Below are 144,179 nucleotides of genomic sequence, written 5' to 3' on the forward strand. Positions count from 1 at the left end.
GCTGGTCTTTAAACACACAGATCCTTATCTCTGCGACTGGTCTTTAAAAACACACAGATCCTGAGCTCTGCGACTGGTCATTAAACACGCAGATCCTGAACTCTGTGACTGGTCTTTAAACACGCAGATCCTGAACTCTAAGCTGGTCTATAAACACACAGATCCTGAACTCTGTCAGCTGGTCTTTAAACACACAGATCCTAAACTCTAAGCTGGTCTATAAACACGCAGATCCTGAACTCTGAGCTGGTCTTTAAACACACAGATCCTGAACTCTGTGAGCTGGTCTTTAAACACGCAGATCCTGAAATCTGTGAGCTGCTCTTTAAACACACAGAACTTGAGCTCTGCGACTGGTCTTTAAACACACAGATCCTGAGCTCTGCGACTGGTCTTTAAACACACAGATCCTGAACTCTGTGACTGGTGTTTAAACACGCAGATCCTGAAGTCTGTGAGCTGGTCTTTAAACACACAGATCCTGAACTCTGTGACTGGTCTTTAAACACACAGATCCTGAACTCTGTCAGCTGGTCTTTAAACACGCAGATCCTGAACTCTGAGCTGGTCTTTAAACACGCAGATCCTGAACTCTGCGACTGGACTTTAAACACACAAATCCTGAACTCTGTGACTGGTCTTTAAACACACAGATCCTGAACTCTGTCAGCTGGTCTTTAAACACGCAGATCCTGAACTCTGAGCTGATCTTTAAACACGCAGATCCTGAACTCTGAGCTGGTATTTAAACACACAGATCCTGAACTCTGAGCTGGTCTTTAAACACACAGATCCTTAACTCTGTGACTGGTCTTTAAACACTCAGATCCTGAACTCTTTGAGCTGGTCTTTAAACATGCAGATCCTGAACTCTGAGCTGATCTTTAAACACACAGATCCTGAACTCTGAGCTGGTCTTTAAACACGCAGATCCTGAACTGCTAGCTGGTCTTTAAACACGCAGATCCTGAACTCTGTGACTGGTTTTTAAACACACAGATCTTGAACTCTGTGACTGGTCTTTAAACACACAAATCCTGAACTCTGTGAGCTGGTCTTTAAACACGCAGATCCTGAAGTCTGTGACTGGTCTTTAAACACACAGATCCTGAACTCTGTCAGCTCGTCTTTCAGCACGCAGATCCTGAACTCTGAGCTGGTCTTTAAACACGCAGATCCTGAACTCTGCATCTGGTCTTTAAACACACAGATCCTGAACTCTTTTAGCTGGTCTTCAAACACGCAGATCCTGAACTCTAAGCTGGTCTATAAACACACAGATCCTGAACTCTGAGCTGATTTTTAAAAACACATATCCTGAACTCAGTGACTGGTCTTTAAAGACACAGATCCTGAACTCTGAGCTGGTCTTTAAACACACAGATCCTGAACTCTGTGAGCTGGTCTTTAAACACAGAGATCCTGAACTCTGAGCTGATCTTTAAACACACAGATCCTGAACTCTAAACTGGTCTATAAACACACAGATCCTGAACTCTGTGAGCTGGTCTTTAAACACACAGATCCTGAATTCTGAGCTGATCTTCAAACACACAGATCCTGCACTCTGAGCTGATCTTTAAAAACAAAGATCCTGAACTCTGTGACTGGTGTTTAAACACACAGATCCTGGACTCTGTGACTGGTCTTAAACACACAGATCCTGAACTCTGAGCTGGTCTTTAAACACACAGATCCTGAACTCTGTGAGCTGGTCTTTAAACACACAGATCCTGAGCTCTGCGACTGGTCTTTAAAAACACACAGATCCTGAGCTCTGCGACTGGTCATTAAACACGCAGATCCTGAACTCTGTGACTGGTCTTTAAACACGCAGATCCTGAACTCTAAGCTGGTCTATAAACACACAGATCCTGAACTCTGTCAGCTGGTCTTTAAACACACAGATCCTAAACTCTAAGCTGGTCTATAAACACGCAGATCCTGAACTCTGAGCTGGTCTTTAAACTCGCAGATCCTGAACTCTTAGCTGGTCTTTAAACACACAGAACCTGAACTCTGTGAGCTGGTCTTTAAACACGCAGATCCTGAAATCTGTGAGCTGCTCTTTAAACACACAGAACTTGAGCTCTGCGACTGGTCTTTAAACACACAGATCCTGAGTTCTGCGACTGGTCTTTAAACACACAGATCCTGAACTCTGTGACTGGTGTTTAAACACGCAGATCCTGAAGTCTGTGACTGGTCTTTAAACACACAGATCCTGAACTCTGTCAGCTGGTCTTTAAACACGCAGATCCTGAACTCTGAGCTGGTCTTTAAACACGCAGATCCTGAACTCTGTCAGCTGGTCTTTAAACACGCACATCCTGAACTCTGTGACTGGTCTTTAAACACACAGATCCTGAACTCTGTCAGCTGGTCTTTAAACACGCAGATCCTGAACTCTGAGCTGATCTTTAAACACGCAGATCCTGAACTCTGTCAGCTGGTCTTTAAACACGCAGATCCTGAACTCTGTGACTGGTCTTTAAACACGCAGATCCTGAACTCTGAGCTGGTCTTTAAACACGCAGATCCTGAACTCTGTCAGCTGGTCTTTAAACACGCAGATCCTGAACTGCTAGCTGGTCTTTAAACACGCAGATCCTGAACTCTGTGCGCTGGTCTTTAAACACACAAATCCTGAACTCTGTGACTGGTTTTTAAACACACAGATCTTGAACTCTGTGACTGGTCTTTAAACACACAAATCCTGAACTCTGTGAGCTGGTCTTTAAACACGCAGATCCTGAAGTCTGTGACTGGTCTTTAAACACACAGATCCTGAACTCTGTCAGCTGGTCTTTCAGCACGCAGATCCTGAACTCTGAGCTGGTCTTTAAACACGCAGATCCTGAACTCTGCATCTGGTCTTTAAATAAACAGATCCTGAACTCTTTTAGCTGGTCTTCAAACACGCAGATCCTGAACTCTAAGCTGGTCTATAAACACACAGATCCTGAACTCTGAGCTGATTTTTAAAAACACATATCGTGAACTCAGTGACTGGTCTTTAAAGACACAGATCCTGAACTCTGAGCTGGTCTTTAAACACACAGATCCTGAACTCTGTGAGCTGGTCTTTAAACACAGAGATCCTGAACTCTGAGCTGATCTTTAAACACACAGATCCTGAACTCTAAACTGGTCTATAAACACACAGATCCTGAACTCTGTGAGCTGGTCTTTAAACACACAGATCCTGAATTCTGAGCTGATCTTCAAACACACAGATCCTGCACTCTGAGCTGATCTTTAAAAACAAAGATCCTGAACTCTGTGACTGGTGTTTAAACACACAGATCTTGAACTCTGTGAGTTGGTCTTTAAACACACAAATCCTGAACTCTGTGAGCTGGTCTTTAAACACGCAGATCCTGAACTCTGTGACTGGTCTTTAAAAACACAGATCCTGAACTCTGTCAGCTGGTCTTTCAACACGCAGATCCTGAACTCTGAGCTGGTCTTTAAACACGCAGATCCTGAACTCTGCGTCTGGTCTTTAAACACACAGATCCTGAACTCTATTAGCTGGTCTTCAAACACGCAGATCCTTAACTCTGAGCTGGTCTTTAAACACACAGATCCTGGACTCTGTGACTGGTCTTAAACACACAGATCCTGAACTCTGAGCTGGTCTTTAAACACACAGACCCTGAACTCTGTGAGCTGGTCTTTAAACACACAGATCCTGAGCTCTGCGACTGGTCTTTAAAAACACACAGATCCTGAGCTCTGCGACTGGTCATTAAACACGCAGATCCTGAACTCTGTGACTGGTCTTTAAACACGCAGATCCTGAATTCTAAGCTGGTCTATAAACACACAGATCCTGAACTCTGTCAGCTGGTCTTTAAACACACAGATCCTAAACTCTAAGCTGGTCTATAAACACGCAGATCCTGAACTCTGAGCTGGTCTTTAAACTCGCAGATCCTGAACTCTTAGCTGGTCTTTAAACACACAGATCCTGAAGTCTGTGAGCTGGTCTTTAAACACGCAGATCCTGATCTCTGTGACTGGTCTTTAAACACACAGATCCTGAACTCTGTCAGCTGGTCTTTAAACACGCAGATCCTGAACTCTGAGCTGGTCTTTAAACACGCAGATCCTGAACTCTGTGACTGGTCTTTAAACACACAGATCCTGAACTCTGTGACTGGTCTTTAAACACGCACATCCTGAACTCTGTGACTGGTCTTTAAACACGCACATCCTGAACTCTGAGCTGATCTTTAAACACACAGATCCTGAACCCTTTGAGCTGATCTTTAAACACACAGATCCTGAACTGCTAGCTTATCTTTAAACACACAGATCCTTAACTCTGTGACTGGTCTTTAAACACGCAGATCCTGAACTCTGAGCTGATCTTTAAACACACAGATCCTGAACTCTGAGCTGGTCTTTAAACACGCAGATCCTGAACTGCTAGCTGGTCTTTAAACACGCAGATCCTGAACTCTGTGCGCTGGTCTTTAAACACGCAGATCCTGAACTCTGAGCTGGTCTTTAAACACGCAGATCCTGAACTCTGTGAGCTGGTCTTTAAACACGCAGATCCTGAACTCTGTGACTGGTCTTTAAACACACAAATCCTGAACTCTGTCAGCTGGTCTTTCAGCACGCAGATCCTGAACTCTGAGCTGGTCTTTAAACACGCAGATCCTGAACTCTGCATCTGGTCTTTAAACACACAGATCCTGAACTCTTTTAGCTGGTCTTCAAACACGCAGATCCTTAACTCTGAGCTGGTCTTTAAACACACAGATCCTGGACTCTGTGACTGGTTTTTAATCACACAGATCCTGAACTCTGCGACTGGTCATTAAACACACAGATCCTGAACTCTGAGCTGGTCTTTAAACACGCAGTTGCTGAGCTCTGCGACTGGTCTTTAAACACACAGATCCTGAGATCTGCGGCTGGTCTTTAAACACACAGATCCTGAACTCTGTGACTGGTCTTTAAACACACAGATCCTGAACTCTGCGACTGGTCTTTAAACACACAGATCCTGAACTCTAAACTGGTCTATAAACACACAGATCCTGAACTCTGTGAGCTGGTCTTTAAACACAGAGATCCTGAACTCTGAGCTGATCTTTAAACACACAGATCCTGAACTCTAAACTGGTCTATAAACACACAGATCCTGAACTCTGTGAGCTGGTCTTTAAACACACAGATCCTGAATTCTGAGCTGATCTTCAAACACACAGATCCTGCACTCTGAGCTGATCTTTAAAAACAAAGATCCTGAACTCTGTGACTGGTGTTTAAACACACAGATCTTGAACTCTGTGAGTTGGTCTTTAAACACACAAATCCTGAACTCTGTGAGCTGGTCTGTAAACACGCAGATCCTGAACTCTGTGACTGGTCTTTAAAAACACAGATCCTGAACTCTGTCAGCTGGTCTTTCAACACGCAGATCCTGAACTCTGAGCTGGTCTTTAAACACGCAGATCCTGAACTCTGCGTCTGGTCTTTAAACACACAGATCCTGAACTCTATTAGCTGGTCTTCAAACACGCAGATCCTTAACTCTGAGCTGGTCTTTAAACACACAGATCCTGGACTCTGTGACTGGTCTTAAACACACAGATCCTGAACTCTGAGCTGGTCTTTAAACACACAGATCCTGAACTCTGTGAGCTGGTCTTTAAACACACAGATCCTTATCTCTGCGACTGGTCTTTAAAAACACACAGATCCTGAGCTCTGCGACTGGTCATTAAACACGCAGATCCTGAACTCTGTGACTGGTCTTTAAACACGCAGATCCTGAACTCTAAGCTGGTCTATAAACACACAGATCCTGAACTCTGTCAGCTGGTCTTTAAACACACAGATCCTAAACTCTAAGCTGGTCTATAAACACGCAGATCCTGAACTCTGAGCTGGTCTTTAAACACACAGATCCTGAACTCTGTGAGCTGGTCTTTAAACACGCAGATCCTGAAATCTGTGAGCTGCTCTTTAAACACACAGAACTTGAGCTCTGCGACTGGTCTTTAAACACACAGATCCTGAGCTCTGCGACTGGTCTTTAAACACACAGATCCTGAACTCTGTGACTGGTGTTTAAACACGCAGATCCTGAAGTCTGTGAGCTGGTCTTTAAACACACAGATCCTGAACTCTGTGACTGGTCTTTAAACACACAGATCCTGAACTCTGTCAGCTGGTCTTTAAACACGCAGATCCTGAACTCTGAGCTGGTCTTTAAACACGCAGATCCTGAACTCTGCGACTGGACTTTAAACACACAAATCCTGAACTCTGTGACTGGTCTTTAAACACACAGATCCTGAACTCTGTCAGCTGGTCTTTAAACACGCAGATCCTGAACTCTGAGCTGATCTTTAAACACGCAGATCCTGAACTCTGAGCTGGTATTTAAACACACAGATCCTGAACTCTGAGCTGGTCTTTAAACACACAGATCCTTAACTCTGTGACTGGTCTTTAAACACTCAGATCCTGAACTCTTTGAGCTGGTCTTTAAACATGCAGATCCTGAACTCTGAGCTGATCTTTAAACACACAGATCCTGAACTCTGAGCTGGTCTTTAAACACGCAGATCCTGAACTGCTAGCTGGTCTTTAAACACGCAGATCCTGAACTCTGTGCGCTGGTCTTTAAACACACAAATCCTGAACTCTGTGACTGGTTTTTAAACACACAGATCTTGAACTCTGTGACTGGTCTTTAAACACACAAATCCTGAACTCTGTGAGCTGGTCTTTAAACACGCAGATCCTGAAGTCTGTGACTGGTCTTTAAACACACAGATCCTGAACTCTGTCAGCTGGTCTTTCAGCACGCAGATCCTGAACTCTGAGCTGGTCTTTAAACACGCAGATCCTGAACTCTGCATCTGGTCTTTAAACACACAGATCCTGAACTCTTTTAGCTGGTCTTCAAACACGCAGATCCTGAACTCTAAGCTGGTCTATAAACACACAGATCCTGAACTCTGAGCTGATTTTTAAAAACACATATCCTGAACTCAGTGACTGCTCTTTAAAGACACAGATCCTGAACTCTGAGCTGGTCTTTAAACACACAGATCCTGAACTCTGTGAGCTGGTCTTTAAACACAGAGATCCTGAACTCTGAGCTGATCTTTAAACACACAGATCCTGAACTCTAAACTGGTCTATAAACACACAGATCCTGAACTCTGTGAGCTGGTCTTTAAACACACAGATCCTGAATTCTGAGCTGATCTTCAAACACACAGATCCTGCACTCTGAGCTGATCTTTAAAAACAAAGATCCTGAACTCTGTGACTGGTGTTTAAACACACAGATCCTGGACTCTGTGACTGGTCTTAAACACACAGATCCTGAACTCTGAGCTGGTCTTTAAACACACAGATCCTGAACTCTGTGAGCTGGTCTTTAAACACACAGATCCTGAGCTCTGCGACTGGTCTTTAAAAACACACAGATCCTGAGCTCTGCGACTGGTCATTAAACACGCAGATCCTGAACTCTGTGACTGGTCTTTAAACACGCAGATCCTGAACTCTAAGCTGGTCTATAAACACACAGATCCTGAACTCTGTCAGCTGGTCTTTAAACACACAGATCCTAAACTCTAAGCTGGTCTATAAACACGCAGATCCTGAACTCTGAGCTGGTCTTTAAACTCGCAGATCCTGAACTCTGTGACTGGTCTTTAAACACACAGAACCTGAACTCTGTGAGCTGGTCTTTAAACACGCAGATCCTGAAATCTGTGAGCTGCTCTTTAAACACACAGAACTTGAGCTCTGCGACTGGTCTTTAAACACACAGATCCTGAGCTCTGCGACTGGTCTTTAAACACACAGATCCTGAACTCTGTGACTGGTCTTTAAACACACAGATCCTGAACTCTGTGACTGGTGTTTAAACACGCAGATCCTGAAGTCTGTGAGCTGGTGTTTAAACACACAGATCCTGAACTCTGTGACTGGTCTTTAAACACACAGATCCTGAACTCTGTGACTGGTCTTTAAACACACAGATCCTGAACTCTGTGACTGGTGTTTAAACACGCAGATCCTGAAGTCTGTGAGCTGGTGTTTAAACACACAGATCCTGAGCTCTGCGACTGGTCTTTAAACACACAGATCCTGAACTCTGTGACTGGTCTTTAAACACACAGATCCTGAACTCTGTGACTGGTGTTTAAACACGCAGATCCTGAACTCTGTGAGCTGGTGTTTAAACACACAGATCCTGAACTCTGTCAGCTGGTCTTTAAACACGCAGATCCTGAACTCTGAGCTGGTCTTTAAACACGCAGATCCTGAACTCTGCGACTGGTCTTTAAACACACAGATCCTGAACTCTGAGCTGGTATTTAAACACACAGATCCTGAACTCTGAGCTGGTCTTTAAACACACAGATCCTGAATTCTGAGCTGATCTTCAAACACACAGATCCTGCACTCTGAGCTGATCTTTAAAAACAAAGATCCTTAACTCTGTGACTGGTCTTTAAACACTCAGATCCTGAACTCTTTGAGCAGGTCTTTAAACATGCAGATCCTGAACTCTGAGCTGATCTTTAAACACACAGATCCTGAACTCTGAGCTGGTCTTTAAACACGCAGATCCTGAACTGCTAGCTGGTCTTTAAACACGCAGATCCTGAACTCTGTGCGCTGGTCTTTAAACACACAAATCCTGAACTCTGTGACTGGTTTTTAAACACACAGATCTTGAACTCTGTGACTGGTCTTTAAACACACAAATCCTGAACTCTGTGAGCTGGTCTTTAAACACGCAGATCCTGAAGTCTGTGACTGGTCTTTAAACACACAGATCCTGAACTCTGTCAGCTGGTCTTTCAGCACGCAGATCCTGAACTCTGAGCTGGTCTTTAAACACGCAGATCCTGAACTCTGCATCTGGTCTTTAAATAAACAGATCCTGAACTCTTTTAGCTGGTCTTCAAACACGCAGATCCTGAACTCTAAGCTGGTCTATAAACACACAGATCCTGAACTCTGAGCTGATTTTTAAAAACACATATCGTGAACTCAGTGACTGGTCTTTAAAGACACAGATCCTGAACTCTGAGCTGGTCTTTAAACACACAGATCCTGAACTCTGTGAGCTGGTCTTTAAATACAGAGATCCTGAACTCTGAGCTGATCTTTAAACACACAGATCCTGAACTCTAAACTGGTCTATAAACACACAGATCCTGAACTCTGTGAGCTGGTCTTTAAACACACAGATCCTGAATTCTGAGCTGATCTTCAAACACACAGATCCTGCACTCTGAGCTGATCTTTAAAAACAAAGATCCTGAACTCTGTGACTGGTGTTTAAACACACAGATCTTGAACTCTGTGAGTTGGTCTTTAAACACACAAATCCTGAACTCTGTGAGCTGGTCTTTAAACACGCAGATCCTGAACTCTGTGACTGGTCTTTAAAAACACAGATCCTGAACTCTGTCAGCTGGTCTTTCAACACGCAGATCCTGAACTCTGAGCTGGTCTTTAAACACGCAGATCCTGAACTCTGCGTCTGGTCTTTAAACACACAGATCCTGAACTCTATTAGCTGGTCTTCAAACACGCAGATCCTTAACTCTGAGCTGGTCTTTAAACACACAGATCCTGGACTCTGTGACTGGTCTTAAACACACAGATCCTGAACTCTGAGCTGGTCTTTAAACACACAGACCCTGAACTCTGTGAGCTGGTCTTTAAACACACAGATCCTGAGCTCTGCGACTGGTCTTTAAAAACACACAGATCCTGAGCTCTGCGACTGGTCATTAAACACGCAGATCCTGAACTCTGTGACTGGTCTTTAAACACGCAGATCCTGAATTCTAAGCTGGTCTATAAACACACAGATCCTGAACTCTGTCAGCTGGTCTTTAAACACACAGATCCTAAACTCTAAGCTGGTCTATAAACACGCAGATCCTGAACTCTGAGCTGGTCTTTAAACTCGCAGATCCTGAACTCTTAGCTGGTCTTTAAACACACAGATCCTGAAGTCTGTGAGCTGGTCTTTAAACACGCAGATCCTGATCTCTGTGACTGGTCTTTAAACACACAGATCCTGAACTCTGTCAGCTGGTCTTTAAACACGCAGATCCTGAACTCTGAGCTGGTCTTTAAACACGCAGATCCTGAACTCTGTGACTGGTCTTTAAACACACAGATCCTGAACTCTGTGACTGGTCTTTAAACACGCACATCCTGAACTCTGTGACTGGTCTTTAAACACGCACATCCTGAACTCTGAGCTGATCTTTAAACACACAGATCCTGAACCCTTTGAGCTGATCTTTAAACACACAGATCCTGAACTGCTAGCTGATCTTTAAACACACAGATCCTTAACTCTGTGACTGGTCTTTAAACACGCAGATCCTGAACTCTGAGCTGATCGTTAAACACACAGATCCTGAACTCTGAGCTGGTCTTTAAACACGCAGATCCTGAACTGCTAGCTGGTCTTTAAACACGCAGATCCTGAACTCTGTGCGCTGGTCTTTAAACACGCAGATCCTGAACTCTGAGCTGGTCTTTAAACACGCAGATCCTGAACTCTGTGAGCTGGTCTTTAAACACGCAGATCCTGAACTCTGTGACTGGTCTTTAAACACACAAATCCTGAACTCTGTCAGCTGGTCTTTCAGCACGCAGATCCTGAACTCTGAGCTGGTCTTTAAACACGCACATCCTGAACTCTGCATCTGGTCTTTAAACACACAGATCCTGAACTCTTTTAGCTGGTCTTCAAACACGCAGATCCTTAACTCTGAGCTGGTCTTTAAACACACAGATCCTGGACTCTGTGACTGGTTTTTAATCACACAGATCCTGAACTCTGCGACTGGTCATTAAACACACAGATCCTGAACTCTGAGCTGGTCTTTAAACACGCAGTTGCTGAGCTCTGCGACTGGTCTTTAAACACACAGATCCTGAGATCTGCGGCTGGTCTTTAAACACACAGATCCTGAACTCTGTGACTGGTCTTTAAACACACAGATCCTGAACTCTGCGACTGGTCTTTAAACACACAGATCCTGAACTCTGCAGCTGGACTTTAAACACACAGATCCTGAACCCTGTCAGCTGGTCTTTAAACACACAGATCCTGAACTCTGTCAGCTGGTCTTTAAACACACTGATCCTGAACTCTGAGCTGGTCTTTAAACACACAGATCCTGAACTCTAAGCTGGTCTATAAACACACTGATCCTGAACTCTGTGAGCTGGTCTTTAACCACACAGATCCTGAACTCTGAGCTGATCTTCAAACACACAGATCCTGATCTCTGAGCTGATCTTTAAAAACACATATCCTGAACTCTGTGACTGGTCTTTAAAGACACAGATCCTGAACTCTGAGCTGGTCTTTAAACACACAGATCCTGAACACTGTGAGCTGGTCTTTAAACACAGAGATCCTGAACTCTGAGCTGATCTTTAAACACACAGATCCTGAACTCTAAACTGGTCTATAAACACACAGATCCTGAACTCTGTGAGCTGGTCTTTAACCACACAGATCCTGAACTCTGCAGCTGGTCTTTAAACACACAGATCCTGAACTCTGTCAGCTGGTCTTTAAACACACAGATCCTGAACTCTAAGCTGGTCTATAAACACGCAGATCCTGAACTCTGAGCTGGTCTTTAAACTCGCAGATCCTGAACTCTTAGCTGGTCTTTAAACACACAGATCCTGAACTCTGTGAGCTGGTCTTTAAACACGCAGATCCTGAACTCTAAGCTGGTCTATAAACACACAGATCCTGAACTCTGAGCTGATCTTTAAAAACACAGATCCTGAACTCTGTGACTGGTCTTTAAAGACACAGATCCTGAACTCTGAGCTGGTCTTTAAACACACAGATCCTGAACTCTGTGAGCCGGTCTTTAAAAACACAAATCCTGAACTCTGTGACTGGTCTTTAAACACACAGATCCTGAACTCTAAACTGGTCTATAAACACACAGATCCTGAACTCTGTGAGCTGGTCTTTAAACACACAGATCCTGAACTCTGAGCTGATCTTCAAACACACAGATCCTGAACTCTGAGCTGATCTTTAAAAACAAAGATCCTGAACTCTGTGACTGGTCTTTAAAAACACAGATCCTGAACTCTTAGCTGGTCTTTAAACACGCAGATTCTGAACTCTGAGCTGGTCTTTAAACACGCAGTTCCTGAACTCTGAGACTGGTCTTTAAACACGCAGATCCTGAACTCTGTGACTGGTCTTTAAACACGCAGATCCTGAAGTCTGTGAGCTGGTCTTTAAACACGCAGATCCTGATCTCTGTGACTGGTCTTTAAACACACAGATCCTGAACTCTGTCAGCTGGTCATTAAACACGCAGATCCTGAACTCTGAGCTGATCTTTAAACACACAGATCCTGAACTCTGAGCTGGTATTTAAACACACAGATTCTGAACTCTGAGCTGGTCTTTAAACACACAGATCCTGAACTCTGTGACTGGTCTTTAAACACTCAGATCCTGAACTCTTTGAGCTGGTCTTTAAACATGCAGATCCTGAACTCTGAGCTGATCTTTAAACACACAGATCCTGAACTCTGAGCTGGTCTTTAAACACGCAGATCCTGAACTCCTAGCTGGTCTTTAAACACGCAGATCCTGAACTCTGTGCGCTGGTCTTTAAACACACAAATCCTGAACTCTGTGACTGGTTTTTAAACACACAGATCCTGAACTCAGTGACTGGTCTTTAAACACACAAATCCTGAACTCTGTGACTGGTCTTAAACACGCAGATCCTGAACTCTGTGACTGGTCTTTAAACACACAGATCCTGAACTCTGTCAGCTGGTCTTTCAGCACGCAGATCCTGAACTCTGAGCTGGTCTTTAAACACGCAGATCCTGAACTCTGAGCTGGTCGTTAAACACGCAGATCCTGAACTCTGCATCTGGTCTTTAAACACACAGATCCTGAACTCTTTTAGCTGGTCTTCAAACACGCAGATCCTTAACTCTGAGCTGGTCTTTAAACACACAGATCCTGGACTCTGTGACTGGTTTTTAATCACACAGATCCTGAACTCTGCGACTGGTCATTAAACACACAGATCCTGAACTCTGAGCTGGTCTTTAAACACGCAGATGCTGAACTCTGTGACTGGTCTTTAAGCACGCAGATCCTGAACTCCGAGCTGGTCTTTAAACACACAGATCCTGAACTCTGCGACTGGTCTTTAAACACGCAGATCCTGAACTCTGACCTGGTCTTTAATCACACAGATCCTGAACTCTGTGACTAGTCTTTAAACACGCAGATACTGAACTTTGAGCTGGTCTTTAAATACGCAGATCCTGAACTCTGAGCTGGTCTTTAAACATGCAGATCCTGAACTCTGCGACTGGTCTTTAAACACGCAGATCCTGAACACATAGCTGGTCTTTAAACAAGCAGATCCTGAACTCTGAGCTGGTCTTTAACCACACAGATCCTGAACTCTGAGCTGATCTTCAAACACACAGATCCTGATCTCTGAGCTGATCTTTAAAAACACATATCCTGAACTCTGTGACTGGTCTTTAAAGACACAGATCCAGAACTCTGAGCTGGTCTTTAAACACACAGATCCTGAACTCTGTGAGCTGGTCTTTAAACACAGAGATCCTGAACTCTGAGCTGATCTTTAAACACACAGATCCTGAACTCTAAACTGGTCTATAAACACACAGATCCTGAACTCTGTGAGCTGGTCTTTAACCACACAGATCCTGAACTCTGCAGCTGGTCTTTAAACACACAGATCCTGAACTCTGTCAGCTGGTCTTTAAACACACAGATCCTGAACTCTTAGCTGGTCTATAAACACGCAGATCCTGAACTCTGAGCTGGTCTTTAAACTCGCAGATCCTGAACTCTTAGCTGGTCTTTAAACACACAGATCCTGAACTCTGTGAGCTGGTCTTTAAACACGCAGATCCTGAACTCTAAGCTGGTCTATAAACACACAGATCCTGAACTCTGAGCTGATCTTTAAAAACACAGATCCTGAACTCTGTGACTGGTCTTTAAGAACACAGATCCTGAACTCTGAGCTGGTCTTTAAACACACAGATCCTGAACTCTGTGAGCCGGTCTTTAAAAACACAAATCCTGAACTCTGTGACTGGTCTTTAAACACACAGATCCTGAACTCTAAACTGGTCTATAAACACACAGATCCTGAACTCTGTGAGCTGGTCTTTAAACACACAGATCCTGAACTCTGAGCTGATCTTCAAACACACAGATCCTGAACTCTGAGCTGATCTTTAAAAACAAAGATCCTGAACTCTGTGACTGGTCTTTAAAAACACAGATCCTGAACTCTTAGCTGGTCTTTAAACACGCAGATTCTGAACTCTGAGCTGGTCTTTAAACACGCAGTTCCTGAACTCTGAGACTGGTCTTTAAACACGCAGATCCTGAACTCTGTGACTGGTCTTTAAACACGCAGATCCTGAAGTCTGTGAGCTGGTCTTTAAACACGCAGATCCTGATCTCTGTGACTGGTCTTTAAACACACAGATCCTGAACTCTGTCAGCTGGTCATTAAACACGCAGATCCTGAACTCTGAGCTGGTCTTTAAACACGCAGATCCTGAACTCTGCGACTGGTCTTTAAAGACACAGATCCTGAACTCTTTGAGCTGTTCTTTAAACACACAGATCCTGAACTCTGAGCTGATCTTTAAACACGCAGATCCTGAACTCTGAGCTGGTCTTTAAACACACAGATCCTGAACTCTTTGAGCTGTTCTTTAAACACACAGATTCTGAACTCTGAGCTGGTCTTTAAACACACAGATCCTGAACTCTGTGACTGGTCTTTAAACACTCAGATCCTGAACTCTTTGAGCTGGTCTTTAAACATGCAGATCCTGAACTCTGAGCTGATCTTTAAACACGCAGATCCTGAACTCTGAGCTGGTCTTTAAACACACTGATCCTGAACTCTTTGAGCTGTTCTTTAAACACACAGATTCTGAACTCTGAGCTGGTCTTTAAACACACAGATCCTGAACTCTGTGACTGGTCTTTAAACACTCAGATCCTGAACTCTTTGAGCTGGTCTTTAAACATGCAGATCCTGAACTCTGAGCTGATCTTTAAACACGCAGATCCTGAACTCTGAGCTGGTCTTTAAACACACAGATCCTGAACTCTTTGAGCTGTTCTTTAAACACACAGATTCTGAACTCTGAGCTGGTCTTTAAACACACAGATCCTGAACTCTGTGACTGGTCTTTAAACACTCAGATCCTGAACTCTTTGAGCTGGTCTTTAAACATGCAGATCCTGAACTCTGAGCTGATCTTTAAACACACAGATCCTGATCTCTGAGCTGGTCTTTAAACACGCAGATCCTGAACTCCTAGCTGGTCTTTAAACACGCAGATCCTGAACTCTGTGCGCTGGTCTTTAAACACACAAATCCTGAACTCTGTGACTGGTTTTTAAACACACAGATCCTGAACTCAGTGACTGGTCTTTAAACACACAAATCCTGAACTCTGTCAGCTGGTCTTTAAACACGCAGATCCTGAACTCTGTGACTGGTCTTTAAACACAGAGATCCTAAACTCTGTCAGCTGGTCTTTCAGCACGCAGATCCTGAACTCTGAGCTGGTCTTTAAACACACAGATCCTGAACTCTGCATCTGGTCTTTAAACACACAGATCCTGAACTCTTTTAGCTGGTCTTCAAACACGCAGATCCTTAACTCTGAGCTGGTCTTTAAACACACAGATCCTGGACTCTGTGACTGGTTTTTAATCACACAGATCCTGAACTCTGCGACTGGTCATTAAACACACAGATCCTTAACTCTGAGCTGGTCTTTAAACACACAGATCCTGGACTCTGTGACTGGTTTTTAATCACACAGATCCTGAACTCTGCGACTGGTCATTAAACACACAGATCCTGAACTCTGAGCTGGTCTTTAAACACGCAGATGCTGAACTCTGTGACTGGTCTTTAAGCACGCAGATCCTGAACTCCGAGCTGGTCTTTAAACACACAGATCCTGAACTCTGCGACTGGTCTTTAAACACGCAGATCCTGAACTCTGACCTGGTCTTTAATCACACAGATCCTGAACTCTGTGACTAGTCTTTAAACACGCAGATACTGAACTTTGAGCTGGTCTTTAAATACGCAGATCCTGAACTCTGAGCTGGTCTTTAAACATGCAGATCCTGAACTCTGCGACTGGTCTTTAAACACGCAGATCCTGAACACATAGCTGGTCTTTAAACAAGCAGATCCTGAACTCATAGCTGGTCTTTAACCACACAGATCCCGAACTCTGCAGCTGGTCTTTAAACACACAGATCCTGAACTCTGTCAGCTGGTCTTTAAACACACAGATCCTGAACTCTAAGCTGGTCTATAAACACACAGACCCTGAACTCTGAGCTGGTCTTTAAACACGCAGATCCTGAACTCTTAGCTGGTCTTCAAACACACAGATCCTGAACTCTGTGAGCTGGTCTTTAAAAACGCAGATCCTGAAATCTGTGAGCTGCTCTTTAAACACACAGAACTTGAGCTCTGCGACTGGTCTTTAAACACACAGATCCTAAGCTCTGTGACTGGTCTTTAAACACACAGATCCTGAAATCTGTGAGCTGGTCTTTAAACACACAGATCCTGAACTCTGAGCTGGTCTTTAAACACACAGATCCTGAACTCTGTGAGCTGGTCTTTAAACACACAGATCCTGAGCTCTGCGACTGGTCATTAAACACGCAGATCCTGAACTCTGTGACTGGTCTTTAAACACGCAGATCCTGAACTCTGAGCTGATCTTTAAAAACACAGATCCTGAACTCTGTGACTGGTCTTTAAAGACACAGATCCTGAACTCTGAGCTGGTCTTTAAACACACAGATCCTGAACTCTGTGAGCTGGTCTTTAAACACAGAGATCCTGAACTCTGAGCTGATCTTGAAACACACAGATCCTGAACTCTAAACTGGTCTATAAACACACAGATCCTGAACTCTGTGAGCTGGTCTTTAAACACACAGATCCTGAACTCTGAGCTGATCTTCAAACACACAGATCCTGAACTCTGAGCTGATCTTTAAAAACAAAGATCCTGAACTCTGTGACTGGTCTTTAAAAACACAGATCCTGAACTCTTAGCTGGTCTTTAAACACGCAGATCCTGAACTCTGAGCTTGTCTTTAAACACGCAATTCCTGAACTCTGAGACTGGTCTTTAAACACGCAGATCCTGAACTCTGTGACTGGTCTTTAAACCCGCAGATCCTGAAGTCTGTGAGCTGGTCTTTAAACACGCAGATGCTGATCTCTGTGACTGGTCTTTAAACACACAGATCCTGAACTCTGTCAGCTGGTCTTTAAACACGCAGATCCTGAACTCTGAGCTGGTCTTTAAACACGCAGATCCTGAACTCTGCGCGTGGTCTTTAAACACACAGATCCTGAACTCTTTGAGCTGGTCTTTAAACACGCACATCCTGAACTCTGTGACTGGTCTTTAAACACACAGATCCTGAACTCTGAGCTGATCTTTAAACACGCAGATCCTGAACTCTGAGCTGGTATTTAAACACACAGATCCTGAACTCTGAGCTGGTATTTAAACAAACAGATTCTGAACTCTGAGCTGGTCTTTAAACACACAGATCCTGAACTCTGTGACTGGTCTTTAAACACTCAGATCCTGAACTCTTTGAGCTGGTCTTTAAACATGCAGATCCTGAACTCTGAGCTGATCTTTAAACACACAGATCCTGAACTCTGAGCTGGTCTTTAAACACGCAGATCCTGAACTCCTAGCTGGTCTTTAAACACGCAGATCCTGAACTCTGTGCGCTGGTCTTTAAACACACAAATCCTGAACTCTGTGACTGGTTTTTAAACACACAGATCCTGAACTCTGTGACTGGTCTTTAAACACACAGATCCTAAACTCTGTCAGCTGGTCTTTCAGCACGCAGATCCTGAACTCTGAGCTGGTCGTTAAACACGCAGATCCTGAACTCTGCATCTGGTCTTTAAATACACAGATCCTGAACTCTTTTAGCTGGTCTTCAAACACGCAGATCCTTAACTCTGAGCTGGTCTTTAAACACACAGATCCTGGACTCTGTGACTGGTTTTTAATCACACAGATCCTGAACTCTGCGACTGGTCATTAAACACACAGATCCTGAACTCTGAGCTGGTCTTTAAACACGCAGATGCTGAACTCTGTGACTGGTCTTTAAGCACGCAGATCCTGAACTCCGAGCTGGTCTTTAAACACACAGATCCTGAACTCTGCGACTGGTCTTTAAACACGCAGATCCTGAACTCTGACCTGGTCTTTAATCACACAGATCCTGAACTCTGTGACTAGTCTTTAAACACGCAGATACTGAACTTTGAGCTGGTCTTTAAATACGCAGATCCTGAACTCTGAGCTGGTCTTTAAACATGCAGATCCTGAACTCTGCGACTGGTCTTTAAACACGCAGATCCTGAACACATAGCTGGTCTTTAAACAAGCAGATCCTGAACTCATAGCTGGTCTTTAACCACACAGATCCTGAACTCTGCAGCTGGTCTTTAAACACACAGATCCTGAACTCTGTCAGCTGGTCTTTAAACACACAGATCCTGAACTCTAAGCTGGTCTATAAACACGCAGACCCTGAACACTGAGCTGGTCTTTAAACTTGCAGATCCTGAACTCTTAGCTGGTCTTTAAACACACAGATCCTGAACTCTGTGAGCTGGTCTTTAAAAACGCAGATCCTGAAATCTGTGAGCTGCTCTTTAAACACACAGAACTTGAGCTCTGCGACTGGTCTTTAAACACACAGATCCTGAGCTCTGTGACTGGTCTTTAAACACACAGATCCTGAAATCTGTGAGCTGGTCTTTAAACACACAAATCCTGAACTCTGAGCTGGTCTTTAAACACACAGATCCTGAACTCTGTGAGCTGGTCTTTAAACACACAGATCCTGAGCTCTGCGACTGGTCATTAAACACGCAGATCCTGAACTCTGTGACTGGTCTTTAAACACGCAGATCCTGAACTCTGAGCTGATCTTTAAAAACACAGATCCTGAACTCTGTGACTGGTCTTTAAAGACACAGATCCTGAACTCTGAGCTGGTCTTTAAACACACAGATCCTGAACTCTGTGAGCTGGTCTTTAAACACAGAGATCCTGAACTCTGAGCTGATCTTGAAACACACAGATCCTGAACTCTAAACTGGTCTATAAACACACAGATCCTGAACTCTGTGAGCTGGTCTTTAAACACACAGATCCTGAACTCTGAGCTGATCTTCAAACACACAGATCCTGAACTCTGAGCTGATCTTTAAAAACAAAGATCCTGAACTCTGTGACTGGTCTTTAAAAACACAGATCCTGAACTCTTAGCTGGTCTTTAAACACGCAGATCCTGAACTCTGAGCTGATCTTTAAAAACAAAGATCCTGAACTCTGTGACTGGTCTTTAAAAACACAGATCCTGAACTCTTAGCTGGTCTTTAAACACGCAGATTCTGAACTCTGAGCTGGTCTTTAAACACGCAGTTCCTGAACTCTGAGACTGGTCTTTAAACACGCAGATCCTGAACTCTGTGACTGGTCTTTAAACACGCAGATCCTGAAGTCTGTGAGCTGGTCTTTAAACACGCAGATCCTGATCTCTGTGACTGGTCTTTAAACACACAGATCCTGAACTCTGTCAGCTGGTCATTAAACACGCAGATCCTGAACTCTGAGCTGGTCTTTAAACACGCAGATCCTGAACTCTGCGACTGGTCTTTAAAGACACAGATCCTGAACTCTTTGAGCTGTTCTTTAAACACACAGATCCTGAACTCTGAGCTGATCTTTAAACACGCAGATCCTGAACTCTGAGCTGGTCTTTAAACACACAGATCCTGAACTCTTTGAGCTGTTCTTTAAACACACAGATTCTGAACTCTGAGCTGGTCTTTAAACACACAGATCCTGAACTCTGTGACTGGTCTTTAAACACTCAGATCCTGAACTCTTTGAGCTGGTCTTTAAACATGCAGATCCTGAACTCTGAGCTGATCTTTAAACACGCAGATCCTGAACTCTGAGCTGGTCTTTAAACACACTGATCCTGAACTCTTTGAGCTGTTCTTTAAACACACAGATTCTGAACTCTGAGCTGGTCTTTAAACACACAGATCCTGAACTCTGTGACTGGTCTTTAAACACTCAGATCCTGAACTCTTTGAGCTGGTCTTTAAACATGCAGATCCTGAACTCTGAGCTGATCTTTAAACACGCAGATCCTGAACTCTGAGCTGGTCTTTAAACACACAGATCCTGAACTCTTTGAGCTGTTCTTTAAACACACAGATTCTGAACTCTGAGCTGGTCTTTAAACACACAGATCCTGAACTCTGTGACTGGTCTTTAAACACTCAGATCCTGAACTCTTTGAGCTGGTCTTTAAACATGCAGATCCTGAACTCTGAGCTGATCTTTAAACACACAGATCCTGAACTCTGAGCTGGTCTTTAAACACGCAGATCCTGAACTCCTAGCTGGTCTTTAAACACGCAGATCCTGAACTCTGTGCGCTGGTCTTTAAACACACAAATCCTGAACTCTGTGACTGGTTTTTAAACACACAGATCCTGAACTCAGTGACTGGTCTTTAAACACACAAATCCTGAACTCTGTCAGCTGGTCTTTAAACACGCAGATCCTGAACTCTGTGACTGGTCTTTAAACACAGAGATCCTAAACTCTGTCAGCTGGTCTTTCAGCACGCAGATCCTGAACTCTGAGCTGGTCTTTAAACACACAGATCCTGAACTCTGCATCTGGTCTTTAAACACACAGATCCTGAACTCTTTTAGCTGGTCTTCAAACACGCAGATCCTTAACTCTGAGCTGGTCTTTAAACACACAGATCCTGGACTCTGTGACTGGTTTTTAATCACACAGATCCTGAACTCTGCGACTGGTCATTAAACACACAGATCCTTAACTCTGAGCTGGTCTTTAAACACACAGATCCTGGACTCTGTGACTGGTTTTTAATCACACAGATCCTGAACTCTGCGACTGGTCATTAAACACACAGATCCTGAACTCCGAGCTGGTCTTTAAACACGCAGATGCTGAACTCTGTGACTGGTCTTTAAGCACGCAGATCCTGAACTCCGAGCTGGTCTTTAAACACACAGATCCTGAACTCTGCGACTGGTCTTTAAACACGCAGATCCTGAACTCTGACCTGGTCTTTAATCACACAGATCCTGAACTCTGTGACTAGTCTTTAAACACGCAGATACTGAACTTTGAGCTGGTCTTTAAATACGCAGATCCTGAACTCTGAGCTGGTCTTTAAACATGCAGATCCTGAACTCTGCGACTGGTCTTTAAACACGCAGATCCTGAACACATAGCTGGTCTTTAAACAAGCAGATCCTGAACTCATAGCTGGTCTTTAACCACACAGATCCTGAACTCTGCAGCTGGTCTTTAAACACACAGATCCTGAACTCTGTCAGCTGGTCTTTAAACACACAGATCCTGAACTCTAAGCTGGTCTATAAACACGCAGACCCTGAACTCTGAGCTGGTCTTTAAACACGCAGATCCTGAACTCTTAGCTGGTCTTCAAACACACAGATCCTGAACTCTGTGAGCTGGTCTTTAAAAACGCAGATCCTGAAATCTGTGAGCTGCTCTTTAAACACACAGAACTTGAGCTCTGCGACTGGTCTTTAAACACACAGATCCTAAGCTCTGTGACTGGTCTTTAAACACACAGATCCTGAAATCTGTGAGCTGGTCTTTAAACACACAGATCCTGAACTCTGAGCTGGTCTTTAAACACACAGATCCTGAACTCTGTGAGCTGGTCTTTAAACACACAGATCCTGAGCTCTGCGACTGGTCATTAAACACGCAGATCCTGAACTCTGTGACTGGTCTTTAAACACGCAGATCCTGAACTCTGAGCTGATCTTTAAAAACACAGATCCTGAACTCTGTGACTGGTCTTTAAAGACACAGATCCTGAACTCTGAGCTGGTCTTTAAACACACAGATCCTGAACTCTGTGAGCTGGTCTTTAAACACAGAGATCCTGAACTCTGAGCTGATCTTGAAACACACAGATCCTGAACTCTAAACTGGTCTATAAACACACAGATCCTGAACTCTGTGAGCTGGTCTATAAACACACAGATCCTGAACTCTGAGCTGATCTTCAAACACACAGATCCTGAACTCTGAGCTGATCTTTAAAAACAAAGATCCTGAACTCTGTGACTGGTCTTTAAAAACACAGATCCTGAACTCTTAGCTGGTCTTTAAACACGCAGATCCTGAACTCTGAGCTTGTCTTTAAACACGCAATTCCTGAACTCTGAGACTGGTCTTTAAACACGCAGATCCTGAACTCTGTGACTGGTCTTTAAACCCGCAGATCCTGAAGTCTGTGAGCTGGTCTTTAAACACGCAGATGCTGATCTCTGTGACTGGTCTTTAAACACACAGATCCTGAACTCTGTCAGCTGGTCTTTAAACACGCAGATCCTGAACTCTGAGCTGGTCTTTAAACACGCAGATCCTGAACTCTGCGCGTGGTCTTTAAACACACAGATCCTGAACTCTTTGAGCTGGTCTTTAAACACGCACATCCTGAACTCTGTGACTGGTCTTTAAACACACAGATCCTGAACTCTGAGCTGATCTTTAAACACGCAGATCCTGAACTCTGAGCTGGTATTTAAACACACAGATCCTGAACTCTGAGCTGGTATTTAAACACACAGATTCTGAACTCTGAGCTGGTCTTTAAACACACAGATCCTGAACTCTGTGACTGGTCTTTAAACACTCAGATCCTGAACTCTTTGAGCTGGTCTTTAAACATGCAGATCCTGAACTCTGAGCTGATCTTTAAACACACAGATCCTGAACTCTGAGCTGGTCTTTAAACACGCAGATCCTGAACTCCTAGCTGGTCTTTAAACACGCAGATCCTGAACTCTGTGCGCTGGTCTTTAAACACACAAATCCTGAACTCTGTGACTGGTTTTTAAACACACAGATCCTGAACTCTGTGACTGGTCTTTAAACACACAGATCCTAAACTCTGTCAGCTGGTCTTTCAGCACGCAGATCCTGAACTCTGAGCTGATCTTTAAACACACAGATCCTGAACTCTGTCAGCTGGTCTTTCAGCACGCAGATCCTGAACTCTGAGCTGGTCGTTAAACACGCAGATCCTGAACTCTGCATCTGGTCTTTAAATACACAGATCCTGAACTCTTTTAGCTGGTCTTCAATCACGCAGATCCTTAACTCTGAGCTGGTCTTTAAACACACAGATCCTGGACTCTGTGACTGGTTTTTAATCACACAGATCCTGAACTCTGCGACTGGTCATTAAACACACAGATCCTGAACTCTGAGCTGGTCTTTAAACACGCAGATGCTGAACTCTGTGACTGGTCTTTAAGCACGCAGATCCTGAACTCCGAGCTGGTCTTTAAACACACAGATCCTGAACTCTGCGACTGGTCTTTAAACACGCAGATCCTGAACTCTGACCTGGTCTTTAATCACACAGATCCTGAACTCTGTGACTAGTCTTTAAACACGCAGATACTGAACTTTGAGCTGGTCTTTAAATACGCAGATCCTGAACTCTGAGCTGGTCTTTAAACATGCAGATCCTGAACTCTGCGACTGGTCTTTAAACACGCAGATCCTGAACACATAGCTGGTCTTTAAACAAGCAGATCCTGAACTCATAGCTGGTCTTTAACCACACAGATCCTGAACTCTGCAGCTGGTCTTTAAACACACAGATCCTGAACTCTGTCAGCTGGTCTTTAAACACACAGATCCTGAACTCTAAGCTGGTCTATAAACACGCAGACCCTGAACACTGAGCTGGTCTTTAAACTCGCAGATCCTGAACTCTTAGCTGGTCTTTAAACACACAGATCCTGAACTCTGTGAGCTGGTCTTTAAAAACGCAGATCCTGAAATCTGTGAGCTGCTCTTTAAACACACAGAACTTGAGCTCTGCGACTGGTCTTTAAACACACAGATCCTGAGCTCTGTGACTGGTCTTTAAACACACAGATCCTGAAATCTGTGAGCTGGTCTTTAAACACACAAATCCTGAACTCTGAGCTGGTCTTTAAACACACAGATCCTGAACTCTGTGAGCTGGTCTTTAAACACACAGATCCTGAGCTCTGCGACTGGTCATTAAACCCGCAGATCCTGAACTCTGTGACTGGTCTTTAAACACGCAGATCCTGAACTCTGAGCTGATCTTTAAAAACACAGATCCTGAACTCTGTGACTGGTCTTTAAAGACACAGATCCTGAACTCTGAGCTGGTCTTTAAACACACAGATCCTGAACTCTGTGAGCTGGTCTTTAAACACAGAGATCCTGAACTCTGAGCTGATCTTGAAACACACAGATCCTGAACTCTAAACTGGTCTATAAACACACAGATCCTGAACTCTGTGAGCTGGTCTTTAAACACACAGATCCTGAACTCTGAGCTGATCTTCAAACACACAGATCCTGAACTCTGAGCTGATCTTTAAAAACAAAGATCCTGAACTCTGTGACTGGTCTTTAAAAACACAGATCCTGAACTCTTAGCTGGTCTTTAAACACGCAGATCCTGAACTCTGAGCTTGTCTTTAAACACGCAATTCCTGAACTCTGAGACTGGTCTTTAAACACGCAGATCCTGAACTCTGTGACTGGTCTTTAAACACGCAGATCCTGAAGTCTGTGAGCTGGTCTTTAAACACGCAGATCCTGATCTCTGTGAGTGATCTTTAAACACACAGATCCTGAACTCTGTCAGCTGGTCTTTAAACACGCAGATCCTGAACTCTGAGCTGGTCTTTAAACACGCAGATCCTGAACTCTGCGCGTGGTCTTTAAACAAACAGATCCTGAACTCTTTGAGCTGGTCTTTAAACACGCAGATCCTGAACTCTGAGCTGATCTTTAAACACGCAGATCCTGAACTCTGAGCTGATCTTTAAACACGCAGATCCTGAACTCTGAGCTGGTATTTAAACACACAGATCCTGAACTCCTAGCTGGTCTTTAAACACGCAGATCCTGAACTCTGTGCGCTGGTCTTTAAACACACAAATCCTGAACTCTGTGACTGGTTTTTAAACACACAGATCCTGAACTCTGTGACTGGTCTTTAAACACACAAATCCTGAACTCTGTGAGCTGGTCTTTAAACACGCAGATCCTGAACTCTGTGACTGGTCTTTAAACACACAGATCCTGAACTCTGTCAGCAGGTCTTTCAACACGCAGATCCTGAACTCTGAGCTGGTCTTTAAACACGCAGATCCTGAACTCTGCGTCTGGTCTTTAAACACACAGATCCTGAACTCTTTTAGCTGGTCTTCAAACACGCAGATCCTTAACTCTGAGCTGGTCTTTAAACACACAGATCCTGGACTCTGTGACTGGTCTTTAAAAACACACAGATCCTGAGCTCTGCGACTGGTCATTAAACACGCAGATCCTGAACTCTGTGACTGGTCTTTAAACACGCAGATCCTGAACTCTAAGCTGGTCTATAAACACACAGATCCTGAACTCTGTGAGCTGGTCTTTAACCACACAGATCCTGAACTCTGCAGCTGGTCTTTAAACACACAGATCCTGAACTCTGTCAGCTGGTCTTTAAACACACAGATCCTGAACTCTAAGCTGGTCTATAAACACGCAGATCCTGAACTCTGAGCTGGTCTTTAAACTCGCAGATCCTGAACTCTTAGCTGGTCTTTAAACACACAGATCCTGAACTCTGTGAGCTGGTCTTTAAACATGCAGATCCTGAAATCTGTGAGCTGCTCTTTAAACACACAGAACTTGAGCTCTGCGACTGGTCTTTAAACACACAGATCCTGAGCTCTGCGACTGGTCTTTAAACACACAGATCCTGAACTCTGTGACTGGTCTTTAAACACACAGATCCTGAACTCTGCGACTGGTCTTTAAACACACAGATCCTGAACTCTGCAGCTGGACTTTAAACACACAGATCCTGAACCCTGTCAGCTGGTCTTTAAACACACAGATCCTGAACTCTGTCAGCTGGTCTTTAAACACACTGATCCTGAACTCTGAGCTGGTCTTTAAACACACAGATCCTGAACTCTAAGCTGGTCTATAAACACACAGATCCTGAACTCTGAGCTGATTTTTAAAAACACATATCCTGAACTCTGTGACTGGTCTTTAAAGACACAGATCCTGAACTCTGAGCTGGTCTTTAAACACACAGATCCTGAACTCTGTGAGCTGGTCTTTAAACACAGAGATCCTGAACTCTGAGCTGATCTTTAAACACACAGATCCTGAACTCTAAACTGGTCTATAAACACACAGATCCTGAACTCTGTGAGCTGGTCTTTAAACACACAGATCCTGAATTCTGAGCTGATCTTCAAACACACAGATCCTGCACTCTGAGCTGATCTTTAAAAACAAAGATCCTGAACTCTGTGACTGGTGTTTAAACACACAGATCTTGAACTCTGTGAGTTGGTCTTTAAACACACAAATCCTGAACCCTGAGCTGGTCTTTAAACACACAGATCCTGAACTCTGTGACTGGTCTTTAAAAACACAGATCCTGAACTCTGCCAGCTGGTCTTTCAACACGCAGATCCTGAACTCTGAGCTGGTCTTTAAACACGCAGATCCTGAACTCTGCGTCTGGTCTTTAAACACACAGATCCTGAACTCTATTAGCTGGTCTTCAAACACGCAGATCCTTAACTCTGAGCTGGTCTTTAAACACACAGATCCTGGACTCTGTGACTGGTCTTTAAAAACACACAGATCCTGAGCTCTGCGACTGGTCATTAAACACGCAGATCCTGAACTCTGTGACTGGTCTTTAAACACGCAGATCCTGAACTCTGTGAGCTGGTCTTTAACCACACAGATCCTGAACTCTGCAGCTGGTCTTTAAACACACAGAACCTGAACTCTGTCAGCTGGTCTTTAAACACACAGATCCTGAACTCTAAGCTGGTCTATAAACACGCAGATCCTGAACTCTGAGCTGGTCTTTAAACTCGCAGATCCTGAACTCTTAGCTGGTCTTTAAACACACAGATCCTGAACTCTGTGAGCTGGTCTTTAAACATGCAGATCCTGAAATCTGTGAGCTGCTCTTTAAACACACAGATCCTGAACTCTGTCAGCTGGTCTTTAAACACACAGATCCTGAACTCTAAGCTGGTCTATAAACACGCAGATCCTGAACTCTGAGCTGGTCTTTAAACTCGCAGATCCTGAACTCTAAGCTGGTCTATAAACACACAGATCCTGAACTCTGTGAGCTGGTCTTTAACCACACAGATCCTGAACTCTGCAGCTGGTCTTTAAACACACAGATCCTGAACTCTGTCAGCTGGTCTTTAAACACACAGATCCTGAACTCTAAGCTGGTCTATAAACACGCAGATCCTGAACTCTGAGCTGGTCTTTAAACTCACAGATCCTGAACTCTGAGCTGGTCTTTAAACACACAGATCCTGAACTCTGTGAGCTGGTCTTTAAACACAGAGATCCTGAACTCTGAGCTGATCTTTAAACACACAGATCCTGAACTCTAAACTGGTCTATAAACACACAGATCCTGAACTCTGTGAGCTGGTCTTTAAACACACAGATCCTGAATTCTGAGCTGATCTTCAAACACACAGATCCTGCACTCTGAGCTGATCTTTAAAAACAAAGCTCCTGAACTCTGTGACTGGTGTTTAAACACACAGATCCTGAACTCTTTTAGCTGGTCTTCAAACACGCAGATCCTTAACTCTGAGCTGGTCTTTAAACACACAGATCCTGGACTCTGTGACTGGTCTTTAAAAACACACAGATCCTGAGCTCTGCGACTGGTCATTAAACACGCAGATCCTGAACTCTGAGCTGGTCTTTAAACACACAGATCCTGAACTCTGTGACTGGTCTTTAAAGACACAGATCCTGAACTCTGAGCTGGTCTTTAAACACACAGATCCTGAACTCTGTGAGCTGGTCTTTAAACACAGAGATCCTGAACTCTGAGCTGATCTTTAAACACACAGATCCTGAACTCTAAACTGGTCTATAAACACACAGATCCTGAACTCTGTGAGCTGGTCTTTAAACACACAGATCCTGAATTCTGAGCTGATCTTCAAACACACAGATCCTGCACTCTGAGCTGATCTTTAAAAACAAAGATCCTGAACTCTGTGACTGGTGTTTAAACACACAGATCTTGAACTCTGTGAGTTGGTCTTTAAACACACAAATCCTGAACCCTGAGCTGGTCTTTAAACACACAGATCCTGAACTCTGTGACTGGTCTTTAAAAACACAGATCCTGAACTCTGCCAGCTGGTCTTTCAACACGCAGATCCTGAACTCTGAGCTGGTCTTTAAACACGCAGATCCTGAACTCTGCGTCTGGTCTTTAAACACACAGATCCTGAACTCTATTAGCTGGTCTTCAAACACGCAGATCCTTAACTCTGAGCTGGTCTTTAAACACACAGATCCTGGACTCTGTGACTGGTCTTTAAAAACACACAGATCCTGAGCTCTGCGACTGGTCATTAAACACGCAGATCCTGAACTCTGTGACTGGTCTTTAAACACGCAGATCCTGAACTCTGTGAGCTGGTCTTTAACCACACAGATCCTGAACTCTGCAGCTGGTCTTTAAACACACAGAACCTGAACTCTGTCAGCTGGTCTTTAAACACACAGATCCTGAACTCTAAGCTGGTCTATAAACACGCAGATCCTGAACTCTGAGCTGGTCTTTAAACTCGCAGATCCTGAACTCTTAGCTGGTCTTTAAACACACAGATCCTGAACTCTGTGAGCTGGTCTTTAAACATGCAGATCCTGAAATCTGTGAGCTGCTCTTTAAACACACAGATCCTGAACTCTGTCAGCTGGTCTTTAAACACACAGATCCTGAACTCTAAGCTGGTCTATAAACACGCAGATCCTGAACTCTGAGCTGGTCTTTAAACTCGCAGATCCTGAACTCTAAGCTGGTCTATAAACACACAGATCCTGAACTCTGTGAGCTGGTCTTTAACCACACAGATCCTGAACTCTGCAGCTGGTCTTTAAACACACAGATCCTGAACTCTGTCAGCTGGTCTTTAAACACACAGATCCTGAACTCTAAGCTGGTCTATAAACACGCAGATCCTGAACTCTGAGCTGGTCTTTAAACTCACAGATCCTGAACTCTGAGCTGGTCTTTAAACACACAGATCCTGAACTCTGTGAGCTGGTCTTTAAACACAGAGATCCTGAACTCTGAGCTGATCTTTAAACACACAGATCCTGAACTCTAAACTGGTCTATAAACACACAGATCCTGAACTCTGTGAGCTGGTCTTTAAACACACAGATCCTGAATTCTGAGCTGATCTTCAAACACACAGATCCTGCACTCTGAGCTGATCTTTAAAAACAAAGCTCCTGAACTCTGTGACTGGTGTTTAAACACACAGATCCTGAACTCTTTTAGCTGGTCTTCAAACACGCAGATCCTTAACTCTGAGCTGGTCTTTAAACACACAGATCCTGGACTCTGTGACTGGTCTTTAAAAACACACAGATCCTGAGCTCTGCGACTGGTCATTAAACACGCAGATCCTGAACTCTGTGACTGGTCTTTAAACACGCAGATCCTGAACTCTAAGCTGGTCTATAAACACACAGATCCTGAACTCTGTGAGCTGGTCTTTAACCACACAGATCCTGAACTCTGCAGCTGGTCTTTAAACACACAGATCCTGAACTCTGTCAGCTGGTCTTTAAACACACAGATCCTGAACTCTAAGCTGGTCTATAAACACGCAGATCCTGAACTCTGAGCTGGTCTTTAAACTCGCAGATCCTGAACTCTTAGCTGGTCTTTAAACACACAGATCCTGAACTCTGTGAGCTGGTCTTTAAACATGCAGATCCTGAAATCTGTGAGCTGCTCTTTAAACACACAGAACTTGAGCTCTGCGACTGGTCTTTAAACACACAGATCCTGAGCTCTGTGACTGGTCTTTAAACACGCAGATCCTGAACTCTGTGACTGGTCTTTAAACACACAGATCCTGAACTCTGCGACTGGTCTTTAAACACACAGATCCTGAACTCTGCAGCTGGACTTTAAACACACAGATCCTGAACCCTGTCAGCTGGTCTTTAAACACACAGATCCTGAACTCTGTCAGCTGGTCTTTAAACACACTGATCCTGAACTCTGAGCTGGTCTTTAAACACACAGATCCTGAACTCTAAGCTGGTCTATAAACACACAGATCCTGAACTCTGAGCTGATTTTTAAAAACACATATCTTGAACTCAGTGACTGGTCTTTAAAGACACAGATCCTGAACTCTGAGCTGGTCTTTAAACACACAGATCCTGAACTCTGTGAGCTGGTCTTTAAACACAGAGATCCTGAACTCTGAGCTGATCTTTAAACACACAGATCCTGAACTCTAAACTGGTCTATAAACACACAGATCCTGAACTCTGTGAGCTGGTCTTTAAACACACAGATCCTGAATTCTGAGCTGATCTTCAAACACACAGATCCTGCACTCTGAGCTTATCTTTAAAAACAAAGATCCTGAACTCTGTGACTGGTGTTTAAACACACAGATCTTGAACTCTGTGAGTTGGTCTTTAAACACACAAATCCTGAACTCTGTGAGCTGGTCTTTAAACACGCAGATCCTGAACTCTGTGACTGGTCTTTAAAAACACAGATCCTGAACTCTGTCAGCTGGTCTTTCAACACGCAGATCCAGAACTCTGAGCTGGTCTTTAAACACGCAGATCCTGAACTCTGCGTCTGGTCTTTAAACACACAGATCCTGAACTCTATTAGCTGGTCTTCAAACACGCAGATCCTTAACTCTGAGCTGGTCTTTAAACACACAGATCCTGGACTCTGTGACTGGTCTTAAACACACAGATCCTGAACTCTGAGCTGGTCTTTAAACACACAGATCCTGAACTCTGTGAGCTGGTCTTTAAACACACAGATCCTGAGCTCTGCGACTGGTCTTTAAAAACACACAGATCCTGAGCTCTGCGACTGGTCATTAAACACGCAGATCCTGAACTCTGTGACTGGTCTTTAAACACGCAGATCCTGAACTCTAAGCTGGTCTATAAACACACAGATCCTGAACTCTGTCAGCTGGTCTTTAAACACACAGATCCTAAACTCTAAGCTGGTCTATAAACACGCAGATCCTGAACTCTGAGCTGGTCTTTAAACTCGCAGATCCTGAACTCTTAGCTGGTCTTTAAACACACAGATCCTGAACTCTGTGAGCTGGTCTTTAAACACGCAGATCCTGAAATCTGTGAGCTGCTCTTTAAACACACAGAACTTGAGCTCTGCGACTGGTCTTTAAACACACAGATCCTGAGCTCTGCGACTGGTCTTTAAACACACAGATCCTGATCTCTGTGACTGGTCTTTAAACACACAGATCCTGAACTCTGTCAGCTGGTCTTTAAACACGCAGATCCTGAACTCTGAGCTGGTCTTTAAACACGCAGATCCTGAACTCTGCGACTGGACTTTAAACACACAGATCCTGAACTCTTTGAGCTGTTCTTTAAACACACAGATCCTGAACTCTGAGCTGATCTTTAAACACGCAGATCCTGAACTCTGAGCTGGTATTTAAACACACAGATCCTGAACTCTGAGCTGGTCTTTAAACACACAGATCCTGAACTCTGAGCTGGTCTTTAAACACTCAGATCCTGAACTCTTTGAGCTGGTCTTTAAACATGCAGATCCTGAACTCTGAGCTGATCTTTAAACACACAGATCCTGAACTCTGAGCTGGTCTTTAAACACGCAGATCCTGAACTGCTAGCTGGTCTTTAAACACGCAGATCCTGAACTCTGTGCGCTGGTCTTTAAACACACAAATCCTGAACTCTGTGACTGGTTTTTAAACACACAGATCTTGAACTCTGTGACTGGTCTTTAAACACACAAATCCTGAACTCTGTGAGCTGGTCTTTAAACACGCAGATCCTGAAGTCTGTGACTGGTCTTTAAACACACAGATCCTGAACTCTGTCAGCTGGTCTTTCAGCACGCAGATCCTGAACTCTGAGCTGGTCTTTAAACACGCAGATCCTGAACTCTGCATCTGGTCTTTAAACACACAGATCCTGAACTCTTTTAGCTGGTCTTCAAACACGCAGATCCTGAACTCTAAGCTGGTCTATAAACACACAGATCCTGAACTCTGAGCTGATTTTTAAAAACACATATCCTGAACTCAGTGACTGGTCTTTAAAGACACAGATCCTGAACTCTGAGCTGGTCTTTAAACACACAGATCCTGAACTCTGTGAGCTGGTCTTTAAACACAGAGATCCTGAACTCTGAGCTGATCTTTAAACACAGAGATCCTGAACTCTAAACTGGTCTATAAACACACAGATCCTGAACTCTGTGAGCTGGTCTTTAAACACACAGATCCTGAATTCTGAGCTGATCTTCAAACACACAGATCCTGCACTCTGAGCTGATCTTTAAAAACAAAGATCCTGAACTCTGTGACTGGTGTTTAAACACACAGATCCTGGACTCTGTGACTGGTCTTAAACACACAGATCCTGAACTCTGAGCTGGTCTTTAAACACACAGATCCTGAACTCTGTGAGCTGGTCTTTAAACACACAGATCCTGAGCTCTGCGACTGGTCTTTAAAAACACACAGATCCTGATCTCTGCGACTGGTCATTAAACACGCAGATCCTGAACTCTGTGACTGGTCTTTAAACACGCAGATCCTGAACTCTAAGCTGGTCTATAAACACACAGATCCTGAACTCTGTCAGCTGGTCTTTAAACACACAGATCCTAAACTCTAAGCTGGTCTATAAACACGCAGATCCTGAACTCTGAGCTGGTCTTTAAACTCGCAGATCCTGAACTCTTAGCTGGTCTTTAAACACACAGATCCTGAACTCTGTGAGCTGGTCTTTAAACACGCAGATCCTGAAATCTGTGAGCTGCTCTTTAAACACACAGAACTTGAGCTCTGCGACTGGTCTTTAAACACACAGATCCTGAGCTCTGCGACTGGTCTTTAAACACACAGATCCTGAACTCTGTGACTGGTGTTTAAACACGCAGATCCTGAACTCTGTCAGCTGGTCTTTAAACACGCAGATCCTGAACTCTGTGACTGGTCTTTAAACACACAGATCCTGAACTCTGTCAGCTGGTCTTTATACACGCAGATCCTGAACTCTGAGCTGGTCTTTAAACACGCAGATCCTGAACTCTGCGACTGGACTTTAAACACACAGATCCTGAACTCTTTGAGCTGGTCTTTAAACACGCAGATCCTGAACTCTGAGCTGATCTTTAAACACGCAGATCCTGAACTCTGAGCTGGTATTTAAACACACAGATCCTGAACTCTGAGCTTGTCTTTAAACACACAGATCCTTAACTCTGTGACTGGTCTTTAAACACTCAGATCCTGAACTCTTTGAGCTGGTCTTTAAACATGCAGATCCTGAACTCTGAGCTGATCTTTAAACACACAGATCCTGAACTCTGAGCTGGTCTTTAAACACGCAGATCCTGAACTGCTAGCTGGTCTTTAAACACGCAGATCCTGAACTCTGTGCGCTGGTCTTTAAACACACAAATCCTGAACTCTGTGACTGGTTTTTAAACACACAGATCTTGAACTCTGTGACTGGTCTTTAAACACACAAATCCTGAACTCTGTGAGCTGGTCTTTCAGCACGCAGATCCTGAACTCTGAGCTGGTCTTTAAACACGCAGATCCTGAACTCTGCATCTGGTCTTTAAACACACAGATCCTGAACTCTGTCAGCTGGTCTTTCAGCACGCAGATCCTGAACTCTGAGCTGGTCTTTAAACACGCAGATCCTGAACTCTGCATCTGGTCTTTAAACACACAGATCCTGAACTCTTTTAGCTGGTCTTCAAACACGCAGATCCTGAACTCTAAGCTGGTCTATAAACACACAGATCCTGAACTCTGAGCTGATTTTTAAAAACACATATCCTGAACTCAGTGACTGGTCTTTAAAGACACAGATCCTGAACTCTGAGCTGGTCTTTAAACACACAGATCCTGAACTCTGTGAGCTGGTCTTTAAACACAGAGATCCTGAATTCCGAGCTGATCTTCAAACACACAGATCCTGCACTCTGAGCTGATCTTTAAAAACAAAGATCCTGAACTCTGTGACTGGTGTTTAAACACACAGATCTTGAACTCTGTGAGTTGGTCTTTAAACACACAAATCCTGAACTCTGTGAGCTGGTCTTTAAACACGCAGATCCTGAACTCTGTGACTGGTCTTTAAAAACACAGATCCTGAACTCTGTCAGCTGGTCTTTCAACACGCAGATCCTGAACTCTGAGCTGGTCTTTAAACACGCAGATCCTGAACTCTGCGTCTGGTCTTTAAACACACAGATCCTGAACTCTATTAGCTGGTCTTCAAACACGCAGATCCTTAACTCTGAGCTGGTCTTTAAACACACAGATCCTGGACTCTGTGACTGGTCTTAAACACACAGATCCTGAACTCTGAGCTGGTCTTTAAACACACAGACCCTGAACTCTGTGAGCTGGTCTTTAAACACACAGATCCTGAGCTCTGCGACTGGTCTTTAAAAACACACAGATCCTGAGCTCTGCGACTGGTCATTAAACACGCAGATCCTGAACTCTGTGACTGGTCTTTAAACACGCAGATCCTGAATTCTAAGCTGGTCTATAAACACACAGATCCTGAACTCTGTCAGCTGGTCTTTAAACACACAGATCCTAAACTCTAAGCTGGTCTATAAACACGCAGATCCTGAACTCTGAGCTGGTCTTTAAACTCGCAGATCCTGAACTCTTAGCTGGTCTTTAAACACACAGATCCTGAACTCTGTGAGCTGGTCTTTAAACACGCAGATCCTGAAATCTGTGAGCTGCTCTTTAAACACACAGAACTTGAGCTCTGCGACTGGTCTTTAAACACACAGATCCTGAGCTCTGCGACTGGTCTTTAAACACACAGATCCTGAACTCTGTGACTGGTGTTTAAACACACAGATCCTGAACTCTGTGACTGGTCTTTAAACACGCAGATCATGAACTCTGTGACTGGTCTTTAAACACACAGATCCTGAACTCTGTCAGCTGGTCTTTAAACACGCAGATCCTGAACTCTGAGCTGGTCTTTAAACACGCAGATCATGAACTCTGTGACTGGTCTTTAAACACACAGATCCTGAACTCTGTCAGCTGGTCTTTAAACACGCAGATCCTGAACTCTGAGCTGGTCTTTAAACACGCAGATCCTGAACTCTGTGACTGGTCTTTAAACACGCAGATCCTGAACTCTGAGCTGGTATTTAAACACACAGATCCTGAACTCTGAGCTGGTCTTTAAACACACAGATCCTTAACTCTGTGACTGGTCTTTAAACACTCAGATCCTGAACTCTTTGAGCTGGTCTTTAAACATGCAGATCCTGAACTCTGAGCTGATCTTTAAACACACAGATCCTGAACTCTGAGCTGGTCTTTAAACACGCAGATCCTGAACTGCTAGCTGGTCTTTAAACACGCAGATCCTGAACTCTGTGCGCTGGTCTTTAAACACACAAATCCTGAACTCTGTGACTGGTTTTTAAACACACAGATCCTGAACTCTGTGAGTGGTCTTTAAACACACAAATCCTCTACTCTGTCAGCTGGTCTTTAAACACGCAGATCCTGAAGTCTGTGACTGGTCTTTAAACACACAGATCCTGAACTCTGTCAGCTGGTCTTTCAGCACGCAGATCCTGAACTCTGAGCTGGTCTTTAAACACGCAGATCCTGAACTCTGCATCTGGTCTTTAAACACACAGATCCTGAACTCTTTTAGCTGGTCTTCAAACACGCAGATCCTTAACTCTGAGCTGGTCTTTAAACACACAGATCCTGGACTCTGTGACTGGTTTTTAATCACACAGATCCTGAACTCTGCGACTGGTCATTAAACACACAGATCCTGAACTCTGAGCTGGTCTTTAAACACGCAGTTGCTGAGCTCTGCGACTGGTCTTTAAACACACAGATCCTGAGATCTGCGGCTGGTCTTTAAACACACAGATCCTGGACTCTGTGACTGGTCTTTAAAAACACACAGATCCTGAGCTCTGCGACTGGTCATTAAACACGCAGATCCTGAACTCTGTGACTGGTCTTTAAACACGCAGATCCTGAACTCTAAGCTGGTCTATAAACACACAGATCCTGAACTCTGTGAGCTGGTCTTTAACCACACAGATCCTGAACTCTGCAGCTGGTCTTTAAACACACAGATCCTGAACTCTGTCAGCTGGTCTTTAAACACACAGATCCTGAACTCTAAGCTGGTCTATAAACACGCAGATCCTGAACTCTGAGCTGGTCTTTAAACTCGCAGATCCTGAACTCTTAGCTGGTCTTTAAACACACAGATCCTGAACTCTGTGAGCTGGTCTTTAAACATGCAGATCCTGAAATCTGTGAGCTGCTCTTTAAACACACAGAACTTGAGCTCTGCGACTGGTCTTTAAACACACAGATCCTGAGCTCTGCGACTGGTCTTTAAACACACAGATCCTGAACTCTGTGACTGGTCTTTAAACACACAGATCCTGAACTCTGCGACTGGTCTTTAAACACACAGATCCTGAACTCTGCAGCTGGACTTTAAACACACAGATCCTGAACCCTGTCAGCTGGTCTTTAAACACACAGATCCTGAACTCTGTCAGCTGGTCTTTAAACACACTGATCCTGAACTCTGAGCTGGTCTTTAAACACACAGATCCTGAACTCTAAGCTGGTCTATAAACACACAGATCCTGAACTCTGAGCTGATTTTTAAAAACACATATCCTGAACTCTGTGACTGGTCTTTAAAGACACAGATCCTGAACTCTGAGCTGGTCTTTAAACACACAGATCCTGAACTCTGTGAGCTGGTCTTTAAACACAGAGATCCTGAACTCTGAGCTGATCTTTAAACACACAGATCCTGAACTCTAAACTGGTCTATAAACACACAGATCCTGAACTCTGTGAGCTGGTCTTTAAACACACAGATCCTGAATTCTGAGCTGATCTTCAAACACACAGATCCTGCACTCTGAGCTGATCTTTAAAAACAAAGATCCTGAACTCTGTGACTGGTGTTTAAACACACAGATCTTGAACTCTGTGAGTTGGTCTTTAAACACACAAATCCTGAACCCTGAGCTGGTCTTTAAACACACAGATCCTGAACTCTGTGACTGGTCTTTAAAAACACAGATCCTGAACTCTGTCAGCTGGTCTTTCAACACGCAGATCCTGAACTCTGAGCTGGTCTTTAAACACGCAGATCCTGAACTCTGCGTCTGGTCTTTAAACACACAGATCCTGAACTCTATTAGCTGGTCTTCAAACACGCAGATCCTTAACTCTGAGCTGGTCTTTAAACACACAGATCCTGGACTCTGTGACTGGTCTTTAAAAACACACAGATCCTGAGCTCTGCGACTGGTCATTAAACACGCAGATCCTGAACTCTGTGACTGGTCTTTAAACACGCAGATCCTGAACTCTGTGAGCTGGTCTTTAACCACACAGATCCTGAACTCTGCAGCTGGTCTTTAAACACACAGAACCTGAACTCTGTCAGCTGGTCTTTAAACACACAGATCCTGAACTCTAAGCTGGTCTATAAACACGCAGATCCTGAACTCTGAGCTGGTCTTTAAACTCGCAGATCCTGAACTCTTAGCTGGTCTTTAAACACACAGATCCTGAACTCTGTGAGCTGGTCTTTAAACATGCAGATCCTGAAATCTGTGAGCTGCTCTTTAAACACACAGATCCTGAACTCTGTCAGCTGGTCTTTAAACACACAGATCCTGAACTCTAAGCTGGTCTATAAACACGCAGATCCTGAACTCTGAGCTGGTCTTTAAACTCGCAGATCCTGAACTCTAAGCTGGTCTATAAACACACAGATCCTGAACTCTGTGAGCTGGTCTTTAACCACACAGATCCTGAACTCTGCAGCTGGTCTTTAAACACACAGATCCTGAACTCTGTCAGCTGGTCTTTAAACACACAGATCCTGAACTCTAAGCTGGTCTATAAACACGCAGATCCTGAACTCTGAGCTGGTCTTTAAACTCACAGATCCTGAACTCTGAGCTGGTCTTTAAACACACAGATCCTGAACTCTGTGAGCTGGTCTTTAAACACAGAGATCCTGAACTCTGAGCTGATCTTTAAACACACAGATCCTGAACTCTAAACTGGTCTATAAACACACAGATCCTGAACTCTGTGAGCTGGTCTTTAAACACACAGATCCTGAATTCTGAGCTGATCTTCAAACACACAGATCCTGCACTCTGAGCTGATCTTTAAAAACAAAGCTCCTGAACTCTGTGACTGGTGTTTAAACACACAGATCCTGAACTCTTTTAGCTGGTCTTCAAACACGCAGATCCTTAACTCTGAGCTGGTCTTTAAACACACAGATCCTGGACTCTGTGACTGGTCTTTAAAAACACACAGATCCTGAGCTCTGCGACTGGTCATTAAACACGCAGATCCTGAACTCTGTGACTGGTCTTTAAACACGCAGATCCTGAACTCTAAGCTGGTCTATAAACACACAGATCCTGAACTCTGTGAGCTGGTCTTTAACCACACAGATCCTGAACTCTGCAGCTGGTCTTTAAACACACAGATCCTGAACTCTGTCAGCTGGTCTTTAAACACACAGATCCTGAACTCTAAGCTGGTCTATAAACACGCAGATCCTGAACTCTGAGCTGGTCTTTAAACTCGCAGATCCTGAACTCTTAGCTGGTCTTTAAACACACAGATCCTGAACTCTGTGAGCTGGTCTTTAAACATGCAGATCCTGAAATCTGTGAGCTGCTCTTTAAACACACAGAACTTGAGCTCTGCGACTGGTCTTTAAACACACAGATCCTGAGCTCTGTGACTGGTCTTTAAACACGCAGATCCTGAACTCTGTGACTGGTCTTTAAACACACAGATCCTGAACTCTGCGACTGGTCTTTAAACACACAGATCCTGAACTCTGCAGCTGGACTTTAAACACACAGATCCTGAACCCTGTCAGCTGGTCTTTAAACACACAGATCCTGAACTCTGTCAGCTGGTCTTTAAACACACTGATCCTGAACTCTGAGCTGGTCTTTAAACACACAGATCCTGAACTCTAAGCTGGTCTATAAACACACAGATCCTGAACTCTGAGCTGATTTTTAAAAACACATATCTTGAACTCAGTGACTGGTCTTTAAAGACACAGATCCTGAACTCTGAGCTGGTCTTTAAACACACAGATCCTGAACTCTGTGAGCTGGTCTTTAAACACAGAGATCCTGAACTCTGAGCTGATCTTTAAACACACAGATCCTGAACTCTAAACTGGTCTATAAACACACAGATCCTGAACTCTGTGAGCTGGTCTTTAAACACACAGATCCTGAATTCTGAGCTGATCTTCAAACACACAGATCCTGCACTCTGAGCTTATCTTTAAAAACAAAGATCCTGAACTCTGTGACTGGTGTTTAAACACACAGATCTTGAACTCTGTGAGTTGGTCTTTAAACACACAAATCCTGAACTCTGTGAGCTGGTCTTTAAACACGCAGATCCTGAACTCTGTGACTGGTCTTTAAAAACACAGATCCTGAACTCTGTCAGCTGGTCTTTCAACACGCAGATCCAGAACTCTGAGCTGGTCTTTAAACACGCAGATCCTGAACTCTGCGTCTGGTCTTTAAACACACAGATCCTGAACTCTATTAGCTGGTCTTCAAACACGCAGATCCTTAACTCTGAGCTGGTCTTTAAACACACAGATCCTGGACTCTGTGACTGGTCTTAAACACACAGATCCTGAACTCTGAGCTGGTCTTTAAACACACAGATCCTGAACTCTGTGAGCTGGTCTTTAAACACACAGATCCTGAGCTCTGCGACTGGTCTTTAAAAACACACAGATCCTGAGCTCTGCGACTGGTCATTAAACACGCAGATCCTGAACTCTGTGACTGGTCTTTAAACACGCAGATCCTGAACTCTAAGCTGGTCTATAAACACACAGATCCTGAACTCTGTCAGCTGGTCTTTAAACACACAGATCCTAAACTCTAAGCTGGTCTATAAACACGCAGATCCTGAACTCTGAGCTGGTCTTTAAACTCGCAGATCCTGAACTCTTAGCTGGTCTTTAAACACACAGATCCTGAACTCTGTGAGCTGGTCTTTAAACACGCAGATCCTGAAATCTGTGAGCTGCTCTTTAAACACACAGAACTTGAGCTCTGCGACTGGTCTTTAAACACACAGATCCTGAGCTCTGCGACTGGTCTTTAAACACACAGATCCTGATCTCTGTGACTGGTCTTTAAACACACAGATCCTGAACTCTGTCAGCTGGTCTTTAAACACGCAGATCCTGAACTCTGAGCTGGTCTTTAAACACGCAGATCCTGAACTCTGCGACTGGACTTTAAACACACAGATCCTGAACTCTTTGAGCTGTTCTTTAAACACACAGATCCTGAACTCTGAGCTGATCTTTAAACACGCAGATCCTGAACTCTGAGCTGGTATTTAAACACACAGATCCTGAACTCTGAGCTGGTCTTTAAACACACAGATCCTGAACTCTGTGACTGGTCTTTAAACACTCAGATCCTGAACTCTTTGAGCTGGTCTTTAAACATGCAGATCCTGAACTCTGAGCTGATCTTTAAACACACAGATCCTGAACTCTGAGCTGGTCTTTAAACACGCAGATCCTGAACTCTGAGCTGGTATTTAAACACACAGATCCTGAACTCTGAGCTGATCTTTAAACACACAGATCCTGAACTCTTTGAGATGGTCTTTAAACACGCAGATCCTGAACTCTGAGCTGATCTTTAAACACGCAGATCCTGAACTCTGAGCTGGTATTTAAACACACAGATCCTGAACTCTGAGCTGGTCTTTAAACACACAGATCCTGAACTCTGAGCTGGTCTTTAAACACTCAGATCCTGAACTCTTTGAGCTGGTCTTTAAACATGCAGATCCTGAACTCTGAGCTGATCTTTAAACACACAGATCCTGAACTCTGAGCTGGTCTTTAAACACGCAGATCCTGAACTGCTAGCTGGTCTTTAAACACGCAGATCCTGAACTCTGTGCGCTGGTCTTTAAACACACAAATCCTGAACTCTGTGACTGGTTTTTAAACACACAGATCTTGAACTCTGTGACTGGTCTTTAAACACACAAATCCTGAACTCTGTGAGCTGGTCTTTAAACACGCAGATCCTGAAGTCTGTGACTGGTCTTTAAACACACAGATCCTGAACTCTGTCAGCTGGTCTTTCAGCACGCAGATCCTGAACTCTGAGCTGGTCTTTAAACACGCAGATCCTGAACTCTGCATCTGGTCTTTAAACACACAGATCCTGAACTCTTTTAGCTGGTCTTCAAACACGCAGATCCTGAACTCTAAGCTGGTCTATAAACACACAGATCCTGAACTCTGAGCTGATTTTTAAAAACACATATCCTGAACTCAGTGACTGGTCTTTAAAGACACAGATCCTGAACTCTGAGCTGGTCTTTAAACACACAGATCCTGAACTCTGTGAGCTGGTCTTTAAACACAGAGATCCTGAACTCTGAGCTGATCTTTAAACACAGAGATCCTGAACTCTAAACTGGTCTATAAACACACAGATCCTGAACTCTGTGAGCTGGTCTTTAAACACACAGATCCTGAATTCTGAGCTGATCTTCAAACACACAGATCCTGCACTCTGAGCTGATCTTTAAAAACAAAGATCCTGAACTCTGTGACTGGTGTTTAAACACACAGATCCTGGACTCTGTGACTGGTCTTAAACACACAGATCCTGAACTCTGAGCTGGTCTTTAAACACACAGATCCTGAACTCTGTGAGCTGGTCTTTAAACACACAGATCCTGAGCTCTGCGACTGGTCTTTAAAAACACACAGATCCTGATCTCTGCGACTGGTCATTAAACACGCAGATCCTGAACTCTGTGACTGGTCTTTAAACACGCAGATCCTGAACTCTAAGCTGGTCTATAAACACACAGATCCTGAACTCTGTCAGCTGGTCTTTAAACACACAGATCCTAAACTCTAAGCTGGTCTATAAACACGCAGATCCTGAACTCTGAGCTGGTCTTTAAACTCGCAGATCCTGAACTCTTAGCTGGTCTTTAAACACACAGATCCTGAACTCTGTGAGCTGGTCTTTAAACACGCAGATCCTGAAATCTGTGAGCTGCTCTTTAAACACACAGAACTTGAGCTCTGCGACTGGTCTTTAAACACACAGATCCTGAGCTCTGCGACTGGTCTTTAAACACACAGATCCTGAACTCTGTGACTGGTGTTTAAACACGCAGATCCTGAACTCTGTCAGCTGGTCTTTAAACACGCAGATCCTGAACTCTGTGACTGGTCTTTAAACACACAGATCCTGAACTCTGTCAGCTGGTCTTTATACACGCAGATCCTGAACTCTGAGCTGGTCTTTAAACACGCAGATCCTGAACTCTGCGACTGGACTTTAAACACACAGATCCTGAACTCTTTGAGCTGGTCTTTAAACACGCAGATCCTGAACTCTGAGCTGATCTTTAAACACGCAGATCCTGAACTCTGAGCTGGTATTTAAACACACAGATCCTGAACTCTGAGCTTGTCTTTAAACACACAGATCCTTAACTCTGTGACTGGTCTTTAAACACTCAGATCCTGAACTCTTTGAGCTGGTCTTTAAACATGCAGATCCTGAACTCTGAGCTGATCTTTAAACACACAGATCCTGAACTCTGAGCTGGTCTTTAAACACGCAGATCCTGAACTGCTAGCTGGTCTTTAAACACGCAGATCCTGAACTCTGTGCGCTGGTCTTTAAACACACAAATCCTGAACTCTGTGACTGGTTTTTAAACACACAGATCTTGAACTCTGTGACTGGTCTTTAAACACACAAATCCTGAACTCTGTGAGCTGGTCTTTCAGCACGCAGATCCTGAACTCTGAGCTGGTCTTTAAACACGCAGATCCTGAACTCTGCATCTGGTCTTTAAACACACAGATCCTGAACTCTGTCAGCTGGTCTTTCAGCACGCAGATCCTGAACTCTGAGCTGGTCTTTAAACACGCAGATCCTGAACTCTGCATCTGGTCTTTAAACACACAGATCCTGAACTCTTTTAGCTGGTCTTCAAACACGCAGATCCTGAACTCTAAGCTGGTCTATAAACACACAGATCCTGAACTCTGAGCTGATTTTTAAAAACACATATCCTGAACTCAGTGACTGGTCTTTAAAGTCACAGATCCTGAACTCTGAGCTGGTCTTTAAACACACAGATCCTGAACTCTGTGAGCTGGTCTTTAAACACAGAGATCCTGAATTCCGAGCTGATCTTCAAACACACAGATCCTGCACTCTGAGCTGATCTTTAAAAACAAAGATCCTGAACTCTGTGACTGGTGTTTAAACACACAGATCTTGAACTCTGTGAGTTGGTCTTTAAACACACAAATCCTGAACTCTGTGAGCTGGTCTTTAAACACGCAGATCCTGAACTCTGTGACTGGTCTTTAAAAACACAGATCCTGAACTCTGTCAGCTGGTCTTTCAACACGCAGATCCTGAACTCTGAGCTGGTCTTTAAACACGCAGATCCTGAACTCTGCGTCTGGTCTTTAAACACACAGATCCTGAACTCTATTAGCTGGTCTTCAAACACGCAGATCCTTAACTCTGAGCTGGTCTTTAAACACACAGATCCTGGACTCTGTGACTGGTCTTAAACACACAGATCCTGAACTCTGAGCTGGTCTTTAAACACACAGACCCTGAACTCTGTGAGCTGGTCTTTAAACACACAGATCCTGAGCTCTGCGACTGGTCTTTAAAAACACACAGATCCTGAGCTCTGCGACTGGTCATTAAACACGCAGATCCTGAACTCTGTGACTGGTCTTTAAACACGCAGATCCTGAATTCTAAGCTGGTCTATAAACACACAGATCCTGAACTCTGTCAGCTGGTCTTTAAACACACAGATCCTAAACTCTAAGCTGGTCTATAAACACGCAGATCCTGAACTCTGAGCTGGTCTTTAAACTCGCAGATCCTGAACTCTTAGCTGGTCTTTAAACACACAGATCCTGAACTCTGTGAGCTGGTCTTTAAACACGCAGATCCTGAAATCTGTGAGCTGCTCTTTAAACACACAGAACTTGAGCTCTGCGACTGGTCTTTAAACACACAGATCCTGAGCTCTGCGACTGGTCTTTAAACACACAGATCCTGAACTCTGTGACTGGTGTTTAAACACACAGATCCTGAACTCTGTGACTGGTCTTTAAACACGCAGATCATGAACTCTGTGACTGGTCTTTAAACACACAGATCCTGAACTCTGTCAGCTGGTCTTTAAACACGCAGATCCTGAACTCTGAGCTGGTCTTTAAACACGCAGATCATGAACTCTGTGACTGGTCTTTAAACACACAGATCCTGAACTCTGTCAGCTGGTCTTTAAACACGCAGATCCTGAACTCTGAGCTGGTCTTTAAACACGCAGATCCTGAACTCTGTGACTGGTCTTTAAACACGCAGATCCTGAACTCTGAGCTGGTATTTAAACACACAGATCCTGAACTCTGAGCTGGTCTTTAAACACACAGATCCTTAACTCTGTGACTGGTCTTTAAACACTCAGATCCTGAACTCTTTGAGCTGGTCTTTAAACATGCAGATCCTGAACTCTGAGCTGATCTTTAAACACACAGATCCTGAACTCTGAGCTGGTCTTTAAACACGCAGATCCTGAACTGCTAGCTGGTCTTTAAACACGCAGATCCTGAACTCTGTGCGCTGGTCTTTAAACACACAAATCCTGAACTCTGTGACTGGTTTTTAAACACACAGATCCTGAACTCTGTGAGTGGTCTTTAAACACACAAATCCTCTACTCTGTCAGCTGGTCTTTAAACACGCAGATCCTGAAGTCTGTGACTGGTCTTTAAACACTCAGATCCTGAACTCTGTCAGCTGGTCTTTCAGCACGCAGATCCTGAACTCTGAGCTGGTCTTTAAACACGCAGATCCTGAACTCTGCATCTGGTCTTTAAACACACAGATCCTGAACTCTTTTAGCTGGTCTTCAAACACGCAGATCCTTAACTCTGAGCTGGTCTTTAAACACACAGATCCTGGACTCTGTGACTGGTTTTTAATCACACAGATCCTGAACTCTGCGACTGGTCATTAAACACACAGATCCTGAACTCTGAGCTGGTCTTTAAACACGCAGTTGCTGAGCTCTGCGACTGGTCTTTAAACACACAGATCCTGAGATCTGCGGCTGGTCTTTAAACACACAGATCCTGAACTCTGTGACTGGTCTTTAAACACACAGATCCTGAACTCTGCGACTGGTCTTTAAACACACAGATCCTGAACTCTGCAGCTGGACTTTAAACACACAGATCCTGAACCCTGTCAGCTGGTCTTTAAACACACAGATCCTGAACTCTGAGCTGGTCTTTAAACACACAGATCCTGAACTCTAAGCTGGTCTATAAACACACTGATCCTGAACTCTGTGAGCTGGTCTTTAACCACACAGATCCTGAACTCTGAGCTGATCTTCAAACACACAGATCCTGATCTCTGAGCTGATCTTTAAAAACACATATCCTGAACTCTGTGACTGGTCTTTAAAGACACAGATCCTGAACTCTGAGCTGGTCTTTAAACACACAGATCCTGAACTCTGTGAGCTGGTCTTTAAACACAGAGATCCTGAACTCTGAGCTGATCTTTAAACACACAGATCCTGAACTCTGTCAGCTGGTCTTTAAACACACAGATCCTGAACTCTAAGCTGGTCTATAAACACGCAGATCCTGAACTCTGAGCTGGTCTTTAAACTCGCAGATCCTGAACTCTTAGCTGGTCTTTAAACACACAGATCCTGAACTCTGTGAGCTGGTCTTTAAACACGCAGATCCTGAACTCTAAGCTGGTCTATAAACACACAGATCCTGAACTCTGAGCTGATCTTTAAAAACACATATCCTGAACTCTGTGACTGGTCTTTAAAGACACAGATCCTGAACTCTGAGCTGGTCTTTAAACACACAGATCCTGAACTCTGTGAGCTGGTCTTTAAACACAGAGATCCTGAACTCTGAGCTGATCTTTAAACACACAGATCCTGAACTCTGTCAGCTGGTCTTTAAACACACAGATCCTGAACTCTAAGCTGGTCTATAAAAACACATATCCTGAACTCTGTGACTGGTCTTTAAAGACACAGATCCTGAACTCTGAGCTGGTCTTTAAACACACAGATCCTGAACTCTGTGAGCTGGTCTTTAAACACAGAGATCCTGAACTCTGAGCTGATCTTTAAACACACAGATCCTGAACTCTGTCAGCTGGTCTTTAAACACACAGATCCTGAACTCTAAGCTGGTCTATAAACACGCAGATCCTGAACTCTGAGCTGGTCTTTAAACTCGCAGATCCTGAACTCTTAGCTGGTCTTTAAACACACAGATCCTGAACTCTGTGAGCTGGTCTTTAAACACGCAGATCCTGAACTCTAAGCTGGTCTATAAACACACAGATCCTGAACTCTGAGCTGATCTTTAAAAACACATATCCTGAACTCTGTGACTGGTCTTTAAAGACACAGATCCTGAACTCTGAGCTGGTCTTTAAACACACAGATCCTGAACTCTGTGAGCTGGTCTTTAAACACAGAGATCCTGAACTCTAAGCTGGTCTATAAACACACTGATCCTGAACTCTGTGAGCTGGTCTTTAACCACACAGATCCTGAACTCTGAGCTGATCTTCAAACACACAGATCCTGATCTCTGAGCTGATCTTTAAAAACACATATCCTGAACTCTGTGACTGGTCTTTAAAGACACAGATCCTGAACTCTGAGCTGGTCTTTAAACACACAGATCCTGAACTCTGTGAGCTGGTCTTTAAACACAGAGATCCTGAACTCTGAGCTGATCTTTAAACACACAGATCCTGAACTCTAAACTGGTCTATAAACACACAGATCCTGAACTCTGTGAGCTGGTCTTTAACCACACAGATCCTGAACTCTGCAGCTGGTCTTTAAACACACAGATCCTGAACTCTGTCAGCTGGTCTTTAAACACACAGATCCTGAACTCTAAGCTGGTCTATAAACACGCAGATCCTGAACTCTGAGCTGGTCTTTAAACTCGCAGATCCTGAACTCTTAGCTGGTCTTTAAACACACAGATCCTGAACTCTGTGAGCTGGTCTTTAAACACGCAGATCCTGAACTCTAAGCTGGTCTATAAACACACAGATCCTGAACTCTGAGCTGATCTTTAAAAACACAGATCCTGAACTCTGTGACTGGTCTTTAAAGACACAGATCCTGAACTCTGAGCTGGTCTTTAAACACACAGATCCTGAACTCTGTGAGCCGGTCTTTAAAAACACAAATCCTGAACTCTGTGACTGGTCTTTAAACACACAGATCCTGAACTCTAAACTGGTCTATAAACACACAGATCCTGAACTCTGTGAGCTGGTCTTTAAACACACAGATCCTGAACTCTGAGCTGATCTTCAAACACACAGATCCTGAACTCTGAGCTGATCTTTAAAAACAAAGATCCTGAACTCTGTGACTGGTCTTTAAAAACACAGATCCTGAACTCTTAGCTGGTCTTTAAACACGCAGATCCTGAACTCTGAGCTGGTCTTTAAACACGCAGTTCCTGAACTCTGAGACTGGTCTTTAAACACGCAGATCCTGAAGTCTGTGAGCTGGTCTTTAAACACGCAGATCCTGATCTCTGTGACTGGTCTTTAAACACACAGATCCTGAACTCTGTCAGCTGGTCATTAAACACGCAGATCCTGAACTCTGAGCTGGTCTTTAAACACGCAGATCCTGAACTCTGCGACTGGTCTTTAAACACACAGATCCTGAAAACTGAGCTGGTATTTAAACACACAGATTCTGAACTCTGAGCTGGTATTTAAACACACAGATTCTGAACTCTGAGCTGGTCTTTAAACACACAGATCCTGAACTCTGTGACTGGTCTTTAAACACTCAGATCCTGAACTCTTTGAGCTGGTCTTTAAACATGCAGATCCTGAACTCTGAGCTGATCTTTAAACACACAGATCCTGAACTCTGAGCTGGTCTTTAAACACGCAGATCCTGAACTCCTAGCTGGTCTTTAAACACGCAGATCCTGAACTCTGTGCGCTGGTCTTTAAACACACAAATCCTGAACTCTGTGACTGGTTTTTAAACACACAGATCCTGAACTCAGTGACTGGTCTTTAAACACACAAATCCTGAACTCTGTGAGCTGGTCTTTAAACACGCAGATCCTGAACTCTGTGACTGGTCTTTAAACACACAGATCCTGAACTCTATTAGCTGGTCTTCAAACACGCAGATCCTTAACTCTGAGCTGGTCTTTAAACACACAGATCCTGGACTCTGTGACTGGTCTTAAACACACAGATCCTGAACTCTGAGCTGGTCTTTAAACACACAGATCCTGAACTCTGTGAGCTGGTCTTTAAACACACAGATCCTGAGCTCTGCGACTGGTCTTTAAAAACACACAGATCCTGAGCTCTGCGACTGGTCATTAAACACGCAGATCCTGAACTCTGTGACTGGTCTTTAAACACGCAGATCCTGAACTCTAAGCTGGTCTATAAACACACAGATCCTGAACTCTGTCAGCTGGTCTTTAAACACACAGATCCTAAACTCTAAGCTGGTCTATAAACACGCAGATCCTGAACTCTGAGCTGGTCTTTAAACTCGCAGATCCTGAACTCTTAGCTGGTCTTTAAGCACACAGATCCTGAACTCTGTGAGCTGGTCTTTAAACACGCAGATCCTGAAATCTGTGAGCTGCTCTTTAAACACACAGAACTTGAGCTCTGCGACTGGTCTTTAAACACACAGATCCTGAGCTCTGCGACTGGTCTTTAAACACACAGATCCTGATCTCTGTGACTGGTCTTTAAACACACAGATCCTGAACTCTGTCAGCTGGTCTTTAAACACGCAGATCCTGAACTCTGAGCTGGTCTTTAAACACGCAGATCCTGAACTCTGCGACTGGACTTTAAACACACAGATCCTGAACTCTTTGAGCTGTTCTTTAAACACACAGATCCTGAACTCTGAGCTGATCTTTAAAAACAAAGATCCTGAACTCTGTGACTGGTCTTTAAAAACACAGATCCTGAACTCTTAGCTGGTCTTTAAACACGCAGATCCTGAACTCTGAGCTGGTCTTTAAACACGCAGTTCCTGAACTCTGAGACTGGTCTTTAAACACGCAGATCCTGAAGTCTGTGAGCTGGTCTTTAAACACGCAGATCCTGATCTCTGTGACTGGTCTTTAAACACACAGATCCTGAACTCTGTCAGCTGGTCATTAAACACGCAGATCCTGAACTCTGAGCTGGTCTTTAAACACGCAGATCCTGAACTCTGCGACTGGTCTTTAAACACACAGATCCTGAAAACTGAGCTGGTATTTAAACACACAGATTCTGAACTCTGAGCTGGTATTTAAACACACAGATTCTGAACTCTGAGCTGGTCTTTAAACACACAGATCCTGAACTCTGTGACTGGTCTTTAAACACTCAGATCCTGAACTCTTTGAGCTGGTCTTTAAACATGCAGATCCTGAACTCTGAGCTGATCTTTAAACACACAGATCCTGAACTCTGAGCTGGTCTTTAAACACGCAGATCCTGAACTCCTAGCTGGTCTTTAAACACGCAGATCCTGAACTCTGTGCGCTGGTCTTTAAACACACAAATCCTGAACTCTGTGACTGGTTTTTAAACACACAGATCCTGAACTCAGTGACTGGTCTTTAAACACACAAATCCTGAACTCTGTGAGCTGGTCTTTAAACACGCAGATCCTGAACTCTGTGACTGGTCTTTAAACACACAGATCCTGAACTCTATTAGCTGGTCTTCAAACACGCAGATCCTTAACTCTGAGCTGGTCTTTAAACACACAGATCCTGGACTCTGTGACTGGTCTTAAACACACAGATCCTGAACTCTGAGCTGGTCTTTAAACACACAGATCCTGAACTCTGTGAGCTGGTCTTTAAACACACAGATCCTGAGCTCTGCGACTGGTCTTTAAAAACACACAGATCCTGAGCTCTGCGACTGGTCATTAAACACGCAGATCCTGAACTCTGTGACTGGTCTTTAAACACGCAGATCCTGAACTCTAAGCTGGTCTATAAACACACAGATCCTGAACTCTGTCAGCTGGTCTTTAAACACACAGATCCTAAACTCTAAGCTGGTCTATAAACACGCAGATCCTGAACTCTGAGCTGGTCTTTAAACTCGCAGATCCTGAACTCTTAGCTGGTCTTTAAGCACACAGATCCTGAACTCTGTGAGCTGGTCTTTAAACACGCAGATCCTGAAATCTGTGAGCTGCTCTTTAAACACACAGAACTTGAGCTCTGCGACTGGTCTTTAAACACACAGATCCTGAGCTCTGCGACTGGTCTTTAAACACACAGATCCTGATCTCTGTGACTGGTCTTTAAACACACAGATCCTGAACTCTGTCAGCTGGTCTTTAAACACGCAGATCCTGAACTCTGAGCTGGTCTTTAAACACGCAGATCCTGAACTCTGCGACTGGACTTTAAACACACAGATCCTGAACTCTTTGAGCTGTTCTTTAAACACACAGATCCTGAACTCTGAGCTGATCTTTAAACACGCAGATCCTGAACTCTGAGCTGGTATTTAAACACACAGATCCTGAACTCTGAGCTGGTCTTTAAACACACAGATCCTGAACTCTGTGACTGGTCTTTAAACACTCAGATCCTGAACTCTTTGAGCTGGTCTTTAAACATGCAGATCCTGAACTCTGAGCTGATCTTTAAACACACAGATCCTGAACTCTGAGCTGGTCTTTAAACACGCAGATCCTGAACTCTGAGCTGGTATTTAAACACACAGATCCTGAACTCTGAGCTGATCTTTAAACACACAGATCCTGAACTCTTTGAGATGGTCTTTAAACACGCAGATCCTGAACTCTGAGCTGATCTTTAAACACGCAGATCCTGAACTCTGAGCTGGTATTTAAACACACAGATCCTGAACTCTGAGCTGGTCTTTAAACACACAGATCCTGAACTCTGAGCTGGTCTTTAAACACTCAGATCCTGAACTCTTTGAGCTGGTCTTTAAACATGCAGATCCTGAACTCTGAGCTGATCTTTAAACACACAGATCCTGAACTCTGAGCTGGTCTTTAAACACGCAGATCCTGAACTGCTAGCTGGTCTTTAAACACGCAGATCCTGAACTCTGTGCGCTGGTCTTTAAACACACAAATCCTGAACTCTGTGACTGGTTTTTAAACACACAGATCTTGAACTCTGTGACTGGTCTTTAAACACACAAATCCTGAACTCTGTGAGCTGGTCTTTAAACACGCAGATCCTGAAGTCTGTGACTGGTCTTTAAACACACAGATCCTGAACTCTGTCAGCTGGTCTTTCAGCACGCAGATCCTGAACTCTGAGCTGGTCTTTAAACACGCAGATCCTGAACTCTGCATCTGGTCTTTAAACACACAGATCCTGAACTCTTTTAGCTGGTCTTCAAACACGCAGATCCTGAACTCTAAGCTGGTCTATAAACACACAGATCCTGAACTCTGAGCTGATTTTTAAAAACACATATCCTGAACTCAGTGACTGGTCTTTAAAGACACAGATCCTGAACTCTGAGCTGGTCTTTAAACACACAGATCCTGAACTCTGTGAGCTGGTCTTTAAACACAGAGATCCTGAACTCTGAGCTGATCTTTAAACACAGAGATCCTGAACTCTAAACTGGTCTATAAACACACAGATCCTGAACTCTGTGAGCTGGTCTTTAAACACACAGATCCTGAATTCTGAGCTGATCTTCAAACACACAGATCCTGCACTCTGAGCTGATCTTTAAAAACAAAGATCCTGAACTCTGTGACTGGTGTTTAAACACACAGATCCTGGACTCTGTGACTGGTCTTAAACACACAGATCCTGAACTCTGAGCTGGTCTTTAAACACACAGATCCTGAACTCTGTCAGCTGGTCTTTAAAGACACAGATCCTGAGCTCTGCGACTGGTCTTTAAAAACACACAGATCCTGAGCTCTGCGACTGGTCATTAAACACGCAGATCCTGAACTCTGTGACTGGTCTTTAAACACGCAGATCCTGAACTCTAAGCTGGTCTATAAACACACAGATCCTGAACTCTGTCAGCTGGTCTTTAAACACACAGATCCTAAACTCTAAGCTGGTCTATAAACACGCAGATCCTGAACTCTGAGCTGCTCTTTAAACTCGCAGATCCTGAACTCTTAGCTGGTCTTTAAACACACAGATCCTGAACTCTGTGAGCTGGTCTTTAAACACGCAGATCCTGAAATCTGTGAGCTGCTCTTTAAACACACAGAACTTGAGCTCTGCGACTGGTCTTTAAACACACAGATCCTGAGCTCTGCGACTGGTCTTTAAACACACAGATCCTGAGCTCTGCGACTGGTCTTTAAACACACAGATCCTGAACTCTGTGACTGGTGTTTAAACACGCAGATCCTGAACTCTGTCAGCTGGTCTTTAAACACGCAGATCCTGAACTCTGTGACTGGTCTTTAAACACACAGATCCTGAACTCTGTCAGCTGGTCTTTAAACACGCAGATCCTGAACTCTGAGCTGGTCTTTAAACACGCAGATCCTGAACTCTGCGACTGGACTTTAAACACACAGATCCTGAACTCTTTGAGCTGGTCTTTAAACACGCAGATCCTGAACTCTGAGCTGATCTTTAAACACGCAGATCCTGAACTCTGAGCTGGTATTTAAACACACAGATCCTGAACTCTGAGCTTGTCTTTAAACACACAGATCCTTAACTCTGTGACTGGTCTTTAAACACTCAGATCCTGAACTCTTTGAGCTAGTCTTTAAACATGCAGATCCTGAACTCTGAGCTGATCTTTAAACACACAGATCCTGAACTCTGAGCTGGTCTTTAAACACGCAGATCCTGAACTGCTAGCTGGTCTTTAAACACGCAGATCCTGAACTCTGTGCGCTGGTCTTTAAACACACAAATCCTGAACTCTGTGACTGGTTTTTAAACACACAGATCTTGAACTCTGTGACTGGTCTTTAAACACACAAATCCTGAACTCTGTGAGCTGGTCTTTCAGCACGCAGATCCTGAACTCTGAGCTGGTCTTTAAACACGCAGATCCTGAACTCTGCATCTGGTCTTTAAACACACAGATCCTGAACTCTGTCAGCTGGTCTTTCAGCACGCAGATCCTGAACTCTGAGCTGGTCTTTAAACACGCAGATCCTGAACTCTGCATCTGGTCTTTAAACACACAGATCCTGAACTCTTTTAGCTGGTCTTCAAACACGCAGATCCTGAACTCTAAGCTGGTCTATAAACACACAGATCCTGAACTCTGAGCTGATTTTTAAAAACACATATCCTGAACTCAGTGACTGGTCTTTAAAGACACAGATCCTGAACTCTGAGCTGGTCTTTAAACACACAGATCCTGAACTCTGTGAGCTGGTCTTTAAACACAGAGATCCTGAACTCTGAGCTGATCTTTAAACACACAGATCCTGAACTCTAAACTGGTCTATAAACACACAGATCCTGAACTCTGTGAGCTGGTCTTTAAACACACAGATCCTGAATTCTGAGCTGATCTTCAAACACACAGATCCTGCACTCTGAGCTGATCTTTAAAAACAAAGATCCTGAACTCTGTGACTGGTGTTTAAACACACAGATCTTGAACTCTGTGAGTTGGTCTTTAAACACACAAATCCTGAACTCTGTGAGCTGGTCTTTAAACACGCAGATCCTGAACTCTGTGACTGGTCTTTAAAAACACAGATCCTGAACTCTGTCAGCTGGTCTTTCAACACGCAGATCCTGAACTCTGAGCTGGTCTTTAAACACGCAGATCCTGAACTCTGCGTCTGGTCTTTAAACACACAGATCCTGAACTCTATTAGCTGGTCTTCAAACACGCAGATCCTTAACTCTGAGCTGGTCTTTAAACACACAGATCCTGGACTCTGTGACTGGTCTTAAACACACAGATCCTGAACTCTGAGCTGGTCTTTAAACACACAGACCCTGAACTCTGTGAGCTGGTCTTTAAACACACAGATCCTGAGCTCTGCGACTGGTCTTTAAAAACACACAGATCCTGAGCTCTGCGACTGGTCATTAAACACGCAGATCCTGAACTCTGTGACTGGTCTTTAAACACGCAGATCCTGAATTCTAAGCTGGTCTATAAACACACAGATCCTGAACTCTGTCAGCTGGTCTTTAAACACACAGATCCTAAACTCTAAGCTGGTCTATAAACACGCAGATCCTGAACTCTGAGCTGGTCTTTAAACTCGCAGATCCTGAACTCTTAGCTGGTCTTTAAACACACAGATCCTGAACTCTGTGAGCTGGTCTTTAAACACGCAGATCCTGAAATCTGTGAGCTGCTCTTTAAACACACAGAACTTGAGCTCTGCGACTGGTCTTTAAACACACAGATCCTGAGCTCTGCGACTGGTCTTTAAACACACAGATCCTGAACTCTGTGACTGGTGTTTAAACACACAGATCCTGAACTCTGTGACTGGTCTTTAAACACGCAGATCATGAACTCTGTGACTGGTCTTTAAACACACAGATCCTGAACTCTGTCAGCTGGTCTTTAAACACGCAGATCCTGAACTCTGAGCTGGTCTTTAAACACGCAGATCATGAACTCTGTGACTGGTCTTTAAACACACAGATCCTGAACTCTGTCAGCTGGTCTTTAAACACGCAGATCCTGAACTCTGAGCTGGTCTTTAAACACGCAGATCCTGAACTCTGTGACTGGTCTTTAAACACGCAGATCCTGAACTCTGAGCTGGTATTTAAACACACAGATCCTGAACTCTGAGCTGGTCTTTAAACACACAGATCCTTAACTCTGTGACTGGTCTTTAAACACTCAGATCCTGAACTCTTTGAGCTGGTCTTTAAACATGCAGATCCTGAACTCTGAGCTGATCTTTAAACACACAGATCCTGAACTCTGAGCTGGTCTTTAAACACGCAGATCCTGAACTGCTAGCTGGTCTTTAAACACGCAGATCCTGAACTCTGTGCGCTGGTCTTTAAACACACAAATCCTGAACTCTGTGACTGGTTTTTAAACACACAGATCCTGAACTCTGTGAGTGGTCTTTAAACACACAAATCCTGAACTCTGTCAGCTGGTCTTTAAACACGCAGATCCTGAAGTCTGTGACTGGTCTTTAAACACACAGATCCTGAACTCTGTCAGCTGGTCTTTCAGCACGCAGATCCTGAACTCTGAGCTGGTCTTTAAACACGCAGATCCTGAACTCTGCATCTGGTCTTTAAACACACAGATCCTGAACTCTTTTAGCTGGTCTTCAAACACGCAGATCCTTAACTCTGAGCTGGTCTTTAAACACACAGATCCTGGACTCTGTGACTGGTTTTTAATCACACAGATCCTGAACTCTGCGACTGGTCATTAAACACACAGATCCTGAACTCTGAGCTGGTCTTTAAACACGCAGTTGCTGAGCTCTGCGACTGGTCTTTAAACACACAGATCCTGAGATCTGCGGCTGGTCTTTAAACACACAGATCCTGAACTCTGTGACTGGTCTTTAAACACACAGATCCTGAACTCTGCGACTGGTCTTTAAACACACAGATCCTGAACTCTTAGCTGGTCTTTAAACACACAGATCCTGAACTCTGTGAGCTGGTCTTTAAACACGCAGATCCTGAAATCTGTGAGCTGCTCTTTAAACACACAGAACTTGAGCTCTGCGAATGGTCTTTAAACACACAGATCCTGAGCTCTGTGACTGGTCTTTAAACACACAGATCCTGAACTCTGTGACTGGTCTTTAAACACACAGATCCTGAACTCTGCGACTGGTCTTTAAACACACAGATCCTGAACTCTGCAGCTGGACTTTAAACGCACAGATCCTGAACCCTGTCAGATGGTCTTTAAACACACAGATCCTGAACTCTGCAGCTGGTCTTTAAACACACAGATCCTGAACTCTGTCAGCTGGTCTTTAAACACACAGATCCTGAACTCTAAGCTGGTCTATAAACACGCAGATCCTGAACTCTGAGCTGGTCTTTAAACTCGCAGATCCTGAACTCTTAGCTGGTCTTTAAACACACAGATCCTGAACTCTGTGAGCTGGTCTTTAAAAACGCAGATCCTGAAATCTGTGAGCTGCTCTTTAAACACACAGAACTTGAGCTCTGCGACTGGTCTTTAAACACACAGATCCTGAGCTCTGTGACTGGTCTTTAAACACACAGATCCTGAAATCTGTGAGCTGGTCTTTAAACACACAGATCCTGAACTCTGTGACTGGTCTTAAACACACAGATCCTGAACTCTGAGCTGGTCTTTAAACACACAGATCCTGAACTCTCTGAGCTGGTCTTTAAACACACAGATCCTGAGCTCTGCGACTGGTCATTAAACACGCAGATCCTGAACTCTGTGACTGGTCTTTAAACACGCAGATCCTGAACTCTGAGCTGATCTTTAAAAACACAGATCCTGAACTCTTAGCTGGTCTTTAAACACGCAGATCCTGAACTCTGAGCTTGTCTTTAAACACGCAATTCCTGAACTCTGAGACTGGTCTTTAAACACACAGATCCTGAACTCAGTGACTGGTCTTTAAACACGCAGATCCTGAAGTCTGTGAGCTGGTCTTTAAACACGCAGATCCTGATCTCTGTGAGTGGTCTTTAAACACACAGATCCTGAACTCTGTCAGCTGGTCTTTAAACACGCAGATCCTGAACTCTGAGCTGGTCTTTAAACACGCAGATCCTGAACTCTGCGCGTGGTCTTTAAACACACAGATCCTGAACTCTGTCAGCTGGTCTTTAAACACGCACATCCTGAACTCTGAGCTGATCTTTAAACACGCAGATCCTGAACTCTGAGCTGGTATTTAAACACACAGATCCTGAACTCTGAGCTGTTCTTTAAACACACAGATCCTGAACTCTGTGACTGGTCTTTAAACACTCAGATCCTGAACTCTTTGAGCTGGTCTTTAAACATGCAGATCCTGAACTCTGAGCTGGTCTTTAAACACACAGATCCTGAACTCTGTGACTGGTCTTTAAACACGCAGATCCTGAACTCGGTGACTGGTCTTTAAACACACAGATCCTGAACTCTTTGAGCTGATCTTTAAACACACAGATCCTGAACTCTGAGCTGGTCTTTAAACACGCAGATCCTGAACTCCTAGCTGGTCTTTAAACACGCAGATCCTGAACTCTGTGCGCTGGTCTTTAAACACACAAATCCTGAACTCTGTGACTGGTTTTTAAACACACAGATCCTGAACTCTGTGACTGGTCTTTAAACACACAAATCCTGAACTCTGTGAGCTGGTCTTTAAACACGCAGATCCTGAACTCTGTGACTGGTCTTTAAACACACAGATCCTGAACTCTGTCAGCAGGTCTTTCAACACGCAGATCCTGAACTCTGAGCTGGTCTTTAAACACGCAGATCCTGAACTCTGCGTCTGGTCTTTAAACACACAGATCCTGAACTCTTTTAGCTGGTCTTCAAACACGCAGATCCTTAACTCTGAGCTGGTCTTTAAACACACAGATCCTGGACTCTGTGACTGGTCTTTAAAAACACACAGATCCTGAGCTCTGCGACTGGTCATTAAACACGCAGATCCTGAACTCTGTGACTGGTCTTTAAACACGCAGATCCTGAACTCTAAGCTGGTCTATAAACACACAGATCCTGAACTCTGTGAGCTGGTCTTTAACCACACAGATCCTGAACTCTGCAGCTGGTCTTTAAACACACAGATCCTGAACTCTGTCAGCTGGTCTTTAAACACACAGATCCTGAACTCTAAGCTGGTCTATAAACACGCAGATCCTGAACTCTGAGCTGGTCTTTAAACTCGCAGATCCTGAACTCTTAGCTGGTCTTTAAACACACAGATCCTGAACTCTGTGAGCTGGTCTTTAAACATGCAGATCCTGAAATCTGTGAGCTGCTCTTTAAACACACAGAACTTGAGCTCTGCGACTGGTCTTTAAACACACAGATCCTGAGCTCTGCGACTGGTCTTTAAACACTCAGATCCTGAACTCTGTGACTGGTCTTTAAACACACAGATCCTGAACTCTGCGACTGGTCTTTAAACACACAGATCCTGAACTCTGCAGCTGGACTTTAAACACACAGATCCTGAACCCTGTCAGCTGGTCTTTAAACACACAGATCCTGAACTCTGTCAGCTGGTCTTTAAACACACTGATCCTGAACTCTGAGCTGGTCTTTAAACACACAGATCCTGAACTCTAAGCTGGTCTATAAACACACAGATCCTGAACTCTGAGCTGATTTTTAAAAACACATATCCTGAACTCTGTGACTGGTCTTTAAAGACACAGATCCTGAACTCTGAGCTGGTCTTTAAACACACAGATCCTGAACTCTGTGAGCTGGTCTTTAAACACAGAGATCCTGAACTCTGAGCTGATCTTTAAACACACAGATCCTGAACTCTAAACTGGTCTATAAACACACAGATCCTGAACTCTGTGAGCTGGTCTTTAAACACACAGATCCTGAATTCTGAGCTGATCTTCAAACACACAGATCCTGCACTCTGAGCTGATCTTTAAAAACAAAGATCCTGAACTCTGTGACTGGTGTTTAAACACACAGATCTTGAACTCTGTGAGTTGGTCTTTAAACACACAAATCCTGAACTCTGTGAGCTGGTCTTTAAACACGCAGATCATGAACTCTGTGACTGGTCTTTAAAAACACAGATCCTGAACTCTGTCAGCTGGTCTTTCAACACGCAGATCCTGAACTCTGAGCTGGTCTTTAAACACGCAGATCCTGAACTCTGCGTCTGGTCTTTAAACACACAGATCCTGAACTCTATTAGCTGGTCTTCAAACACGCAGATCCTTAACTCTGAGCTGGTCTTTAAACACACAGATCCTGGACTCTGTGACTGGTCTTAAACACACAGATCCTGAACTCTGAGCTGGTCTTTAAACACACAGATCCTGAACTCTGTGAGCTGGTCTTTAAACACACAGATCCTGAGCTCTGCGACTGGTCTTTAAAAACACACAGATCCTGAGCTCTGCGACTGGTCATTAAACACGCAGATCCTGAACTCTGTGACTGGTCTTTAAACACGCAGATCCTGAACTCTAAGCTGGTCTATAAACACACAGATCCTGAACTCTGTGAGCTGGTCTTTAACCACACAGATCCTGAACTCTGCAGCTGGTCTTTAAACACACAGATCCTGAACTCTGTCAGCTGGTCTTTAAACACACAGATCCTGAACTCTAAGCTGGTCTATAAACACGCAGATCCTGAACTCTGAGCTGGTCTTTAAACTCGCAGATCCTGAACTCTTAGCTGGTCTTTAAACACACAGATCCTGAACTCTGTGAGCTGGTCTTTAAACACGCAGATCCTGAAATCTGTGAGCTGCTCTTTAAACACACAGAACTTGAGCTCTGCGACTGGTCTTTAAACACACAGATCCTGAGCTCTGCGACTGGTCTTTAAACACACAGATCCAGAACTCTGTGACTGGTCTTTAAACACACAGATCCTGAACTCTGCGACTGGTCTTTAAACACACAGATCCTGAACTCTGCAGCTGGACTTTAAACGCACAGATCCTGAACCCTGTCAGATGGTCTTTAAACACACAGATCCTGAACTCTGCAGCTGGTCTTTAAACACACAGATCCTGAACTCTGTCAGCTGGTCTTTAAACACACAGATCCTGAACTCTAAGCTGGTCTATAAACACGCAGATCCTGAACTCTGAGCTGGTCTTTAAACTCGCAGATCCTGAACTCTTAGCTGGTCTTTAAACACACAGATCCTGAACTCTGTGAGCTGGTCTTTAAAAACGCAGATCCTTAAATCTGTGAGCTGCTCTTTAAACACACAGAACTTGAGCTCTGCGACTGGTCTTTAAACACACAGATCCTGAGCTCTGTGATTGGTCTTTAAACACACAGATCCTGAAATCTGTGAGCTGGTCTTTAAACACACAGATCCTGAACTCTGTGACTGGTCTTAAACACACAGATCCTGAACTCTGAGCTGGTCTTTAAACACACAGATCCTGAGCTCTGCGACTGGTCATTAAACACGCAGATCCTGAACTCTGTGACTGGTCTTTAAACACGCAGATCCTGAACTCTGAGCTGATCTTTAAAAACACAGATCCTGAACTCTGTGACTGGTCTTTAAAGACACAGATCCTGAACTCTGAGCTGGTTTTTAAACACACAGATCCTGAACTCTGTGAGCTGGTCTTTAAACACAGAGATCCTGAACTCTGAGCTGATCTTGAAACACACAGATCCTGAACTCTAAACTGGTCTATAAACACACAGATCCTGAACTCTGTGAGCTGGTCTTTAAACACACAGATCCTGAACTCTGAGCTGATCTTCAAACACACAGATCCTGAACTCTGAGCTGATCTTTAAAAACAAAGATCCTGAACTCTGTGACTGGTCTTTAAAAACACAGATCCTGAACTCTTAGCTGGTCTTTAAACACGCAGATCCTGAACTCTGTGACTGGTCTTTAAACACGCAGATCCTGAAGTCTGTGAGCTGGTCTTTAAACACGCAGATCCTGATCTCTGTGAGTGGTCTTTAAACACGCAGATCCTGAACTCTGAGCTGGTATTTAAACACACAGATCCTGAACTCTGAGCTGGTCTTTAAACACACTGTTCCTGAACTCTGTGACTGGTCTTCAAACACACAGATCCTGAACTCTTTGAGCTGGTCTTTAAACATGCAGATCCTGAACTCTGAGCTGATCTTGAAACACACAGATCCTGAACTCTGAGCTGGTCTTTAAACACGCAGATCCTGAACTCCTAGCTGGTCTTTAAACACGCAGATCCTGAACTCTGTGCGCTGGTCTTTAAACACACAAATCCTGAACTCTGTGACTGGTTTTTAAACACACAGATCCTGAACTCTGTGACTGGTCTTTAAACACACAAATCCTGAACTCTGTGAGCTGGTCTTTAAACACGCAGATCCTGAACTCTGTGACTGGTCTTTAAACACACAGATCCTGAACTCTGTCAGCAGGTCTTTCAACACGCAGATCCTGAACTCTGAGCTGGTCTTTAAACACGCAGATCCTGAATTCTGCGTCTGGTCTTTAAACACACAGATCCTGAACTCTTTTAGCTGGTCTTCAAACACGCAGATCCTTAACTCTGAGCTGGTCTTTAAACACACAGATCCTGGACTCTGTGACTGGTCTTTAAAAACACACAGATCCTGAGCTCTGCGACTGGTCATTAAACACGCAGATCCTGAACTCTGTGACTGGTCTTTAAACACGCAGATCCTGAACTCTAAGCTGGTCTTTAAACACACAGATCCTGAACTCTGTGAGCTTGTCTTTAAACACGCAGATCCTGAACTCTGTGACTGGTCTTTAAACACACAGATCCTGAACTCTGTCAGCTGGTCTTTAAACACGCAGATCCTGAAATCTGAGCTGGTCTTTAAACACGCAGATCCTGAACTCTGCGACTGGTCTTTAAACACACAGATCCTGAACTCTGTGAGCTGGTCATTAAACACACAAATCCTGAACTCTGTGAACTGGTCTTTAAACATGCAGATCCTGAACTCTGTGACTGGTCTTTAAACACACAGATCCTGAACTCTGTCAGCTGGTCTTTAAACACGCAGATCCTGAACTCTGAGCTGGTCTTTATACACGCAGATCCTGAACTCTGCGACTGGTCTTTAAACACACAGATCCTGAACTCTTTGAGCTGGTCTTTAAGCACACAGATCCTGAACTCTGAGCTGGTCTTTAAACACACAGATCCTGAACTCTGTGACTGGTCTTTAAATACACAGATCCTGTACTCTTTGAGATGGTCTTTAAACATGCAGATCCTGAACTCTGAGCTGATCTTTAAACACGCAGATCCTGAACTCTGAGCTGGTCTTTAAACACGCATTACCTGAACGCCTAGCTGTTCTTTAAACACGCAGATCCTGAACACTGTGACTGGTTTTTAAACACACAGATCCTGAACTCTGTGACTGGTCTTTAAACACACAGATCCTGAACTCTGTGACTGGTCTTTAAACACGCAGATCCTGAACACTGTGAGCTGGTCTTTAAACACACAGATCCTGAACTCTGTGACTGGTCTTTAAACACACAGATCCTGAACTCTGTCAGCTGGTCTTTAAACACGCAGATCCTGAACTCTGATCTGGTCTTTAAACACGCAGATGCTGAACTCTGCGACTGGTCTTTAAACACACAGATCCTGAACTCTGAGCTGATCTTTAAACACGCAGATCCTGAACTCTGTGAGCTCGTCTTTAAACACACAGATCCTGAACTCTGTGACTGGTTTTTAAACACACAGATCCTGAACTCTGAGCTGATCTTTAAACACACAGATCCTGAACTCTGAGCTGATCTTTAAAACACAGATCCTGAACTCTGTGAGCTGGTCTTTAAACACACAAATCCTGAACTCTGTGAGCTGGTCTTTAAACACACAGATCCTGATCTCTGAGCTGGTCTTTAAACACACTGATCCTGAACTCTGTGGCTTGTCTTTAAACACGCAGATCCTGAACTCTGTGAGCTGGTCTTTAAACACGCAGATCCTGAACTCTGTCAGCTCGTCTTTAAACACACAGTTCCTGAACTCTGTGACTGGTTTTTAAACACACAGATCTTGAACTCTGTGAGCTGGTCTTTAAACACACAAATCCTGAACTCTGTGACTGGTCTTTATACACTCAGATCCTGAACTCTGTGACTGGTCTTTAAACACTCAGATCCTGAACTCTTTGAGCTGGTCTTTAAACATGCAGATCCTGAACTCTGAGCTGATCTTTAAACACGCAGATCCTGAACTCTGAGCTGGTCTTTAAACACGCAGATCCTGAACTCCTAGCTGGTCTTTAAACACGCAGATCCTGAACTCTGTGCGCTGGGCTTTAAACACACAGATCCTGAACTCTGTGACTGGTTTTTAAACACACAGATCCTGAACTCTGTGACTGGTCTTTAAACACACAAATCCGTAACTCTGTGAGCTGGTCTTTAAACACGCAGATCCTGAACTCTGTGACTGGTCTTTAAACACACAGATCCTGAACTCTGTGACTGGCCTTTAAACATGCAGATCCTGAACTCTGTGACGGCTCTTTAAACACACAGATCCTGAACTCTGAGCTGATCTTTAAACACGCAGATCCTGAAATCTGAGCTGGTCTTTAAACACACAGCTCCTGATCTCTGAGCTGGTCTTTAAACACTCAGATCCTGAACTCTTTGAGCTGGTCTTTAAACATGCAGATCCTGAACACTGAGCTGATCTTTAAACACGCAGATCCTGAACTCTGAGCTGGTCTTTTAACACGCAGATCCTGAACTCTGTGCGCTGGTCTTTAAACACACAGATCCTGAACTCTGTGACTGGTCTTTAAACACACAGATCCTGAACTCTGTCAGCTGGTCTTTAAACACGCAGATCCTGAAATCTGAGCTGGTCTTCAAACACGCAGATCCTGAACTCTGCGACTGGTCTTTAAACACACAGATCCTGAACTCTGTGAGCTGGTCTTTAAACACACAAATCCTGAACTCTGTGAGCTGGTCTTTAAACACACAGATCCTGAACTCTGTGAGCTGGTCTTTAAACACACAAATCCTGAACTCTGTGAGCTGGTCTTTAAACACACAGATCCTGAACTCTGTGACTGGCCTTTAAACACACAGATCCTGAACTCTGTCAGCTGGTCTTTAAACACACAAATCCTGAAATCTGTGAGCTGGTCTTTAAACACACAGATCCTGAACTCTGTGACTGGCCTTTAAACACGCAGATCCTGAACACTGTGACGGCTCTTTCAACACGCAGATCCTGAACTCTGAGCTGGTCTTTAAACACACAGATCCTGAACTCTGAGCTGGTCTTTAAACACACAGATCCTGAACTCTGTGACTGGTCTTCAAACACTCAGATCCTGAATTCTTTGAGCTGGTCTTTAAACATGCAGATCCTGAACACTGAGCTGATCTTTAAACACGCAGATCCTGAACTCTGAGCTGGTCTTTAAACACGCAGATCCTGAACTCTGTGCGCTGGTCTTAAAACACACAGATCCTGAACTCTGTGACTGGTCTTTAAACACACAAATCCTGAACTCTGTGAGCTGGTCTTTAAACACACAGATCCTGAACTCTGTGACTGGTCTTTAAACACACAGATCCTGAACTCTGTCAGCTGGTCTTTAAACACGCAGATCCTGAACTCTGAGCTGGTCTTTATACACGCAGATCCTGAACTCTGCGACTGGTCTTTAAACACACAGATCCTGAACTCTTTGAGCTGGTCTTTAAACACGCAGGTCCTGAACTCTGAGCTGATCTTTAAACACGCAGTTCCTGAACTCTGAGCTTGTCTTTAAACACACAGATCCTGAACTCTGAGCTGGTCTTTAAACACACAGATCCTGAACTCTGTGACTGGTCTTTAAACACTCAGATCCTGAACTCTTTGAGCTGGTCTTTAAACATGCAGATCCTGAACTCTGAGCTGATCTTTAAACATGCGGATCCTGAACTCTGAGCTCGTCTTTAAACACGCAGTTCCTGAACTCTGAGCTGGTCTTTAAACACACAGATCCTGAACTCCGTGACTGGTCTTTAACACACAGATCCTGAACTCTGTGAGCTGGTCTTTAAACACACAGATCCTGAACTCTGTGAGCTGGTCTTTAAACACACAGATCCTGAACTCTGTGACTGGTTTTTAAACACACAGATCCTGATCTCTGAGCTGATCTTTAAACACACAGAACCTTAACTCTGAGCTGATCTTTAAAAACACAGATCCTGAACTCTGTGAGTTGGTCTTTATACACACAAATCCTGAACTCTGTGACTGGTCTTTTAACACACAGATCCTGAACTCTGTGACTGGTCTTTAAACATGCAGATCCTGTACTCTGTGACTGGTCTTTAAACACGCAGATCCTGAACTCTGAGCTGGTCTTTAAACACGCAGATCCAGAACTCTGCGACTGGTCTTTAAACACACAGATCCTGAACTCTTTGAGCTGGTCTTTAAACACGCAGATCCTGAACTCTGAGCTGATCTTTAAACACGCAGATCCTGAACTCTGAGCTGGTCTTTAAGCACACAGATCCTGAACTCTGAGCTGGTCTTTAAACACACAGATCCTGAACTCTGTGACTGGTCTTTAAATACACAGATCCTGTACTCTTTGAGATGGTCTTTAAACATGCAGATCCTGAACTGTGAGCTGGTATTTAAACACACAGATCCTGAACTCATAGCTGGTCTTTAAACACACAGATCCTGAACTCTGAGCTGATCTTTAAACACGCAGATCCTGAACTCTGAGCTGGTCTTTAAACACGCATTACCTGAACGCCTAGCTGGTCTTTAAACACGCAGATCCTGAACTCTGTGACTTTTTTTTAAACACACAGATCCTGAACTCTGTGACTGGTCTTTAAACACGCAGATCCTGAACTCTGTGAGCTGGTCTTTAAACACACAAATCCTGAACTCTGTGACTGGTCTTTAAACACGCAGATCCTGAACTCTGTGAGCTGGTCTTTAAACACGCAGATCCTGAACTCTGAGCTGGTCTTTAAACACGCAGATCCTGAACTCTGAGCTGGTCTTTAAACACGCAGATGCTGAACTCTGTGACTGGTCTTTAAACACACAGATCCTGAACTCTGTCAGCTGGTCTTTAAACACGCAGATCCTGAACTCTGAGCTGGTCTTTAAACACGCAGATGCTGAACTCTGTGACTGGTCTTTAAACACACAGATCCTGAACTCTTTTAGCTGGTCTTTAAACACGCAGATCCTGAACTCTGAGCTGATCTTTAAACACGCAGATCCTGAACTCTGAGCTGGTCTTTAAACACACAGATCCTGAACTCTGTGACTGGTCTTTAAACACTCAGATCCTGAACTCTTTGAGCTGGTCTTTAAACATGCAGATCCTGAACTCTGAGCTGATCTTTAAACACACAGATCCTGAACTCTGAGCTGGTCTTTAAACACGCAGATCCTGAACTCCTAGCTGGTCTTTAAACACGCAGATCCTGAACTCTGTGAGCTGGTCTTTAAACACACAGATCCTGAACTCTGTGACTGGTTTTTAAACACACAGATCCTGAACTCTGAGCTGATCTTTAAACACACAGATCCTGAACTCTGAGCTGATCTTTAAAACACAGATCCTGAACTCTGTGAGCTGGTGTTTAAACACACAAATCCTGAACTCTGTGAGCTGGTCTTTAAACACACAGATCCTGATCTCTGAGCTGTTCTTTAAACACACTGATCCTGAACTCTGTGGCTTGTCTTTAAACACGCAGATCCTGAACTCTGTCAGCTCGTCTTTAAACACACAGTTCCTGAACTCTGTGACTGGTTTTTAAACACACAGATCTTGAACTCTGTGGGCTGGTCTTTAAACACACAAATCCTGAACTCTGTGACTGGTCTTTATACACACAGATCCTGAACTCTGTGACAGGTCTTTAAACACTCAGATCCTGAACTCTTTGAGCTGGTCTTTAAACATGCAGATCCTGAACTCTGAGCTGATCTTTAAACACGCAGATCCTGAACTCTGAGCTGGTCTTTAAACACGCAGATCCTGAACTCCTAGCTGGTCTTTAAACACGCAGATCCTGAACTCTGTGCGCTGGTCTTTAAACACACAGATCCTGAACTCTGTGACTGGTTTTTAAACACACAGATCCTGAACTCTGTGACTGGTCTTTAAACACACAAATCCGTAACTCTGTGAGCTGGTCTTTAAACACGCAGATCCTGAACTCTGTGACTGGTCTTTAAACACACAGATCCTGAACTCTGTGACTGGCCTTTAAACATGCAGATCCTGAACTCTGTGACGGCTCTTTAAACACACAGATCCTGAACTCTGAGCTGATCTTTAAACACGCAGATCCTGAAATCTGAGCTGGTCTTTAAACACACAGATCCTGATCTCTGAGCTGGTCTTTAAACACACAGATCCTGAACTCTGTGACTGGTCTTCAAACACTCAGATCCTGAACTCTTTGAGCTGGTCTTTAAACATGCAGATCCTGAACACTTAGCTGATCTTTAAACACGCAGATCCTGAACTCTGAGCTGGTCTTTAAACACACAGATCCTGAACTCTGTGACTGGTCTTTAAACACACAAATCCTGAACTCTGTGAGCTGGTCTTTAAACACGCAGATCCTGAACTCTGTGACTGGTCTTTAAACACACAGATCCTGAACTCTGTGACTGGTCTTTAAACACTCAGATCCTGAACTCTTTGAGCTGGTCTTTAAACATGCAGATCCTGAACTCTGAGCTGATCTTTAAACATGCGGATCCTGAACTCTGAGCTCGTCTTTAAACACGCAGTTCCTGAACTCTGAGCTGGTCTTTAAACACACAGATCCTGAACTCCGTGACTGGTCTTTAACACACAGATCCTGAACTCTGTGAGCTGGTCTTTAAACACACAGATCCTGAACTCTGTGAGCTGGTCTTTAAACACACAGATCCTGAACTCTGTGACTGGTTTTTAAACACACAGATCCTGATCTCTGAGCTGATCTTTAAACACACAGAACCTTAACTCTGAGCTGATCTTTAAAAACACAGATCCTGAACTCTGTGAGTTGGTCTTTATACACACAAATCCTGAACTCTGTGACTGGTCTTTTAACACACAGATCCTGAACTCTGTGACTGGTCTTTAAACATGCAGATCCTGTACTCTGTGACTGGTCTTTAAACACGCAGATCCTGAACTCTGAGCTGGTCTTTAAACACGCAGATCCAGAACTCTGCGACTGGTCTTTAAACACACAGATCCTGAACTCTTTGAGCTGGTCTTTAAACACGCAGATCCTGAACTCTGAGCTGATCTTTAAACACGCAGATCCTGAACTCTGAGCTGGTCTTTAAGCACACAGATCCTGAACTCTGAGCTGGTCTTTAAACACACAGATCCTGAACTCTGTGACTGGTCTTTAAATACACAGATCCTGTACTCTTTGAGATGGTCTTTAAACATGCAGATCCTGAACTGTGAGCTGGTATTTAAACACACAGATCCTGAACTCATAGCTGGTCTTTAAACACACAGATCCTGAACTCTGAGCTGATCTTTAAACACGCAGATCCTGAACTCTGAGCTGGTCTTTAAACACGCATTACCTGAACGCCTAGCTGGTCTTTAAACACGCAGATCCTGAACTCTGTGACTTTTTTTTAAACACACAGATCCTGAACTCTGTGACTGGTCTTTAAACACGCAGATCCTGAACTCTGTGAGCTGGTCTTTAAACACACAAATCCTGAACTCTGTGACTGGTCTTTAAACACGCAGATCCTGAACTCTGTGAGCTGGTCTTTAAACACGCAGATCCTGAACTCTGAGCTGGTCTTTAAACACGCAGATCCTGAACTCTGAGCTGGTCTTTAAACACGCAGATGCTGAACTCTGTGACTGGTCTTTAAACACACAGATCCTGAACTCTGTCAGCTGGTCTTTAAACACGCAGATCCTGAACTCTGAGCTGGTCTTTAAACACGCAGATGCTGAACTCTGTGACTGGTCTTTAAACACACAGATCCTGAACTCTTTTAGCTGGTCTTTAAACACGCAGATCCTGAACTCTGAGCTGATCTTTAAACACGCAGATCCTGAACTCTGAGCTGGTCTTTAAACACACAGATCCTGAACTCTGTGACTGGTCTTTAAACACTCAGATCCTGAACTCTTTGAGCTGGTCTTTAAACATGCAGATCCTGAACTCTGAGCTGATCTTTAAACACACAGATCCTGAACTCTGAGCTGGTCTTTAAACACGCAGATCCTGAACTCCTAGCTGGTCTTTAAACACGCAGATCCTGAACTCTGTGAGCTGGTCTTTAAACACACAGATCCTGAACTCTGTGACTGGTTTTTAAACACACAGATCCTGAACTCTGAGCTGATCTTTAAACACACAGATCCTGAACTCTGAGCTGATCTTTAAAACACAGATCCTGAACTCTGTGAGCTGGTCTTTAAACACACAAATCCTGAACTCTGTGAGCTGGTCTTTAAACACACAGATCCTGATCTCTGAGCTGTTCTTTAAACACACTGATCCTGAACTCTGTGGCTTGTCTTTAAACACGCAGATCCTGAACTCTGTCAGCTCGTCTTTAAACACACAGTTCCTGAACTCTGTGACTGGTTTTTAAACACACAGATCTTGAACTCTGTGGGCTGGTCTTTAAACACACAAATCCTGAACTCTGTGACTGGTCTTTATACACACAGATCCTGAACTCTGTGACAGGTCTTTAAACACTCAGATCCTGAACTCTTTGAGCTGGTCTTTAAACATGCAGATCCTGAACTCTGAGCTGATCTTTAAACACGCAGATCCTGAACTCTGAGCTGGTCTTTAAACACGCAGATCCTGAACTCCTAGCTGGTCTTTAAACACGCAGATCCTGAACTCTGTGCGCTGGTCTTTAAACACACAGATCCTGAACTCTGTGACTGGTTTTTAAACACACAGATCCTGAACTCTGTGACTGGTCTTTAAACACACAAATCCGTAACTCTGTGAGCTGGTCTTTAAACACGCAGATCCTGAACTCTGTGACTGGTCTTTAAACACACAGATCCTGAACTCTGTGACTGGCCTTTAAACATGCAGATCCTGAACTCTGTGACGGCTCTTTAAACACACAGATCCTGAACTCTGAGCTGATCTTTAAACACGCAGATCCTGAAATCTGAGCTGGTCTTTAAACACACAGATCCTGATCTCTGAGCTGGTCTTTAAACACACAGATCCTGAACTCTGTGACTGGTCTTCAAACACTCAGATCCTGAACTCTTTGAGCTGGTCTTTAAACATGCAGATCCTGAACACTTAGCTGATCTTTAAACACGCAGATCCTGAACTCTGAGCTGGTCTTTAAACACACAGATCCTGAACTCTGTGACTGGTCTTTAAACACACAAATCCTGAACTCTGTGAGCTGGTCTTTAAACACGCAGATCCTGAACTCTGTGACTGGTCTTTAAACACACAGATCCTGAACTCTGTGAGCTGGTCTTTAAACACACAGATCCTGAAATCTGAGCTGGTCTTTAAACACACAGATCCTGAACTCTGTCAGCTGATCTTTAAACACGCAGATCCTGAACTCTGAGCTGGTCTTTATAAACGCAGATCCTGAACTCTGCGACTGGTCTTTAAACACGCAGATCCTGAACTCTGAGCTGATCTTTAAACACGCAGATCCTGAACTCTGAGCTGTTCTTTAAACACGCAGATCCTGAACTCTGCGACTGGTCTTTAAACATGCAGATCCTGAACTCTGAGCTGGTCTTTAAACACGCAGATCCTGAACTCTGAGCTGGTCTTTAAACATGCAGATCCTGAACTCTGAGCTGATCTTTAAACACGCAGATCCTGAACTCTGAGCTGGTCTTTAAACATGCAGATCCTGAACTCTGAGCTGATCTTTAAACACGCAGATCCTGAACTCTGAGCTGATCTTTAAACACGCAGATCCTGAACTCTGAGCTGGTCTTTAAACACACAGATCCTGAACTCTGTGACTGGTCTTTAAACACTCAGATCCTGAACTCTTTGAGCTGGTCTTTAAACATGCAGATCCTGAACTCTGAGCTGGTCTTTAAACACGCAGATCCTGAACTCCTAGCTGGTCTTTAAACACGCAGATCCTGAACTCTGTGCGCTGGTCTTTAAAAACACAGATCCTGAACTCTGTGAGCTGGTCTTTAAACACACTAATCCTGAACTCTGTGAGCTGGTCTTTAAACACGCAGATCCTGAAATCTGTGACTGGTCTTTAAACACACAGATCCTGAACTCTAAGCTGGTCTTTAAACACACAGATCCTGAACTCTGTCAGCTGGTCTTTAAACACACAGATCCTGAACTCTGTCAGCTGGTCTTTAAACATGCAGATCCTGAACTCTGTGAGCTGGTCTTTAAACACACAAATCCTGAACTCTGTGAGCTGGTCTTTAAACACACAGATCCTGAACTCTGTGAGCTGGTCTTTAAACACACAAATCCTGAACTCTGTGAGCTGGTCTTTAAACACACAGATCCTGAACTCTGTGACTGGCCTTTAAACATGCAGATCCTGAACACTGTGACGGCTCTTTCAACACACAGATCCTGAACTCTGAGCTGATCTTTAAACACGCAGATCCTGAACTCTGAGCTGGTCTTTAAACACACAGATCCTGAACTCTGAGCTGGTCTTTAAACACACAGATCCTGAACTCTGTGACTGGTCTTCAAACACTCAGATCCTGAATTCTTTGAGCTGGTCTTTAAACATGCAGATCCTGAACACTGAGCTGATCTTTAAACACGCAGATCCTGAACTCTGAGCTGGTCTTTAAACACGCAGATCCTGAACTCTGTGCGCTGGTCTTAAAACACACAGATCCTGAACTCTGTGACTGGTCTTTAAACACACAAATCCTGAACTCTGTGAGCTGGTCTTTAAACACACAGATCCAGAACTCTGTGACTGGTCTTTAAACACACAGATCCTGAACTCTGTCAGCTGGTCTTTAAACACGCAGATCCTGAACTCTGAGCTGGTCTTTATACACGCAGATCCTGAACTCTGCGACTGGTCTTTAAACACACAGATCCTGAACTCTTTGAGCTGGTCTTTAAACACGCAGGTCCTGAACTCTGAGCTTGTCTTTAAACACACAGATCCTGAACTCTGAGCTGGTCTTTAAACACACAGATCCTGAACTCTGTGACTGGTCTTTAAACACTCAGATCCTGAACTCTTTGAGCTGGTCTTTAAACATGCAGATCCTGAACTCTGAGCTGATCTTTAAACATGCGGATCCTGAACTCTGAGCTCGTCTTTAAACACGCAGTTCCTGAACTCTGAGCTGGTCTTTAAACACACAGATCCTGAACTCCGTGACTGGTCTTTAACACACAGATCCTGAACTCTGTGAGCTGGTCTTTAAACACACAGATCCTGAACTCTGTGAGCTGGTCTTTAAACACACAGATCCTGAACTCTGTGACTGGTTTTTAAACACACAGATCCTGATCTCTGAGCTGATCTTTAAACACACAGAACCTTAACTCTGAGCTGATCTTTAAAAACACAGATCCTGAACTCTGTGAGTTGGTCTTTATACACACAAATCCTGAACTCTGTGACTGGTCTTTTAACACACAGATCCTGAACTCTGTGACTGGTCTTTAAACATGCAGATCCTGAACTCTGTGACTGGTCTTTAAACACGCAGATCCTGAACTCTGAGCTGGTCTTTAAACACGCAGATCCAGAACTCTGCGACTGGTCTTTAAACACACAGATCCTGAACTCTTTGAGCTGGTCTTTAAACACGCAGATCCTGAACTCTGTGACTGGTCTTTAAATACACAGATCCTGTACTCTTTGAGATGGTCTTTAAACATGCAGATCCTGAACTCTGAGCTGATCTTTAAACACGCAGATCCTGAACTCTGTGACTGGTCTTTAAATACACAGATCCTGAACTCTGTGACTGGTCTTTAAACACACAGATCCTGAACTCTGTGACTGGTCTTTAAACACACAGATCCAGAACTCTGTGACTTTTTTTTAAACACACAGATCCTGAACTCTGTGACTGGTCTTTAAACACACAGATCCTGAACTCTGTGACTGGTCTTTAAACACACAGATCCAGAACTCTGTGACTTTTTTTTAAACACACAGATCCTGAACTCTGTGACTGGTCTTTAAACACGCAGATCCTGAACTCTGTGAGCTGGTCTTTAAACACGCAGATCCTGAACTCTGAGCTGGTCTTTAAACACGCAGATCCTGAACTCTGAGCTGGTCTTTAAACACGCAGATGCTGAACTCTGTGACTGGTCTTTAAACACACAGATCCTGAACTCTGTCAGCTGGTCTTTAAACACGCAGATCCTGAACTCTGAGCTGGTCTTTAAACACGCAGATGCTGAACTCTGTGACTGGTCTTTAAACACACAGATCCTGAACTCTTTTAGCTGGTCTTTAAACACGCAGATCCTGAACTCTGAGCTGATCTTTAAACACGCAGATCCTGAACTCTGAGCTGGTCTTTAAACACACAGATCCTGAACTCTGTGACTGGTCTTTAAACACTCAGATCCTGAACTCTTTGAGCTGGTCTTTAAACATGCAGATCCTGAACTCTGAGCTGATCTTTAAACACACAGATCCTGAACTCTGAGCTGGTCTTTAAACACGCAGATCCTGAACTCCTAGCTGGTCTTTAAACACGCAGATCCTGAACTCTGTGAGCTGGTCTTTAAACACACAGATCCTGAACTCTGTGACTGGTTTTTAAACACACAGATCCTGAACTCTGAGCTGATCTTTAAACACACAGATCCTGAACTCTGAGCTGATCTTTAAAACACAGATCCTGAACTCTGTGAGCTGGTCTTTAAACACACAAATCCTGAACTCTGTGAGCTGGTCTTTAAACACACAGATCCTGATCTCTGAGCTGTTCTTTAAACACACTGATCCTGAACTCTGTGGCTTGTCTTTAAACACGCAGATCCTGAACTCTGTCAGCTCGTCTTTAAACACACAGTTCCTGAACTCTGTGACTGGTTTTTAAACACACAGATCTTGAACTCTGTGGGCTGGTCTTTAAACACACAAATCCTGAACTCTGTGACTGGTCTTTATACACACAGATCCTGAACTCTGTGACAGGTCTTTAAACACTCAGATCCTGAACTCTTTGAGCTGGTCTTTAAACATGCAGATCCTGAACTCTGAGCTGATCTTTAAACACGCAGATCCTGAACTCTGAGCTGGTCTTTAAACACGCAGATCCTGAACTCCTAGCTGGTCTTTAAACACGCAGATCCTGAACTCTGTGCGCTGGTCTTTAAACACACAGATCCTGAACTCTGTGACTGGTTTTTAAACACACAGATCCTGAACTCTGTGACTGGTCTTTAAACACACAAATCCGTAACTCTGTGAGCTGGTCTTTAAACACGCAGATCCTGAACTCTGTGACTGGTCTTTAAACACACAGATCCTGAACTCTGTGACTGGCCTTTAAACATGCAGATCCTGAACTCTGTGACGGCTCTTTAAACACACAGATCCTGAACTCTGAGCTGATCTTTAAACACGCAGATCCTGAAATCTGAGCTGGTCTTTAAACACACAGATCCTGATCTCTGAGCTGGTCTTTAAACACACAGATCCTGAACTCTGTGACTGGTCTTCAAACACTCAGATCCTGAACTCTTTGAGCTGGTCTTTAAACATGCAGATCCTGAACACTTAGCTGATCTTTAAACACGCAGATCCTGAACTCTGAGCTGGTCTTTAAACACACAGATCCTGAACTCTGTGACTGGTCTTTAAACACACAAATCCTGAACTCTGTGAGCTGGTCTTTAAACACGCAGATCCTGAACTCTGTGACTGGTCTTTAAACACACAGATCCTGAACTCTGTGAGCTGGTCTTTAAACACACAGATCCTGAAATCTGAGCTGGTCTTTAAACACACAGATCCTGAACTCTGTCAGCTGATCTTTAAACACGCAGATCCTGAACTCTGAGCTGGTCTTTATAAACGCAGATCCTGAACTCTGCGACTGGTCTTTAAACACGCAGATCCTGAACTCTGAGCTGATCTTTAAACACGCAGATCCTGAACTCTGAGCTGTTCTTTAAACACGCAGATCCTGAACTCTGCGACTGGTCTTTAAACATGCAGATCCTGAACTCTGAGCTGGTCTTTAAACACGCAGATCCTGAACTCTGAGCTGGTCTTTAAACATGCAGATCCTGAACTCTGAGCTGATCTTTAAACACGCAGATCCTGAACTCTGAGCTGGTCTTTAAACATGCAGATCCTGAACTCTGAGCTGATCTTTAAACACGCAGATCCTGAACTCTGAGCTGATCTTTAAACACGCAGATCCTGAACTCTGAGCTGGTCTTTAAACACACAGATCCTGAACTCTGTGACTGGTCTTTAAACACTCAGATCCTGAACTCTTTGAGCTGGTCTTTAAACATGCAGATCCTGAACTCTGAGCTGGTCTTTAAACACGCAGATCCTGAACTCCTAGCTGGTCTTTAAACACGCAGATCCTGAACTCTGTGCGCTGGTCTTTAAAAACACAGATCCTGAACTCTGTGAGCTGGTCTTTAAACACACTAATCCTGAACTCTGTGAGCTGGTCTTTAAACACGCAGATCCTGAAATCTGTGACTGGTCTTTAAACACACAGATCCTGAACTCTAAGCTGGTCTTTAAACACACAGATCCTGAACTCTGTCAGCTGGTCTTTAAACACACAGATCCTGAACTCTGTCAGCTGGTCTTTAAACATGCAGATCCTGAACTCTGTGAGCTGGTCTTTAAACACACAAATCCTGAACTCTGTGAGCTGGTCTTTAAACACACAGATCCTGAACTCTGTGAGCTGGTCTTTAAACACACAAATCCTGAACTCTGTGAGCTGGTCTTTAAACACACAGATCCTGAACTCTGTGACTGGCCTTTAAACATGCAGATCCTGAACACTGTGACGGCTCTTTCAACACACAGATCCTGAACTCTGAGCTGATCTTTAAACACGCAGATCCTGAACTCTGAGCTGGTCTTTAAACACACAGATCCTGAACTCTGAGCTGGTCTTTAAACACACAGATCCTGAACTCTGTGACTGGTCTTCAAACACTCAGATCCTGAATTCTTTGAGCTGGTCTTTAAACATGCAGATCCTGAACACTGAGCTGATCTTTAAACACGCAGATCCTGAACTCTGAGCTGGTCTTTAAACACGCAGATCCTGAACTCTGTGCGCTGGTCTTAAAACACACAGATCCTGAACTCTGTGACTGGTCTTTAAACACACAAATCCTGAACTCTGTGAGCTGGTCTTTAAACACACAGATCCAGAACTCTGTGACTGGTCTTTAAACACACAGATCCTGAACTCTGTCAGCTGGTCTTTAAACACGCAGATCCTGAACTCTGAGCTGGTCTTTATACACGCAGATCCTGAACTCTGCGACTGGTCTTTAAACACACAGATCCTGAACTCTTTGAGCTGGTCTTTAAACACGCAGGTCCTGAACTCTGAGCTTGTCTTTAAACACACAGATCCTGAACTCTGAGCTGGTCTTTAAACACACAGATCCTGAACTCTGTGACTGGTCTTTAAACACTCAGATCCTGAACTCTTTGAGCTGGTCTTTAAACATGCAGATCCTGAACTCTGAGCTGATCTTTAAACATGCGGATCCTGAACTCTGAGCTCGTCTTTAAACACGCAGTTCCTGAACTCTGAGCTGGTCTTTAAACACACAGATCCTGAACTCCGTGACTGGTCTTTAACACACAGATCCTGAACTCTGTGAGCTGGTCTTTAAACACACAGATCCTGAACTCTGTGAGCTGGTCTTTAAACACACAGATCCTGAACTCTGTGACTGGTTTTTAAACACACAGATCCTGATCTCTGAGCTGATCTTTAAACACACAGAACCTTAACTCTGAGCTGATCTTTAAAAACACAGATCCTGAACTCTGTGAGTTGGTCTTTATACACACAAATCCTGAACTCTGTGACTGGTCTTTTAACACACAGATCCTGAACTCTGTGACTGGTCTTTAAACATGCAGATCCTGAACTCTGTGACTGGTCTTTAAACACGCAGATCCTGAACTCTGAGCTGGTCTTTAAACACGCAGATCCAGAACTCTGCGACTGGTCTTTAAACACACAGATCCTGAACTCTTTGAGCTGGTCTTTAAACACGCAGATCCTGAACTCTGTGACTGGTCTTTAAATACACAGATCCTGTACTCTTTGAGATGGTCTTTAAACATGCAGATCCTGAACTCTGAGCTGATCTTTAAACACGCAGATCCTGAACTCTGTGACTGGTCTTTAAATACACAGATCCTGAACTCTGTGACTGGTCTTTAAACACACAGATCCTGAACTCTGTGACTGGTCTTTAAACACACAGATCCAGAACTCTGTGACTTTTTTTTAAACACACAGATCCTGAACTCTGTGACTGGTCTTTAAACACACAGATCCTGAACTCTGTGACTGGTCTTTAAACACACAGATCCAGAACTCTGTGACTTTTTTTTAAACACACAGATCCTGAACTCTGTGACTGGTCTTTAAACATGCAGATCCTGAACTCTGAGCTGATCATTAAACATGCAGATCCTGAACTCTGAGCTGATCTTTAAACACGCAGATCCTGAACTCTGTCAGCTCGTCTTTAAACACACAGTTCCTGAACTCTGTGACTGGTTTTTAAACACACAGATCTTGAACTCTGTGGGCTGGTCTTTAAACACACAAATCCTGAACTCTGCGACTGGTCTTTATACACACAGATCCTGAACTCTGTGACAGGTCTTTAAACACTCAGATCCTGAACTCTTTGAGCTGGTCTTTAAACATGCAGATCCTGAACTCTGAGCTGGTCTTTAAACACGCAGATCCTGAACTCCTAGCTGGTCTTTAAACACGCAGATCCTGAACTCTGTGCGCTGGTCTTTAAACACACAGATCCTGAACTCTGTGACTGGTTTTTAAACACACAGATCCTGAACTCTGTGACTGGTCTTTAAACACACAAATCCGTAACTCTGTGAGCTGGTCTTTAAACACGCAGATCCTGAACTCTGTGACTGGTCTTTAAACACACAGATCCTGAACTCTGTGACTGGCCTTTAAACATGCAGATCCTGAACTCTGTGACGGCTCTTTAAACACACAGATCCTGAACTCTGAGCTGATCTTTAAACACGCAGATCCTGAAATCTGAGCTGGTCTTTAAACACACAGATCCTGAACTCTGTGACTGGTCTTCAAACACTCAGATCCTGAACTCTTTGAGCTGGTCTTTAAACATGCAGATCCTGAACACTTAGCTGATCTTTAAACACGCAGATCCTGAACTCTGAGCTGGTCTTTTAACACGCAGATCCTGAACTCTGTGCGCTGGTCTTTAAACACACAGATCCTGAACTCTGTGACTGGTCTTTAAACACACAAATCCTGAACTCTGTGAGCTGGTCTTTAAACACGCAGATCCTGAACTCTGTGACTGGTCTTTAAACACACAGATCCTGAACTCTGTCAGCTGGTCTTTAAACACGCAGATCCTGAAATCTGAGCTGGTCTTTAAACACGCAGATCCTGAACTCTGCGACTGGTCTTTAAAAACACAGATCCTGAACTCTGTGAGCTGGTCTTTAAACACACAAATCCTGAACGCTGTGAGCTGGTCTTTAAACACACAGATCCTGAACTCTGTGACTGGTCTTTAAACATGCAGATCCTGGACTCTGTGACTGGTCTTTAAACACACAGATCCTGAACTCTGTCAGCTGATCTTTAAACACGCAGATCCTGAACTCTGAGCTGGTCTTTATAAACGCAGATCCTGAACTCTGCGACTGGTCTTTAAACACACAGATCCTGAACTCTGTGACTGGTCTTTAAACATGCAGATCGTGAACTCTGAGCTTGTCTTTAAACACACAGATCCTGAACTCTGAGCTGGTCTTTAAACACACAGATCCTGAACTCTGTGACTGGTCTTTAAACACTCAGATCCTGAACTCTTTGAGCTGGTCTTTAAACATGCAGATCCTGAACTCTGAGCTGATCTTTAAACATGCGGATCCTGAACTCTGAGCTGGTCTTTAAACACGCAGATCCTGAACTCCTAGCTGGTCTTTAAACACGCAGATCCTGAACTCTGTGCGCTGGTCTTTAAAAACACAGATCCTGAACTCTGTTACTGGTTTTTAAACACACAGATCCTGAACTCTGTGACTGGTCTTTAAACACACTAATCCTGAACTCTGTGAGCTGGTCTTTAAACACGCAGATCCTGAAATCTGTGACTGGTCTTTAAACACGCAGATCCTGAACTCTGTCAGCTGGTCTTTAAACACACAGATCCTGAACTCTGTCAGCTGGTCTTTAAACATGCAGATCCTGAACTCTGCGACTGGTCTTTAAACACGCAGATCCTGAACTCTGTCAGCTGGTCTTTAAACATGCAGATCCTGAACTCTGAGCTGGTCTTTAAACACGCAGATCCTGAACTCTGCGACTGGTCTTTAAACGCACAGATCCTGAACTCTTTGAGCTGGTCTTTAAACACGCAGATCCAGAACTCTGTCAGCTGGTCTTTAAACACGCAGATCCTGAAATCTGAGCTGGTCTTTAAACACGCAGATCCTGAACTCTGCGACTGGTGTTTAAACACACAGATCCTGAACTCTTTTAGCTGGTCTTTAAACACGCAGATCCTGAACTCTGAGCTGATCTTTAAACACGCAGATCCTGAACTCTGAGCTGATCTTTAAACACACAGATCCTGAACTCTGAGCTGATCTTTAAACACACAGATCCTGAACTCTGAGCTGATCTTTAAAACACAGATCCTGAACTCTGCGACTGGTTTTTAAACACACAGATCCTGAACTCTGTGACTGGTCTTTAAACACACAAATCCGTAACTCTGTGAGCTGGTCTTTAAACACGCAGATCCTGAACTCTGTGACTGGTCTTTAAACACACAGATCCTGAACTCTGTGACTGGCCTTTAAACATGCAGATCCTGAACTCTGTGACGGCTCTTTAAACACACAGATCCTGAACTCTGAGCTGATCTTTAAACACGCAGATCCTGAAATCTGAGCTGGTCTTTAAACACACAGATCCTGATCTCTGAGCTGGTCTTTAAACACACAGATCCTGAACTCTGTGACTGGTCTTCAAACACTCAGATCCTGAACTCTTTGAGCTGGTCTTTAAACATGCAGATCCTGAACACTGAGCTGATCTTTAAACACGCAGATCCTGAACTCTGAGCTGGTCTTTTAACACGCAGATCCTGAACTCAGTGCGCTGGTCTTTAAACACACAGATCCTGAACTCTGTGACTGGTCTTTAAACACACAAATCCTGAACTCTGTGAGCTGGTCTTTAAACACGCAGATCCTGATCTCTGTGACTGGTCTTTAAACACACAGATCCTGAACTCTGTCAGCTGGTCTTTAAACACGCAGATCCTGAAATCTGAGCTGGTCTTTAAACACGCAGATCCTGAACTCTGCGACTGGTCTTTAAACACACAGATCCTGAACTCTGTGAGCTGGACTTTAAACACAGAAATCCTGAACTCTGTGAGCTGGTCTTTAAACACACAGATCCTGGACTCTGTGACTGGTCTTTAAACATGCAGATCCTGAACTCTGTGACTGGTCTTTAAACACACAGATCCTGAACTCTGTCAGCTGGTCTTTAAACACGCAGATCCTGAACTCTGAGCTGGTCTTTAAACACACAGATCCTGAACTCTGTGACTTGTCTTCAAACACTCAGATCCTGAACTCTTTGAGCTGGTCTTTAAACATGCAGATCCTGAACACTGAGCTGATCTTTAAACACGCAGATCCTGAACTCTGAGCTGGTCTTTAAACACGCAGATCCTGAACTCTGTGCGCTGGTCTTAAAACACACAGATCCTGAACTCTGTGACTGGTCTTTAAACACACAGATCCTGAACTCTGTCAGCTGGTCTTTAAACACGCAGATCCTGAACTCTGTCAGCTGGTCTTTAAACACGCAGATCCTGAACTCTGAGCTGGTCTTTAAACACACAGATCCTGAACTCTGTGACTGGTCTTCAAACACTCAGATCCTGAACTCTTTGAGCTGGTCTTTAAACATGCAGATCCTGAACACTGAGCTGATCTTTAAACACGCAGATCCTGAACTCTGAGCTGGTCTTTAAACACGCAGATCCTGAACTCTGTGCGCTGGTCTTAAAACACACAGATCCTGAACTCTGTGACTGGTCTTTAAACACACAAATCCTGAACTCTGTGAGCTGGTCTTTAAACACACAGATCCTGAACTCTGTGACTGGTCTTTAAACACACAGATCCTGAACTCTGTCAGCTGGTCTTTAAACACGCAGATCCTGAACTCTGAGCTGGTCTTTATACACGCAGATCCTGAACTCTGCGACTGGTCTTTAAACACGCAGTTCCTGAACTCTGAGCTTGTCTTTAAACACACAGATCCTGAACTCTGAGCTGGTCTTTAAACACACAGATCCTGAACTCTGTGACTGGTCTTTAAACACTCAGATCCTGAACTCTTTGAGCTGGTCTTTAAACACACAGATCCTGAACTCTGTGAGCTGGTCTTTAAACACACAAATCCTGAACTCTGTGAGCTGGTCTTTAAACACACAGATCCTGAACTCTGTGACTGGTCTTTAAACATGCAGATCCTGAACTCTGTGACTGGTCTTTAAACACACAGATCCTGAACTCTGTCAGCTGGTCTTTAAACACGCAGATCCTGAACTCTGAGCTGGTCTTTAAACACACAGATCATGAACTCTGTGACTGGTCTTCAAACACACAGATCCTGAACTCTTTGAGCTGGTCTTTAAACATGCAGATCCTGAACACTGAGCTGATCTTTAAACACGCAGATCCTGAACTCTGCGATGGTCTTTAAACACGCAGATCCTGAACTCTGAGCTGGTCTTTAAACACACAGATCCTGAACTCTGATCTGGTCTTTAAACACGCAGATCCTGAACTCTGAGCTGAACTTTAAACACACAGATCCTGAGCTCTGAGCTGGTCTTTAGACACACAGATCCTGAACTCTGACCTGGTCTTTAAACACGCAGATCCTGAACTCTGCGACTGGTGTTTAAACACGCAGATCCTGAACTCTGAGCTGGTCTTTAAACACGCAGATGCTGAACTCTGCGACTGGTCTTTAAACACACAGATCCTGAACTCTTTTAGCTGGTCTTTAAGCACGCAGATCCTGAACTCTGAGCTGATCTTTAAAACACAGATCCTGAACTCTGCGACTGGTTTTTAAACACACAGATCCTGAACTCTGTGACTGGTCTTTAAACACACAAAACCGTAACTCTGTGAGCTGGTCTTTAAACACGCAGATCCTGAACTCTGTGACTGGTCTTTAAACACACAGATCCTGAACTCTGTGACTGGCCTTTAAACATGCAGATCCTGAACTCTGTGACGGCTCTTTAAACACACAGATCCTGAACTCTGAGCTGATCTTTAAACACGCAGATCCTGAAATCTGAGCTGGTCTTTAAACACACAGATCCTGATCTCTGAGCTGGTCTTTAAACACACAAATCCTGAACTCTGTGAGCTGATCTTTAAACACGCAGATCCTGAACTCTGCGACTGATCATTAAACACGCAGATCCTGAACTCTGAGCTGACCTTAAAACACACAGATCCTGAACTCTGTGAGCTGGTCTTTAAACACACATATCCTGAACTCTGTGACTGGTTTTTAAACACACAGATCCTGAACTCTGAGCTGATTTTTAAACACACAGATCCTGAACTCTGAGCTGATCTTTAAAACACAGATCCTGAACTCTGTGAGCTGGTCTTTAAACACACAAATCCTGAACTCTGTGAGCTGATCTTTAAACACACAGATCCTGAACTCTGTGACTGGCCTTTAAACATGCAGATCCTGAACTCTGTGACGGCTCTTTCAACACACAGATCCTGAACTCTGAGCTGATCTTTAAACACGCAGATCCTGAACTCTGAGCTGGTCTTTAAACACACAGATCCTGAACTCTGAGCTGGTCTTTAAACACACAGATCCTGAACTCTGTGACTGGTCTTCAAACACACAGATCCTGAACTCTTTGAGCTGGCCTTTAAACATGCAGATCCTGAACTCTGTGACTTTTTTTTAAACACTCAGATCCTGAACTCTTTGAGCTGGTCTTTAAACACACAGATCCTGAACTCTGTGAGCTGGTCTTTAAACACACAAATCCTGAACTCTGTGAGCTGGTCTTTAAACACACAGATCCTGAACTCTGTGACTGGTCTTTAAACATGCAGATCCTGAACTCTGTGACTGGTCTTTAAACACACAGATCCTGAACTCTGTCAGCTGGTCTTTAAACACGCAGATCCTGAACTCTGAGCTGGTCTTTAAACACACAGATCATGAACTCTGTGACTGGTCTTCAAACACACAGATCCTGAACTCTTTGAGCTGGTCTTTAAACATGCAGATCCTGAACACTGAGCTGATCTTTAAACACGCAGATCCTGAACTCTGCGATGGTCTTTAAACACGCAGATCCTGAACTCTGAGCTGGTCTTTAAACACACAGATCCTGAACTCTGATCTGGTCTTTAAACACGCAGATCCTGAACTCTGAGCTGAACTTTAAACACACAGATCCTGAGCTCTGAGCTGGTCTTTAGACACACAGATCCTGAGCTCTGACCTGGTCTTTAAACACGCAGATCCTGAACTCTGCGACTGGTCTTTAAACACGCAGATCCTGAACTCTGAGCTGGTCTTTAAACACGCAGATGCTGAACTCTGCGACTGGTCTTTAAACACACAGATCCTGAACTCTTTTAGCTGGTCTTTAAGCACGCAGATCCTGAACTCTGAGCTGATCTTTAAAACACAGATCCTGAACTCTGCGACTGGTTTTTAAACACACAGATCCTGAACTCTGTGACTGGTCTTTAAACACACAAATCCGTAACTCTGTGAGCTGGTCTTTAAACACGCAGATCCTGAACTCTGTGACTGGTCTTTAAACACACAGATCCTGAACTCTGTGACTGGCCTTTAAACATGCAGATCCTGAACTCTGTGACGGCTCTTTAAACACACAGATCCTGAACTCTGAGCTGATCTTTAAACACGCAGATCCTGAAATCTGAGCTGGTCTTTAAACACACAGATCCTGATCTCTGAGCTGGTCTTTAAACACACAGATCCTGAACTCTGTGACTGGTCTTCAAACACTCAGATCCTGAACTCTTTGAGCTGGTCTTTAAACATGCAGATCCTGAACACTTAGCAGATCTTTAAACACGCAGATCCTGAACTCTGAGCTGGTCTTTTAACACGCAGATCCTGAACTCAGTGCGCTGGTCTTTAAACACACAGATCCTGAACTCTGTGACTGGTCTTTAAACACACAAATCCTGAACTCTGTGAGCTGGTCTTTAAACACGCAGATCCTGAACTCTGTGACTGGTCTTTAAACACACAGATCCTGAACTCTGTCAGCTGGTCTTTAAACACGCAGATCCTGAAATCTGAGCTGGTCTTTAAACACGCAGATCCTGAACTCTGCGACTGGTCTTTAAACACACAGATCCTGAACTCTGTGAGCTGGTCTTTAAACACATAAATCCTGAACTCTGTGAGCTGGTCTTTAAACACACAGATCCTGAACTCTGTGACTGGTCTTTAAACATGCAGATCCTGAACTCTGTGACTGGTCTTTAAACACACAGATCCTGAACTCTGTCAGCTGGTCTTTAAACACGCAGATCCTGAACTCTGAGCTGGTCTTTAAACACACAGATCCTGAACTCTGTGACTGGTCTTCAAACACTCAGATCCTGAACTCTTTGAGCTGGTCTTTAAACATGCAGATCCTGAACACTGAGCTGATCTTTAAACACGCAGATCCTGAACTCTGAGCTGGTCTTTAAACACGCAGATCCTGAACTCTGTGCGCTGGTCTTAAAACACACAGATCCTGAACTCTGTGACTGGTCTTTAAACACACAAATCCTGAACTCTGTGAGCTGGTCTTTAAACACACAGATCCTGAACTCTGTGACTGGTCTTTAAACACACAGATCCTGAACTCTGTCAGCTGGTCTTTAAACACGCAGATCCTGAACTCTGAGCTGGTCTTTATACACGCAGATCCTGAACTCTGCGACTGGTCTTTAAACACACAGATCCTGAACTCTTTGAGCTGGTCTTTAAACACGCAGATCCTGAACTCTGAGCTGGTCTTTAAACACACAGATCCTGAACTCTGTGACTGGTCTTTAAACACTCAGATCCTGAACTCTTTGAGCTGGTCTTTAAACACACAGATCCTGAACTCTGTGAGCTGGTCTTTAAACACACAAATCCTGAACTCTGTGAGCTGGTCTTTAAACACACAGATCCTGAACTCTGTGACTGGTCTTTAAACATGCAGATCCTGAACTCTGTGACTGGTCTTTAAACACACAGATCCTGAACTCTGTCAGCTGGTCTTTAAACACGCAGATCCTGAACTCTGAGCTGGTCTTTAAACACACAGATCATGAACTCTGTGACTGGTCTTCAAACACTCCGATCCTGAACTCTTTGAGCTGGTCTTTAAACATGCAGATCCTGAACACTGAGCTGATCTTTAAACACGCAGATCCTGAACTCTGCGATGGTCTTTAAACACGCAGATCCTGAACTCTGAGCTGGTCTTTAAACACACAGATCCTGAACTCTGATCTGGTCTTTAAACACGCAGATCCTGAACTCTGAGCTGAACTTTAAACACACAGATCCTGAGCTCTTAGCTGGTCTTTAGACACACAGATCCTGAACTCTGACCTGGTCTTTAAACACGCAGATCCTGAACTCTGCGACTGATCATTAAACACGCAGATCCTGAACTCTGAGCTGATCTTAAAACACGCAGATCCTGAACTCTGTGAGCTGGTCTTTAAACACACATATCCTGAACTCTGTGACTGGTTTTTAAACACACAGATCCTGAACTCTGAGCTGATTTTTAAACACACAGATCCTGAACTCTGAGCTGATCTTTAAAACACAGATCCTGAACTCTTTGAGCTGGCCTTTAAACATGCAGATCCTGAACTCTGTGACTTTTTTTTAAACACTCAGATCCTGAACTCTTTGAGCTGGTCTTTAAACACACAGATCCTGAACTCTGTGAGCTGGTCTTTAAACACACAAATCCTGAACTCTGTGAGCTGGTCTTTAAACACACAGATCCTGAACTCTGTGACTGGTCTTTAAACATGCAGATCCTGAACTCTGTGACTGGTCTTTAAACACACAGATCCTGAACTCTGTCAGCTGGTCTTTAAACACGCAGATCCTGAACTCTGAGCTGGTCTTTAAACACACAGATCATGAACTCTGTGACTGGTCTTCAAACACACAGATCCTGAACTCTTTGAGCTGGTCTTTAAACATGCAGATCCTGAACACTGAGCTGATCTTTAAACACGCAGCTCCTGAACTCTGCGATGGTCTTTAAACACGCAGATCCTGAACTCTGAGCTGGTCTTTAAACACACAGATCCTGAACTCTGATCTGGTCTTTAAACACGCAGATCCTGAACTCTGAGCTGAACTTTAAACACACAGATCCTGAGCTCTGAGCTGGTCTTTAGACACAAAGATCCTGAACTCTGACCTGGTCTTTAAACACGCAGATCCTGAACTCTGCGACTGGTCTTTAAACACGCAGATCCTGAACTCTGAGCTGGTCTTTAAACACGCAGATGCTGAACTCTGCGACTGGTCTTTAAACACACAGATCCTGAACTCTTTTAGCTGGTCTTTAAGCACGCAGATCCTGAACTCTGAGCTGATCTTTAAAACACAGATCCTGAACTCTGCGACTGGTTTTTAAACACACAGATCCTGAACTCTGTGACTGGTCTTTAAACACACAAATCCGTAACTCTGTGAGCTGGTCTTTAAACACGCAGATCCTGAACTCTGTGACTGGTCTTTAAACACACAGATCCTGAACTCTGTGACTGGCCTTTAAACATGCAGATCCTGAACTCTGTGACGGCTCTTTAAACACACAGATCCTGAACTCTGAGCTGATCTTTAAACACGCAGATCCTGAAATCTGAGCTGGTCTTTAAACACACAGATCCTGATCTCTGAGCTGGTCTTTAAACACACAGATCCTGAACTCTGTGACTGGTCTTCAAACACTCAGATCCTGAACTCTTTGAGCTGGTCTTTAAACATGCAGATCCTGAACACTTAGCAGATCTTTAAACACGCAGATCCTGAACTCTGAGCTGGTCTTTTAACACGCAGATCCTGAACTCAGTGCGCTGGTCTTTAAACACACAGATCCTGAACTCTGTGACTGGTCTTTAAACACGCAGATCCTGAACTCTGTGACTGGTCTTTAAACACACAGATCCTGAACTCTGTCAGCTGGTCTTTAAACACGCAGATCCTGAAATCTGAGCTGGTCTTTAAACACGCAGATCCTGAACTCTGCGACTGGTCTTTAAACACACAGATCCTGAACTCTGTGAGCTGGTCTTTAAACACATAAATCCTGAACTCTGTGAGCTGGTCTTTAAACACACAGATCCTGAACTCTGTGACTGGTCTTTAAACATGCAGATCCTGAACTCTGTGACTGGTCTTTAAACACACAGATCCTGAACTCTGTCAGCTGGTCTTTAAACACGCAGATCCTGAACTCTGAGCTGGTCTTTAAACACACAGATCCTGAACTCTGTGACTGGTCTTCAAACACTCAGATCCTGAACTCTTTGAGCTGGTCTTTAAACATGCAGATCCTGAACACTGAGCTGATCTTTAAACACGCAGATCCTGAACTCTGAGCTGGTCTTTAAACACGCAGATCCTGAACTCTGTGCGCTGGTCTTAAAACACACAGATCCTGAACTCTGTGACTGGTCTTTAAACACACAAATCCTGAACTCTGTGAGCTGGTCTTTAAACACACAGATCCTGAACTCTGTGACTGGTCTTTAAACACACAGATCCTGAACTCTGTCAGCTGGTCTTTAAACACGCAGATCCTGAACTCTGAGCTGGTCTTTATACACGCAGATCCTGAACTCTGCGACTGGTCTTTAAACACACAGATCCTGAACTCTTTGAGCTGGTCTTTAAACACGCAGATCCTGAACTCTGAGCTGGTCTTTAAACACACAGATCCTGAACTCTGTGACTGGTCTTTAAACACTCAGATCCTGAACTCTTTGAGCTGGTCTTTAAACACACAGATCCTGAACTCTGTGAGCTGGTCTTTAAACACACAAATCCTGAACTCTGTGAGCTGGTCTTTAAACACACAGATCCTGAACTCTGTGACTGGTCTTTAAACATGCAGATCCTGAACTCTGTGACTGGTCTTTAAACACACAGATCCTGAACTCTGTCAGCTGGTCTTTAAACACGCAGATCCTGAACTCTGAGCTGGTCTTTAAACACACAGATCATGAACTCTGTGACTGGTCTTCAAACACTCCGATCCTGAACTCTTTGAGCTGGTCTTTAAACATGCAGATCCTGAACACTGAGCTGATCTTTAAACACGCAGATCCTGAACTCTGCGATGGTCTTTAAACACGCAGATCCTGAACTCTGAGCTGGTCTATAAACACACAGATCCTGAACTCTGATCTGGTCTTTAAACACGCAGATCCTGAACTCTGAGCTGAACTTTAAACACACAGATCCTGAGCTCTTAGCTGGTCTTTAGACACACAGATCCTGAACTCTGACCTGGTCTTTAAACACGCAGATCCTGAACTCTGCGACTGATCATTAAACACGCAGATCCTGAACTCTGAGCTGATCTTAAAACACGCAGATCCTGAACTCTGTGAGCTGGTCTTTAAACACACATATCCTGAACTCTGTGACTGGTTTTTAAACACACAGATCCTGAACTCTGAGCTGATTTTTAAACACACAGATCCTGAACTCTGAGCTGATCTTTAAAACACAGATCCTGAACTCTTTGAGCTGGCCTTTAAACATGCAGATCCTGAACTCTGTGACTTTTTTTTAAACACTCAGATCCTGAACTCTTTGAGCTGGTCTTTAAACACACAGATCCTGAACTCTGTGAGCTGGTCTTTAAACACACAAATCCTGAACTCTGTGAGCTGGTCTTTAAACACACAGATCCTGAACTCTGTGACTGGTCTTTAAACATGCAGATCCTGAACTCTGTGACTGGTCTTTAAACACACAGATCCTGAACTCTGTCAGCTGGTCTTTAAACACGCAGATCCTGAACTCTGAGCTGGTCTTTAAACACACAGATCATGAACTCTGTGACTGGTCTTCAAACACACAGATCCTGAACTCTTTGAGCTGGTCTTTAAACATGCAGATCCTGAACACTGAGCTGATCTTTAAACACGCAGATCCTGAACTCTGCGATGGTCTTTAAACACGCAGATCCTGAACTCTGAGCTGGTCTTTAAACACACAGATCCTGAACTCTGATCTGGTCTTTAAACACGCAGATCCTGAACTCTGAGCTGAACTTTAAACACACAGATCCTGAGCTCTGAGCTGGTCTTTAGACACAAAGATCCTGAACTCTGACCTGGTCTTTAAACACGCAGATCCTGAACTCTGCGACTGGTCTTTAAACACGCAGATCCTGAACTCTGAGCTGGTCTTTAAACACGCAGATGCTGAACTCTGCGACTGGTCTTTAAACACACAGATCCTGAACTCTTTTAGCTGGTCTTTAAGCACGCAGATCCTGAACTCTGAGCTGATCTTTAAAACACAGATCCTGAACTCTGCGACTGGTTTTTAAACACACAGATCCTGAACTCTGTGATTGGTCTTTAAACACACAAATCCGTAACTCTGTGAGCTGGTCTTTAAACACGCAGATCCTGAACTCTGTGACTGGTCTTTAAACACACAGATCCTGAACTCTGTGACTGGCCTTTAAACATGCAGATCCTGAACTCTGTGACGGCTCTTTAAACACACAGATCCTGAACTCTGAGCTGATCTTTAAACACGCAGATCCTGAAATCTGAGCTGGTCTTTAAACACACAGATCCTGATCTCTGAGCTGGTCTTTAAACACACAGATCCTGAACTCTGTGACTGGTCTTCAAACACTCAGATCCTGAACTCTTTGAGCTGGTCTTTAAACATGCAGATCCTGAACACTTAGCAGATCTTTAAACACGCAGATCCTGAACTCTGAGCTGGTCTTTTAACACGCAGATCCTGAACTCAGTGCGCTGGTCTTTAAACACACAGATCCTGAACTCTGTGACTGGTCTTTAAACACGCAGATCCTGAACTCTGTGACTGGTCTTTAAACACACAGATCCTGAACTCTGTCAGCTGGTCTTTAAACACGCAGATCCTGAAATCTGAGCTGGTCTTTAAACACGCAGATCCTGAACTCTGCGACTGGTCTTTAAACACACAGATCCTGAACTCTGTGAGCTGGTCTTTAAACACATAAATCCTGAACTCTGTGAGCTGGTCTTTAAACACACAGATCCTGAACTCTGTGACTGGTCTTTAAACATGCAGATCCTGAACTCTGTGACTGGTCTTTAAACACACAGATCCTGAACTCTGTCAGCTGGTCTTTAAACACGCAGATCCTGAACTCTGAGCTGGTCTTTAAACACACAGATCCTGAACTCTGTGACTGGTCTTCAAACACTCAGATCCTGAACTCTTTGAGCTGGTCTTTAAACATGCAGATCCTGAACACTGAGCTGATCTTTAAACACGCAGATCCTGAACTCTGAGCTGGTCTTTAAACACGCAGATCCTGAACTCTGTGCGCTGGTCTTAAAACACACAGATCCTGAACTCTGTGACTGGTCTTTAAACACACAAATCCTGAACTCTGTGAGCTGGTCTTTAAACACACAGATCCTGAACTCTGTGACTGGTCTTTAAACACACAGATCCTGAACTCTGTCAGCTGGTCTTTAAACACGCAGATCCTGAACTCTGAGCTGGTCTTTATACACGCAGATCCTGAACTCTGCGACTGGTCTTTAAACACACAGATCCTGAACTCTTTGAGCTGGTCTTTAAACACGCAGATCCTGAACTCTGAGCTGGTCTTTAAACACACAGATCCTGAACTCTGTGACTGGTCTTTAAACACTCAGATCCTGAACTCTTTGAGCTGGTCTTTAAACACACAGATCCTGAACTCTGTGAGCTGGTCTTTAAACACACAAATCCTGAACTCTGTGAGCTGGTCTTTAAACACACAGATCCTGAACTCTGTGACTGGTCTTTAAACATGCAGATCCTGAACTCTGTGACTGGTCTTTAAACACACAGATCCTGAACTCTGTCAGCTGGTCTTTAAACACGCAGATCCTGAACTCTGAGCTGGTCTTTAAACACACAGATCATGAACTCTGTGACTGGTCTTCAAACACTCCGATCCTGAACTCTTTGAGCTGGTCTTTAAACATGCAGATCCTGAACACTGAGCTGATCTTTAAACACGCAGATCCTGAACTCTGCGATGGTCTTTAAACACGCAGATCCTGAACTCTGAGCTGGTCTTTAAACACACAGATCCTGAACTCTGATCTGGTCTTTAAACACGCAGATCCTGAACTCTGAGCTGAACTTTAAACACACAGATCCTGAGCTCTTAGCTGGTCTTTAGACACACAGATCCTGAACTCTGACCTGGTCTTTAAACACGCAGATCCTGAACTCTGCGACTGATCATTAAACACGCAGATCCTGAACTCTGAGCTGATCTTAAAACACGCAGATCCTGAACTCTGTGAGCTGGTCTTTAAACACACATATCCTGAACTCTGTGACTGGTTTTTAAACACACAGATCCTGAACTCTGAGCTGATTTTTAAACACACAGATCCTGAACTCTGAGCTGATCTTTAAAACACAGATCCTGAACTCTGTGACTGGCCTTTAAACATGCAGATCCTGAACTCTGTGACGGCTCTTTCAACACACAGATCCTGAACTCTGAGCTGATCTTTAAACACGCAGATCCTGAACTCTGAGCTGGTCTTTAAACACACAGATCCTGAACTCTGAGCTGGTCTTTAAACACACAGATCCTGAACTCTGTGACTGGTCTTCAAACACACAGATCCTGAACTCTTTGAGCTGGCCTTTAAACATGCAGATCCTGAACTCTGTGACTTTTTTTTAAACACACAGATCCTGAACTATGTGACTGGTCTTTAAACACACAAATCCTGAACACTGGGAGCTGGTCTTTAAACACGCAGAACCTGAACTCTGTGACTGGTCTTTAAACACACAGATCCTGAACTCTGTCAGCTGGTCTTTAAACACGCAGATCCTGAACTCTGAGCTGGTCTTTAAACACGCAGATGCTGAACTCTGCGACTGGTCTTTAAACACACAGATCCTGAACTCTTTTAGCTGGTCTTTAAACACACAGATCCTGAACTCTGAGCTGGTCTTTAAACACGCAGATCCTGAACTCTGAGCTGGTCTTTAAACACGCAGATCCTGAACTCTGAGCTGGTCTTTAAACACGCAGATGCTGAACTCTGCGACTGGTCTTTAAACACACAGATCCTGAACTCTTTTAGCTGGTCTTTAAACACACAGATCCTGAACTCTGCGACTGGTCTTTAAACACGCAGATCCTGAACTCTGTGAGCTGGTCTTTAAACACACAGATCCTGAACTCTGTGACTGGTTTTTAAACACACAGATCCTGAACTCTGAGCTGATCTTTAAACACACAGCTCCTGAACTCTGAGCTGATCTTTAAAACACAGATCCTGAACTCTGTGAGCTGGTCTTTAAACACACAAATCCTGAACTCTGTGAGCTGGTCTTTAAACACACAGATCCTGATCTCTGAGCTGGTCTTTAAACACACTGATCCTGAACTCTGTGGCTTGTCTTTAAACACGCAGATCCTGAACTCTGTGAGCTGGTCTTTAAACATGCAGATCCTGAACTCTGTCAGCTCGTCTTTAAACACACAGTTCCTGAACTCTGTGACTGGTTTTTAAACACACAGATATTGAACTCTGTGACTGGTCTTTAAACACACAAATCCTGAACTCTGTGACTGGTCTTTATACACACAGATCCTGAACTCTGTGACGGGTCTTTAAACACTCAGATCCTGAACTCTTTGAGCTGGTCTTTAAACATGCAGATCCTGAACTCTGAGCTGATCTTTAAACACGCAGATCCTGAACTCTGATCTGGTCTTTAAACACGCAGATCCTGAACTCCTAGCTGCTCTTTAAACACGCAGATCCTGAACTCTGTGCGCTGGTCTTTAAACACACAGATCCTGAACTCTGTGACTGGTTTTTAAACACACAGATCCTGAACTCTGTGACTGGTCTTTAAACGCACAAATCCGTAACTCTGTGAGCTGGTCTTTAAACACGCAGATCCTGAACTCTGTGACTGGTCTTTAAACGCACTAATCCTGAACTCTGTGACTGGCCTTTAAACATGCAGATCCTGAACTCTGTGACGGCTCTTTAAACACACAGATCCTGAACTCTGAGCTGATCTTTAAACACGCAGATCCTGAAATATGATCTGGTCTTTAAACACACAGATCCTGATCTCTGAGCTGGTCTTTAAACACACAGATCCTGAACTCTGTGACTGGTCTTCAAACACTCAGATCCTGAACTCTTTGAGCTGGTCTTTAAACATGCAGATCCTGAACACTGAGCTGATCTTTAAACACGCAGATCCTGAACTCTGAGCTGGTCTTTTAACACGCAGATCCTGAACTCTGTGACTGGTCTTTAAACACACAAATCCTGAACTCTGTGAGCTGGTCTTTAAACACGCAGATCCTGAACTCTGTGACTGGTCTTTAAACACACAGATCCTGAACTCTGTCAGCTGGTCTTTAAACACGCAGATCCTGAAATCTGAGCTGGTCTTTAAACACGCAGATCCTGAACTCTGCGACTGGTCTTTAAACACACAGATCCTGAACTCTGTGAGCTGGTCTTTAAACACACAAATCCTGAACTCTGTGAACTGGTCTTTAAACATGCAGATCCTGAACTCTGTGACTGGTCTTTAAACACACAGATCCTGAACTCTGTCAGCTGGTCTTTAAACACGCAGATCCTGAACTCTGAGCTGGTCGTTATACACGCAGATCCTGAACTCTGCGACTGGTCTTTAAACACACAGATCCTGAACTCTTTGAGCTGGTCTTTAAACACGCAGATCCTGAACTCTGATCTGGTCTTTAAACACGCAGATCCTGAACTCCTAGCTGGTCTTTAAACACGCAGATCCTGAACTCTGTGCGCTGGTCTTTAAACACACAGATCCTGAACTCTGTGACTGGTCTTTAAACACACAGATCCTGAACTCTGTGACTGGTCTTTAAATACACAGATCCTGTACTCTTTGAGATGGTCTTTAAACATGCAGATCCTGAACTCTGAGCTGATCTTTAAACACGCAGATCCTGAACTCTGAGCTGTTCTTTAAACACGCAGATCCTGAACTCTGTGACTGGTTTTTAAACACACAGATCCTGAACTCTGTGACTGGTCTTTAAACACGCATTACCTGAACGCCTAGCTGTTCTTTAAACACGCAGATCCTGAACTCTGTGACTGGTCTTTAAACACACAGATCCTGAACTCTGTCAGCTGGTCTTTAAACACGCAGATCCTGAACTCCGATCTGGTCTTTAAACACGCAGATCCTGAACTCTGTGACTGGTTTTTAAACACACAGATCCTGAACTCTGAGCTGGTCTTTAAACACGCAGATCCTGAACTCTGTCAGCTGGTCTTTAAACACGCAGATCCTGAACTCCGATCTGGTCTTTAAACACGCAGATGCTGAACTCTGCGACTGGTCTTTAAACACACAGATCCTGAACTCTGTGACTGGTCTTTAAACACACAGATCCTGAACTCTGTCAGCTGGTCTTTAAACACGCAGATCCTGAACTCCGATCTGGTCTTTAAACACGCAGATGCTGAACTCTGCGACTGGTCTTTAAACACACAGATCCTGAACTCTGAGCTGGTCTTTAAACACGCATTACCTGAACGCCTAGCTGTTCTTTAAACACGCAGATCCTGAACTCTGTGACTGGTCTTTAAACACACAGATCCTGAACTCTGTCAGCTGGTCTTTAAACACGCAGATCCTGAACTCCGATCTGGTCTTTAAACACGCAGATGCTGAACTCTGTGACTGGTCTTTAAACACACAGATCCTGAACTCTGTCAGCTGGTCTTTAAACACGCAGATCCTGAACTCTGAGCTGATCTTTAAACACGCAGATCCTGAACTCTGAGCTGATCTTTAAACACGCAGATCCTGAACTCTGAGCTGATCTTTAAACACGCAGATCCTGAACTCTGAGCTGATCTTTAAACACGCAGATCCTGAACTCTGAGCTGGTCTTTAAACACACAGATCCTGAACTCTGAGCTGATCTTTAAACACGCAGATCCTGAACTCTGAGCTGATCTTTAAACACGCAGATCCTGAACTCTGTGAGCTCGTCTTTAAACACACAGATCCTGAACTCTGTGACTGGTTTTTAAACACACAGATCCTGAACTCTGAGCTGATCTTTAAACACACAGATCCTGAACTCTGAGCTGATCTTTAAAACACAGATCCTGAACTCTGTGAGCTGGTCTTTAAACACACAGATCCTGAACTCTGTCAGCTGGTCTTTAAACACGCAGATCCTGAACTCTGAGCTGGTCTTTATACACGCAGATCCTGAACTCTGCGACTGGTCTTTAAACACACAGATCCTGAACTCTTTGAGCTGGTCTTTAAACACGCAGATCCTGAACTCTGAGCTGGTCTTTAAACACACAGATCCTGAACTCTGTGACTGGTCTTTAAACACTCAGATCCTGAACTCTTTGAGCTGGTCTTTAAACACACAGATCCTGAACTCTGTGAGCTGGTCTTTAAACACACAAATCCTGAACTCTGTGAGCTGGTCTTTAAACACACAGATCCTGAACTCTGTGACTGGTCTTTAAACATGCAGATCCTGAACTCTGTGACTGGTCTTTAAACACACAGATCCTGAACTCTGTCAGCTGGTCTTTAAACACGCAGATCCTGAACTCTGAGCTGGTCTTTAAACACACAGATCATGAACTCTGTGACTGGTCTTCAAACACTCCGATCCTGAACTCTTTGAGCTGGTCTTTAAACATGCAGATCCTGAACACTGAGCTGATCTTTAAACACGCAGATCCTGAACTCTGCGATGGTCTTTAAACACGCAGATCCTGAACTCTGAGCTGGTCTTTAAACACACAGATCCTGAACTCTGATCTGGTCTTTAAACACGCAGATCCTGAACTCTGAGCTGAACTTTAAACACACAGATCCTGAGCTCTTAGCTGGTCTTTAGACACACAGATCCTGAACTCTGACCTGGTCTTTAAACACGCAGATCCTGAACTCTGCGACTGATCATTAAACACGCAGATCCTGAACTCTGAGCTGATCTTAAAACACGCAGATCCTGAACTCTGTGAGCTGGTCTTTAAACACACATATCCTGAACTCTGTGACTGGTTTTTAAACACACAGATCCTGAACTCTGAGCTGATTTTTAAACACACAGATCCTGAACTCTGAGCTGATCTTTAAAACACAGATCCTGAACTCTTTGAGCTGGCCTTTAAACATGCAGATCCTGAACTCTGTGACTTTTTTTTAAACACTCAGATCCTGAACTCTTTGAGCTGGTCTTTAAACACACAGATCCTGAACTCTGTGAGCTGGTCTTTAAACACACAAATCCTGAACTCTGTGAGCTGGTCTTTAAACACACAGATCCTGAACTCTGTGACTGGTCTTTAAACATGCAGATCCTGAACTCTGTGACTGGTCTTTAAACACACAGATCCTGAACTCTGTCAGCTGGTCTTTAAACACGCAGATCCTGAACTCTGAGCTGGTCTTTAAACACACAGATCATGAACTCTGTGACTGGTCTTCAAACACACAGATCCTGAACTCTTTGAGCTGGTCTTTAAACATGCAGATCCTGAACACTGAGCTGATCTGTAAACACGCAGATCCTGAACTCTGCGATGGTCTTTAAACACGCAGATCCTGAACTCTGAGCTGGTCTTTAAACACACAGATCCTGAACTCTGATCTGGTCTTTAAACACGCAGATCCTGAACTCTGAGCTGAACTTTAAACACACAGATCCTGAGCTCTGAGCTGGTCTTTAGACACAAAGATCCTGAACTCTGACCTGGTCTTTAAACACGCAGATCCTGAACTCTGCGACTGGTCTTTAAACACGCAGATCCTGAACTCTGAGCTGGTCTTTAAACACGCAGATGCTGAACTCTGCGACTGGTCTTTAAACACACAGATCCTGAACTCTTTTAGCTGGTCTTTAAGCACGCAGATCCTGAACTCTGAGCTGATCTTTAAAACACAGATCCTGAACTCTGCGACTGGTTTTTAAACACACAGATCCTGAACTCTGTGACTGGTCTTTAAACACACAAATCCGTAACTCTGTGAGCTGGTCTTTAAACACGCAGATCCTGAACTCTGTGACTGGTCTTTAAACACACAGATCCTGAACTCTGTGACTGGCCTTTAAACATGCAGATCCTGAACTCTGTGACGGCTCTTTAAACACACAGATCCTGAACTCTGAGCTGATCTTTAAACACGCAGATCCTGAAATCTGAGCTGGTCTTTAAACACACAGATCCTGATCTCTGAGCTGGTCTTTAAACACACAGATCCTGAACTCTGTGACTGGTCTTCAAACACTCAGATCCTGAACTCTTTGAGCTGGTCTTTAAACATGCAGATCCTGAACACTTAGCAGATCTTTAAACACGCAGATCCTGAACTCTGAGCTGGTCTTTTAACACGCAGATCCTGAACTCAGTGCGCTGGTCTTTAAACACACAGATCCTGAACTCTGTGACTGGTCTTTAAACACACAAATCCTGAACTCTGTGAGCTGGTCTTTAAACACGCAGATCCTGAACTCTGTGACTGGTCTTTAAACACACAGATCCTGAACTCTGTCAGCTGGTCTTTAAACACGCAGATCCTGAAATCTGAGCTGGTCTTTAAACACGCAGATCCTGAACTCTGCGACTGGTCTTTAAACACACAGATCCTGAACTCTGTGAGCTGGTCTTTAAACACATAAATCCTGAACTCTGTGAGCTGGTCTTTAAACACACAGATCCTGAACTCTGTGACTGGTCTTTAAACATGCAGATCCTGAACTCTGTGACTGGTCTTTAAACACACAGATCCTGAACTCTGTCAGCTGGTCTTTAAACACGCAGATCCTGAACTCTGAGCTGGTCTTTAAACACACAGATCCTGAACTCTGTGACTGGTCTTCAAACACTCAGATCCTGAACTCTTTGAGCTGGTCTTTAAACATGCAGATCCTGAACACTGAGCTGATCTTTAAACACGCAGATCCTGAACTCTGAGCTGGTCTTTAAACACGCAGATCCTGAACTCTGTGCGCTGGTCTTAAAACACACAGATCCTGAACTCTGTGACTGGTCTTTAAACACACAAATCCTGAACTCTGTGAGCTGGTCTTTAAACACACAGATCCTGAACTCTGTGACTGGTCTTTAAACACACAGATCCTGAACTCTGTCAGCTGGTCTTTAAACACGCAGATCCTGAACTCTGAGCTGGTCTTTATACACGCAGATCCTGAACTCTGCGACTGGTCTTTAAACACACAGATCCTGAACTCTTTGAGCTGGTCTTTAAACACGCAGATCCTGAACTCTGAGCTGGTCTTTAAACACACAGATCCTGAACTCTGTGACTGGTCTTTAAACACTCAGATCCTGAACTCTTTGAGCTGGTCTTTAAACACACAGATCCTGAACTCTGTGAGCTGGTCTTTAAACACACAAATCCTGAACTCTGTGAGCTGGTCTTTAAACACACAGATCCTGAACTCTGTGACTGGTCTTTAAACATGCAGATCCTGAACTCTGTGACTGGTCTTTAAACACACAGATCCTGAACTCTGTCAGCTGGTCTTTAAACACGCAGATCCTGAACTCTGAGCTGGTCTTTAAACACACAGATCATGAACTCTGTGACTGGTCTTCAAACACTCCGATCCTGAACTCTTTGAGCTGGTCTTTAAACATGCAGATCCTGAACACTGAGCTGATCTTTAAACACGCAGATCCTGAACTCTGCGATGGTCTTTAAACACGCAGATCCTGAACTCTGAGCTGGTCTTTAAACACACAGATCCTGAACTCTGATCTGGTCTTTAAACACGCAGATCCTGAACTCTGAGCTGAACTTTAAACACACAGATCCTGAGCTCTTAGCTGGTCTTTAGACACACAGATCCTGAACTCTGACCTGGTCTTTAAACACGCAGATCCTGAACTCTGCGACTGATCATTAAACACGCAGATCCTGAACTCTGAGCTGATCTTAAAACACGCAGATCCTGAACTCTGTGAGCTGGTCTTTAAACACACATATCCTGAACTCTGTGACTGGTTTTTAAACACACAGATCCTGAACTCTGAGCTGATTTTTAAACACACAGATCCTGAACTCTGAGCTGATCTTTAAAACACAGATCCTGAACTCTGTGAGCTGGTCTTTAAACACACAAATCCTGAACTCTGTGAGCTGATCTTTAAACACACAGATCCTGAACTCTGTGACTGGCCTTTAAACATGCAGATCCTGAACTCTGTGACGTCTCTTTCAACACACAGATCCTGAACTCTGAGCTGGTCTTTAAACACACAGATCCTGAACTCTGTGACTGGTCTTTAAACACACAGATCCTGAACTCTGTCAGCCTGTCTTTAAACACGCAGATCCTGAACTCTGAGCTGGTCTTTAAACACACAGATCCTGAACTCTGAGCTGGTCTTTAAACACACAGATCCTGAACTCTGTGACTGGTCTTCAAACACACAGATCCTGAACTCTTTGAGCTGGTCTTTAAACACACAGATCCTGAACTCTGTCAGCTGGTCTTTAAACACGCAGATCCTGAACTATGTGACTGGTCTTTAAACACACAAATCCTGAACACTGGGAGCTGGTCTTTAAACACGCAGATCCTGAACTCTGTGACTGGTCTTTAAACACACAGATCCTGAACTCTGTCAGCTGGTCTTTAAACACGCAGATCCTGAACTCTGAGCTGGTCTTTAAACACGCAGATGCTGAACTCTGCGACTGGTCTTTAAACACACAGATCCTGAACTCTTTTAGCTGGTCTTTAAACACACAGATCCTGAACTCTGAGCTGGTCTTTAAACACGCAGATCCTGAACTCTGAGCTGGTCTTTAAACACGCAGATCCTGAACTCTGAGCTGGTCTTTAAACACGCAGATGCTGAACTCTGCGACTGGTCTTTAAACACACAGATCCTGAACTCTTTTAGCTGGTCTTTAAACACACAGATCCTGAACTCTGCGACTGGTCTTTAAACACGCAGATCCTGAACTCTGTGACTGGTCTTTAAACACTCAGATCCTGAACTCTTTGAGCTGGTCTTTAAACACACAGATCCTGAACTCTGAGCTGATCTTTAAACACACAGCTCCTGAACTCTTTGAGCTGGTCTTTAAACATGCAGATCCTGAACACTGAGCTGATCTGTAAACACGCAGATCCTGAACTCTGCGATGGTCTTTAAACACGCAGATCCTGAACTCTGAGCTGGTCTTTAAACACACAGATCCTGAACTCTGATCTGGTCTTTAAACACGCAGATCCTGAACTCTGAGCTGAACTTTAAACACACAGATCCTGAGCTCTGAGCTGGTCTTTAGACACAAAGATCCTGAACTCTGACCTGGTCTTTAAACACGCAGATCCTGAACTCTGCGACTGGTCTTTAAACACGCAGATCCTGAACTCTGAGCTGGTCTTTAAACACGCAGATGCTGAACTCTGCGACTGGTCTTTAAACACACAGATCCTGAACTCTTTTAGCTGGTCTTTAAGCACGCAGATCCTGAACTCTGAGCTGATCTTTAAAACACAGATCCTGAACTCTGCGACTGGTTTTTAAACACACAGATCCTGAACTCTGTGACTGGTCTTTAAACACACAAATCCGTAACTCTGTGAGCTGGTCTTTAAACACGCAGATCCTGAACTCTGTGACTGGTCTTTAAACACACAGATCCTGAACTCTGTGACTGGCCTTTAAACATGCAGATCCTGAACTCTGTGACGGCTCTTTAAACACACAGATCCTGAACTCTGAGCTGATCTTTAAACACGCAGATCCTGAAATCTGAGCTGGTCTTTAAACACACAGATCCTGATCTCTGAGCTGGTCTTTAAACACACAGATCCTGAACTCTGTGACTGGTCTTCAAACACTCAGATCCTGAACTCTTTGAGCTGGTCTTTAAACATGCAGATCCTGAACACTTAGCAGATCTTTAAACACGCAGATCCTGAACTCTGAGCTGGTCTTTTAACACGCAGATCCTGAACTCAGTGCGCTGGTCTTTAAACACACAGATCCTGAACTCTGTGACTGGTCTTTAAACACACAAATCCTGAACTCTGTGAGCTGGTCTTTAAACACGCAGATCCTGAACTCTGTGACTGGTCTTTAAACACACAGATCCTGAACTCTGTCAGCTGGTCTTTAAACACGCAGATCCTGAAATCTGAGCTGGTCTTTAAACACGCAGATCCTGAACTCTGCGACTGGTCTTTAAACACACAGATCCTGAACTCTGTGAGCTGGTCTTTAAACACATAAATCCTGAACTCTGTGAGCTGGTCTTTAAACACACAGATCCTGAACTCTGTGACTGGTCTTTAAACATGCAGATCCTGAACTCTGTGACTGGTCTTTAAACACACAGATCCTGAACTCTGTCAGCTGGTCTTTAAACACGCAGATCCTGAACTCTGAGCTGGTCTTTAAACACACAGATCCTGAACTCTGTGACTGGTCTTCAAACACTCAGATCCTGAACTCTTTGAGCTGGTCTTTAAACATGCAGATCCTGAACACTGAGCTGATCTTTAAACACGCAGATCCTGAACTCTGAGCTGGTCTTTAAACACGCAGATCCTGAACTCTGTGCGCTGGTCTTAAAACACACAGATCCTGAACTCTGTGACTGGTCTTTAAACACACAAATCCTGAACTCTGTGAGCTGGTCTTTAAACACACAGATCCTGAACTCTGTGACTGGTCTTTAAACACACAGATCCTGAACTCTGTCAGCTGGTCTTTAAACACGCAGATCCTGAACTCTGAGCTGGTCTTTATACACGCAGATCCTGAACTCTGCGACTGGTCTTTAAACACACAGATCCTGAACTCTTTGAGCTGGTCTTTAAACACGCAGATCCTGAACTCTGAGCTGGTCTTTAAACACACAGATCCTGAACTCTGTGACTGGTCTTTAAACACTCAGATCCTGAACTCTTTGAGCTGGTCTTTAAACACACAGATCCTGAACTCTGTGAGCTGGTCTTTAAACACACAAATCCTGAACTCTGTGAGCTGGTCTTTAAACACACAGATCCTGAACTCTGTGACTGGTCTTTAAACATGCAGATCCTGAACTCTGTGACTGGTCTTTAAACACACAGATCCTGAACTCTGTCAGCTGGTCTTTAAACACGCAGATCCTGAACTCTGAGCTGGTCTTTAAACACACAGATCATGAACTCTGTGACTGGTCTTCAAACACTCCGATCCTGAACTCTTTGAGCTGGTCTTTAAACATGCAGATCCTGAACACTGAGCTGATCTTTAAACACGCAGATCCTGAACTCTGCGATGGTCTTTAAACACGCAGATCCTGAACTCTGAGCTGGTCTTTAAACACACAGATCCTGAACTCTGATCTGGTCTTTAAACACGCAGATCCTGAACTCTGAGCTGAACTTTAAACACACAGATCCTGAGCTCTTAGCTGGTCTTTAGACACACAGATCCTGAACTCTGACCTGGTCTTTAAACACGCAGATCCTGAACTCTGCGACTGATCATTAAACACGCAGATCCTGAACTCTGAGCTGATCTTAAAACACGCAGATCCTGAACTCTGTGAGCTGGTCTTTAAACACACATATCCTGAACTCTGTGACTGGTTTTTAAACACACAGATCCTGAACTCTGAGCTGATTTTTAAACACACAGATCCTGAACTCTGAGCTGATCTTTAAAACACAGATCCTGAACTCTGTGAGCTGGTCTTTAAACACACAAATCCTGAACTCTGTGAGCTGATCTTTAAACACACAGATCCTGAACTCTGTGACTGGCCTTTAAACATGCAGATCCTGAACTCTGTGACGTCTCTTTCAACACACAGATCCTGAACTCTGAGCTGGTCTTTAAACACACAGATCCTGAACTCTGTGACTGGTCTTTAAACACACAGATCCTGAACTCTGTCAGCCTGTCTTTAAACACGCAGATCCTGAACTCTGAGCTGGTCTTTAAACACACAGATCCTGAACTCTGAGCTGGTCTTTAAACACACAGATCCTGAACTCTGTGACTGGTCTTCAAACACACAGATCCTGAACTCTTTGAGCTGGTCTTTAAACACACAGATCCTGAACTCTGTCAGCTGGTCTTTAAACACGCAGATCCTGAACTATGTGACTGGTCTTTAAACACACAAATCCTGAACACTGGGAGCTGGTCTTTAAACACGCAGATCCTGAACTCTGTGACTGGTCTTTAAACACACAGATCCTGAACTCTGTCAGCTGGTCTTTAAACACGCAGATCCTGAACTCTGAGCTGGTCTTTAAACACGCAGATGCTGAACTCTGCGACTGGTCTTTAAACACACAGATCCTGAACTCTTTTAGCTGGTCTTTAAACACACAGATCCTGAACTCTGAGCTGGTCTTTAAACACGCAGATCCTGAACTCTGAGCTGGTCTTTAAACACGCAGATCCTGAACTCTGAGCTGGTCTTTAAACACGCAGATGCTGAACTCTGCGACTGGTCTTTAAACACACAGATCCTGAACTCTTTTAGCTGGTCTTTAAACACACAGATCCTGAACTCTGCGACTGGTCTTTAAACACGCAGATCCTGAACTCTGTGAGCTGGTCTTTAAACACACAGATCCTGAACTCTGTGACTGGTTTTTAAACACACAGATCCTGAACTCTGAGCTGATCTTTAAACACACAGCTCCTGAACTCTGAGCTGATCTTTAAAACACAGATCCTGAACTCTGTGAGCTGGTCTTTAAACACACAAATCCTGAACTCTGTGAGCTGGTCTTTAAACACACAGATCCTGATCTCTGAGCTGGTCTTTAAACATGCAGATCCTGAACTCTGTGACTGGTCTTTAAACACTCAGATCCTGAACTCTTTGAGCTGGTCTTTAAACATGCAGATCCTGAACTCTGAGCTGATCTTTAAACACGCAGATCCTGAACTCTGATCTGGTCTTTAAACACGCAGATCCTGAACTCCTAGCTGCTCTTTAAACACGCAGATCCTGAACTCTGTGCGCTGGTCTTTAAACACACAGATCCTGAACTCTGTGACTGGTTTTTAAACACACAGATCCTGAACTCTGTGACTGGTCTTTAAACGCACAAATCCGTAACTCTGTGAGCTGGTCTTTAAACACGCAGATCCTGAACTCTGTGACTGGTCTTTAAACGCACTAATCCTGAACTCTGTGACTGGCCTTTAAACATGCAGATCCTGAACTCTGTGACGGCTCTTTAAACACACAGATCCTGAACTCTGAGCTGATCTTTAAACACGCAGATCCTGAAATATGATCTGGTCTTTAAACACACAGATCCTGATCTCTGAGCTGGTCTTTAAACACACAGATCCTGAACTCTGTGACTGGTCTTCAAACACTCAGATCCTGAACTCTTTGAGCTGGTCTTTAAACATGCAGATCCTGAACACTGAGCTGATCTTTAAACACGCAGATCCTGAACTCTGAGCTGGTCTTTTAACACGCAGATCCTGAACTCTGTGCGCTGGTCTTTAAACACACAGATCCTGAACTCTGTGACTGGTCTTTAAACACACAAATCCTGAACTCTGTGAGCTGGTCTTTAAACACGCAGATCCTGAACTCTGTGACTGGTCTTTAAACACACAGATCCTGAACTCTGTCAGCTGGTCTTTAAACACGCAGATCCTGAAATCTGAGCTGGTCTTTAAACACGCAGATCCTGAACTCTGCGACTGGTCTTTAAACACACAGATCCTGAACTCTGTGAGCTGGTCTTTAAACACACAAATCCTGAACTCTGTGAACTGGTCTTTAAACATGCAGATCCTGAACTCTGTGACTGGTCTTTAAACACACAGATCCTGAACTCTGTCAGCTGGTCTTTAAACACGCAGATCCTGAACTCTGAGCTGGTCGTTATACACGCAGATCCTGAACTCTGCGACTGGTCTTTAAACACACAGATCCTGAACTCTTTGAGCTGGTCTTTAAACACGCAGATCCTGAACTCTGATCTGGTCTTTAAACACGCAGATCCTGAACTCCTAGCTGGTCTTTAAACACGCAGATCCTGAACTCTGTGCGCTGGTCTTTAAACACACAGATCCTGAACTCTGTGACTGGTCTTTAAACACACAGATCCTGAACTCTGTGACTGGTCTTTAAATACACAGATCCTGTACTCTTTGAGATGGTCTTTAAACATGCAGATCCTGAACTCTGAGCTGATCTTTAAACACGCAGATCCTGAACTCTGAGCTGTTCTTTAAACACGCAGATCCTGAACTCTGTGACTGGTTTTTAAACACACAGATCCTGAACTCTGTGACTGGTCTTTAAACACGCATTACCTGAACGCCTAGCTGTTCTTTAAACACGCAGATCCTGAACTCTGTGACTGGTCTTTAAACACACAGATCCTGAACTCTGTCAGCTGGTCTTTAAACACGCAGATCCTGAACTCCGATCTGGTCTTTAAACACGCAGATCCTGAACTCTGTGACTGGTTTTTAAACACACAGATCCTGAACTCTGAGCTGGTCTTTAAACACGCAGATCCTGAACTCTGTCAGCTGGTCTTTAAACACGCAGATCCTGAACTCCGATCTGGTCTTTAAACACGCAGATGCTGAACTCTGCGACTGGTCTTTAAACACACAGATCCTGAACTCTGTGACTGGTCTTTAAACACACAGATCCTGAACTCTGTCAGCTGGTCTTTAAACACGCAGATCCTGAACTCCGATCTGGTCTTTAAACACGCAGATGCTGAACTCTGCGACTGGTCTTTAAACACACAGATCCTGAACTCTGAGCTGGTCTTTAAACACGCATTACCTGAACGCCTAGCTGTTCTTTAAACACGCAGATCCTGAACTCTGTGACTGGTCTTTAAACACACAGATCCTGAACTCTGTCAGCTGGTCTTTAAACACGCAGATCCTGAACTCCGATCTGGTCTTTAAACACGCAGATGCTGAACTCTGTGACTGGTCTTTAAACACACAGATCCTGAACTCTGTCAGCTGGTCTTTAAACACGCAGATCCTGAACTCTGAGCTGATCTTTAAACACGCAGATCCTGAACTCTGAGCTGATCTTTAAACACGCAGATCCTGAACTCTGAGCTGATCTTTAAACACGCAGATCCTGAACTCTGAGCTGATCTTTAAACACGCAGATCCTGAACTCTGAGCTGGTCTTTAAACACGCAGATCCTGAACTCTGAGCTGATCTTTAAACACGCAGATCCTGAACTCTGAGCTGATCTTTAAACACGCAGATCCTGAACTCTGTGAGCTCGTCTTTAAACACACAGATCCTGAACTCTGTGACTGGTTTTTAAACACACAGATCCTGAACTCTGAGCTGATCTTTAAACACACAGATCCTGAACTCTGAGCTGATCTTTAAAACACAGATCCTGAACTCTGTGAGCTGGTCTTTAAACACACAAATCCTGAACTCTGTGAGCTGGTCTTTAAACACACAGATCCTGATCTCTGAGCTGGTCTTTAAACACACTGATCCTGAACTCTGTGGCTTGTCTTTAAATACGCAGATCCTGAACTCTGTGCGCTGGTCTTTAAACACGCAGATCCTGAACTCTGTCAGCTCGTCTTTAAACACACAGTTCCTGAACTCTGTGACTGGTTTTTAAACACACAGATCTTGAACTCTGTGAGCTGGTCTTTAAACACACAAATCCTGAACTCTGTGACTTGTCTTTATACACTCAGATCCTGAACTCTGTGACTGGTCTTTAAACACTCAGATCCTGAACTCTTTGAGCTGGTCTTTAAACATGCAGATCCTGAACTCTGAGCTGATCTTTAAACACGCAGATCCTGAACTCTGAGCTGGTCTTTAAACACGCAGATCCTGAACTCCTAGCTGGTCTTTAAACACGCAGATCCTGAACTCTGTGCGCTGGGCTTTAAACACACAGATCCTGAACTCTGTGACTGGTTTTTAAACACACAGATCCTGAACTCTGTGACTGGTCTTTAAACACACAAATCCGTAACTCTGTGAGCTGGTCTTTAAACACGCAGATCCTGAACTCTGTGACTGGTCTTTAAACACACAGATCCTGAACTCTGTGACTGGCCTTTAAACATGCAGATCCTGAACTCTGTGACGGCTCTTTAAACACACAGATCCTGAACTCTGAGCTGATCTTTAAACACGCAGATCCTGAAATCTGAGCTGGTCTTTAAACACACAGATCCTAATCTCTGAGCTGGTCTTTAAACACTCAGATCCTGAACTCTTTGAGCAGGTCTTTAAACATGCAGATCCTGAACACTGAGCTGATCTTTAAACACGCAGATCCTGAACTCTGAGCTGGTCTTTTAACACGCAGATCCTGAACTCTGTGCGCTGGTCTTTAAACACACAGATCCTGAACTCTGTGACTGGTCTTTAAACACACAGATCCTGAACTCTGTCAGCTGGTCTTTAAACACGCAGATCCTGAAATCTGAGCTGGTCTTTAAACACGCAGATCCTGAACTCTGCGACTGGTCTTTAAACACACAGATCCTGAACTCTGTGAGCTGGTCTTTAAACACACAAATCCTGAACTCTGTGAGCTGGTCTTTAAACACACAGATCCTGAACTCTGTGACTGGTCTTTAAACATGCAGATCCTGAACTCTGTGACTGGTCTTTAAACACACAGATCCTGAACTCTGTCAGCTGGACTTTAAACACGCAGATCCTGAACTCTGAGCTGGTCTTTATACACGCAGATCCTGAACTCTGCGACTGGTCTTTAAACACACAGATCCTGAACTCTTTGAGCTGGTCTTTAAACACGCAGATCCTGAACTCTGAGCTGATCTTTAAACACGCAGATCCTGAACTCTGAGCTTCTCTTTAAACACACAGATCCTGAACTCTGAGCTGGTCTTTAAACACACAGATCCTGAACTCTGTGACTGGTCTTTAAACACTCAGATCCTGAACTCTTTGAGCTGGTCTTTAAACATGCAGATCCTGAACTCTGAGCTGATCTTTAAACATGCGGATCCTGAACTCTGAGCTCGTCTTTAAACACGCAGATCCTGAACTCCTAGCTGGTCTTTAAACACGCAGATCCTGAACTCTGTGCGCTGGTCTTTAAACACACAGATCCTGAACTCTGTTACTGGTTTTTAAACACACAGATCCTGAACTCTGTGACTGGTCTTTAAACACACAAATCCTGAACTCTGTGAGCTGGTCTTTAAACACGCAGATCCTGAACTCTGTGACTGGTCTTTAAACACGCAGATCCTGAACTCTGTGACTGGTCTTTAAACACACTGATCCTGAACTCTGTCAGCTGGTCTTTAAACACGCAGATCCTGAACTCTGTGACTGGTCTTTAAACACACTGATCCTGAACTCTGTCAGCTGGTCTTTAAACACACAAATCCTGAACTCTGTGAGCTGGTCTTTAAACACGCAGATCCTGAACTCTGCGACTGGTCTTTAAACACTCAGATCCTGAACTCTTTGAGCTGGTCTTTAAACACGCAGATCCTGAACTCTGAGCTGATCTTTAAACATGCAGATCCTGAACTCTGAGCTGGTCTTTAAACACACTGATCCTGAATTCTGAGCTGGTCTTTAAACACACAGATCCTGATCTCTGAGCTGGTCTTTAAACACACTGTTCCTGAACTCTGTGGCTTGTCTTTAAACACGCAGATCCTGAACTCTGAGCTGGTCTTTAAACACACAGATCCTGAACTCTGTGACTGGTCTTTAAACACTCAGATCCTGAACTCTTTGAGCTGGTCTTTAAACATGCAGATCCTGAACTCTGAGCTGATCTTTAAACATGCGGATCCTGAACTCTGAGCTCGTCTTTAAACACGCAGATCCTGAACTCCTAGCTGGTCTTTAAACACACAGTTATTGAACTCTGAGCTGGTCTTTAAACACACAGATCCTGAACTCCGTGACTGGTCTTTAACACACAGATCCTGAACTCTGTGACTGGTCTTTAAACATGCAGATCCTGAACTCTGTGACTGGTCTTTAAACACGCAGATCCTGAACTCTGAGCTGGTCTTTAAACACGCAGATCCAGAACTCTGCGACTGGTCTTTAAACACACAGATCCTGAACTCTTTGAGCTGGTCTTTAAACACGCAGATCCTGAACTCTGAGCTGATCTTTAAACACGCAGATCCTGAACTCTGAGCTGGTCTTTAAACACGCATTACCTGAACGCCTAGCTGTTCTTTAAACACGCAGATCCTGAACTCTGTGCGCTGGTCTTTAAACACACAGATCCAGAACTCTGTGACTTTTTTTTAAACACACAGATCCTGAACTCTGTGACTGGTCTTTAAACACGCAGATCCTGAACTCTGTGACTGGTCTTTAAACATGCAGATCCTGAACTCTGTGACTGGTCTTTAAACATGCAGATCCTGAAGTCTGTGAGCTGGTCTTTAAACACGCAGATCCTGAACTCTGTGACTGGTCTTTAAACACACAGATCCTGAACTCTGTCAGCTGGTCTTTAAACACGCAGATCCTGAACTCTGAGCTGGTCTTTAAACACGCAGATCCTGAACTCTGTGACTGGTCTTTATACACACAGATCCTGAACTCTGTGACTGGTCTTTAAACACTCAGATCCTGAACTCTTTGAGCTGGTCTTTAAACATGCAGATCCTGAACTCTGAGCTGATCTTTAAACACGCAGATCCTGAACTCTGATCTGGTCTTTAAACACGCAGATCCTGAACTCCTAGCTGCTCTTTAAACACGCAGATCCTGAACTCTGTGCGCTGGTCTTTAAACACACAGATCCTGAACTCTGTGACTGGTTTTTAAACACACAGATCCTGAACTCTGTGACTGGTCTTTAAACGCACAAATCCGTAACTCTGTGAGCTGGTCTTTAAACACGCAGATCCTGAACTCTGTGACTGGTCTTTAAACGCACTAATCCTGAACTCTGTGACTGGCCTTTAAACATGCAGATCCTGAACTCTGTGCGCTGGTCTTTAAACACACAGATCCTGAACTCTGTGACTGGTCTTTAAACACACAAATCCTGAACTCTGTGAGCTGGTCTTTAAACACGCAGATCCTGAACTCTGTGACTGGTCTTTAAACACACAGATCCTGAACTCTGTCAGCTGGTCTTTAAACACGCAGATCCTGAAATCTGAGCTGTTCTTTAAACACGCAGATCCTGAACTCTGCGACTGGTCTTTAAACACACCGATCCTGAACTCTGTGAGCTGGTCTTTAAACACACAAATCCTGAACTCTGTGAACTGGTCTTTAAACATGCAGATCCTGAACTCTGTGACTGGTCTTTAAACACACAGATCCTGAACTCTGTCAGCTGGTCTTTAAACACGCAGATCCTGAACTCTGAGCTGGTCGTTATACACGCAGATCCTGAACTCTGCGACTGGTCTTTAAACACACAGATCCTGAACTCTTTGAGCTGGTCTTTAAACACGCAGATCCTGAACTCTGATCTGGTCTTTAAACACGCAGATCCTGAACTCCTAGCTGGTCTTTAAACACGCAGATCCTGAACTCTGTGCGCTGGTCTTTAAACACACAGATCCTGAACTCTGTGACTGGTCTTTAAACACACAGATCCTGAACTCTGTGACTGGTCTTTAAATACACAGATCCTGTACTCTTTGAGATGGTCTTTAAACATGCAGATCCTGAACTCTGATCTGGTCTTTAAACACGCATTACCTGAACGCCTAGCTGTTCTTTAAACACGCAGATCCTGAACTCTGTGACTGGTTTTTAAACACACAGATCCTGAACTCTGTGACTGGTCTTTAAACACACAAATCCTGAACTCTGTGACTGGTCTTTAAACACACAGATCCTGAACTCTGTGAGCTGGTCTTTAAACACGCAGATCCTGAACTCTGTGACTGGTCTTTAAACACGCAGATCCTGAACTCTGTGACTGGTCTTTAAACACACAGATCCTGAACTCTGTGAGCTGGTCTTTAAACACGCAGATCCTGAACTCTGTGACTGGTCTTTAAACACGCAGATCCTGAACTCTGAGCTGATCTTTAAACACGCAGATCCTGAACTCTGTGAGCTCGTCTTTAAACACACAGATCCTGAACTCTGTGACTGGTTTTTAAACACACAGATCCTGAACTCTGAGCTGATCTTTAAACACACAGATCCTGAACTCTGAGCTGATCTTTAAAACACAGATCCTGAACTCTGTGAGCTGGTCTTTAAACACACAAATCCTGAACTCTGTGAGCTGGTCTTTAAACACACAGATCCTGATCTCTGAGCTGGTCTTTAAACACACTGATCCTGAACTCTGTGAGCTGGTCTTTAAACACACAGATCCTGAACTCTGTGAGCTGGTCTTTAAACACGCAGAGCCAGAACTCTGTGAGCTGGTCTTTAAACACGCAGATCCTGAACTCTGTGAGCTGGTCTTTAAACACACAGATACTGAACTCTGTGAGCTGGTCTTTAAACACACAAATCCTGAACTCTGTGAGCTGGTCTTTAAACACACAGATCCTGATCTCTGAGCTGGTCTTTAAACACGCAGATCCTGAACTCCTAGCTGGTCTTTAAATACGCAGATCCTGAACTCTGTGCGCTGGTCTTTAAACACGCAGATCCTGAACTCTGTCAGCTCGTCTTTAAACACACAGTTCCTGAACTCTGTGACTGGTTTTTAAACACACAGATCTTGAACTCTGTGAGCTGGTCTTTAAACACACAAATCCTGAACTCTGTGACTGGTCTTTATACACTCAGATCCTGAACTCTGTGACTGGTCTTTAAACACGCAGATCCTGAACTCCTAGCTGGTCTTTAAACACGCAGATCCTGAACTCTGTGCGCTGGGCTTTAAACACACAGACCCTGAACTCTGTGACTGGTTTTTAAACACACAGATCCTGAACTCTGTGACTGGACTTTAAACACACAAATCCGTAACTCAGTGAGCTGGTCTTTAAACACGCAGATCCTGAACTCTGTGACTGGTCTTTAAACACACAGATCCTGAACTCTGTGACTGGCCTTTAAACATGCAGATCCTGAACTCTGTGACGGCTCTTTAAACACACAGATCCTGAACTCTGAGCTGATCTTTAAACACGCAGATCCTGAAATCTGAGCTGGTCTTTAAACACACAGATCCTAATCTCTGAGCTGGTCTTTAAACACTCAGATCCTGAACTCTTTAAGCTGGTCTTTAAACATGCAGATACTGAACACTGAGCTGATCTTTAAACACGCAGATCCTGAACTCTGAGCTGGTCTTTTAACACGCAGATCCTGAACTCTGTGCGCTGGTCTTTAATCACACAGATCCTGAACTCTGTGACTGGTCTTTAAACACACAGATCCTGAACTCTGTCAGCTGGTCTTTAAACACGCAGATCCTGAAATCTGAGCTGGTCTTTAAACACGCAGATCCTGAACTCTGCGACTGGTCTTTAAACACTCAGATCCTGAACTCTGTGAGCTGGTCTTTAAACACACAAATCCTGAACTCTGTGAGCTGGTCTTTAAACACACAGATCCTGAACTCTGTGACTGGTCTTTAAACATGCAGATCCTGAACTCTGTGACTGGTCTTTAAACACACAGATCCTGAACTCTGTCAGCTGGTCTTTAAACACGCAGATCCTGAACTCTGAGCTGGTCTTTATACACGCAGATCCTGAACTCTGCGACTGGTCTTTAAACACACAGATCCTGAACTCTTTGAGCTGGTCTTTAAACACGCAGATCCTGAACTCTGAGCTGATCTTTAAACACGCAGATCCTGAACTCTGAGCTTGTCTTTAAACACACAGATCCTGAACTCTGAGCTGGTCTTTAAACACACAGATCCTGAACTCTGTGACTTGTCTTTAAACACTCAGATCCTGAACTCTTTGAGCTGGTCTTTAAACATGCAGATCCTGAACTCTGAGCTGATCTTTAAACATGCGGATCCTGAACTCTGAGCTCGTCTTTAAACACGCAGATCCTGAACTCCTAGCTGGTCTTTAAACACGCAGATCCTGAACTCTGTGCGCTGGTCTTTAAACACACAGATCCTGAACTCTGTTACTGGTTTTTAAACACACAGATCCTGAACTCTGTGACTGGTCTTTAAACACACAAATCCTGAACTCTGTGAGCTGGTCTTTAAACACGCAGATCCTGAACTCTGTGACTGGTCTTTAAACACGCAGATCCTGAACTCTGTGACTGGTCTTTAAACACACTGATCCTGAACTCTGTGACTGGTCTTTAAACACGCAGATCCTGAACTCTGTGAGCTGGTCTTTAAACACGCAGATCCTGAACTCTTTGAGCTGGTCTTTAAACATGCAGATCCTGAACTCTGAGCTGGTCTTTAAACACACTGATCCTGAATTCTGAGCTGGTCTTTAAACACACAGATCCTGATCTCTGAGCTGGTCTTTAAACACACTGTTCCTGAACTCTGTGGCTTGTCTTTAAACACGCAGATCCTGAACTCTGTGAGCTAGTCTTTAAACACGCAGATCCTGAACTCTGTCAGCTCGTCTTTAAACACACAGTTCCTGAACTCTGTGACTGGTTTTTAAACACACAGATCTTGAACTCTGTGAGCTGGTCTTTAAACACACAAATCCTGAACTCTGTGACTGGTCTTTATACACACAGATCCTGAACTCTGTGACTGGTCTTTAAACACGCAGATCCTGAACTCTGAGCTGATCTTTAAACACGCAGATCCTGAACTCTGAGCTGGTCTTTAAACACACAAATCCTGAACTCTGAGCTGGTCTTTAAACACACAGATCCTGAACTCTGACAGCTGGTCTTTAAACACGCAGATCCTGAACTCTGCGACTGGTCTTTAAACACACAGATCCTGAACTCTTTTAGCTGGTCTTTAAACACGCAGATCCTGAACGCTGAGCTGATCTTTAAACACGCAGATCCTGAACTCTGAGCTGATCTTTAAACACACAGATCCTGAACTCTGAGCTGGTCTTTAAACACACAGATCCTGAACTCTGACCTGGTCTTTAAACACGCATATCCTGAACTCTGCGACTGGTCTTTAAACACGCAGATCCTGAACTCTGTGCGCTGGTCTTTAAACACACAGATCCTGAACTCTGTGACTGGTTTTTAAACACACAGATCCTGAACTCTGTGACTGGTCTTTAAACACACAAATCCTGAACTCTGTGACTGGTCTTTAAACACACAGATCCTGAACTCTGTCAGCTGGTCTTTAAACATGCAGATCCTGAACTCTTTGAGCTGGTCTTTAAACACGCAGATCCTGAACTCTGAGCTGATCTTTAAACATGCAGATCCTGAACTCTGAGCTGGTCTTTAAACACACAGATCCTGATCTCTGAGCTGGTCTTTAAACACACTGATCCTGAACTCTGTGGCTTGTCTTTAAACACGCAGATCCTGAACTCTGTGAGCTGGTCTTTAAACACGCAGATCCTGAACTCTGTCAGCTCGTCTTTAAAACACACAGTTCCTGAACTCTGTGACTGTTTTTTAAACACACAGATCTTGAACTCTGTGAGCTCGTCTTTAAACACACAAATCCTGAACTCTGTGACTGGTCTTTATACACACAGATCCTGAACTCTGTGACTGGTCTTTAAACACTCAGATCCTGAACTCTTTGAGCTGGTCTTTAAACATGCAGATCCTGAACTCTGAGCTGATCTTTAAACACGCAGATCCTGAACTCTGAGCTGGTCTTTAAACACGCAGATCCTGAACTCCTAGCTGGTCTTTAAACACGCAGATCCTGAACTCTGTGCGCTGGTCTTTAAACACACAGATCCTGAACTCTGTGACTGGTTTTTAAACACACAGATCCTGAACTCTGTGACTGGTCTTTAAACACACAAATCCGTAACTCTGTGAGCTGGTCTTTAAACACGCAGATCCTGAACTCTGAGCTGATCTTTAAACACGCAGATCCTGAACTCTGAGCTGGTCTTTAAACACACAAATCCTGAACTCTGAGCTGGTCTTTAAACACACAGATCCTGAACTCTGACAGCTGGTCTTTAAACACGCAGATCCTGAACTCTGCGACTGGTCTTTAAACACACAGATCCTGAACTCTTTTAGCTGGTCTTTAAACACGCAGATCCTGAACGCTGAGCTGATCTTTAAACACGCAGATCCTGAACTCTGAGCTGATCTTTAAACACACAGATCCTGAACTCTGAGCTGGTCTTTAAACACACAGATCCTGAACTCTGACCTGGTCTTTAAACACGCAGATCCTGAACTCTGCGACTGGTCTTTAAACACGCAGATCCTGAACTCTGTGCGCTGGTCTTTAAACACACAGATCCTGAACTCTGTGACTGGTTTTTAAACACACAGATCCTGAACTCTGTGACTGGTCTTTAAACACACAAATCCTGAACTCTGTGAGCTGGTCTTTAAACACGCAGATCCTGAACTCTGTGACTGGTCTTTAAACACACAGATCCTGAACTCTGTCAGCTGGTCTTTAAACAAGCAGATCCTGAACTCTGTGGCTTGTCTTTAAACACGCAGATCCTGAACTCTGTGAGCTGGTCTTTAAACACGCAGATCCTGAACTCTGTCAGCTCGTCTTTAAAACACACAGTTCCTGAACTCTGTGACTGTTTTTTAAACACACAGATCTTGAACTCTGTGAGCTGGTCTTTAAACACACAAATCCTGAACTCTGTGACTGGTCTTTATACACACAGATCCTGAACTCTGTGACTGGTCTTTAAACACTCAGATCCTGAACTCTTTGAGCTGGTCTTTAAACATGCAGATCCTGAACTCTGAGCTGATCTTTAAACACGCAGATCCTGAACTCTGAGCTGGTCTTTAAACACGCAGATCCTGAACTCCTAGCTGGTCTTTAAACACGCAGATCCTGAACTCTGTGCGCTGGTCTTTAAACACACAGATCCTGAACTCTGTGACTGGTTTTTAAACACACAGATCCTGAACTCTGTGACTGGTCTTTAAACACACAAATCCGTAACTCTGTGAGCTGGTCTTTAAACACGCAGATCCTGAACTCTGTGACCGGTCTTTCAACACACAGATCCTGAACTCTGTCAGCTGGTCTTTAAACACGCAGATCCTGAACTCTGAGCTGGTCTTTAAACACGCAGATCCTGAACTCTGCGACTGGTCTTTAAACACGCAGATCCTGAACTCTGAGCTGGTCTTTAAACACACAGATCCTGAACTCTGATCTGGTCTTTAAACACGCAGATCCTGAACTCTGAGCTGATCTTTAAACACACAGATCCTGAACTCTGAGCTGGTCTTTAAACACACAGATCCTGAACTCTGACCTGTTCTTTAAACACGCAGATCCTGAACTCTGCGACTGGTCTTTAAACAGGAAGATCCTGAACTCTGCGCTGGTCTTTAAACACACAGATCCTGAACTCTGTGACTGGTTTTTAAACACACAGATCCTGAGCTCTGTGACTGATCTTTAAACACACAAATCCTGAACTCTGTGAGCTGGTCTTTAAACATGCAGATCCTGAACTCTGTGACTGGTCTTTAAACACACAGATCCTGAACTCTGTCAGCTGGTCTTTAAATACACAGATCCTGAACTTTGAGCTGGTCTTTAAACACGCAGATCGTGAACTCTGAGCTGGTCTTTAAACACACAGATCCTGAACTCTGAGCTGGTCTTTAAACACGCAGATCCTGAACTCTGCGACTGGTCTTTAAACACACAAATCCTGAACTCTTTGAGCTGGTCTTTAAACACGCAGATCCTGAACTCTGAGCTGATCTTTAAACATGCAGATCCTGAACTCTGACAGCTGGTCTTTAACCACGCAGATCCTGAACTCTGCGACTGGTCTTTAAACACACAGATCCTGAACTCTTTTAGCTGGTCTTTAAACACGCAGATCCTGAACGCTGAGCTGATCTTTAAACACGCAGATCCTGAACTCTGAGCTGATCTTTAAACACACAGATCCTGAACTCTGAGCTGGTCTTTAAACACACAGATCCTGAACTCTGACCTGGTCTTTAAACACGCAGATCCTGAACTCTGCGACTGGTCTTTAAACACGCAGATCCTGAACTCTGTGCGCTGGTCTTTAAACACACAGATCCTGAACTCTGTGACTGGTTTTTAAACACACAGATCCTGAACTCTGTGACTGGTCTTTAAACACACAAATCCTGAACTCTGTGAGCTGGTCTTTAAACACGCAGATCCTGAACTCTGTGACTGGTCTTTAAACACACAGATCCTGAACTCTGTCAGCTGGTCTTTAAACATGCAGATCCTGAACTCTGTGGCTTGTCTTTAAACACGCAGATCCTGAACTCTGTGAGCTGGTCTTTAAACACGCAGATCCTGAACTCTGTCAGCTCGTCTTTAAAACACACAGTTCCTGAACTCTGTGACTGTTTTTTAAACACACAGATCTTGAACTCTGTGAGCTGGTCTTTAAACACACAAATCCTGAACTCTGTGACTGGTCTTTATACACACAGATCCTGAACTCTGTGACTGGTCTTTAAACACTCAGATCCTGAACTCTTTGAGCTGGTCTTTAAACATGCAGATCCTGAACTCTGAGCTGATCTTTAAACACGCAGATCCTGAACTCTGAGCTGGTCTTTAAACACGCAGATCCTGAACTCCTAGCTGGTCTTTAAACACGCAGATCCTGAACTCTGTGCGCTGGTCTTTAAACACACAGATCCTGAACTCTGTGACTGGTCTTTAAACACACAAATCCGTAACTCTGTGAGCTGGTCTTTAAAGACGCAGATCCTGAACTCTGTGACCGGTCTTTCAACACACAGATCCTGAACTCTGTCAGCTGGTCTTTAAACACGCAGATCCTGAACTCTGAGCTGGTCTTTAAACACGCAGATCCTGAACTCTGCGACTGGTCTTTAAACACGCAGATCCTGAACTCTGAGCTGGTCTTTAAACACACAGATCCTGAACTCTGATCTGGTCTTTAAACACGCAGATCCTGAACTCTGAGCTGATCTTTAAACACACAGATCCTGAACTCTGAGCTGGTCTTTAAACACACAGATCCTGAACTCTGACCTGTTCTTTAAACACGCAGATCCTGATCTCTGCGACTGGTCTTTAAACAGGAAGATCCTGAACTCTGCGCTGGTCTTTAAACACACAGATCCTGAACTCTGTGACTTGTTTTTAAACACACAGATCCTGAGCTCTGTGACTGATCTTTAAACACACAAATCCTGAACTCTGTGAGCTGGTCTTTAAACATGCAGATCCTGAACTCTGTGACTGGTCTTTAAACACACAGATCCTGAACTCTGTCAGCTGGTCTTTAAATACACAGATCCTGAACTTTGAGCTGGTCTTTAAACACACAAATCCTGAACTCTTTGAGCTGGTCTTTAAACACGCAGATCCTGAACTCTGAGCTGATCTTTAAACACGCAGATCCTGAACTCTGAGCTGGTCTTTAAACACAGAAATCCTGAACTCTGAGCTGGTCTTTAAACACACAGATCCTGAACTCTGACAGCTGGTCTTTAAACACGCAGATCCTGAACTCTGCGACTGGTCTTTAAACACACAGATCCTGAACTCTTTTAGCTTGTCTTTAAATACGCAGATCCTGAACTCTGAGCTGATCTTTAAACACGCAGATCCTGAACTCTGAGCTGATCTTTAAACACACAGAACCTGAACTCTGAGCTGGTCTTTAAACACACAAATCCTGAACTCTGTGAGCTGGTCTTTAAACACGCAGATCCTGAACTCTGTGACTGGTCTTTAAACACACAGATCCTGAACTCTGTCAGCTGGTCTTTAAACATGCAGATCCTGAACTCTGTGGCTTGTCTTTAAACACGCAGATCCTGAACTCTGTGAGCTGGTCTTTAAACACGCAGATCCTGAACTCTGTCAGCTCGTCTTTAAAACACACAGTTCCTGAACTCTGTGACTGTTTTTTAAACACACAGATCTTGAACTCTGTGAGCTGGTCTTTAAACACACAAATCCTGAACTCTGTGACTGGTCTTTATACACACAGATCCTGAACTCTGTGACTGGTCTTTAAACACTCAGATCCTGAACTCTTTGAGCTGGTCTTTAAACATGCAGATCCTGAACTCTGAGCTGATCTTTAAACACGCAGATCCTGAACTCTGAGCTGGTCTTTAAACACGCAGATCCTGAACTCCTAGCTGGTCTTTAAACACGCAGATCCTGAACTCTGTGCGCTTGTCTTTAAACACACAGATCCTGAACTCTGTGACTGGTCTTTAAACACACAAATCCGTAACTCTGTGAGCTGGTCTTTAAAGACGCAGATCCTGAACTCTGACCTGGTCTTTAAACACGCAGATCCTGAATTCTGCGACTGGTCTTTAAACACGCAGATCCTGAACTCTGTGACTGGTTTTTAAACACACAGATCCTGAACTCTGTGACTGGTCTTTAAACACACAAATCCTGAACTCTGTGAGCTGATCTTTAAACACGCAGATCCTGAACTCTGTGACTGGTCTTTAAACACACAGATCCTGAACTCTGTCAGCTGGTCTTTAAACATGCAGATCCTGAACTCTTTGAGCTGGTCTTTAAACACGCAGATCCTGAACTCTGAGCTGATCTTTAAACATGCAGATCCTGAACTCTGAGCTGGTCTTTAAACACACAGATCCTGAACTCTGAGCTGGTCTTTAAACACACAGATCCTGATCTCTGAGCTGGTCTTTAAACACACTGATCCTGAACTCTGTGGCTTGTCTTTAAACACGCAGATCCTGAACTCTGTGAGCTGGTCTTTAAACTCGCAGATCCTGAACTCTGTCAGCTCGTCTTTAAACACACAGTTCCTGAACTCTGTGACTGGTTTTTAAACACACAGATCTTGAACTCTGTGAGCTGGTCTTTAAACACACAAATCCTGAACTCTGTGCGCTGGTCTTTAAACACACAGATCCTGATCTCTGAGCTGGTCTTTAAACACACTGATCCTGAACTCTGTGGCTTGTCTTTAAACACGCAGATCCTGAACTCTGCGCTGGTCTTTAAACACACAGATCCTGAACTCTGTGACTGGTTTTTAAACACACAGATCCTGAGCTCTGTGACTGATCTTTAAACACACAAATCCTGAACTCTGTGAGCTGGTCTTTAAACATGCAGATCCTGAACTCTGTGACTGGTCTTTAAACACACAGATCCTGAACTCTGTCAGCTGGTCTTTAAATACACAGATCCTGAACTTTGAGCTGGTCTTTAAACACACAAATCCTGAACTCTTTGAGCTGGTCTTTAAACACGCAGATCCTGAACTCTGAGCTGATCTTTAAACACGCAGATCCTGAACTCTGAGCTGGTCTTTAAACACAGAAATCCTGAACTCTGAGCTGGTCTTTAAACACACAGATCCTGAACTCTGACAGCTGGTCTTTAAACACGCAGATCCTGAACTCTGCGACTGGTCTTTAAACACACAGATCCTGAACTCTTTTAGCTGGTCTTTAAATACGCAGATCCTGAACTCTGAGCTGATCTTTAAACACGCAGATCCTGAACTCTGAGCTGATCTTTAAACACACAGAACCTGAACTCTGAGCTGGTCTTTAAACACACTGATCCTGAACTCTGACCTGGTCTTTAAACACGCAGATCCTGAATTCTGCGACTGGTCTTTAAACACGCAGATCCTGAACTCTGTGACTGGTTTTTAAACACACAGATCCTGAACTCTGTGACTGGTCTTTAAACACACAAATCCTGAACTCTGTGAGCTGGTCTTTAAACACGCAGATCCTGAACTCTGTGACTGGTCTTTAAACACACAGATCCTGAACTCTGTCAGCTGGTCTTTAAACATGCAGATCCTGAACTCTTTGAGCTGGTCTTTAAACACGCAGATCCTGAACTCTGAGCTGATCTTTAAACATGCAGATCCTGAACTCTGAGCTGGTCTTTAAACACACAGATCCTGAACTCTGTGCGCTGGTCTTTAAACACACAGATCCTGATCTCTGAGCTGGTCTTTAAACACACTGATCCTGAACTCTGTGGCTTGTCTTTAAACACGCAGATCCTGAACTCTGTGAGCTGGTCTTTAAACACGCAGATCCTGAACTCTGTCAGCTTGTCTTTAAACACACAGTTCCTGAACTCTGTGACTGGTTTTTAAACACACAGATCTTGAACTCTGTGAGCTGGTCTTTAAACACACAAATCCTGAACTCTGTGACTGGTCTTTAAACACACAGATCCTGAACTCTGAGCTGGTCTTTAAACACGCAGATCCTGAACTCCTAGCTGGTCTTTAAACACGCAGATCCTGAACTCTGTGCGCTGGTCTTTAAACACGCAGATCCTGAACTCTGTGACTGGTTTTTAAACACACAGATCCTGAACTCTGTGACTGGTCTTTAAACACACAAATCCGTAACTCTGTGAGCTGGTCTTTAAACACGCAGATCCTGAACTCTGTGACTGGTCTTTAAACACACAGATCCTGAACTCTGTCTGCTGGTCTTTAAACATGCAGATCCTGAACTCTTTGAGCTGGTCTTTAAACACGCAGATCCTGAACTCTGAGCTGATCTTTAAACATGCAGATCCTGAACTCTGAGCTGGTCTTTAAACACACAGATCCTGATCTCTGAGCTGGTCTTTAAACACACTGATCCTGAACTCTGTGGCTTGTCTTTAAACACGCAGATCCTGAACTCTGTGAGCTGGTCTTTAAACACGCAGATCCTGAACTCTGTCAGCTCGTCTTTAAACACACAGTTCCTGAACTCTGTGACTGGTTTTTAAACACACAGATCTTGAACTCTGTGAGCTGGTCTTTAAACACACAAATCCTGAACTCTGTGCGCTGGTCTTTAAACACACAGATCCTGATCTCTGAGCTGGTCTTTAAACACACTGATCCTGAACTCTGTGGCTTGTCTTTAAACACGCAGATCCTGAACTCTGTGAGCTGGTCTTTAAACACGCAGATCCTGAACTCTGTCAGCTCGTCTTTAAACACACAGTTCCTGAACTCTGTGACTGGTTTTTAAACACACAGATCTTGAACTCTGTGAGCTGGTCTTTAAACACACAAATCCTGAACTCTGTGACTCGTCTTTATACACACAGATCCTGAACTCTGTGACTGGTCTTTAAACACTCAGATCCTGAACTCTTTGAGCTGGTCTTTAAACATGCAGATCCTGAACTCTGAGCTGATCTTTAAACACGCAGATCCTGAACTCCTAGCTGGTCTTTAAACACGCAGATCCTGAACTCTGTGCGCTGGTCTTTAAACACACAGATCCTGAACTCTGTGACTGGTTTTTAAACACACAGATCCTGAACTCTGTGACTGGTCTTTAAACACACAAATCCGTAACTCTGTGAGCTGGTCTTTAAACACGCAGATCCTGAACTCTGTGACCGGTCTTTAAACACACAGATCCTGAACTCTGTCAGCTGGTCTTTAAACATGCAGATCCTGAACTCTGAGCTGGTCTTTAAACACGCAGATCCTGAACTCTGCGACTGGTCTTTAAACACGCAGATCCTGAACTCTGAGCTGGGCTTTAAACACGCAGATCCTGAACTCTGTGCGCTGGTCTTTAAACACACAGATCCTGAACTCTGTGACTGGTTTTTAAACACACAGATCCTGAACTCTGTGACTGGTCTTTAAACACACAAATCCGTAACTCTGTGAGCTGGTCTTTAAACACGCAGATCCTGAACTCTGTGACTGGTCTTTAAACACACAGATCCTGAACTCTGTCAGCTGGTCTTTAAACATGCAGATCCTGAACTCTGAGCTGGTCTTTAAACATGCAGATCCTGAACTCTGCGACTGGTCTTTAAACACGCAGATCCTGAACTCTGAGCTGGTCTTTAAACACACAGATCCTGAACTCTGATCTGGTCTTTAAACACGCAGATCCTGAACTCTGAGCTGATCTTTAAACACACAGATCCTGAACTCTGAGCTGGTCTTTAAACACACAGATCCTGAACTCTGACCTGTTCTTTAAACACGCAGATCCTGAACTCTGCGACTGGTCTTTAAACACGCAGATCCTGAACTCTGCGCTGGTCTTTAAACACACAGATCCTGAACTCTGTGACTGGTTTTTAAACACACAGATCCTGAGCTCTGTGACTGGTCTTTAAACACACAAATCCTGAACTCTGTGAGCTGGTCTTTAAACATGCAGATCCTGAACTCTGTGACTGGTCTTTAAACACACAGACCCTGAACTCTGTCAGCTGGTCTTTAAGCATGCAGATCCTGAACTCTGAGCTGGTCTTTAAACACGCAGATCCTGAACTCTGCGACTGGTCTTTAAACACACAAATCCTGAACTCTTTGAGCTGGTCTTTAAACACGCAGATCCTGAACTCTGAGCTGATCTTTAAACACGCAGATCCTGAACTCTGAGCTGGTCTTTAAACACACAAATCCTGAACTCTGAGCTGGTCTTTAAACACACAGATCCTGAACTCTGTGACTGGTCTTTAAACACGCAGATCCTGAACTCTGCGACTGGTCTTTAAACACACAGATCCTGAACTCTTTTAGCTGGTCTTTAAACACGCAGATCCTGAACTCTGAGCTGATCTTTAAACACGCAGATCCTGAACTCTGAGCTGATCTTTAAACACACAGATCCTGAACTCTGAGCTGGTCTTTAAACACACAGATCCTGAACTCTGACCTGGTCTTTAAACACGCAGATCCTGAACTCTGCGACTGGTCTTTAAACACGCAGATCCTGAACTCTGTGCGCTGGTCTTTAAACACACAGATCCTGAACTCTGTGACTGGTTTTTAAACACACAGATCCTGAACTCTGTGACTGGTCTTTAAACACACAAATCCTGAACTCTGTGAGCTGGTCTTTAAACACGCAGATCCTGAACTCTGTGACTGGTCTTTAAACACACAGATCCTGAACTCTGTCAGCTGGTCTTTAAACATGCAGATCTTGAACTCTTTGAGCTGGTCTTTAAACACGCAGATCCTGAACTCTGAGCTGGTCTTTAAACACACAGATCCTGAACTCTGAGCTGGTCTTTAAACACACAGATCCTGATCTCTGAGCTGGTCTTTAAACACACTGATCCTGAACTCTGTGGCTTGTCTTTAAACACGCAGATCCTGAACTCTGTCAGCTCGTCTTTAAACACACAGTTCCTGAACTCTGTGACTGGTTTTTAAACACACAGATCTTGAACTCTGTGAGCTGGTCTTTAAACACGCAAATCCTGAACTCTGTGACTGTTCTTTATACACACAGACCCTGAACTCTGTGACTGGTCTTTAAACACTCAGATCCTGAACTCTTTGAGCTGGTCTTTAAACATGCAGATCCTGAACTCTGAGCTGATCTTTAAACACGCAGATCCTGAACTCTGAGCTGGTCTTTAAACACGCAGATCCTGAACTCCTAGCTGTCTTTAAACACGCAGATCCTGAACTCTGTGCGCTGGTCTTTAAACACACAGATCCTGAACTCTGTGACTGGTTTTTAAACACACAGATCCTGAACTCTGTGACTGGTCTTTAAACACACAAATCCGTAACTCTGTGAGCTGGTCTTTAAACACGCAGATCCTGAACTCTGTGACCGGTCTTTAAACACACAGATCCTGAACTCTGTCAGCTGGTCTTTAAACACGCAGATCCTGAACTCTGAGCTGGTCTTTAAACACGCAGATCCTGAACTCTGCGACTGGTCTTTAAACACGCAGATCCTGAACTCTGAGCTGGGCTTTAAACACACAGATCCTGAACTCTGAGCTGATCTTTAAACACACAGATCCTGAACTCTGAGCTGGTCTTTAAACACACAGATCCTGAACTCTGACCTGGTCTTTAAACACGCAGATCCTGAACTCTGCGACTGGTCTTTAAACACGCAGATCCTGAACTCTGCGCTGGTCTTTAAACACGCAGATCCTGAACTCTGTGACTGGTTTTTAAACACACAGATCCTGAGCTCTGTGACTGGTCTTTAAACACACAAATCCTGAACTCTGTGAGCTGGTCTTTAAACATGCAGATCCTGAACTCTGTGACTGGTCTTTAAACATACAGATCCTGAACTCTGTCAGCTGGTCTTTAAACATGCAGATCCTGAACTCTGAGCTGGTCTTTAAACACGCAGATCCTGAACTCTGCGACTGGTCTTTAAACACACAGATCCTGAACTCTTTGAGCTGGTCTTTAAACAGGCAGATCCTGAACTCTGAGCTGATCTTTAAACACGCAGATCCTGAACTCTGAGCTGGTCTTTAAACACACAAATCCTGAACTCTGAGCTGGTCTTTAAACACACAGATCCTGAACTCTGAGCTGGTCTTTAAACACACTGATCCTGAACTCTGTGGCTGGTCTTTAAACACACAGATCCTGAACTCTGTGAGCAGGTCTTTAAACACACAAATCCTGAACTCTGTGACTGGTTTTTAAACACACAGATCCTGAACTCTGTGACTGGTCTTTAAACACACAAATCCTGAACTCTGTGAGCTGGTCTTTAAACACACAGATCCTGAACTCTGTGAGCTGTTCTTTAAACACACAAATCCTGAACTCTGTGAGCTGGTCTTTAAACACACAGATCCTGAACTCTGTGACTGGTCTTTAAACATGCAGATCCTGAACTGGGTCCAATTGCTTTAAAATACACAGATACTGAACTAGATGTAGTTTCTCTTTAATCACACAGATCCTGAACTCTGAGCTGATCTTTAAATACAGAGATCCTGATCTCTGCACTTTCTTTGAAATACATAAATCCTGAACTCTGTGCAGTTGCTATTTAAATACACAGATCCTGAACTCCATGAGCTGGTCTTTAAACATGATTAACTGATTAAAAGTCAATGTTCAAAGTAAATTTTAATATCAAAGTACTAAACAAATCTATAAAATATAGATACCAGAATCAAAGAAAGACTGCCCAGCTAGGTCTTTCAACCAATCTGCAGAATACAACAAACTGTGCAAATAAAAAAAGAAAAACACAACACTGTAATAAAAAATAAATAAGCAATAAATATCGAGAACGTGAGTTGAAATCTCCGGGTCCTGACAGGATATTCCCTATGACCTTGAGGGAAGTCAGTGTAGAAATAGCGGGGGCTCTGACAGAAATATTTCAAATGTCATTAGAAACGGGGATGGTGCCAGAGGATTGGCGTATTGCTCATATGGTTCCATTGTTTAAAAAGGGTTCTAAGAGTAAACCTAGCAATTATCAGCCTGTAAGTTTGACATCAGTGGTGGGTAAATTAATGGAAAACATTCTTAGAGATGGTATGTATAACTATCTGGATAGACAGGGTCTGATTAGGAACAGTCAACATGGATTTGTACGTGGAAGGTCATGTTTGACAAATCTTATTGAATTTTTTGAAGAGGTTACTAGGAAAGTTGATGAGGGTAAAGCAGTGGATGTTGTCTATATGGACTTCAGTAAGGCCTTTGACAAGGTTCTGCATGGAAGGTTAGTTAGGAAGGTTCAATCTTTAGTTGTTAATATTGAAGTAGTAAAATAGATTCAACAGTGGCTGAATGGGAGATGCCAGAGAGTAGTGGTGGATAACTGTTTGACAGGTTAGAGGCCGGTGACTAGTGGTGTGCCTCAGGGATCTGTACTGGGTCCATTGTTGTTAGTCATATACATTAATGATCTGGATGATGGGGTGGTAAATTGGATTAGTAAGTATGCAGATGATACTACGATAGGTGGCGCTGTGGATAATGAAGTCGGTTTTCAAAGCTTGCAGAGAGATTTAGGTCAGTTAGAAGAGTGGGCTGAAAGATGGTAGATGGAGTTTAATGCTGATAAGTGTGAGGTGTTACATTTTGGTAGGAATAATCAAAATAGGACATACATGGTAAGTGGTAGGGCATTGAAGAATGCAGTAGAACAGAGTGATCTAGGAATAATGATGCTTAGTTCCCTGAAGGTGGAATCTCATGTGGATAGGGTGGTGAAGAAAGCTTTTGGTATGCTGGCCTTTATAAACCAAAGTGTTGAGTATAGGAGTTGGGATGTAATGTTAAAATTGTACAAGGCATTGGTAAGGCCGAATTTGGAGTATTGTGTACAGTTCTGGTCACCGAATTACAGGAAAGATGTCAACAAAATAGAGAGAGTACAGAGGAGATTTACTAGAATGTTACCTGAGTTTCAGCACCTAAGTTACAGAGAGGTCTTTATTCTTTGGAGCATAGAAGGTTGAGGGGGGACTTGATAGAGGTATTTAAAATTATGAGGGGGATAGATAGAGTTGATGTGGATAGGCTTTTTCCATTGAGAGTAGGGGAGATTCAAACAAGAGGGCATGAGTTGAGAGTTAGGGTGCAATAAAGTTTTTGAGTCTTGAATCTTGAATCAAAAGTTTTGGAGTAACACAAGGGGGAATTTCTTTACTCAGAGAGTGGTAGCTGTGTGGAACGAGCTTCCAGTAGAAGTGGTAGAGGCAAGTTCGATATTGTTATTTAAAGTAAAATTGGATAGGTATATGGACAGGAAAAGAATGGAGGGTTGTGGGTTGAGTGCAGGTCGGTGGGACTAGGTGAGAGTAAGCATTCGGCACGGACTAGAAGGGCCGAGATGGCCTGTTTCCGTACTGTAATTGTTATATGGTTATATGACATCCTTGAAAGTGAGTCATCGGCATATTTCAGTGATGGGGCAAGTAAAGTTGAGTGAAGTTATCCCTTTTAGTTCAAGCGCCTGTTGATTGAATGGTAATAACTGTTCCTGAACCTGGTGGCGTGATGCTCTTGTACCTTCTTCCTGATGGCAGCAGTGAAAAGAGAGCATGTCCCAGGTGGTTCCCTAATGATGGATGCAGTTTTCCTGGAACGTTTCATGTCGATGTGCTCAATGGTTGGGAAGGATTTACCTGTGATGGACTGGGCTGTGTGTTATTTGCATTAATGAGCAGGTGTAGAGATGTACCTAGTATCAGCTCCTAAGGGGATTCAGCAAGGTAGACCACACTTCCAATAGAGGGAGATGTTCAAGGTAATGGGCCAGTCACTGTTAAATCTGAGGTATATAGCAACTTCTTCTCTTAGAGTAAAACACTGGAATTCTCTGCCCCAGGGAGATATGGAGATTAGATCAGTCTCTGTCCCAGAGTGATATGGAGAGTAGATGATTGGAATTGTTTGAAAGATTAATGGGGAATTAGCATGGAGGGGAAGTTAAGGCCTGTGTAACACCCTGGTGCATATTTTTTACTGTTATTCTGTTCTGTATTTCATTTTGTGCTTTTCTCTGCAAGCTGCTTGTTTGGGTTACTTTTGAAACAAGAGATAGGAGAATAATAGTGTGCTATCCAATTAGGATGGTCGGATTAAGGAGATGTTTCTCTGGTGAGGGTCAGTAAGGTTGGACGGGGTTTCTGTTAGGGGATGAAGAGAGAGGACGTCATAGAGAAGAGGTCATAGGATTTGACCCAGTGTGGGTCCGTGATTGGATGAAACCCAGGGTGAGATCGAAGGAGGATCGGTGAAGGGGAAACTGTGAGCTCCAACGTGTGCATGTTAGACTGTTTCATTAAAGTGGGCCCTTTTCCTTTTTTCCTTTCATTAATAACCCTTTAGTCAAATTGAGAATTATAAAGCTAAACCATTTAATTGTATATGGTGCATTATCTGTAATTTTGTGGCACTCATTTGTAACAGCGTAACAAATCATGCAGCATCCATACAAACAGGGTTTTGGGGTGGGTTCGTGCCTCAATCTCACACATCTGTCAGGGCTGGAGATTGTCTTCCCTGGACTTATGCAGCCGACGGTACCAGAGTGTTTCAGTTGTGGGGGCTGTCCAGGATCAATTTCATTGGATGCTGTGTGATTGCCCTGAGCGTTGATCCAGTGGGTTGTGTGTTTAAGTCTGTGCTAAACTATTGTCCGGTAAAGTGATTACAGTACATGGGTATGGATGATGCTGGGGTTGAGCCGTGCAAATCCACGGGATTACGAGTATCGAATATGTGCATGTTGAGTGGGGTAGGTATTCATACTCCCGATGATTTGTTAATTCAAATTTTAAGTACTGTTAAAGCTGTAGGAACAGTTACGATTGTGGAGCGTAAGTTTGATAAAATGGCGGGCAAAGAATTTGTTTTAGTCCAGACTAGTGCTGAAGTAATGGCCGTAGAACTGCCTGGTACTATTGGGGCCCCAGGAGGGAGGGGCCATGAGCTGTCCATACTTTCCAGGAGCAGGTGAGTGGGGCAAATCACAAGCCGTGGCCTCCTGTTGCTTGCTCATGTTTTTGCAGAGCGACAGGAAGCAGTGGTCTGATTTGGAATGTCTGATTAGTACCCCAGTGAAGAGCGGGATTCTGAGTTGGTGCCAGACCTTACCACCCTGGCAAATAAATGGCCCGGTGTCTAGGCAGAGGGTTCTAGCTATCGAAAGCTGAGAACGTTCTCTGGGATGAATCCCATATCCGAGGAGGAAGAGGAGTATGAGACTTGGGCACAGCAGACCTCTCGGTTGTTAGATGAATGGCACTGTTCTGATGACATAAAAAGACAGAGATGGGATGTGAAACATGAGGAGGCCTTTCAGTCGCTGAAGGAGCTGCTGATGAAAGAGCCAGTGCTGGCCTTTGCAGATCCCCAATTGCCGTATGTACTGCATACAGATGCCAGCAGAGGGGGTTTCAGGGGTATCCTGTATTAGGATCAGGGCACAGGGTTGAGACCTGTTGCGTTTGTCAGCCGGACTCTGTCACCCTCTGAGAAAAACTATCCCACACTCGGTTGGAGTTCCTGGCATTGGTGGATAAGTTGAGTGACTACCTCTATGGTGTCCAGTTTGAAGTGAGGACAGACAACAATCCCCTAACTTATATCCTGACCTCGGCAAAATTGGATGCCACAGGCCATCAGTGGTTGGCGACGTTGTCTGTCTATGATTTCAGCATGAAGTACCAGCCGGTGAGCAGGAGCATTGATGCTGGTGCTTTGTCCCAACGGGCGCATGAGGGACTGGTCAGGGACGAGGAGTGGGAGAGCGTTCCTGCCCCGTGAGTGAAAGCCATGTGTCAGTTTGCCATCACAGTGAAGACAGAGGGAACACAAGGGCTGGATCAAGCGGTAGATCAATTGTGAGCTTCTGATGGTGTCATTCCACAAGCTTACAGTAACCTGTCTGCTTTGAAGACAACCCAGTTTCTGGAATTGAGTCCTGGGGAAATGGCAGCTGCTTAGCAAGATGACTCGGGCATCAGTACCATTCAGTCAGCAGTCAACATGGCCCAAGCGGAGAGGACAAAACAGACTGCAGTGCCTCCATGACTGAGAGAATGGCCCAGATTGGAGTTGAGGAACCAGATCCTACAATGAGTCACAATCACCTCTGGACCAGCTCCACCGTTCCCAGATGGTTCTGCCTGAGAAGTATCGGAGGATTGTGTTGAAGTCACTTCATGATGATTCTGGCCATTTGGGGGTTGAAAAGACCAATGGATTGCTCAGAGATTGGTTCTACTGGTCCCAAATGAAGCCAAAGGTCCAAGAATACTGCAAGTCGTGCATTCACTGCCTATGGATGAAGACACTGCCTACGGGGGCCGCTCCATTGTCCCACTTGCAGAGTATGGGGCCACTTGACCTGGTGTAAATGGATTTCCTGTCAATAGAGCCAGATGCCAGCAATATGGCAAATGTCCTGGTGATTACGGATCACTACACCAGATACGAACAAGCCTTCCCTACCAAGGACTGTGTCCACTGTGGTCAAAGTTTTATGGGAGAAGTACTTCATTTACTATGGCCTCCCCAGGTGGGTACACAGTGATCAGGGATTTCGAGAGTAGGCTCATACATGAATTACTGAGCATACTTGGAGTCAAGAAGACAAGGACTACACCTTATCACCGGCAAGGTGATCCCCAGCCCAAGAGGTTCAATTGGACATTGCTAGATGTGCTTGGAACCTTGGAGATCAGCAAAAAGAACAAGTGGAGTCAACATATTGGACATCTGGTCCACTGCTACAACTGTACACAGAATGAAGCTACTGGGTACCCACCGTATTATCTGATGTTTGGGCATGAAGCAAGGTTGCTCATCAACCTCTGTTTTGGGACAGTTGGGGAAGATCTGCAACAGAAGACTTATCTCAAGTATGTGTCTGATATGAGAAGGGAGCTAAAAAAGGCTTATGAATTAGTTGAGGTCTCAGCTACCAAGCAGAATCAAGGAAATAAGAGGAGATATGATCAAAAGGTGAGATTCTCCCAACTCATACCGGGGGACTGAGTCCTCATAAGGAATTTGGGCCAACCTGGAAAGCATAAGTTGGCTGACAGCTGGGCAGCTACGGCCAATGTAGAGTAAAGTTAGATGCCAAATGTACCAATTTTCCAGATGAAATCAAAGGATAGGAACGGGGCTGTTAAGATTCCCCATTGGAACCACCTTCTACCTCTGGGGCAAGAGGTGCATGCTGACACAGGGTCTCAGCTGCACCCTACACTGAGTAAGAGAACTCTGCGGTGATGGGGGGGCGGAACTGAAGGATTAGACTGGACCCCACCCCTGAGTGTCATATGGACTGAGGATGAGGAAATAGGGGTGTGCTATATGCCGCTCTTTGCAAACTCCTCATTACCTGTTGAAGAGATTCCTAAACTTTCTCACACAGAGTGGGTTGACCTATGTAGCACCTGAGGTTTACTGTGTGGGGAGCAATGTCACTGTTTGTTCCTGGGTTAGGGTGTGTGTTGGCAGGAAGGGCGGCGAGTTATTTAGCAGTCATGAGGACATGACTAAATTTGGTGGGGGGAGGATGTAAGGGGGTTTCTTCTTTGTGAGGGCTTTTTTCTTTTTTGTTACTGCGTGTGTTAATCAAAATGGCTTCTTTGTTTTGTTAAAAGTAGGAACGCTTCTTTGTTATGATGTGCTTTCTCTCGCAGCTTGTTTGGGTTTAGAATTACTGATAATGAGAATTGTATTCATTTGTTAACCAATTGGGATTAATGTTACTTTGCTCTTCTGGGTCTGTAAACTATTATTGGCAGGGATTTGGGGAGTCAGCACGAGGGGTGAGAGAGAGGATGCGATGCTGTAAGCTGGGCGACGGAACAGACCTCAAGCGGGGGTCCGAGGCCAGGATTTTCAGTGAGGAGAGGAGACGAAGACAGACATGCTTGGTTGATCACTTTGGGTGGTCCTGAGCTACGAGTCGAGGAGGACGGAGGGGATCGAATAGTGGCCAGAAAACTTTGTTAATTGAGCTCCAACTGTTGTGCATGAAGTGATTTGGACTTTGATAAGTTTGGCGCCTTTTCTTTATTTTCTTTTCCTTCATGTATTTCGTTATTAATCACTTAGTTCTAGTAATATCTATAAAGTGTAATAATTTAATCACATACGGTGTACTGTCTGTTAATTGGCGGGGTGGGGACATCACACAGCATCCACACAAGCTGATTGTCCAGTTTGGCAGGGCCGAAGGCTGCTCGCCCCAGATGGAAGCGAGCTGAGCGAGCCTGAGGTGACCCAGGGGGCTACAATTAAAATAGGCCCTTTTCTTTTTTTGTTTTTTTGATAATAGCCATTTAGTCTAATTATGAATTATAAAGCTAAATCTTTTAATTGTATACAGTGTATTGTCTGTTATTTTGTGGTCCTTATTTGTAACAGGGTAACGAAACACACAGCATCCACACAAACAGGTGGTTTTAGGGTGGGCTCACCCCTCAATCTCACACGTTTCTCAGGGCCAGAGATTGACTTCTCTGGACTTACGCAGCCGAGGAAACCAGACTGTTTCATTGGAGTAGATCAGCCATGAACTTACTCAATATGGTAAGCTTCTCGGGTCAGGAGGCTACTCTGCTCCTAGTTCTAAGCATGCGATTCTGCAGATGCTGGAAATCATGAGTAACACACAACAAAATGCTGGAGCAACTCAGCAAGTCAGACAGTGAAATGAAGGGAAATAAATAGTTGATGTTTTGGGCTGAATCCCTTCATTGGGACTGGAAAGGAAGCAGGGGTGGGGGGGGGGGGGGAGGGCATAGAGAAGCCAAAGTACATTGGGTGGCTTCTGCCCCCTTCCTTTCCAGTCTTCATCAAGCATCTTGGCCAAAATATGGACCATTTATGTCCTCCCGTAGTTGCTGCTTGACTTGCGGAGCTCCATCAGCACTTTGGGTGAGTTGTTCCTCTTTCTTCTGTGTTGTTCTTGTGTATACCCCACAGAAGGCAGATGCAGCTTGGACCAATGTGGGTTCCACAATTATACTTTTGATCCGGATGGAGTAAAAGAGGTTCCTAAAGGTATGTACTGGGAACAAGCTCTCATTGCACATTAAATGTTTCAAATAGCATGAGTCACAAATAAGCTCTTGACAACCCAGTCCAGCCCTTGGTCACCTTTGGCTTAGTTACTAACCCTGGTGGAACCATTTCTTCTGACAGGAGATGGGGCAAAGGAAGGATACTGGCAACTTAGAGCTTGTCAGCTGTGGGTTCCAGCTCACCTAGGGGATGGGAAACTCTGATCTCAAATTTTACATGCCTTGCTGCTATACCCACTCATGGGGAAGGGTTTGGGAGTAAACCCCAGGGAAAAATTTGGAGCTGAAGTCCCTAAGGCAGTCTTTTGTTTTTCTTTTTCAATCTTTTTATTGAATTTTTCAAAGACAGATACATAGCGGTCATAATAGTACAAAGTGAGTGGGATTACATTGTTGGCAATTAACACATGTCAGTAGAAACCATTGGGTAACACCAATATAATTGACCTCCCAAACCCAAACTCCCAAACAAGATACAAAGAAATAAAAAGATGGAAAAAATACCAAATTGAAAAATCAAAAATAAAGTAAACTAAACTAAACAGAACAAAAACTTAACTTAACAAAGCTGGGCTATTCTATTAAATCGGGTAAAATCATTAATGTCATCAACTCCACTCCGCTACTCAAATTAATAAATAATATAAAGGAATCGGAAAAGGTCAAATTACATTCAATGAAAGTATTGGATAAATGGACTCTAAGTTTCTTCAAATTTAACCCAGGGATCAAAGGTACCACTTCTAATTTTTTCTAAGTTTAAACAGGATATGGCTTGGGAAAACCATTGAGATGTGGTTGGAGGATTCATCTCTTTCCAATTCAATAAAATAGATCTTCTAGCCATTAAAGTAGCAAATGCAATCATCGGCCGAGCTGCAGAGGGCAGATCAATCATTGCTAAGCCAAAAATTGCAGTGATAGGGTGAGGTTGTAAATCAATGAGCAAAACTATAGAGAATATATCAAAAATATCTTTCCAATATTTTTCCAAAAGAGGGCAAGACCAAAACATATGAGTCAGAGAGGCTACCTCCAAATGACATCTATCGCAGATCAGATTTATATGAGAATATAAACGAGCTAATTTATCTTTAGACATATGAGCCCTATGCACTATTTTAAATTGAATCAATGTATGTTTAGCATAAATAAAAGAAAAGTTAACTAATTGAAACATTTTCTCCCATTTCTCTATAGATAAAGAAAGTTGAAGTTCCTTCTTCCATTCATTTTTAATTTTATCGGATAAGTCTGACTGTATTTCCATAATCATATCATAGATGATTGCTATTAAACCCTTTTGATAAGGGTTTGAGTCTAAATTTTTTCCCATGATATCAGTTGGATATGAAATCAAAAAAGTAGGTAACATCGTATTCAAAAATTCTCTGATCTGTAAATATCTAAAAAAAAATGGGATCTGGGCAAATTATATTTATTAGAAAACTGTTCAAAAGACATGAAACAGTTATCCAAAAATAAATCATGAAAACATATTATACCCTTCATTTTCCATACCAAAAAGGCTTGATCTATGACAGAAGGTTGGAAGAAAAAATTAGATATAATAGGACTTGATAAAATAAATTTATTCAAGCCAAAAAATTTACGAAACTGAAACCATATTTGAAATGTATGTTTAATTATTAGATTAACCATTTGTTTATTCAATTTAGAAAGAACAAAGGGAAGCGAAGTCCCTAAGATGGAAACCAATGAAAATCCTTGTGCAGAATTACATTCAAGGTTAACCCATTGCGGACTGACATTAATATCCACATTTTGTGTCTAAAATATTAAATATTGAATAATAATTACCCAATAATAAAATATTAAATTCGGCCGTGCCAGACTGCCGTTCTTTTTGGATTTCTGCAAGTATTTTTACTTAACCTAGGATATTTCTTCTCCCATATATAAGACGAAATTTTAGAGTCAATAGTATCAAAAAAGGATTTAGGAATAAAGGTTGGTACTGCTTGAAAAAGATATAAAAATTTAGGTAAAATAATCATCTTAATAGCATTAATTCGACCAATCAGTGATATAGGCAGTGAGGACCATTTAGTAAGTGATTGTTTGACCTGGTCTATTAATGGTAAAAAAGTGACGTTAAATAAATCCCTATGCTTTCTAGTAATTTTAACACCTAGATAAGTAAAATAATCCGTAACTAATCTAAATGGTAGATGTCTATAAATTGGAACTTGCATATTAAAGGGAAAAGTTCACTCTTATTAAGATACAGTTTGTAAGCAGAAAAGTTACCAAACTGAGTGAGCAAGGATATAACAGCTGGAATAGAATTCTCAGGATTCAAAAAATATAGTAACAAATCATCTACATATAATGATAACTTATGTATTATATTCCCACGGGAAATGCCAAGTATACCAGATGAGTCACGAATAGCAATAGCTAAAGGTTCCAGGGCAATATCAATTAACAATGGGCTAAGAGGACAGTCTTGCCTAGTGCCACAAAACAACTGAAAGAAAGATCTTACACTATTGGTAGGTACCAAAGCCATAGGGGTACAATATATCAATTTAATCCAAGATATAAATTGTGGACTAAAATTAAATTTCTCAAGCGTACTAAATAAGTATGGCTATTCAACTCTATCGAACGCTTTCTCGGCATCCAATGAGATGACACATTCTGGAGTTCTAATAAACAATATTCATTAATCTCCTAATATTAAAGAACAAATAGTGGTTTTTAATACTGTAAATCCGGTCTAATCAAACAAAATAATTTGAGGCAATACATTCTCCAATCCAGTTGCCAATATTTTAGAAAATATCTTAAAATCCACTTTCAGTAAGGATATGGGCCTCTATGATGTGCATTCAGTGGGATCTTTATCTTTTTTAAGACTTAAGGAAATAGAGGCACCATAAAAAGATTGTGGTAATTTACCTTTAAATAACGCATCCTTAAAGATCCTACATAACCAGGGAGAAAGTATAATAGAGAAGGATTTAAAAAATTCGACTGTGTAACCATCTGGGCCAGGTGCTTTACCTGAATTCATCAAATAAATAGCATCTATTATTTCTTGTTCAGTAATCGGAGCATCTAATACTAAAGGTTCATTAGGTGATAATTTCAGAACATTCAACTTCCTTAAGAATTCATGCATCAGGAAATTCTGATTGATATAAGGAGATGTAAAATTCTTGAAAAGATTTGTTTATCTCATCATGATCAACCATCATAGTTCCATCTCATTTACGAATTTTAATCATCTGACATTTAACCGAAGCAGATTTCAATTGACTAGCCAATAGTTTACCAGATTTATCACCATGTATATAAAATGGATTCCTAGACTTAATTAATTGATTTTCAATCGAGGATGTTAAAAGTAAACTATTGTACCGGTGTGCTACACACAGCACTGAAATAACGACACGCAGTCGGTGAGTTGCAGTTGCAAAAGAAAATTATTCAAACTTCGCAGCCTCACTTTAAAGCCTTCAGGCGGGAATGCTGTAGAGGGCGCATATTCACAGTCCCGTCCTGTGCGCGGGCTTTTCCCCTTGCTGGTGAAGAAGCCCTGGCGCCTTTTTTGGGGCCGGCCTCAATGCCGGCGCAAGCCACTTTGTGAGCTGGTTCGAGTGCGCTGGGAAGTGGGTCACCACATAACCACCCCCCCCCCCCAGAACTGGCGATACACCCCGCAATGTCCTCAGTCTGGGTCGGTCTCTGTTTGGGAGGTCTGCCTCTGCGCCGCAGTGCCTGAATCTCGACTGACTGCGCCAAGTCCACGTGGGCCGGTTTGAGTCGGTCCACTGTGAAAACCTCCTCTTTCCCCCCAATGTCCAGCACGAATGTGGACCCATTGTTTCTGATCACTGTAAACGGCCCCTTGTAGGGCCGCTGTAGCGGTGCCCGATGTCCGCCCCGTCGTACAAAAACGAACTTACAGTTTAGCAGGTCTTTGGGTACGCAGGTCGGGTTCTGCCCATGCTGTGAAGTGGGTATGGGGGCCAGGTTACCGAGCCTCTCACGTAGTCTGTCCAGGACTGCTGCGGGTTCTTCCTCTTGCCCCCTCGGAGCTGGTATGAACTCTCCTGGGATGACCAGGGGTGCGCCGTACACCAACTCGGCCGACGAGGTGTGCAGATCATCTTTGGGCGCTGTGCGGATTCCGAGCAGGACCCAGGGAAGCTCATCCACCCAGTTAGGCCCTTTGAGGCGGGCCATGAGAGCCGACTTCAGGTGACAGTGGAAACGCTTCACTAGTCCGTTCGACTGTGGGTGGTAGGCAATTGTGTGGTGCAGCTGTGTCCCCAAAAGGCTGGCCATAGCTGACCACAGGCTGGAGGTGAACTGGGCGCCTCTGTCGGAGGTAATGTGGGCCGGTACACCAAAGCGAGTGTAACCCCCTGGGTCGCCTCAGGCTCGCTCAGCTCGTTCTAGTCTAGGGGGAGCAGCCTTCGGCCCCGCCAAACTGGGTAATCAGCTGGTGTGGATGCTGTGTGATGTCCCCGCCTCACCAAAGAACAAACAGGACACCATATGCGATTAAATGATTACAATTTATAAAGATTACTATAACTGATTAATAACCACACAGTATATATGAAGGAAAAGAAAATAACAAAAAGGCGCCAAACTTATCAAAGTCCAAACCACTTTGTGCTCAACCGTTGGAGCTCAATTACTGAAGTCTTCTGGCCACCATTCGATCCCCTCCGAACACCAAAGTCAGCAAAAGACAGCATGTACCACACATCCAGCACATCATCCTTCGAATCCATATTCTTCCTCATTTCTGCGATCGGTAGCTGCTGTTTGATCTTCTCCAAACGGGAACACATGGCCTGCACTGCTCCTGCAGTCTCTTCAGCCTCCTGCAATTGAGATATCAGCTTCTTCTCTGGCTCCTCCAACTCTCGCCAGAGACTCAGCAGTTCTGACTCACGCTATCTCAATCTGGGACGCAGTTACCCCACCAGCTTCTTCCACCCCAACCTGAAAAGCAGCCGTTAAAGATTGGTCAGCCTCCAGTTCAGTGTTCACTGCACTTATCTCCAGCTTTTTCTTCCTCATGACTTCTTCCAGATCAACTTTCTCCAGTCTGTCTGTCTTCATTTCAAACTTGATTCTGTAGAGACAGTCACTCACGAGCTGCAACCTTCGCCAGCCCTGGCACGTGTCCAGAAAACACTTTAACTCTGTAGTTCTCAGCCGCTCCTGCAACGACCTCACTTCATATTCTCCCGAGGCAAATCCAAATACCAGGAGATCATCCACATACACCGAAACTCCAAAAGCCTCCACATCCCCCATGGTCTTCTACATGTCCCGCGGGAAGGTTGCAAGGGCTACGGATATGCCCTGTGGCATCTTTTCGGACCGGAAGAATTCTAGGGAACTTATAACGGCCGTCTTCTCCTTGTCGGCCCCACTCATCGGGATCTGGCAACATCCACTCCTCAGATCCGGCACCTTAAACCACTTTGCACCACTCAGACAGACCTTCGTCTCTTCGGCCCTCAGGGCTGTACTCTGGCCTCTTCAGCGCAATATAATCTACACACACGCTGCCTACGTCTCCCACGGCTGTAGGGGCCAGTCGCCGCAACCTCTCCCTCACCGAGGCATCTTCAGCGGTCAACTCCCCCCCCTCGTGGTATTTCGCAGCTTCCACTAAGAGGGTCTCACCCTCAGATACTTCCCCCAGGCCGTACCACCACTGGCTCTTGTTTGAATTCGGTATCGGCCCAATGCTGCTACACACGTCCGCGCAAGCAGCTCGAAACTCTGGATGCATCGACAATGCCTCCAAACAGCGCTCACCCGCCTCCTCCGGGCAGGCCCCCAAGTGCATCAGCAGGGTATTGGTCCTCTCCAGAACCGAAATGCTTCCCGTCTCAACAGTGTCCGGACACATCAGCATTAACGATTCACGAACCTCAGTCACCTCCACATTTGCCTCTAAGAACTCCGTTTTCACTGACCAACAACCGTCGTCTGGATAATCACTGGCACTGGTACCCCAAATCTCCAGTGCCCTCAATGTTGTCAAGGGTAAATGCTTCCAATAACGGTTATAAAACAAACTGTACAGCAACTTAACCGGTGCCCCAGTGCCGAGGATGGCTTTAACTTGGCTTCCATTCATCCATAACAACACCTGAGTGTGTGGTCCCTCTAAACCTTCAGGAATAGGGTCTGTTCCTTTCGGGAGTTCCCTGGTACATTGCTGGGAACGTGCAGCCCCAGAGACCCCAAGCCGTTCCCCCACTGGGCCTCCTCTAATTTTCCCGACATCTCTCGGATCAACTGAACAACTGAGGGAGGAGCTGATCCCCTTGACAGATCCCCCTGTCACTGCAAGCAATTTATCTGCCCCCCTAGCCAAAAGGGATACACTAAAAACTTTCCACCAGTCTCCTGCCACGGATATGGTAAGCCCCCCAGCTGCGGCATTTGACTTCCAGTCGAACCAAACGCATTTTCCCACACTTTCCCAGAACTGGCAGCTGTCACTTCGAGGTAATTGTACCCGACAATTCTAACAACATCATCAGCCCGCCTACTCGAACTTTCAGCCAATCCCTGTCGCTTTCCCTCAGCCAAGCACTGCCACTCACCCAACAACTGAGAACTCCGCTCCGCCCACACCTCCACCCCTTTAGGACTGGACATTATTCCAACAACCAGGCGGAGCCCACCATAGCTGGAACATACCCACCAGTCCTTTCCTGCTCTCTTAACAGCATGGACAGACCATGGCCCCACCACCATTTCGTCAACGCTAGTCGGAACACAATCAACGCCCTCCGGGGCACCAACAGCCACCCCACCCAACACACATGCAGAGATAACCAGCAATCACACACCAGCTCTTTGCGGCAGACATAATTTAAAGAGGACGATCACACAGCTTCCACAGAAATCAATCCCGGACGAGCCCCCACAATGTAACCCCCTGCGTTGCCTCAGGCTCACTCAGCCCGTTCTTGTCTAGGGCGAGCAGCCTTCGGCCCCGCCAAACTGGGTAATCAGCTGGTGTGGATGCCGTGTGATGTCCCCGCCTCGCCAAAGAACAGACAGGACACCATATGCGATTAAATGATTACAATTTATAAAGATTACTATAACTGTGATTAATAACGATACAGTATATATGAAGGAAAAGAAAATAACGAAAAGGCACCAAACTTATCAAAGTCCAAAACACTTTGTGCACAACCGTTGGAGCTCAATTACTGAAGTCTTCTGGCCACCATTCGATCCCCTCCGAACTGCTCGACTCACAGCTCAGGACCACCTGAAGTGGTCAACCAAGCACATCTATCTTCATCTCCTCTCCTCGGGGTACCTCCTGGCCTCGGACCCCCACTTGGGGTCCGTTCCTCGCCCAGTTTACAGCATCGCGCCCTCTCTCTCTCACCCCCTCGCGCCGAATCTCCCCAAAAGCCCGCCAACAATAGCTTACAGACTCAGAACATTAATTCCAATTGGTTAACAAAGGAATACAATTCTCGTTATCAGTAAATTTTAACCCAAACAAGCTTCCAGCACTCTCTCGCAACAAAGAAGCATTCCTACTTTTAACAAAACAAAGAAGCCATTTTGATTAACATACGCAGTAACAAAGAAAAAGAAGAAACCGCCCTTTACACGAGATACCCAGGTTGCAATCAGTGCCCGGGCGCAGGATTCGGAGATGGTGTCGGTGAGCGGGATTGCCTCTGGCCGTCTTGTGAACCGGTCCACGATAGTGAGGAGGTGCCGCACTCCGCGCGACACGGGCAGGGGGCCCACGATATCCACATGAATGTTGTCGAAATGCCGGTGGGTGGGGTGGAACTGCTGCGGCAGAGCTTTGGTGTGCCGCTGCACCTTGGCTGTTTGGCAGTGCATACACGTTTTGGCCCACTCACTGACCTGCTTGCGGAGTCCGTGCCAAACGAATCTGTTGGCTACCATCTGTACGGTTGTCCTGATGGAGGGATGCGCTAAGTTATGAATGGAGTTGAAAACGCGCCGCCGCCAGACCGCCGGAACGATGGGGTGGGGTTGGCCGGTGGTGACGTCACAGAGCAGGGTCCTCTCACCTGGGCCTACTGGGGGGGAGGTCCTGGAGCTGCAAACCGGAGACTGCAGTCCTGTAACTAGGGATCTCCTTGTCTGCCTGCTGCGCCTCTGCCAGCACTTCATAGTCTACCCCCTGGAACAGGGCTTGGATGTTAGGGCGGGAGAGGGCGTCCGCCACGACATTGTCCTTTCCCGAGACATGCCGGACATCCGATGTGTATTCGGAGATGTAGGACAAATGTTGCTGCTGGCAGGACGACCAGGGGTCGGATGCTTTCGTGAATGCAAAGGTAAGCGGTTTGTGGTCCATTAACCGCTGGAACGTCTGTGCGGCATTCTTTAGGCCGAACGGCATGTGGAGGAACTTGAAAAGGCTGAACGGGGTGATGAGTGCCATTTTGGGGACGCCGTTCGGATGCATCGGGATTTGATGGTATCCCCGGATGAGGTCTACCTTGGAGAAGATCCGTGCGCCGTGCAGGATTGCTGCAAAGTCCTGAATGTGCGGCACAGGGTAGCAGTCCGGTGTTGTAGCCTTGTTCAGCCTGGGGTAGTCACCGCATGGTCTCCAGCCCCCTGTCACTTTGGGCACCATGTGCAGGGAGGAGGCCCATGGGCTGTCGGACCACCATATGATCCCCAATTCCTCCATCCTCTTGAACTCCTCCTTCGCCAGTTGAAGCTTGTCTGGGGGAAGCATTCGAGCACGGGCGTGGAGGGGTGGTCCTTGTGTCGGGATGTGGTGCTGTACGCCGTGTCGGGGCATGGCTGCCGTGAACTGTGGTGCCAGAACCGATGGGAAATCCACCAGGACTCTGGTGAAGTCGTTGTCGGACAGCGTGATGGAGTCTAGGTGTGGGGCCGGCAACTGGGCTTCACCCAGGGAGAACGTTTGAAGGGTCTCGGCGTGGACCAGTCTCTTCCTTGCAGGTTGACCAGTAGGCTGTGAGCCCGCAAAAAATCCGCGCCCAGGAGCGGTTGGGCTATGGTGGCAAGTGTGAAGTCCCACGTGAACCGGCTGGAACCGAACTGTAGCTGCACCGTACGGGTGCCATAGGTCCTTACTGTGCTGCCGTTCGCGGCCCTCAGGGTGGGACCTGGTTCTCTGTTGCGGGTGTCGTAACTTGTCGGAGGTAGGATGCTGATCTCGGCTCCGGTGTCGACCAAAAAGCGGTGTCCTGACTGCTTGTCCCAGACATACAGGAGTCTATCCCGATGGCCAGCCGCCATAGCCATCAGCGGTGGCTGGCCCTGGTGTTTCCTGGGGAACTTGCAGGGTGGGCTTCTGCGCCCCACCGCTGGTGGTAGAAGCTCCATTGTTCGTTGGTCTCCTCACCCCTGCCTCTGGGGTTAGCAGGCTCTGCGGCCGGGCCTGGTCTGGTTTGCTGCTGGGAGCGTGGCCTGGTGATCTGTACGACGGACGCCCCACTCTCCTTCTTGGCTTTCTACAGCAAGTCCGCCCGGGCCGCCACCTTCCGGGGGTCGCTGAAATCCGTATCAGACAGCAGCAGGCGTATGTCCTCAGGCAGCTGCTCCAGGAATGCCTGCTCAAACATGAGGCAGGGCTTGTGTCCTCCGGCCAGGGACAGCATCTCGTTCATCAAAGCCGATGGTGGCCTGTCTCCCAAACCATCCAGGTGCAGTAAGCGGGCAGCTCGCTCGTGCTGTGAGAGTCCGAAAGTCCTTATGAGCAGGGCTTTGAATTCTGTGTATTTGCCGTCCGCTGGGGGCGATTGTATGAACTCCTCAACCTGGGTGGCTGTCTCCTGGTTATCGTAGTAGTAACGTATGGCATCCAAGGTTATCTGCCAAATGTGGAATTGGGCTTCTGCTTGCTGGAACCATAGGTGAGGTCGCAGCGTCCAGAAGCTTGGCAGTTTTAACAAAACTGCATGAACAGATGCGGCATCGTTCATCTCCGGTACAAATATCGTTTGTGCCGTCGGGGTCACCAGTGCTACACACTGCGCTGAAATAA

The sequence above is a fragment of the Hemitrygon akajei genome, chromosome 8 (assembly GCF_048418815.1).
Source record: "Hemitrygon akajei chromosome 8, sHemAka1.3, whole genome shotgun sequence".
Classification (NCBI taxonomy): Eukaryota; Metazoa; Chordata; class Chondrichthyes; order Myliobatiformes; family Dasyatidae; genus Hemitrygon; species Hemitrygon akajei.